General features: G+C 39.0%; 2 protein-coding genes across 2 annotated transcripts; both read right to left on the reverse strand.

Moving 5' to 3' along the window:
• Window positions 1–6180: 6180 nt before the first annotated feature.
• On the reverse strand, window positions 6181–31185 carry LOC135463406 (nucleolar transcription factor 1-A-like). Its single transcript, XM_064740666.1, has 19 exons — window positions 30383–31185; window positions 23537–23662; window positions 21916–22071; window positions 21445–21626; window positions 20515–20601; window positions 19790–19945; window positions 19392–19456; window positions 18679–18835; window positions 16764–16874; window positions 14850–14974; window positions 14545–14686; window positions 13702–13833; window positions 12637–12831; window positions 11715–11779; window positions 10714–10797; window positions 9792–9975; window positions 8023–8166; window positions 7257–7487; window positions 6181–6762 (listed from the first exon to the last, which is right to left on the reverse strand). The coding sequence occupies exons 1-19, from the start codon at window positions 30534–30536 to the stop codon at window positions 6664–6666; spliced, it is 2595 nt and encodes an 864-aa protein (XP_064596736.1). The 5' UTR covers window positions 30537–31185; the 3' UTR covers window positions 6181–6663.
• Window positions 31186–37978: 6793 nt separating this feature from the next.
• Window positions 37979–93301, reverse strand: LOC135463408 (uncharacterized). Its single transcript, XM_064740667.1, has 30 exons — window positions 93182–93301; window positions 92097–92134; window positions 88932–89150; window positions 86143–86285; window positions 84434–84562; window positions 83051–83443; window positions 81613–81774; window positions 79781–79795; window positions 77526–77698; window positions 76936–77043; window positions 76570–76583; window positions 75079–75143; window positions 70055–71606; window positions 63869–63930; window positions 55798–55821; window positions 54237–54361; window positions 51888–52013; window positions 51200–51309; window positions 50857–50967; window positions 49317–49593; window positions 47712–47814; window positions 46898–47001; window positions 45878–46039; window positions 45261–45357; window positions 42519–42643; window positions 42171–42263; window positions 41359–41444; window positions 40401–40470; window positions 39710–39823; window positions 37979–38657 (listed from the first exon to the last, which is right to left on the reverse strand). Exons 1-30 carry the CDS (start codon window positions 93299–93301, stop codon window positions 38526–38528), a joined length of 5052 nt encoding a protein of 1683 aa, XP_064596737.1. The 3' UTR covers window positions 37979–38525.
• Between the last annotated feature and the right edge of the window lie 50878 nt (window positions 93302–144179).

Here is a 144179-nt window from a genome sequence, read left to right on the forward strand (position 1 = left end):
TGAGTTCAAGTCCAGCTCATGCTAGCTTCCTCTCCAGCCATATTTGGGATGGTTTGTCAGGAACCTGCAGATCATGGTGGGTTTCCTCCATCGTGGCAGCCATCGTATAAGTGAAATATTCTTGAGTACGGCGTAAAACACCAATCAAATAAATAAATACATTTTAAGATCATTAGAACTGTCAAATAGAGGGAAATGAGTGACTTCGTTATGGCTGGATCTTGTGTCCATGAGTATATTGAACACACCCTGTGAGTTAATGTTAGCCTAAGACTGACGGTTTCCTCCACCCAATAAGCTATAGACAGTTTCCTCCACCCAGATAGCTACTGTATTTCACTTAATGTTTATGTGAAAAAACACTGTCAGAAGCACATGAAGGCCTTAAAATGGTTCTTTGTTGAAAACCACTTTGCCTGCCACCAATATGGCTGTGTGCGTAGAACTGAGTATATGTCACGTGGGAAGTGGGAAGGTCTGTCAGCAACCTGCGGATGGTCCTGGGTTTCCCTGGTCCCTGCCTGGTTTCCTCCCACCATAATGCTGGCTGCCAACGTATAAGTGAAATATTCTCGAGTATGGCATAAAACACCAATCAAATAAATAAATAAAATAAATGTCACTGGGAAAGTCTGTCAGTGATTTGCTGAAGGTCAGTACTTTACGTCCAACCTAACACTGAGTGCGCGTTGATAGTAGTATGTCAGTGAAAATATACATGTATTTCATTTAAAAATGGGAGATCAGATGGGAAGGGCTGAAAGCCTGTTAGGGGTAGGGGTAATCCACAGGCCCTTGTATTAATCCTAAAAGCTGGGTGCACTACACATAAAGAAGAACGATGTCAGAAAAGTTTTACCGATTTCAGAAATAAAGCTTTTAGTTGTACACTAGAAGCCACACGCCGCCAGTAGTTTGAGTGAAATATCTAGAAATTCAGAATGTGGACAGAATTCACCAAAACATCTGCACGTTTATCGTTGATTTGGACACACCTCCATTATGTTCCGTCCATTCTATCCCATAATGTGACGTAGATTACAACTTGCTGTTGTCATAAATGATTTTCTGTTTGAGTGAGTGCTTGGGGGTTCAACATCAAACTTGATAAGTTTTCAGTCATATGACGAAGGAGTCCTTAGAGTGCATGTACGTGTAATGTTCCCCCTTGTTGCAGGATGGATTTCCACCACTGTTTTGTCTAGTGCTGCTTCACTGAGGTGATTTCCCAAAGGCAAGTAAGCCGCCCGCCTGAGACATTACACTGATATGAGTCAACCGGTTGTTGCACTATTCCCTGAGTGCTAAACGCCAGGCGAGGAAGCTACAACTTCCTCTTGTAAAGTCTTCCGTGTGACGTGAGCCAGAATTGACCCTGGATCTACTGCTCCCGAAACTTTCTATTTGAAGTGTTGAAACAAACTGGTTGTTGTTTAATGCTTTTTCACTTATCCCATATGAGTCATTTATACCGTTGGAGGAAAGTACCTTTGGCAAGTTATTATGAAACTGTCCCATGTGTGACATGCACACCATTTGGGAGGAATACCAGTGGTCCTCAATGAATGTTATATTGTACAAGTTGGTAAGAAACTGTCCCATGTGTGACATGCACACCATTTGGGAGGAATACCAGTGGTCCTCAATGAATGTTATATTGTACAAGTTAGTAAGAAACTGTCCCATGTGTGACATGCACACCATTTGGGAGGAATACCAGTGGTCCTCAATGAATGTTATATTGTACAAGTTAGTAAGAAACTGTCCCATGTGTGACATGCACACCATTTGGGAGGAATACCAGTGGTCCTCAATGAATGTTATATTGTACAAGTTAGTAAGAAACTGTCCCATGTGTGACATGCACACCATTTGGGAGGAATACCAGTGGTCCTCAATGAATGTTATATTGTACAAGTTACTAAGAAACTGTCCCATGTGTGACATGCACACCATTTGGGAGGAATACCAGTGGTCCTCAATGAATGCTATATTGTACACGCAGTCACACGAGGGTCGTCAACTGCTTGCCGACACCAAGACCCCCCACAAACAGTGACAGCAAGAATATCTATAAATACAACGTCCATGACTGGGATTGAACCCACATCTAATGTGCCTCTTAGTTCAAAGAATTATATGGAACAGGTTAGACTGCGCAACCAGTCACATGAGCACTGTCGGCCGCTTATTGTTACCCAGGTCCCCTTGCGAACATTTAGAGTGGGGGGGCTACATTTATCTAAAAATTCCCTTTCCAAAGACCGGGATTGAACTCACACCTTGTCAAGTTTGCTCCATGGTGTGGAATCTCGTGAAACAGACTAAAACACATTGCCAAATGGGTAAGATTTAAATCAACAGTTTTAATAGCAAGTCTGAACAATGATATACAAGCCAGTTTGGACCCTGCATATATACATGTATGTATATATAAGTATATGTATATATATACGAACATGAAGAAGAGTTGTGTAATAAAAAAAAAATATACACAGTTTATGCCCATAACCATAGAATCCCTAAAAATTCCGTCTCGTCTCAAACTACATTTAGACACATCATTCTTCCTTTTCCAACATACATGGGTGTTTTTTTTCTTTTATTTTTTTTTAGTAATAACACTGGAGCAGAGTACCTAGCAAGCTTTCTCAATTATGCTTTAATTAAAATACAAATAGGCAATACATGTAAAACAGCTCCACTTTTACTCTGTTGTTGTCAAGGCGACGTTGTACCTTTATGACACAACATAACCATGCAGTGTTGTAATCATGCACATTGCGTTGGCATCTACTAGCACACACACCACCTTATAATTCATCAACACCTACATGTAACCTTTCACCTCAAGTAGAACGGTTGCTAAAAATTCAATGAAAAAAAAAACACACCATCTTTCTGGCTCTTCCTCTATTTTGCATTGCTTTTTTTTTTCATCTAAAGCCTGTTACATGTACGTCAGATGACACTCTAGTTCATGACAGAGAGGAGCACTCTTACGCAGAACTTTCTAAACCTGATTTCTTGTGAACTTTTTTGTATAAAATGATGTCTGCAGGTTTAATACGAAACATGTATTTATGAAGTTTTTGTGAAAGTGGGCCCCATTCCACAGGATATTTTCAATGTATCTACCACAAATATGATATAGATACATTGCCATGCTTACAGTTAAATCTACTTTTGACCGCAGGACGAGTGAAACTTGAACTAAATCAAGATGAAAAATCTGCACACAAATGTATCAGGGAAAATCGCCAAAATATTTAACCTGAATTAAATTTTGTCAATCATGTAAATTTTATGATGAAGGTTGGATTTCATTGTAGCTCTTGCTACATATAATATCACAATACAATACACACGCCTGAGTTGCGGTTTTGTTGATAGGCTTCTTAACATTGCTTAGAATTCATTTATATATTCATCTTATTTGACTACTCTTTCATGCCATGCTCAAGAATATTTCACTTATATGATGGCGGCCAGCATTACGGTCAAAGGACCTTGGAATTTAAGATGTTGCTTCCACATCATTGCTCCAGTGTTGCTTTGCTCTTAACATATTCTAACATAACAAAACCAATGTGAAAAGTCTTGAGTAACCAAATTTTTATCAGACTTCTTTTTATTATGCAAATTATTTAAACAGCGATTGGATAATCCTTCCCCCACAAAAAAAGCGGGGAAAAAAAGCTTAGAAGCACTGGCGCATATATCGGCTTCCAAGAATCCAACAGTGAAAAGCAGCAGCCCCCCTAAGAAACTAATTTCAACAAGGCACATATGACAAGGTTAAATATTGTATATTGTAAACATTTATCAACTAAAGCAGGAAAAAACATCTTAAAATGCATCTTCCTATTAACAACTGCCCCGTATCACTACAATGTACATTTTGGAAAGGGCCTGACCATGTGCCACTGCGATTTTTACATTTGATCCACATGTATAAATGTCACTGTGAATTTGCTGACAATCTGCCTGAAATTCAAAAAGCTCTCCTTTTCCATTGCTGACCTCTTCACCCTAAACAGAACATTGATACTCAGAATGATCTGACTGACCGACCGACGGATTGACTGACAGACTGACCAGCTGAAAGACATACAAGCCTTGACAAAATAAGTGGAGAGGAGGGCTTGTATTTTAATACTCACCCGGGAAACCAATATAGTAAGCGATAAGCAATGCAGAAACTTGAATAAATACAAAATTAACTTACATGTATATAGGACAGTATAGCTATGTACAAGCGTCTATCTTTAGAATAAAATTGACCAGGATAAATAGGTTCATTTTGTACATGTAGTTATTTGTTTGATTGGTGTATTCTTGATTTTTAACCTGCATGTATGTGATGACTGTTAAGTACGCGCCCAGAGGGAACGACCGCCCAGGTAGCTTTAACGAACATCATAACCATAGTTAAACCAGGTGACATGAACGTAGACAAAGAGAAAAATATCATCCTTTTTTTCCGCAAAAAGTTGTATGCCTTAATAAATTTGAATGGACCTTAAGTTTAAAATTCTTTTCTCAAGTGCAGAAATCACCTTTCGTTTTGAAACTGACATTCACGTTGCTACTGTGGACAGTATTGTCTCAAAGATCACTCTGCGTCAGAATGTCTGCTCTTCTATCATAAAAATCTACAAATACCTCTACATGAAAAAAATACATGTACAAGCTCCCGATACAATCACAAAATTCACACAACTCAATTGCCTCTAAGTTTCAACAAAAATTTAAAGACATGCATTACAAGTGATAAAAATTGGTTAAATTATTTTGGTTGGACTATTTCGTGACATGCATACTGTCACGGTCAAATTTAGTACAAACCAATTGGTTTTATATAAACTCATCACTTTTATGTTAATTTCCCTATAATACATGTACCACACAAAATCCCTGTTATTTGTACCAACAATACATGCTGATCTTATTATACACTGGTTTGTCTTATCAAAAAACATTGCTTAGAAAATATATGGTTTAAAATGGCTTAAAATATGCATAGCACTACAAATACACTTTTTCCTCCCTATTGTGAAGGTGAATGAATAAAAAAAATGAGTTACCATGATTACAGAACAAGGTGAATTTAAAACAAAAAGCAAACCGCATGTATGTATAATAAGAGCCCCAAAAAAAAAAAAAAAAAAACAACAACAAACAAACAAAAAAAAGAAACTACATGTACCGTTATAAAAAGAAAGAAAATTTAAGAAATTTAATTTCATTAACAAAGATCAGGCATTTAAAACAGAAGGAAAAAAATCCGGAACACACTGATAATCCAAAAAAAAAAGAAAAAAAAGAATGAAAATAAAACTTTACATACTGGTCCCTAATTGACCTAAGGCCAAAGAAACCCAAACAAAAATGTCTGCCTAGCAACATAATAAACAACCAATCAAAAGATGACTACTAAAACTCTAAAAACAATGGGCCAATGCTATTCAATGAGAGAAGACTGACATCTACGTGGCTTGTGGGCATTGGGAATATACATGTAAAAAGAATAACATGTTGACCCTGTGCCTTCAGCTATTTTTACCACCTGTCGCCCACCTGTGACATGCATGAAACCTCACAGGTCACATGTTGAAAAGAACAATGCTGCATATTATTATGCATGATCAATGTTCTTATTTTTTGTTCTGTAGCTAATTTTGGACATTGGACTGTGCACTTGCCTTTTCGTTGTACTTGGCACACAGCATATATGCAAAATATCTGTACACCATTTCATTTTCCACTTAGATATGCAGGAATACAGTCTGCAGTCCTGTGTACGTGTACTTCAACATCAACACACACACTCAGAGAGTCTTAGCAACCATTCATTTCATTTTCCAGTATTTCTGAAAACAATGATGTCATGCATTTACATTACTTGAAGGCTTTCAGTCTTAAGGCTTTTCTGTCACATCAAGTCTGAAAATTCATGTGGGTGAGTGCCATTTTTGAAAACACCCCTTCGGAGAAAGTGGTATGACCCATATTTTTTATGTTACACAAAACAGGATGAAGATTCCTGTATTTCGCCCAAAGTTTTTTTTTTTTCAGGAGAGACAGACATATTGCTTAATTCTGTCTGATTCAACTGCTGATTCTTACAGGGTCACTTGAAGAGTTTTTTTTTTTTTTTTTTTTTTTTCAGTGGGGGGGAATAAAGTTTGATTAATTTCTTATTAATGAAAAATTGAGAGGTCACACTGAAAGTATCATTTTAAGGGCATTTTTACAGGCCAAACTTTATATGAAATACGGTACTTGGATCAAGTGTTATATGACACAGGCAATATGGGTCTTACCACTTTCTCTGTAGATTGAAAATGCCAGGTGCTTATTTTCAGGATTGATTGCATTCACACCAATCAGGCTGTTACATGGATATAATTTATATCCTAATTCAAAATTACATAACAAATGTTACCACCCCACCTACAGTCTTTTCAAGCCCTTAAAACACCAGGATGGCTCAGTTGAAAAAAAAAAAAAAAAAAAAAAATAGAGAGTGAAATAATGACCACATTGTCATGTGTGAAATGGGCCTTGGGCTTAACTATAATGGTACAGGTGAAGAAATGAAGGAGATGGATGCAACAAGAACAACAACAAAGATGATGATGTAGCCGTCAGCATCAGTTTTTAATCTGATTCTGCCTCGCTAGATGATTCCCCCGATGACGACGACTCAGAACTTTCTGATTCGCTCTCAGATCCACTGCTGGAATCTTTACCTGCTGCCTGTAACAAACAAAACATTGTAAACTTATTAACTGGTAATGGTGCCTTATTTTGTTTCAGTAAACAAATTTCTTTCATGACTAAAGATACTTGATTTGGCCAATTCTAAGAGCTCTTTTAATCTCAAAAAGGTGTTTTTATTTATTTATTAATTTATTTTATTGGTGCCTTATGCTGTATTCAAGAATATTTCACTTATACAACCATGGTCAGCCTTATTATGGGGGGAAATTAACCTATACTTGCTTCTGAAAATCATTTTTTGGCAAATTTCATAGTTTCTGCAGCTTAGCCATTAACTTTGCAATATTGATAAAAATCAACTTTTCTCCCTACAGGCTGGCGCTATGACCTTGACAACATCTTTTACGAAAGGAAACATGGGCATAAAACTTGTTCAAAGTTTTACAACAAATATGACGTACAAACATAGTTTTCCAAAGGTAGCTTCTGGCAAGACAGTGCCCAAACTACACCTCTGCATGTGTACTCACCCCTCCCTTGGCTGTAGAGCTGACTGACTTTGTGGGAATGGGGAAGGCGTTGTTGATGGCTGGCGTCTCTCCCTCCTTCCCTTCCTCTTCCTCGCCTTCCTCCTCCGAGGATTCCTCATCCTCGTCGTCACTCCCTTCCTCCTCCTCACTCTCCTCCCCCGACTCCTCACTACTGCTTCCCTCCTCCCCGTCCTCACTGCTCCCCTCCTCGCCTGACTCCGACTCCGACTCCTGCCAAGCAAGAAGGATGCAATATGCAATACACAAACACTTAGTAAACACACAATATCTTAATACACCAGCAATATCTTAATGCACTTAATACAGGCAATCTCTTAAAGTGGAGGGCGTATGAAATCAAACATGACACTTAGAAAGTTTCTTTGCTCTCTGCCAAATCAGTCCTCAAGAATAATTTGACCTAATTCAGCTTCTGATTGTTCTGTTTTTACCACTAGCGTAGCGCGGGCGACTACATGTAGTGCACGCAGTCTGACTGGTTTCCTCAGCGAAATTAAACCCTTCAATTTTATTCAATTCTAGTACCTCAAACCTTGCGCCAAACAAAAAAAAAAACTCAATTTCAGTTGAAAGAAAAACTCAATTTCGCCCAGAAAGTGGTGTTCGGTATGTGGAAAATGACTTGCATGAGAGCCTGAGCGCCTTAATCGCTTTTGTGATTACATGCTTCCTTAGTGCAAACATCACCAGTAAAACATGAATGCAAAATCTTCTGGGAAACTAGCAGAGAAAAAGAAACACTGACCTCCTCTTCTTCTTCATTTTCCTTATTGTTGGCTTTAGTATCTTTTGCATTAGATCCCGCTGCTATGTTGTTTTTCTTCACCCCTTTCCTACTCCGCTGTTTCACGATTTCCTCGTACTTGGTGCGTTCCTCTGGGGACATCATCTACAACAGGGATGAAACAGAACGGGCATGTAACGGTGAATAGGGATATAACGGAGAATGAGGATACAATGAGAATGAGGAGATAAAGTAGAATGGGGCGATAAAGGAGAATGGGGATAATGGATAATGGAGAAGAGGGATAATGGAGGACATGGATACAATGGAGATGGGGAGATAATGAAGAATGGGTATAACAGAGAATGGAGATAATGGAGCAAGAGGGAAAAAGGAGAAAAGGGATAACAAGAGGATGGAGAATGGAGGTAATGGAGAAGAGGGATAATGGAGAAAAGGGATAACAGAGGATGGAGAATGGACATAATAGAAAATGGAGAACGGAAAATGGAGAACAGAGAGAATGGAGATAATTAGGATGGGTATTATGAAGGAGGAGAATGGGGATAATGGAGGGCAGGGATAATGGAGGGCAGGGATAATGGAGCGCAGGGATAATGGAGGGCAGGGATAATGGAGGGCAGGGGTAATGGAGAAAGGGGATAACAATCTGACACGCACCTGTAGAATAGAGGCCATCCATTAAAACAAGTTTCAAAGCATTTTGGAGCTACAACTCAGAATAATGAGACAGACCCACGGACAGAATGACACAAGTAAAGACAGACAAAAAGTAAACACAGACACAAGACAGACACAAGGAAAGACAGACACAAGGAAAGACAGACACAAGGAAAGACAGAAACATGGACAGACTGACTCATGGACAGACTGACTCATGGACAGACAGACACAAGGAAAGACAGACACAAGGAAAGACAGACACATGAACAGACAGACACAAGGAAAGACAGACACATGGACAGACAGACACAAGGAAAGACAGACACAAGGAAAGACAGATACATGGACAGACAGACACAAGGAAAGACATGGACAGACAGAAACATGGACAGACAGACACAAGGAAAGACAGGCACATGGACAGACAAACACAAGGAAAGACAGACACATGGACAAACAAACACATGGACAGACAGACACAAGGAAAGACAGACACAAGGAAGGACAGACACAAGGAAAGACAGACACATGGACAAACAGACACATGAACAGACAGACACAAGGAAAGACAGACACAAGGAAAGACAGACACATGAACAGACAGACACAAGGAAAGACAGACACATGGACAGACAGACACAAGGAAAGACAGACACAAGGAAAGACAGATACATGGACAGACAGACACAAGGAAAGACATGGACAGACAGAAACATGGACAGACAGACACAAGGAAAGACAGGCACATGGACAGACAAACACAAGGAAAGACAGATACATGGACAAACAAACACATGGACAGACAGACACAAGGAAAGACAGACACAAGGAAGGACAGACACAAGGAAAGACAGACACATGGACAAACAGACACATGAACAGACAGACACATGAACAGACGGACACAAAGAAAGACACACACAATGACAGACAGACACAAGGAAAGACAGACACATGGACAGACAGACACAAGGAAAGACAGACACAAGGAAAGACAGACACGTGGAAGGACAGACACAAGGAAAGACAGACACGTGGACAAGAAGAATTTCTTCAGAAGAAGAAGAAAAGTTTTAAAGGAACCAAGTATAAAATAATATAATCACCGATTTAAATTTATCAATGGCCTTCCTGTAGTCCTCGACCATCTGGACGCGTCGCTGGTTGTAGCTGACGCGCTCCATCTCGCTCAGCCCGTGCCACTGTATGCTGACCTGCTGCAGCCGCAGCTTGCTGGGAATGTTGGTCAATTTACCCATCATTTCCGCGGAAAACAGCTGATAGCCGCTTCTATGAATCACAGAGGAAAAAACAAATATACTGGATTGCGAAATCATCAATTTTCCATATTACTTTGGTCTGATTTGCACAATGTCAACGTATTTAATTATTTATTTTATTTTGATTGGTATATATGCATAACACTGTACTTAAGAAATATTTCACTTGCAATATAAAGGCATTAAAGTTTACAGAAAGAGAAAATTTGTCATACAACAGACACTGGTGTGACAAACCTCCTGACTAGAGACTGCATCTGAAACAACTCCATGGCCAAGTTCTTCAAAGAGTGATGACCTTGAACATGGTCAAGGTCATCCAATATGATTTAAAGGCATGAAACGTATAAAATTCCACTCAAAAAATTGTAAAATGACGTGGGAATGGATAAAATACAAGTGACAACCTAAAATACAAGTAACAACCTAAAATACACATACAATAGTTATCTTTCTGACAAGCTGGGCTCAATTTGAGCCCATTATTTATAGTTTGGGCTCTTAAAAATTTGTGAATGACCAAACATTTTGACCCATGCAACGGGAGCTGGATTTCAGCGTGTGATCCAGGCCTTTTGACCAGGCATGGGTGATAGTTTAGCAAGAGCCCTTATCATATTTGTAAGACTACTCTACAAAAAAATTGCTTTACAAAAATCTGCAAATAGTCAATGTCATCTTCCAGCCTCAGATTCCTTGTTAGGTAAGAGAATAGAAGAAAACTCCAAAACAAAATGTCATAACTTACCCTGGGGGTCTCTTGGGCTCCCCGGGGTATATCAGTTTTAACCGACTGTTTTCCTTCCCCATATGAGCTTCTGGGTGCTGTTTTCTGGAAGGAGAAGCGAACCTACCCCTTATCATCTGTGCTTGACAATGTATTTAGAACAAAACACTTATTTATTTATTTAATTGGTGTTTTACGCCATACTCAAGAATATTTCACTTATACGATGGCGGCCAGCATTATGGTGGGCAGAAACCGGGCAGATCCCGGGGGGAAACCACCATTCGCAGGTTGCTGCCTGACCCTCCCACATACAGCCACAACAGAACACATTGATCTTTTATTTACTTGGTGTTTAATGCCCTGGATTTCTTCACAAATGCATGTACATATCTGGAAGGAAGAAGACTACAAGAGTGACCAGAGTAAATCACAGCCCTTCACCAGGAAATTGACAAGCCAGGGAATACTGATTGTGCATAGCTTCCAACATTTTTCTTACATATTTGATTGATGCTTTCATTTATTTATTTATTTATTTATCTGATTGGTGTTTTACACCGCACTCAAGAATATTACACTTATGCCATGGCGGCCAGCATTATGGTGGGAGGAAACCGGGCAGAGCCCAGGGGAAACCCACAACCATCCACAGGTTGCTGGTAGACCTTTCCACGTACGGCCGGAGAGGAAGCCACCAAGAGCTGGACTTGAACTCACAGCGACTGCATTGGTCTTTCATTTAACTAAAGATTCATGTATTAACACAAAGCAAAGACACCAAAGCCCTTGCTGTCAATTTTTTTTTCTTTGCTTTTAGCTGCCATTTTGCCTTTCATTTGTATCGTTTGCTGTGTACATACTGTATAATAAAGCACATTTTTACATCCAAATAAATACATCCAAACATCCAAAACAAATATCAACATAAACAGTTAACATTAGTTGCATTTTTTGGTATAAGTAGGGATTCCCTTATTGCCTAATTTGATATAACAAAATTCACAGCCTAAAATGCTTACAAATATGATTGAAGATCTCTCTCATAACTTTCTTTACATTCAAGCTCTTTTTTCTTGTACTTCTCCTGAAAAATAGGAACATAAAATGCAAACAAAGTTTCATCCAGTATGGCTATTTTCATAAACAGCCATAATGGCAAAACATCTATTTCCATGTGGAAAACTGCCTTCTAGAATTCTTCATTCAGTATTAAACCAAAAATACAATACCAGTAATTGTTCTGAGGCTTGTCAAAACGTTTTTGAAAAGTTAAAATTGCAGGCATTGTGAAAGTAACAGTTAAAGGGTGTGTGGGAATTGGAAATAAGTAATCAACTACATTACAAAGTTTGTAACAGTGACCAGTAATACAGTTTTGGTAGAGTTACAAAGTTTGTAACAGTGACCAGCAATAGAGTTTTGGTTGAGTTACAAAGTTTGTAACAGTGACCAGAAATAAAGTTTTGGTAGAGTTACAAAGTTTTCTGAAATTGTAAAATACATGTACAAAGACAGGTGTGATTTAAAACGGTTTGGAATGATACTGAATAAAAAAAAACATGACATTAAAACTGCCAATTTTTGAGAAATTACAAAGAATTGAAAGGGTTAAAATTCAGAAGATGTCAGATGGAACTGAGTTTACAGAAAGCTGAAAAGACCTATACAGTATTTGACCTTAAAACTAACTTAAAAAACAGCATTTTCAGAGGCAAATAAAAGTAAAAAAAAAATATTGTATGTGGTGCAGAAACTTATTCCACCTTCCAGAAAAGAAACTTAACTTCAAAAAACTCTTCCATGTTTAACAGAAGAGTCGTGATCAGACAAAATCCCCAATTTGGACATGGAGGACATTTTTGGTCAGAAACAGCGCACATCTTTGTAAATGCCTAAATTGTACAGTTTGTACAAGGGAAGAAATCACAAGCTTTCACCTACCCTTTTACTGTCTGGTAATTCACTGTAGGCCTTGGACAAGAGCCTTACAATGTCCTGATTGGATATATTTGGGTATCGTTGTTTGAATTTGTCCTTTTTCTCCGTTATAAACATGAATAGCGCAGTCATTGGTCGCTTCGGTTTCTGTTCGTTAGGCAACTCCTGAAAAGGAGAATCGATGAAAATATATATATGCAAATGTCGTTATGTTAAAGTTGAGAAGGGTCTTGAGTTTTTAACCTCTTGTAACACTGAATAAAGAATAAGTGAAAAGGAAAATTTGAACAAACATTTATTCTTCCAATAAAAAACATAAGATGAACAACAATGGATGGTAATCTGAAAATCCCCAAAATGATCTTCTTCATTCTACAGAAGGCAAATACCCAATTTTCAGAACATGAGCCCTCATTGATGCTTACTTTTCACATCCCTCCACATTTCACATAATTAGAACACAAAAACGTGAAACGTAAACGAGCTACCCGAATTCTTCAACCTTTTCAGCCACCTCTACAACCTATGTTTTGAAACATTCTGAGAGAACTATGGGGTGTCGAGAAATGATTTTCACAACACTATGAAGCTTGCATCTTTAATGACACAAACAAATCATTTTTAGCACCATTTTGATAATTGTATGCATTAATTCCAGTGAAATTTGCAGTGGTTGATAAGGTTGGAGATTTACAGTAAATTATACACATGTTTTTTTGTTTTTTTTTAACTTTACATGACTGACAAACTGTGAGAATAAAGCTTCACTCACGACAAATAACATATATGTATTTAAAATAACCAAATTCTATTACCTTAATATTTTTACAACAGAAAATCACAGTGCAAGTTGCAGGAGTCTATGTGCCTTAATTTTCTTTGATATTTAATCACATTAAAATTCATTTCTTCTTCTTTTTCTTCAGTTTATTCTCACTATCTGAACAGTGAGTTCTGGTCCTTTAAAGAACAAAAAAGGACAAAAGAAAAGAAAAGAAATGAAATCTTCTATAAGACAAAATTGAGAAAACTGAGAAACAAGCGAGTCTTTGTTCAGAAGTTACTTACAGACGGCAATGTGCCGTTAGTTTTGGCCTTTTTATTAGCCTTCAGAGCTTCTTCTTTCTCCAGTCGCTCCAACTCTTCCACTGGCAAACAGGCACGGTATTTCTCATACTGTGTTTTATATAATGCTGTTTTCTGGGGAAGTAATTGAACAAAATGTGGATTCAGTGATTAACTGATTGATGAAGAGTGTCATAAACAATTACAGGCAAACGTGATGTCACACTTATTGTGCGGAACATATTGCCTAAATTACTCTCTCTTTAAATACTTGCAGTCAATCAGTTTATTGACTCATCTGATTGGTCGGCTACTGATATATTTATTTATTTATTTCACTGGTGTTTTACGCTGTACTCAAGAACAATTTCACTTATACAACAGCAGCCAGCATTATGGTTGGAGGAAATCACGATCGGGAAACCACGACTATCTGCAGACCTTCACACCTATAACCAGAGAGGAAGCCAGCATGAGGTAGACTTCAACTCCCACTGATTTGCACAGGTGACAGGCTTCTGGGTCATCATTCAGTGCTAGCAAACTAACCACCCACCCCCGCCCACAGTCAACCAATCCGATAAACCAGTAGCATTACAAATGTTATTTTAAGGTATTTCTGGGTTACAATTTGGTTCTGCAAAGTGGCAAACATAGTTTGCAAGAGATTCAGGGCCGGGTTGTTCAAAAACATTTTAAGACAATGCCAAATAATCTCAATTTTGTAATCAGCGCAAAAATAATTGCGTAACGGTATATTAGATATGAACTAAATCTGCTACTTTTATACTCTGATTTTGAACAACTGTGTTAAAATTCACATACATTTTATTTTTTTATTTCTACCTGTTCTGCAGTTTTATTGTATCTCTCTCGCTCTTTGTCACTAAGTGCCTTCCACCGGCGCGATATCTCCCCCATTCTTTCCGTGGACGGAATGTTGGTCAATTGTGACAAAAGCGTAGAAGAGAAATAGGCATATCCACTTCTGCAAAACAACAACAACAGGCAAACATTTTAATAGCAAAAATACCTTTTTCACAAATCTCAGTAAGATTTGTGAATCAATTATGGAGAAAAATATTAAAAAGACATAAAAAAAGCACACAGAACAAGATTTTGATGATAAAAATAAGAAGTTTTTGACTTACGATGGCGGTTTCTCAGGTTTTCCGTAATGGTGATCTAGGACTTTCTCCTCGGCTTTTGTCAGGACAGCTCGATACGGCTTAGGTTTATAGTCTGGGTGATCTTTACAGTACTCCAACAATGTTTTCTGAAAACCCACAACATTACAGACTCTCACATACCTACACGTCAAGGTTTGTATGCTTGTTTAAAATAATTTATTTTATTCATTTCATTATAGTGTTTTAATGCCGTGCTCAAGAATATTTTAGTTGTAAGACAGCAGCCAGCACTATGGTGGGAGAAAACAGAGCTCGGAAAAAACTCATCACCATACGCAGGTTGCTGGCAGAAATTCCCACAGACAGCTGGGTGGGAACCAGCGTGTGCTGGATTAGAACTCACAGTGGCCGCATTCGTGAGGCTCCTAGGCCACAATGCCAAATTGGCATGTTAAGCTCCTGTTTAAACTAATGATGATATTTTTTTTTTTTCAGATTTTTTATTGTGCATTAAAGTGCCACGCTGATCAGAATACAAATTGTGGAGAAATATTACAATGATATGAAAGAAATCCTACGGAGTAAGCCTAACACTATGTTTCTGTAGGATTTTGATGAATAACACTATTTAACCCAAATAACTGAAGATTCCTTGAAAACGAAAAACTTCAGCTGTGTTCGAAAAATTTTCCTGAAGTGAGGTGATAATATTCCCTGTATGACGTCGAATCAGGCAGATTTGACGTTGAGTAAGGCATTTATGCTGGGATGACGTCAAGAGCGTTTGAATGGGCAGCGTCATTTGTGGATATAGGTCAGCGATTGATGACGCCATGTGTTCATGGGTGATGTCACACCAGGCAAAGTGGAAGGGACAGAAATATTTTGTTTCCATACGCTCTGACGAAGTGTGCAATATCGGTTTCAATTCACTGCAATATTTTCACAATTTAGGAAAGCAATTCAGACTATACCAGTCTTTATCAATTTACCTTGCTTTTAAGACACATATATTTTGACACCAAAGTAGCTCTTTAAGTAAGCATTAAATTCTCTTTTAATGCACATCCCAAACAACAAGGCATAAATCTTCCTGTTTAAACTGCATCAATAAGTAGCACATTACAGAGAAATGAATTATATGTATATTTACTTTATTTCAGCGTGACTTGAAGCCAATTCCTCTCCAGCCGTACGTGGGAAGGTCTGTCAGCAACCTGCGGATAGTCGTAGGTTTCCCCCGGGCTCTGCCCGGTTTCCTACCACCATAATGTGGTCGCCGTCATATAAGTGAAATATTCTTCAGTACGGCGTTAAACAACAATCAAATAAATAAACAAATGAAGCCAATTAAAAATAGCTACATTCCTGTACTGACTGCGTTTTGTGTCCAGGCGTCAGAAAACAATGGTTTCAGTCATACATTAACCCCTCGCTCAACCGGCAACACAAGGAAAAACCAATCCAAACTGATGCCTTATTTATCTGAGATGTTGCCTCGTTGATGCGTCTTCACAACTTCATCAAGTTATCGTGTGACAAGCCGCTGATGTAATGTCTTTCAAAATTGTAAAGCGATCAAAAAAAGGAATTACTGTTCTTTGTTGAACAGGGAAGAAGGTTAAATGATATACAAGACAAAAAAGCTTTCATCTGCTCAAAAAAAAAAAATACCATTACAAAATGAACATGTAGAATATTTGGTTATTCTTATAGGGATAAAGAACTGATTCTGATTGGCTGGAGTGAGAGATAGGCAAGTTCAGGCTTTGCCTTTCTTAAGCTGCATTTTCGGTACGGTACATTTATTCAAGCATGACTACAGCTGCAAGATTTAACCCAGGAAACCCTATCTCATCTGTCAGCCAACCAGGGTCAATTCTGTATCCATTTGAGACACCAGTCAAAATAAATTCCACAAGTACTATTATATACCTGATACTCTTTCTGCCCCTCCAAAGCCATAGTAATAAACTTCATCTTCTTGCTGGGCTTCAGTACGCTCCACCTCTTCCTTAACTCCTGGGACGCATCCGCTTTTGTTAACTGTTCAACATTTCAAATCAAACTAATTAAAGAGAAGAATAAGAGCACTGCGCTTTGTGAAGCTTTCTATAATTTATTTGGTTTTTTATTTGACTGGTGTTTTACGCTGTACTCAAGAATATCTCACTTATACAATGGCGGCCAGCATTATGGTGGGTGGATAACGGGCAGATCCCAGGGGAAACCTACGGCGATCTGCAGGTTGCTAGCAGACCTTCCCACTTATGGCCGGAGAAGAAGCCAGCATGAACTGGACTTGAACTCACACTGACCTCATTGGTGAGAGACTCCTGGGTCATTACGCTGTGCTAGCGCGCTAACCAACTGAGCCACGGAGGCCCCTAAGTAGTTTTAAAAAGTGACTAGAGTGAGTAGGCTTAAAGGGTCACCCAGAGTGAGTAGTTTTGAAAAGTGACAAGAGTGAGCAGACTTAAAGTGTGACCAGAGTGAGAAGTCTAAATAATAAATAATTCAAACAATATTTCGCAATATTCATGACAACTGATCTAAACAGCCATAAGCATGGTGACACTAAAAAATTGACGCTCTTGATTTTCTGATTTTCTCACTCTTAAAAAAATGACCAGACTGGGTGGTCCTAAATGTAACCACGTGAAAAATCTTTAAAAGTCGACATTTACATGTGGAATCTTTAAAAAATGACCAGACTGGGTGGTCCTAAATGTAACCACGTGAATAATCTTTAAACGTCAACATTTACATGTGGAATCTTTAAAAAATGACCAGGCTGGGTGGTCCTAAATGTAACCACGTGAATAATCTTTAAACGTCAACATTTACATGTGGAATCTTAAAAAAATGACCAGGCTGGGTGGTCCTAAATGTAACCACATGAATAATCTTTAAACGTCAACATTTACATGTGGAATCTTAAAAAAATGACCAGGCTGGGTGGTCCTAAATGTAACCACGTGAATAATCTTTAAAAGTCGACATTTACATGTGGAATCTTAAAAAAATGACCAGGCTGGGTGGTCCTAAATGTAACCACGTGAAAAATCTTTAAACGTCAACATTTACATGTGGAATCTTAAAAAAATGACCAGACTGGGTGGTACTAAATGTAACCACATGAATAATCTTTAAACGTCAACATTTACATGTGGAATCTTAAAAAAATGACCAGGCTGGGTGGTCCTAAATGTAACCACGTGAATAATCTTTAAACGTCAACATTTACATGTGGAATCTTAAAAAAATGACCAGGCTGGGTGGTCCTAAATGTAACCACGTGAATAATCTTTAAAAGTCGACATTTACATGTGGAATCTTAAAAAAATGACCAGGCTGGGTGGTACTAAATGTAACCACGTGAATAATCTTTAAACGTCAACATTTACATGTGGAATCTTAAAAAAATGACCAGACTGGGTGGTCCTAAATGTAACCATAAAGATTGAGACTGTCAGGAGAGTGAGTAATTCACAATGAAGTTACAGACTACTTCTGTGATGGTGGCACAAGTACTTCCCAGAAGGCACATTGTTGCAAGGATCTATTTATCATGTACACTTACATGTACAACTTTATTCAACAAACAAGAACAAAATGACAAACCAAGTTCTTAATACTATTACATAATATTTCTTTTTGACTGAATAAAATGCAGTCAAATATACATGTATGAATACTCTGGTGTTTTCTTTTGCTTTGAAAGTAACAAATTTTAAATTGAAAAAAAAAAATTCAAATTTAACTTTTTTAAAAAATTTTTTATTAAAATTTAAAGTAAGGTAAACAATTTTTGAATTTTAAAAGTAAATAAAGTTAAACTGCCTCATACCTCTGGTTTGCTGATCATCATCTCCTCCAGTTTGGCATTGATGAAGAGTTGTTGAGCAGAGACTGGCTTGGCTGGTTTCTTTTCCACCTCAATCTTCTCTGCCTTCTTCTTCCCCAGGTTGGAGCTTTTGCTGGGCAGGAGATCAGGGTGTTCCTCTCTGTACACAGTAGAAAACAAAGACATTGCTAAGTTTTGTAGCATTGTTTTCAGAATGGTAAATAGCAACGGATACCTGATCATGAAAAGATTACGTTTTTATGGAGAACAAAGAAATTCACGCCCCTCCCCCCCCCCTTCCCATCCATAAAAAAACTCATTTTTGAGGCATATCTTATATCGTCAATTATCCTCTATTTAATACATATTTTTCGTTAGTTGTCAAAACTTTTGGAAATGACACCGTCAATGGACTTGTCAGCACGGGGAACTTAGCACCCCCAATTCGGGCTCTCCCAACTCCCACAGGGTTGCTATAACCCCTTACTTCACAACTGCAGGCTGCCTAATTTCTGTATTGATCACCGAGGCCTTAGGAACACTGTAGTTCCAAGCTGTTTTTACGCTACAAGAAGACAGCTGAGACGCCTTTTTGTACTAAAGTATTTCATGTATCTTTTAAGGCATACTTGAGTTATGGCCCCTTATAACCACACTGCCCTAATATGACAATGGGGTATTACATAGTAAAGTAGTGTATCAAATAGTAGATTTACCTGAACTTTTCCAGTTTGCTTTTGTAGTCTTCATTCTCAATATTGTAAGCCTCTGTATATTTTTGCTGAAATATAATATAATTTCGTTATATTATAGATATAATATAATTTCGTTATATTATAGATATAATATAATTTCGTTATATTATGTATAATAAATAAACGACTTTAAAAGACTTTAAAAATTGGGTAGTTAAAAATTTTAAAATGCAGATATGACAATAGAAACTCCCAAGTGATAAAATTTTTTTTTTTTTTTTTTTTCATGCAAATTAAATAAACCTGTACAAGGCACTAACCTATCCCGTCAATTACGGAGAGTTTATTAGCCAGGATTTATTCATTTCATTTATAATATTTCATTATTTCATATCAAGTTTATTAACAGTCAAACATACCTTCTTTTTAGCCGACAGAGCCTTGAACTTCTCAGCGATCATTTTGGCGATGGATGTGATTGGAAGGTTGGAATAGTCCTTCCTGAACTTGGGTACCTTCTCCATGAAGAACCTCAGGTAGGGAGAGAGGGGCCGCCGAGGCATGTCTGGGTGCACCTGCTCAAACAAAATCATGTAGTGATAGACGGTCTATTTTTAAGTGCATGTACACCCATTATTTCAAGCTGTTTACTTAATTTGTTGTCATATTTTGAGTTAATCTATTCACAATAGGATTTTTTTTGTGTCACTTTGTCGCACTGTGACCCCTGACAAACATCGATCCTTACACACTTGGAAGCCACGTCCAATCCAGTACTGTCATCCTTCAACCCTTTTGCATGTTTGCAAGGTGTTTATTCAGACATATTCTGAAGGTATTATTCTGTGTAGACCAGGTAGACTATAAACTTACACTTTTCGCAAAGCCCTGAAACTGGCCAATCCAACCAAAGTAGTTTTGTCTCCAAACTCCAATTATAAATGAGCACAAATCAAACTAAAAGTTGCTCTTTCATATGCAAATAGGTTGAGGAATTTGGATACATGTAAGAGACTCTTCACTTTATTATCTCTATGCCATTCTGTTACTCAAAAGAATCATCATTTATCTTTGTTAACAGACTAAAAATTAATGTTGGAAGTTTTATTATTAAACTGGTATATCCCAGTGAAATGAGAGTTACCTTTTTCTTGCCAAACCATGACCAGGGAACTTTGGCCCACTCTTCTGCATCCTGCACCAGGTCTGTCATTGTGCGGAATCGACGCAACTACAGGTCAACAACAACGGGATATCAATGCACAAGTATAGAGATATACCTTTATTCATACTCCAGAATACTTCACTTATACGACAGCGACAAGCATTATGGCAAAGCCCAGGAGGAAACCCACAACCATCCGCTGGTTGCTGATAGACCTTCCCATATACGACCGGAGAGGAAGCCAGCATGAGCTGGTCTATTACAGTCAAGAAATTTTACCTCATAAGAACACACCCAGTTTTATGAAGGAAACAGGTCTGTAGGGAAGTTTTGAGATCCAACTCTTTTGTTGCCAAAGGTAAAAAAAAAAAAAAAAACTACTGTATCATGTGACTTGTCAAAAATGCTACTCAAACATTTGTTCAAATCAATTTACAGACATCCTTTCTTGTTGTTTAGGCCTCGATCTGTGGTTGAGGTGGTTAATGACGCAGAAAACCTCTCACCAATACAGTCCTTGTGAGTTCAAGTCCAGCTCATGCTGGCTTCCTGTCCTGCCGTACTAGATCTCACACTAGAAGCTCATTTAAGAGGTACACCTATATACATATACATTAAACCAGGAAATATTAAACCCTGTTTTTTTCTCACGTAAAGCTGACGTATATTTATCCATTTATTTATTTATTTATTTACTTCACTGGAGTTTCTATACTGTACTCAAGAAATATTTCACTTGTATGACGGCAGCCAGCATTATGGTGGGAGGCAACTGGCCATAGACTTCACAGCTCATGTATAGATACAAAATGTTTGTTTAGTACCTTTCCAGTAAAAGAAGCTTTAAAATAAAATGGCTGAAAGTCCAGGATCACAATCAGATTTGCAACAATACAACAAAGAACTTACTCGTAGGACGATAGCGTTCCACTTGTGTTTACAATCCTCAGCTGTGAAATGATCAAACTTGATGTTTTCCCAGCTCATTTTTTCAGCCTGTGTACTGTATTTAGCTTTGTCATCTTTGGGCAACTCTGTCTTTATGCGCTCTAACAAAATCTTCACGCTATCCGTTGTCCAAATATCATCATCTGAAAAAGTACAAAAATTCCCTGTTTTGAAATGGTTTTTATTTGAAGTAGTAGGAGAAAACAAACATGTTTCACAATGTTACACTTTGGTAGAAATGTTTCACAGGCTCCCTCTATATTCTGACTAATAAAAAAAGATCGGGATTTAACAAAAAATTAGTCATGATGGGAAAAAAAAGAAATTCCATTAAAAGTTTCATAGTAGGGCCCTTTTTCAGAGGGTCAGTCAGGTTATCCCCAACAAACACATTTATAATGATGACACTGGCGAGTTTAACAGTAGACTGACCTGGATCGATCAATGCATGAACCTCGCTGGGAACACTTTCTTTTTTCTCCCCATCCTCCACTTCTTCCTTCACATCCTCCTCCTCAGGTTCCTCTTTAACAGTTTCGACTTTCTTTTTGGAGGCTGCCGCTTTCTTCCTGGGTGCGCCTTTGACAGCTGCAACAATAGACAACATGAACGGATGTGCTAACATTTACTGTCACTGTCGGTGAAAGTCATTGTGTTATGATATCAAGATATCACTATGTTGTCCCTTTGTTTCTTTATTTATTCATTTGCTTGTTGTTTAATGCAAGTTAGACAACACTATAGCTGACAGTTTAATGGGTACGGGAAAACGGAATAGGTACAGGCAACCGGAATCGGAACGGGTACAGGAAACTGGAATGGATACAGGAAACCAGAATGCCAGGAAATAAACCAGACACCTTTGGCAAGTTACTGGCAAACTGTCTGCCACCTGACTTGTCATATCAGTGAAAGGCAACAGGTCTCCAGTTAACTTCATGCCAGACCACACAATACAGACAACTTAATACATACTTTGACCCTAAGGACCCCGAGAACATTTAAAGTAAGGTTTTGTTGAAAATTCCCAATGTGAGAGTGAACACAACGGCGGCAATATTTCAGCCATATTGTGTCAACTAATTATTCGAAAGAACATCCTATTAATACCCTTAATTTTCTTATCCAGGGCCCGGTTGTTCAAAACTGTTGTAAGACTTAATACCAGATTCAATTTTAAGCCAAATCTTAAGTTTTACAGTTGACCTAAAAATAATAGTGCAGCAGTAGATTAAATATGAACTAAATCCACTCATTGGTTGCAGGGCTTGTTAAAATCGTAAATATACAAAATGACTTAATACCGGTATTAGGTAATACAACCAGGCACAGATGTAATATTAAATAGGCACAGATGTAATATTAAATAAACACAGAGGTTCTATTACAAGTAAGTCTTTGCAGCCAAATTGCCCACACCTTACATTAAAAGGCAGGTCAACCATGTGTTTGGAAACTGTGTATTTCTCAGTTTCATATTCTTTATCTGGTATACCCTATATGAATACCCTTTACCCTATACATGAAAATAGGATAGATAGAATGATAAATGGAACACATTTACAATATTTCTAGCAAAGCCCTTCAATCAAAATACATGTAACATTTTTTCACTTCCTAAATCAAGTTATGAGTATTCAAAAATTACATTCAAAAAATTTTATCTACCTGAAAACTTGTACAATCTGAAGTAAAACAGGAAATTTGTGCTGTAATTTGGAATTCATGAAGCGCTGTAAGTGGAACAAAATTTTGTGAATACGATCCACGTATAGCTTCCTTGATATCAAACTCTTTTCTAATTAGTGGATTCATTTCTTTATTTATTAGATTTTTATGCTGTATTCAAGCATATTTAACTCACACCACAATATTTCACTCATACAACAACGGCCAGCATAATAGTGGAAGGAAACCGAGCAGAGCAAGTGGGAAACACACGGACCCTGGTTACTAGCAAATCCCTCTTCACTCCTGATCAATAACAATGGCATGTAATAATTCTTCCAGCATGTTCACGTAACACACAGTAACTTTATCAGCAGAACTGTACCATCTCCTCCTTGTTTCACTTGAGGGCTGCTTCGCTTGATCACAGAGTCGATCGCGTCGCTGATCGTGTCTACTTGATCCTGATCCACTTCCTGTTTCGGTTTCTTTCTTGGTGATCCTTTGCCCTCTGAAACATTGAAGTAGAAATAAGATACATGTGTGGAAAATACATGTATAAGCAGCTGATTTATAAAATCATAAATTCTTGCAAAGCTAAATAAAAGCAGAACGTCTATAAATAAGACATTTTTTATCCCATGTTTTGTTGCTTTCACAACTTACCTTGCCTTTTTTTTTTTTTTTGTTACCTTACTCATTTGAATTTTAGTTTTAATAACATACCTATTTAACAATTTAATCATTTATTTGTTATAACATTATTTATGATGATTTATTTATGCATTTATTTGTATGACCAGCAGTTTTCCCATGACCAGCAGTTTTCATCTGACAGCAGTTTCATATGGCTGGCAGTTTCCATATGACCAGCAGTTTCCATGTGACCAGCAGTTTTCATATGGACCGGCAGTTTTCATATGGCCAGCAGTTTCCATGTGACCAGCAGTTTTTCATATGACTGGCAGTTTTCATAATGCCTAGCAGTTTCCATATGGCTAGCAGTTTTCCACATGACTTACAGTTTTCATATGACTTACAGTTTTCATATGACTTACAGTTTTCATATGACTGGCAGTTTTCCATATGACCCAGCAGTTTCCATATGACCAGCAGTTTCCATATAACTAGCAGTTTCCATGTGACTAGCAGTTTTCATATGACTGGCAGTTTTCATATGCCTAGCAGTTTTCATATGACCAGCAGTTTTCATATGCCTAGCAGTTTTCATATGACCAGCAGTTTTCATATGACCAGCAGTTTCCATATGACAAGCAGTTCCATATAACCTAGCAGTTTTCATATGACTGGCAGTTTTCATATGACTAGCAGTTTCCATATGACCAGCAATTTTCCATATGACCAGCAGTTTCCATATGACCAGCAGTTTTCATGTGCCTAGCAGTTTCCATGTGACTAGCAGTTTCCATGTGACTAGAAGTTTCTGTGTGACTAGCTGTTTCCGTATGGCTAGCAGTTTTCACATGACTAGCAGTTTTCATACGACCAGCAGTTTCCATATGGCTGGCAGTTTCCATATAACTAGCAGTTTCCATATGACCAGCAGTTTCCATGTAACCAGCAGTTTCCATGTGACTAGCAGTTTTCATATGACTAGCAGTTTTCATATGACTAGCAGTTTTCATATTCCTAGCAGTTTCCATATGACTAGCAGTTTTCATATGACTGGCAGTTTTCATATTCCTAGCAGTTTCCATATGACTGACAGTTTTCATATGACCAGCAGTTTCCATATGACTGGCAGTTTTCATATGACCAGCAGTTTCCATATGACTAGCAGTTTTCATATGACTGGCAGTTTCCATGTGACCAGTAGTTTCCATAAGACCAGCAGTTTTCATATGACCAGCAGTTTCCATATGACCAGCAGTTTTCATATGACTAGCAGTTTCCATATGACTGGCAGTTTTCATCTGGCAGGCAGTTTTCATATGACTGGTAGTATTCATATCTGGTCCCAAACTTTAATGGTGACATTATGACTGTGCATAAAGAAATTTTAAAAATGCAACTCAAAAAGATGCTTTTCAAGAGCGTTCAAGTCTGTGAATGAGACAAATATATTTGAAACTTAACTTTTTACTGGTAAACCATCATACTTTTGTTTAATTTACTTGTTAGATTTAAAACAACTTGTTTAGTTGAGAGGCCAACTTGGCAGTATTCATATGACAGACACTACTCGCATGACTTGTGACAGTATTCATATGATTTGTGGTAGTATTCACATGGCTTGTGACAGTATTCATATGATTTGTGGTAGTATTCATATGACTTGTGACAGTATTCATATGACTTGTGACAGTATTCATATGACTTGTGACAGTACTCATATGATTTGTGGGAGTATTCACATGGCTTGTGACAGTATTCATATGATTTGTGGTAGTATTCATATGACTTGTGACAGTATTCATATGACTTGTGACAGTATTCATATGACTTGTGACAGTACTCATATGATTTGTGGTAGTATTCATATGACTTGTGACAGTATTCATATGATTTGTCACAGTATTCATATGACTTGTGACAGTATTCATATGACTTGTGACAGTATTCATATGACTTGTGACAGTATTCATATGATTTGTGGTAGTATTCATATGATTTGTCACAGTATTCATATGACTTGTGACAGTATTCATATGACCTGTGACAGTACTCATATGATTTGTGACAGTATTCATATGATTTGTGACAGTATTCATATGATTTGTGACAGTATTCATATGATTTGTGGCAGTACTCACACGACTGGCAGTATTCATATGACTTGTGACAGTATTCATATGATTTGTTATTTATTAATTTATTTGATTGGTGTTTTATGCCATAATCAAGAATAATTCACTTATACGAAGGCGGCCAGCATTATGGTGGGAGGAAACCGGGCTGAGCCCCGTGAAACTCACAACCATCCGCAGGTTGCTGGAAGACCTTCCCATTTACGGCCAGAGATGAAGCCAGCATGAGCATATCATATCACTATCAGTACTTGTATTCATACTTGACAGTGTTCATAAAACTAGCAGTATTCGTATGACTTGTGGTAGCATTCATATGACTTGTGGCAGTATACGTATGACTTGTGGCAGTATTCGTATGACTTGTGGCAGTATTGATTTGACTTGTGGCAGTATACATATAACTTGTGGCAGTATTGATTTGACTTGTGGCAGTGTTGATATGACTTGTGGCAGTTTTCGTATGACTTGTGGTAGCATTCATATGACTTGTGGCAGTATTCGTATGACTTGTAGCAGTATTGATTTGACTTGTGGCAGTATACATATGACTTGTGGCAGTATTGATTTGACTTGTGGCAGTATACATATAACTTGTGGCAGTATTGATTTGACTTGTGGCAGTATTAATATGACTTGTGGCAGTATACGTATGACTTGTGGCAGTATTGATTTGACTTGTGGCAGTATACATATGACTTGTGGCAGTGTTGATATGACTTGTGGCAGTATATGCCTAGCAGTATTCACATGACTTGTGACTGTATCCATGAATTTTTAAGGACTGTTTTACATAATATGTACAATAAGTGTTTTTTTTTTAAATCTCAATATGTACAAACAACAAAACATCTCAGAAGCATTGGAGCAGCACTAGAACCAAGATGTAGATTCTCCTGTATGAGATTTTCCTAGTTAGGTCTGCATAATGACAAACTGTTTAATAACAGAATTTCTTTTTTTTTTTTACTTCTTTTCTACATCAAAACAATGAAACCAGGAACCTGTGCAAAATGCACAGTTGCAACACAAGGATTTTCCATGCAAATGACAACATTTTCCGCATGAATGCAGACTGTACAGCTGGGTACTATTGCACATGGCAATACACATACATTGAACACGTGACAACAGATACGGCCAAGACAGAAATAGACAACTGCATGTAGGTCACCGAGTAATCGACAAGGCTCTTTCATCAGGTGATATTTATACAATTAATGTTTTTCAGAAAAAGGGCAAGTGCCACAAAATGCTAACTTAGCTATTCCTTTGTCTTGCTGGCCTTTAAAGTACATTGTACATGTACTTTGCATGTTTCTGTTGATGAATTCAATGACCCAACAGTATTGCGTCATAAGTTTATTCAGTTTAACTGCCTGCTTTCCATTTATTTATTTGATTGAATCAAAAATATTTATACATAAAAAGTTATATACGTATAGATTTCTAGACATACTATTTTTAAAATATGCTGGTTTTCAAGTTTTAACTGTTTTGGTTTTTCCTTATCTGATTTTAAATGCCAGAACTTTTGGTTTTGTTTTTGATGTCCTCACTACCATATGGAAACGATATAGCTGAAATATTGCCGATGTGGCGTTAAGCCATAATCATTCATTCACTCATTATTTGATTTGAGTTTCACACCGGTCTGCTTTACAGATTTGACCTTTTCGTGTTCCTTACAGAAAAACCACAAAGTTTTATATATTTAACCAGTCGGCCATATTCCCCAGATTCATTTTACCAGTCGGCCATATTCCCCAGATTCATTTTACCAGTTGGCCATATTCCCCAGATTCGTTTGAGGACTAAAATGTATCCACTATGAATGCTTGCATCATTTTCACAAAACATTTCTTACGAACTTTTTATCTGGCGCTGTCTAACACCATACTAAAGAATTTTTCACTTACACAATGGTGGTCAGTTGTTTCATTGATTGATTTCAATGTTGTTCTAGTTAAGTTGTTGCCACAGTAGTTTTGTTAAGATGTTGCCACAGTAGTTTTGTTAAGATGTTGCCACAGTAGTGTTGTTAAGATGTTGCCACAGTAGTATTGTTAAGATGTTGCCACAATGTTGTAGTTAACATGTTGCCATAGTGTTGTAGTTAACATGTTGCCACAGCGTTGTAGTTAACATGTTGCCACAGTAGTTTTGTTAAGATGTTGCCACAGCAGTTTTGTTACAATTTATTTTTTTATCTGATTGGTGTTTAACGCTGTACTCAAGAATATTTCACTTATACCACGGCGGCCAGCATTATGGTGGGTGGAAACTGGGCAAAGCCCGGGGGGAACCCACAACCATCCGCAGGTTGTGACAGACTTTCCCACGTACAGCTGGAGAGGAAGCCAGCATGAGCTGGACTTAAACAGTTTTGTTACAATGTCGCCAAAGTGTTGTATTTAACATGCTGCCACAAAAGTTTCGTTAAGATGTAGCCAAAGTAGTATTAAGATGTTGCTTCAGTAGTATTGTTAAGATGTTGCCACAGTGTTGTAGTCAACATGTTGCCACAGTGTTGTAGTCAACATGTTGCCACAGTGTTGTAGTTAACATGTTGCTACAGTAGTTTTAAGATGTTGCCACGGTAGCTTTGTTAACATGTTGCCACAGTAGTTTTGTTATGATGTTGCCACGGTAGCTTTGTTAACATGTTGCCACAGTAGTCTTGTTAATCTATTGTCAGAACATTGTTAAGATGTCAACCGAGTAATCTTGTTAAGTAAAGATGTCGCCAGAGTAATTTTGTCAAGATATTACCACAGTAATCTTGCTGAGACGTCATCAGAGTAATCTTGTTAAGATGTCGCCACAGTAATCTTTAGATGTTGCCACAGCAGTCTCATTTAGATGAACATTACCATTGTAGTGTCTTAGGTCTCACCACTGTAGACAGTTAACGTTTTATTTTTAGGCCAATTATATTGCCTCAGTTTTCAGTCAAAATCAGCTATTTCGATCGTTTGAGATCTCGCATTAGAGATTTCTGTCCCATCAGGGATCACCTAATGACAAAATGGCTGCTCCCACAACTTTCCAAGATGTGGACATTGACAGTGTTTATTGTCCTTGTGAAAGTCGCTTGTTTGGGATTGTAAACATCATCCTTATTTTATGCACAAATATTTCTGATTCTGTTATTCTTGCTACTTTTGGTTGTTGTTTTTTTTCTTTAAGAACCCGAGAGGTCTGCATGGTACATACACCAGTAAAGGCTCCATTCTCAAATTAAGGCTTGTTTAGAAAAAATGTCTTGTAAATGATATGACTAAACTTCTGAGTTTTTTTAATGTCTGAAAAAAAAAATCAATAAATTTATATTCTACAAAATGGTGTAAAAGTCTGACGTTTAATGTATCATGAAAGGAAAGAAAAAAAATGTACCATGTTCATCACAGGAGCCAATAAAAATTTGAACTTGATATCAATATGAGACATTTTCTAACTACTTATTTACTTTTTTGGCAAATTGTAACATATACCTATATTATGTCTGAAAGAAAACATAGATCTGTTAAAATTATATACAAATAAGATGAAATCGAATGTAAATATGAATTACGTAATGCATGAAACAAGTTTGTAAATTATTACAAGTTGGTTTATTTTTGCTCAAGTGTAACACATTTTTCCAGAATGGAAGATAAATAATTTGTTAAACAGCCCGCAGTTGTCTGGATAATCCGACAAATGAACTGCCAGAATGACAATTACTGCGATGAATAGTATAATACATCACCACAGGCTGTTCCATAACTAGTACATGTACAAGAGCATGACTCATGGGAGTGGGGTTTTTTTCTGAAAATTCTATGAATTCTTATGTTTATTCATGAGATAACGTATAGCTGTCGAAATCGGGAGAATCTGTCGGGAACTATCGAAAAACGATCAATTACATAAAGAACATCTTTTAATCTGAACCCAGTATGTTTATAATGAGCCTTCTTGGAGAACACGTGGCCGCAACCACGTCCATCCGACGAAATCTGGTCTGGGAGAGAGGGAGCCGTTTACCAGGCGACGGGGTGAAGACAACGGCGAGTTTTAACCGTCGAATCACCGAGTGACGCGGGGTCCCCGGAACCGCTTAGCGGAGTTCGCCGGGGAAAATCGGTGAGCTTGTGCTCTGCTCGTCCGCGCTGCAAGAGCTGTTAAGAGCCCGGCTGTTTCTCCCGGTCAGCAACGCCCGGCTTTGTCCTACTGCCTGCTCGCTCTGCAGCGTTGAAGTCGATGAAGGCAGCCAGCCAGCCAACGTAGTCGCATGACCGTGACCGGGCGAGCCACGACCGCCACCGACGCGCTATAGGCCTATAGCTCTATCAGCGTGTCATGCGCTTCCTGCTTCGCTATGTTACAACCCAACAAAAGAAGGCGAAAAACTAAACGAATTTCGAACGATTCTCCCCATAAATGAGTCCAGTCGACCCAGTAGTGAACTGTATACTCACTTGAGGCCGTAAGGTTGGTGGACTCGGTGGATGTGATGGCACTGGACGCCCTGGAACTCGACTCTTCCAAACCGGCTTGCTCCGAAGTCCGTTTACGGGCACGCTTCTTCACGGCGCTCAGGAACAGGCCGTCCCCCTTTCCCGAAGACGCCATCTTACAACGCCGTAACTCCCTTTCGGCCGCTTAGCTCGTCAAAACAACCCGATCTGACAATGCGCCGTATGCCTCAAAGCACCCACAAACCGTTTGAGGTCCCTGCTATGACCAACGGACGTCCAGATTTCGAGAAATTAACCAGAAATCGCTGCCGACATGGAAAGTGTGGTACAGACAGTAATGGCGGCAAAGCGGGACAGCCAATGGCCAAGGCGACCAGCCCTCATTTGCATGTGTTTGACGTCACGCAGTCCCAGCCAGGTGCTGTCTGGGGCTAGCGATGGGGGTTGCCGTCGATGGGTGCGTGCATAAGCCATTCAAGGTTAATATGGCTACACCCAACCCAAAGAGACTGACGATTTTAGAATATTCCCAGAAACCTGTATAAAAAGAAAGATTTTGTTCACTGTATGCTGATCAGTCACACATGTGCATGCTTGTTATAAATTTGTGCACATGTGCGCGCATTGATTTATAGATGGCTGTCAACATTAGCAATGTTGAACGACTGACATCTTGGCCTACATGTGAATGATAGCCCAGATATTATATATAATATACATCAATGTAATGTTGCACATAGGCGGATGTAGGTCTAGACGATTTAGGCTAAATGTTTTGCGTGTACTGCTACTATAATGCATTAGACACACGGCATTGTCAGAAAAACAACGCATATATCATTTTTTACAGGCTTAATTCTCATGTGTATGTATGTTCATAATACAAGAGCATTGTGACCTATATATTTGTTCCATTGCGCGCTGCCTGTATGACGCATTGATTTCAGATCAACTCACGAATCTACAATTAAGCTGCTATAAGTACCTTACGTGGGATCGATGTATGTATATGCACTTCTGCTGGGTGCAAAAAATATATACACAAGCTGCTTCCAAGATAGGAAAGATGCACGTGCAACGATATTATATGAATGAGCGGTAACAGTGAGCTGGTGTGGGTGTATCCACTACAACCTTTTTTTATTCGCCTCTAGCTGGATAATGGAATGCATGGCCTAACGTACAGTATAGTTGTTCATTTATATCGCAATGAATTAACGTAAACAGAAAAGAAAAAAATCTCAATTGTATGCTTCATCCATACCTGTGTAACATTCAAATTAAATTAAAATTTCCTTACTTATTTTGGGTTTTCCGACTGCTATAGTATTATACATTAAACAATTAAAGCGATTTGAAGTTGTGCAGTCTTTCCATCCTTCCAGTAGTACATGTGCAGTTGCATCACACTAGTGCGTGTAGTTCAACTTGTGCTCAAAAGCAATTATAGGTAGTAAACCAGCTATTATGCAACTTCTTATAGGCCACTGAAGCGATGTTACTAAAAATAGACTAACGTTGTTTGCATCCATATGGACTTCCTCCCGCCTTACTGGCAGCGGGAGCGATGTTACTAAAAATAGACAATATGGTGGTTTGCGTCCATATGAGCTCACTCCCATCCACCGGCCTCTGGAGCGATGTTACTAAAATAAGACTATCTAAGATAAACTATGTGGTGGTTTGCGTCCGTAAAGACTCCCTCGCCTTACAGTTCACTGAGGAGATGTTACTAAAAATAGACTATATGGTGATCGGTGTCCCAATAGACTCCCTCCCATCTTAGAGGTCATGTTACTAAAAATAGACTGTGGCGGTTTGCTGCCCGTATAGATTTCCTGTAATCTTACAGGCCACTGAAAGGATGTTACTAAAAATAGATCACGCCATATAGCGAAGAATTACGGGAGAAAATATCTCACGTTTGTTTCTTTTGCTGAATTCGATGCTTAAACCTCAACTGAATGGAATCTTTTGTCTGTGGGGCAAAGTTAGTTGCTGTGTCAATCACATTCGAGCGTTTTGAACTTGTATAGGTACAAGTTACTGTGCGTTGTATATATATACAGAGAGAGATTTCTCCCTGGTTGAAAGAAAAGACCTCTAAAAATGGAAGTAGGCATCACTAAATAGACCACTTAAAATTATGCATAAATATACTTTCATTTATTTTTTTAGATTTTTGTGAAAAGAGTAAAGGGCGCTCAAACATTTGAATTCTATGGTGGGCTTTATGAACCATATATACAATCAGAGATTAGGAACTCGCAGGAAGTTCATCCAACTCTAATAGCGACACTGAACGGTATATATATATATATATATATATATATATATATATATATATATATATATATATATATATAAAAGATTACTGAAATAATGTTCTCACAATTTTTTGTGAACATCAGGGGAAAAAAGGTGGTGATGTGATGTCAGGATTCCTAGATACTGTCAGTATGGCTCATGCGGGTCTCATATCGGCTGAATAAGGACCTTGCATGGGCTGTACATGGGGTTATTCAAGGTTGCTTGTTAGCATGAGTAAGGTTTTAGCTTTCTTTTACTTTAAAGTGTTTTCTCAGTAAAATTTCCTATATGCCAGAATGCACCTCGGTGCGTTCGATTAGAAACAGAAACGTCAGATCGACTATTCTGTGATAGTGTGTACCAACCAATACGCATTGACGTCACGTTTACGTCCATGAATATGCTGTTGAATCATGCATGAATCATGAATATGAGAGCGTGATGTAAACTGCTATAAGCTAAATCTATGTACTTCTGATATCAATAAAACTTTTATATACACATACATCTAGCTATAATATATATTCGCTTGAAAACAAATGTTACCGGCATCATGCAACCATACAAGCCAGTGAAATCCTCAGTTATGCATTCTTGTCATTGATAAACCAATGGAGCAATCATGAATTCTGTTATATGGCATGACTGTCGCATATTATGATTTGCAAGAAACGGCAGCATTATATTAAGCAATAGTCTATTCGTTCCATAATTCAGTTTTTGTATCGTAAACGCTATCAATCAATGCATACTATATATATATATATATACATATATATATATATATATATATATATATATATATATATATATATATATATATATATATATATATGTATGTATGTACATGTATACAGGCTGGTTTCTGATTGATTGATTTACCAGTTAATTCGCCATATTTGCCGTGACACACATGTAATGGCACGCCCTTCTCTAATGCAGGTTTTACCGGGCCGTTTTTATTTGCGTTTTCGCCGGGTTATTTTCTCAGTGAAAATATAAGAAAACAAATGAAGGAATGTCACAAATAAGCAACTACATCTCTCTTTTTATGCACTTCTGTTGATGTATATTTATTTCTTTGATTGTCGTTTATATGTTCATGGGCGGAGGAAACCAGAATGCCCGCCGTAAACCATCCTCCTTTTTAAGATACGGACAAACTCCAGCCACCCTACTGCTTTCGTGACCTCCTGCATCGTAATCGGGACACCAGGGCTCGTATTTATCAAGCAACTTAGACTTAAGTCATAAATTGCGAGCGTTTTAATAGCCAAACCAAGAATTGAAAAGAACACAAATCGTGATTTAATCTTTCAATCTTCTGATAGAGCAAAAGAAATTTTCTTCTTGGAAAATTCATGACTGATTAAAATCGGATTTCTAAAACGATTTAGATCTTGCAAAAATCCCCATTTCGGACAATTATAATAGGTAAAAAATCACAATGAGAAGCGAAGTCCTTACTCACTGAAGTGTATTATTAAGCTAACGGTCACCTATAATACTTTTATAAAAAAAATAGGTACATTGTCACTATAAGTATTTGTCCGATCCAGAGCACATGCAACCAAAATCTATACACAGTATAGTGTATATACCGTATTGCCCAATCCTAGCGGTATATCCTTCACGCACGTGTCATCCGGGTATCCGACTCGCATCTTTATCGAATGCGGTGCGGACCCTATAGAGCCACGTCGGTCGGCACATGCGAGGAAGTTGGTTGGGACCTTCGCTCATCATACGCTGATCGTACCATTGCCATATGATCAGTGTATAATGTGAACGTCTACCTCAAATATTATAGCTTACCTATACACCGATTTTCCGGCCCATATCCGTTAAATTTGAAGATTCAGCATTTGGATCTTGCTACTCTGTGATTGATTGCTGTTCGTCACCATACAGAATTTTTCGCTTTAATACGATGGTGGTCAGTCTAATGGATGGAGAAAAGTGGAATAAATGGAATAAACTAACGACCTTTGGCAAGTTACTCGCGAGCTTTCCAAAGTGTGATGTACAGACATACATTGACAACGTATTGGTGGAAGGCAAGTAGCCTTTCACGAAGATTAGACACCACAAAAGGTCACGTGAACATGATCGACTGCTAATTGTCAACAAAGGTCCTCAATATGGCGATTACAGGACAAACATCCAAACCACTCGACTATCACCCGTGTCCTCTCGTCCCACTGCACAAGAGTATAGACACCTGATGAAAAGAATTTGTGATGAAGCCACGAATATAGGCATTCTAACCACTTCTAAACACTGAGTCAGATGCCACGAATTACAAGTCATCCTCATTCAAAGAAACAGCTTCCTTTGATCAGATTGTTTTGTCTAATACATTGCTGTTTCCATTTTATTTTTAATTTTCCCCATTCTTCTGCAACATGTACTATACCACACATTTTCTTCCATTCTTCTGCAAATACGTACTGTACCACACATTTTCCCCATGTTCTGCAATACGTACTGTACCAATTATGTTCCCCGTTCTTCTGCAACATGTACTGACCCCACATTTTCCCATTCTCCTGCAATTGGTACTGTACCACACATTTCCAACATTCTTCTGCAACACATACTATACCAAACATTTTCTTCCATTCTTCTGCAATACGTACTGTACCACACATTTTACCCACTCTTTTGCAAATACATACCACACATTTTTTGCCATAACAATATTATCAGTATTAATGGTCACAGATTACAAGAGTGTCGACATCAACAACTGACTTTCCTCATAAAGTTATCCAGTTCTTGAATCAGAATTATTGAATACAAAAAAACCTACTGCACATTAAAGGAAAGTACTTCCAAGGAACAATAAGAACGCCATTTTGTTTCACAATAATCTTATTACAGGTTCATAAAGATCATCACAAACAAATGGTCCTATGTAAAGATCATAATCACAAACAAATGGTCCTTCGTAAAGATCATAATCACAAACAAATGGTCCTTTGTAAAGATCATAATCACAAACAAATGGTCCTTCGCAAGATAATAATCACAAACAAGTGGTCCTTCTTTAAGATCATAATCACAAACAAATGGTCCTTCTTTAAGATCATAATCACAAACAAATGGTCCTTTGTAAAGATCATAATCACAAAGGCTGGTTGCAACAAAGGAACTGATATGTTCAATAATACAGAGAGTTCTTGCCAAAAGACACACACATGGACATGTGGTTTTCTTCATGATCATCAGGCGTGATATTCTGCTTTATCACACTTTTGTGTAATTATCACGAAACTGTTGAATGCTGTGATGAGATCAACATTAATCCTGATTCCAGGCTGACACAGTACAAAGATTAAACAAATGGTGATCAGAATTATCACAAAAATGTCACAAAAAGTGCTAATGGTGAGAACTTGTGAGACAAGTTTTTGCCAGAAGATGTAACAGCCTTCATGGACATGAATAATGCATGTACCGTCATGTATGCACTGTCATGTATGTACCGTCATATATGTGCCATCATGTATGTACTGTCATGTATGTACTGTCATGTACATGTATGTGCCATCATGTATGTACTCTCGTGTATGTATCGTCATATATGTGCCATCATGTATGCACTGTCATGTATGTACTGTCATGTACATGTATGTGCCATCATGTATGTACCATCATGTATGTACCATCATATATGTACCGTCATATATGTGCCATCATGTATGTACCGTCATGTATGTACCGTCATATATGTACCGTCATATATGTGCCATCATGTATGTACTGTCATGTATGTACTGTCATGTACATGTATGTGCCATCATGTATGTACTCTCGTGTATGTATCGTCATATATGTGCCATCATGTATGTTCTGTCATGTACATGTATGTGCCATCATGTATGTACCGTCATATATGTGCCATCATGTATGTACTGTCATGTATGTACCGTCATACATGTGCCATCATGTATGTACTGTCATGTATGTACTGTCATGTACATGTATGTGCCATCATGTATGTACCGTCGTGTATGTACCGTCATATATGTACCGTCATATATGTGTCATCATGTATGTACTGTCATGTACATGTATGTGCCATCATGTATGTACTGTCATGTATGTACCGTTATCTACCATCGCGCATGTACCGTTGTGTATGTACCGTCATACATGTACCGTCATGTATGTATTCTGGTTCACCATACTTTCACATGTATGTAATTACTGAAACAAACATTGAAGATTCCATAGTAATACAAAATAAACATTAATAAACAATTATTGACATTTAAACACGAAATATATCACAAAAAATGCTTTTGGGCAGAAACTTATGAGAAAAGCACAACTTAAAGCATGTTCTTGCCAAAAGAGATTAAAATATTAAAATACTACATACATATGTCTGGTTCACCAATCTTTTACGTATTCTAACTGTTAATTGCTGTGATGAAGTAGACAATTATGGATACAATGCCAGGATCACATAAAATTATTAACATCAATAAATGGTTCAAAATGATGAGAAAAATTTTAAAAAGTCACAAAAACTGCTTTTTGGATGGAGAATTAATGATACAAACGAAAATACAGCAAATTATTGCCAGACAATATCTTTCATAAACATGAAGAGTACTCTTTTGGTTCACTACAGTCATCTGCATTCCAACAGATAATAACTGCAATAAGAGAATAAATATAATATAGATTCCTTGATTATAAAGCAAATGCATTATTTTATTAGAAATAGAATAATTGCCCCGAAAAACTTCTTCTGGACGGACATGTGACATTAAAAAAATATTGCAGTTATTGCAAGAAACATATATACAAGCAGATGTATGAGTAAATGTTGAATTACTTATTATGATTTAGTTTATGCCATTTCAGCAGTATTTAATTCATATAAAGAGGAAAGTAAGCAACTAATGACAACATCATTCAACACATCAAAAGGTGAATCACACTAGATTCCTTGCTTCCCAGCATTCCTTGCTTCCCATCATTCCTTGCTTCCCATCATTTCATTTCATGCCACAATTGTCACAGAGGTGAAATTATAGTAAAAATCAAGTCGAAATAATGATAATGAAAAATGAGACTGTTCCACTACCCGCACTTATTTTCCAAAATATTGTGACAGAAAAAAAAAAAAGGATTCAAATGTCATTGGCCAGATGTCCTTGTACAAAGATAACTCCTACAATGCTTCAATATGTAAAGACAACCATTATTTAGAAGATGCTTCATAAAAATGGGGGAAAAAAGACCAACAAAAAAACAACACGTAATAGGGCTACATAAACCAAAGTTTACAAAATGATTATTACCTTGACTTTTGAGGTTTAACTTTGATTTCAACATCATTTCAGCTTAATTCTCTGAGACAAATAAGTCATGTCTCAAACAACAGTTAACATCATTATGGCGCCGCCTCACTAGAACACCATGCCAATGGTGCTAGACATGACACCCACAGCTGCAGTATATATCCCGGTAGTGGGCTGACCGGTACATTGCTTGGGATATCAAACAACACAGGCCATGAGCTATCTGACCAACAGCAGTCCTCTTTTGCCACACAGATACAAAGATTCTATGACTTAACATGCAGGAGAAAAATTAATCACCTTGGACATTTCAGATTGCAAATCACAGCTCACAGTCAACTTTAAAAGTGAGACTAAAAGTTATATCTTTAGATGCCAAGGCCATTCATCAAAAGTCAACTCTTAACATTTAAAATCAAAGCAATACCATCAAAGACCAAGGCTAGTCATCACAGCTCAAGGTCAAGCATAAAGGTAAAGGTCAAGGCCATATCTTCAGAAGCCAAAGTCATTCATCAAAGGTCAAGGTCAAGACGTAAAGGGTCATCCACAATTCTCTGGTGAATTTCGATGAAGAGCGGTACATAGGTGACAAAATCCATGAAGTCTATGACACCAGAACCATCACGATCGAACTTGCTCAAAACCTGGGGAGGTAAAAGAAAACAATCAAGGAATGTAACAAATTTAAATGCTCATATTAATGAAAATAAAAAGGCCCAAAGTTTCATTTATTATACATGCTGAAGCAATATTAGCAATTTCAAAGCGACACATGTTCAGTTTGTAAAAGTTGTTATTTCACCTTTCAATTCTGACATCCCTTTTTTCTCAAGAAACAGACAAATTTTATCAACCACAGATTCCAACTGATTGAGAGAAATTACATGTAAGAATTGAACTTTCAGTCAAAGTTCACACTCCTTGACTCACAAGAAGGAAGAGCAACACAGTCCTCTATGTCTGCTTTTGACGAGGATCATGAAAAATTTTAATACTTCTATTTATTTATGTATTTATTTGATTCTGTACTAAAGAATATTTCACTTATACGACAGCGACCAGTATTATGGTGGGGGGAAACCGGGCAGAGCCCCCGGGGGAAACCCACGACCATCCGCAGCTTTTAATACTTCTAAGTAACCAAGAACCTTTCATGTACTGCTGGACAATTTTTTTTTTTTTTTTATATAAATTATGGACTCTCAATCTAACTAAATTGTAACTACAATCCGCTTACTTACATATTCAAGAATTTTTCAATTATAAGATGGCGTTCAGTTTTATGGGTGGGGGAAACCAGAGTGCCCGGTGTAAACCATTGACCTTTGGCAATTTAATGAAAACTTCCCCATGTGTGATGTACAGATTTGTGCACCACATCAGTGGTGGAAGACAAATGGTCTTGAACAAATGTGAAGACAACGCATATGGCCATGTGAATAGCACTGAGTGATAAGTGTCACCAAATCACTACAAGCAGTTAGAGCAGGAGAATCTATGTGAACAGGTCGTGGGTTTCCCCGGTGCGCTGTCCGGTTTCCCCAGTGCGCTGTCCGGATTCCCCGGTGCGATGTCCGGTTTCCTCCCACCATAATGCTGGCCGCTGTCATATAAGTGGAATATTCTTGAGTACGGCGTAAAACACCAATCAAATAAATAAATAAATAAATCTATGTCAACAGAATCATAAACTCACGTAAGCCGTATGTTCTGGGGTCAGCCCCCCTGCTGTGAGCTCCACCGCCAGGGTGCTGGCCGACGCCCTACCCCCGGGGAGGTATTCTCCATCATGTAGCAGGGCAAACAACTCCTGTAAAGTATGGTATCATAATCATAATTAGATCCTCTAAGATCATAATTCAATTTCTAACTGCTTCTCCATCATTTGTCTAGTCTAAATTACTTTTTCGTGAAACTTTTTTCAGATGCCCATGTTATGGTAAGCAAAGATCAATAACAGTTGCATAACATTTACAACAGTTCACATGATACAGTAGGTCACTTTTACCTTTGGTGATCGATAAAAGAGTTCAATCTTAAAACTTCCCTATTGCATTCCAGCGACCTCATGGGTCAGAGGCTGTGACAACAACAAACAGTCAGCCAGGACCTCTCTACCCATGCCAATGTTAAAAATGTGTTCGATATTTGTAACCCACCCAACCCTTAGACAAAGGGCTTGACAGTACTCTAGAGGTTCTACTTGGTATTTTGATAGAATTCTTTTTCTTTTAATTTTCTCTCCATGTTAATTTTTTTAAGCCCCTATCTTTTTTATTAGACAGAATAATATTTCTTCTCATAGCATTGGGTTATGCACGACAAAGACTTTTTTAAGGGTGGCCCCAGTATTAAATCTTATGACGATCAAATTTACATGGACTCACCTTGCACTTTTCCATTTTAATATCAAGGGCCTCATAGTTTAGTTTGTTGATAAGTTTCTTAACGAGAGGACTGGAACAAAAACAAAACTATGATGAGACGGCTTAATTAATGGGTAGAATAAATTAAGCAAAACATTTTCCATATAATGGTATATTTAATATGCACATTAAACTTGTGAATTCCACTTAAATGATGGCAATATGGATAGATATATTTTTTGTTGAACATGATGTATAAATACACCTTTTCATATTTTAATTAAAATTCTATAAAGAAAACTTTACAATGAAAACAAAATAACTCTAATCAACATAGACAAATATCTACAAGCACTAGGGTGGAAATGTTACCATGCTCTAATCAACATAGACAAATATCTACAAGCACTGGGGTGGAAAAGTTACCATGCTCTAATCAACATAGACAAATATCTACAAGCACTAGGGTGGAAATGTTACCATGCTCTAATCAACATAGACAAATATCTACAAGCACTGGGGTGGAAAAGTTACCATGATCTTTATGGGGGCAAAATTTTAGGCCATTTACAGTGAATAAATAATGTATTTCACCTGAAGTTTAAAAATGCAAAATTTCAGAAACATATAAAATCGTTAAAATGATCCTTAAAAAGCCAACACTTCAGTTTTTGTGCTAAGAAATTCACCAAACTTCACAAAAAAAAACCTCAAGTAACTCTATGTAAAAAATGTAGATTGATCAATCAAAATCAAGCAAAATGAAAGAAAATAAATTTGGTAACCATGGTAACTACAAAAGGATCAATAAATCAGACAAAACCCCCTTTCAAGTGGCCCTATAAACTGGATGAATCGATCAGACCCATGCAGAATGTTTCACTTTGAAAAAGCTAAACTCTATGTGAAATACAGTAAGCAAATTAACTTCATAACCATGGCAACTACAACAGGGATAAAACACAAAATGGTGACATACTCTAGCTGGGCTACTCTTTCTGACAGAGCTGCAAGTACGGAGAACAGGTGGAAGTTTATCCGTGTGCGTCCAGGTAAGTTCAAGATCTGCAAATAATCAAGAAAAAAACCTACAAATTTCAAACACTTTATCTATGTACTGTTAAAATAAATAGGGGTTATTTCTTATAAACAAGTGAGTGAGTGAGTGCTTGGGGTTGAACATCGTACCTTATAAACGAGCCCCAGCTATTAATATTTGATATATTTTTAATTGGATAAACAGCTTATCAATAAACAGATGAAGGAAACGATATCTGGAGAAGTTTAAGCTCTGATTTAATCAGTCAAACCTATGGAAACTGACTGTTTTAATATAAATTTCAAAATGCACCCCCAAAACTTAACAATTTTCTGCATGTTACATTGGGAATATCCTAACAGCATTCGCATTTACACAAGTGTACACTCGAAAAATATCAACACAATCTGGAAACCAGACTGGCCATGGAAAACCACCAGCCTTTGGCAAGATATTGATGAACCTTCCACCGTGTGACATACTGTTATGCACACCATATATTGGTGGGAAACGATGAAAACCTGGTTTCCTCCCACCATAATGCTGGCTTCCTCTCCGGCCGTATGTGGGAAGGTCTGGCAGCAACCTGCAGATGATCATGGGTTTCCCAGAGCCCGGTTTCCTCCCACCATAATTCTGGCTGCCGTCTTATAAGTGAAACATTCTTGAGTACAGCGTAAAACACCCCTCAAATAAATAAATTTAAAAAAAAAATAAGATAAAAATATAACTGATTCAAAATTGTGATTTACGTGGAAGAGGTACTCCATTTCCTTGTTGGTCAGCAGGTTATTGTTGATCATCTGTAATGCAGGTCCCACCTCGCTCATGTTAATCTCAGTGTCCTACAGAAAAGCAAAGCGTATCCCAAATTTATTCATCCACAGAATTTCATTTAATTTAACCATGACCCATTCCCATTTGAAAGGCCCATATTGATCAAATGTTGTCAGATTTAATAAAGTCAAAAATTCAAACAGAGTTATAATTAAAATGTTTTGCCTAGGGAAAATTTGTACACTGATTCTTTACTGTAGAACAATACACCAATCACAATTTCTGCTGTGTAGCATCTACGCCTTGATTGCTTGTGTACTCACAGGTGTGGGGTGGAGGGAATTGTAAAGACCACTCTGCTGTCTCAAGAAGTCCTTAGGTTTCGTCATCTGCATCTCCGACTGGAAGAAATACTCCATACAGTACAGCTTTACTATACTCGTCTCAGCTTTGGGAAAAAAGAAAGAAAGAAAAATGTATAGCAAGGGAGATAACTCTGGGATTTTTTCTACATTTATTTTATTTATTTGATTGGTGTTTACACCGTACTTAAGAATATTTGACTTATATGACGACAGCCAGTATTACAGTGGGAGGAAACCCACGACCATCTGTAGGCTGCTGAGAGACCTTCCCACGTACAGCCGGAGAGGAAGCCAGCATGAGCTGGACTTGAACTCACTGGGATTTTTTTCTACATGTCCATTCATATTGTACCTTTACAGTGTTAGCAGAACCAGCGAGAGCTGAATTCCTGCGGGTGACCTCGTTACTTAAACTTTTGATTTACATGATTAATTTTATTCCTGTACTTGATCTTCAGTTTAGCACTTTTCAAATAGAACATTTCACTCGATTCATCCACTTCATAGATATCGCAGCTTTGCTGGGGTTTTTTGTTGTAAAACATGGATTAATTTTTTACCAGAAAAAAACGTTTTGGCATCAAAAGTGTCATTTTAAAAAATCAGTTTACGTGATTCTGAGAGTGCATTGCTCAAGTGAGACGTGGAGATGATAATCCACCTTTTCACGAGAGCAATGGTTATGCTATTCAACCTTCACTGTGCAAAATTGTATTTATATTTTGATAATACGACGATTTTCTCGGGATTTGAAAGTTTTCATATTTAATGTTTTAGCCACAGCCAGTACGTTGTGCAGGACGTCTGTTGTACCATCTCTTAATGTGTCATGTAGGAATCTTAAAGCTGAATAAACTTGTAGTATGACATCATCCTGCCCAGCCCGGATTGGAACATCACAAAGCAAAATCTTTTTTCTTTTTTTTTTATGTCATAGTGTCTAGTTGCTAACTATCAAAATGTAATGACAAAAGTGATATCTAACTGAGAGATCATTTTTTTCAGTGATCAAAAACCCAACATTTAACCTTTATATAAATAATAATTTGATGCTCAATAATTTTTCGCTTATATATAGCGTGGTTTTTATGGGCAAAGGAAAACAAAGAGGCTTTGATAAACCTAAGAGCTTGGTTAAGTTACTTGGCGACCTGTCATATTGACGACCAGTCATATTGGCGTCCTGTTATATTGGCAACCTGTCATATTGGCGACCTGTTATATTGGCGACCTGTTGTATTGGCGACCTGTCATATTGGTGACCTGTTATATTGGCGTCCTATCATATTGGCATCCTATTACATTGGCGACCTGTTATATTGATGACCTGTCATTTTGGCGTTCTGTTATATTGGAGTCATGTTTTATTGGCGACCTGTCATATTGGCATCCTGTTATATTGGCATCCTGTTATATTGGCGTCCTGTTATATTGGAGACCTGTTATATTGGCGACCTGTCATATTGGCGTCCTGTCATATTGGTGACCTGTCATGTTAGCGTTCTATTATATTGGCGTTTTATTATATTGGCAACCTGTCATATTGGCCATGCAGGTTAGTGATCTCCCACAAGAGATATCAGTGGCTAAAAATCAAGGCAAAATGATAAAGACCTGAGTTGCTTTCCCAAAAAAATTTATAGTTGTCACATGATGTTATTCATTGTCAATCGTTTTGAACCATGGTGTTAGCTCTCATCATATCGTTTTAATATTTCTGCCCAGTTTTAATTGGGACTGGAGTAGCAATTTAAAGGCCCTGAGTATAACAGAAGATTTGTAAACTTCCCTGACCTAAGATGGGATTGAACCTACATCTTGTGTCACCGAGAGATTGAAAGGCACTTCTGTAATTCTTCAACCTTTTTGTACGATTGCAAAACGTTCATTCAAGCATATTATGAAGGCATTATTCTGTGTAGATTGATAAAATTATACTTTTTGTGAAGCTTTGAAACTGAACAATCTACCCAATGTGGTTTTGTATCAAAAATCAAATTATAAATGTGCATACATTGCACAGAAAGTTTCTCTTCCATAAGCGAAAAAGTTGAGGAATTAGAGTAGGCACCTTAAAAACTCAACATCCAACTGGACCTAAACGATCAACTGGGTAGAAATACTAAGACGATACGATGAAAATTCTCTGGAAGAGAGCTAACACCACAGTTCAAAAGGATTCACTATGAGTAACACTATTAAACACCAATAACTGGAGTAAACACCTATAACTGATGACTTCTCAAAAACAAAACCCTCAGTACCTTCAGTACAATCTTCCTGATGGGACATGATTAATATTCCTTGTCTTCCTAGCTCGACATCATATCTGTCTGATTTGATGTCATATTCAATCGGGCAGATATGATGTTGAACAAAGCAATTATGATAGATATGACATCAGGAGTGCTTAAAATTATAGTCTCATTTGTGGCTTCACATCATTGATGAGTGACGCCACCTTTTCACGCACGGTCTTGCATCAAGCAAAAGTCGTTTGGACAGAATGTTTTTTGTTTCTGTATTTATCCTCCGAAATGTTTTATCGGTTTTACTACAACTTAAACATTTAAGGAAAGGAATTCAGGTTATCTGACATTTTATCATTTCATCTCGAGTTTAAGACGCAGACGTTTTGACATATAAGCGGCGCTTTAACAATTCAAAGTTCGATGTTCCATACCCTTAAAAGGCACGTACCTTGTAGTTCTTCTAGCCTAACCATCACATTCTGTAGCTTTTCCTCCCCGCGTTCAATCTCTACCTCCACTCTCACCACTTCTGATGTCGCACACACCTGCACCAACAAATCGCAACAGTCATTCAAAATGAGGTTTACTTTTGTTCATTTTTTTTGTTATAAAAATGATCCGACATGAACAGCTACTTTCAGTACAGTCCATAGTGGTCTTTCTACAGAAAATTTCTTCATTTTAATGTCTTGATCTCTTTCTCTTTAAAGTCATGTATACTTGCTCATAACCATACTTTATTTACTCATAGGGGTCTTCATGGCCGAGTGATCAGCATTTTAGCGCAGCATATTGACCTAGGAGCCTCTCACCAATGTGATCACTGTGAGCTCACGCTGGTTTCCTTTCTGGTTGTATGTGAGAAGGTCTTCCTGCAACCTGCTGATGGTCATGGGTTTCTCCCGGTGGGCTTTGTCCGGTTTCCTCCCACCATAATGGTAGCCGCTATCATATAAGTGAAATATTCACAAGCACGGCACAAAATATCAATCAAATAAATAAATACGTATATATATTTTTTTATCCACAATGAGAAAAGATTTGTTAAAAACTGATGTCACTTACCGCATCAAAAGCCTTGTTACTGAGCCTCTGTAGAATGCCTACGTCACTGTTGGGGTCTACCATGGGAGGGGTTGGGGTTTCGGGTGCATTTTCTTCCACAGGGGAGCTCGCCTGACTGAATAGCACCTCCTTGGACTGCCTAGACTGAGAGCTCTTCTTTCCCTGAAGGTAAAAAAATGTCATGGTCTCAATAGTTTTGCAGTGATGTCATAGCTGCTCTGAGCCAATCATCAGCAGTCTTTGGTCATGTGACTCAACCACTGAAGGTGAAAACAACGCTAATGTAACCCAGGTGAGATAGGCAATGGAGAAGATTTTAGCATCAAAAATGAAAAACACAACTTTTAGGTAAGAATTTTTTTTTGAAACAGTAATCCGAATGTGCGTAGCCTTCAGATATGATAGTTCCAGTGTCAAGCAGCACTTTGAAATTTTTGGAATCGGCAAAAGACAACATTGCGCACATTTACCTCCATGTTATTTATCACCTCCTGCTCCTTGCCAGGAACTTGGGTGCTCGAAACAATGAATAGATTTTTAGTTACAGATACATGTGGTGATGGTTGTGCTACAGTGTAAACAAATTTTCTAATATATATTTATATATGGCCCCATGTTTACTTCTGTGTCTGTATCAGAACTGCACGAGTGTAGTCTTATCCATAAAAGAGTCTAGAATATGTATATCATCATTTTCTGTTTCATATTTTCAAAACCCGGAACTTATCTTTTGTATTCTGTAAAGCAAAAGTCCCTAAGATAAGTCACAAATTTAATGCAGTAAACTGTTTTAAAGTTAAGACTTAAGTCTGACTAAAGCCTAAGACAGTTTACCTTTTGTTGAAAGGTTCATTTTCAACCCCAGGAGCATCTGATGTGATAAAAAGATGGTACATGTATGTAACCTTATGCTTTTCTTCTCGCTCTTTTTCTTTGTTTTTTTTACACTTTGTTGAAAGGTACATTTTCAACCTCTGGTACATACATTGTGCAAAGAACGAAGATGACAAGTAATCTTACACTTTTCTTGGCGCTCTTTTTCTTCGTCTTTTTCTCACCGTTTGACGACAACATATCGGGAAACATTTCCTTTGCTTTGGTTGCGATGATATTCAGTCTTCTGGCTGTGGTGACATAGAACAATACCTTATTTTTTTTTTTTTTTTTTTTTTTTTTTTTTGATTGGTGTTTTACGCCGTACTCAAGAATATTTCACTTATACGACGGCGGCCAGCATTATGGTGGGTGGAAACCGGGCAGAGCCCGGAGGAAACCCACGACCATCCGCAGGTTGCTGACAGACCTTCTCACGTACGGCCGGAGAGGAAGCCAGCATGAGCTGGACTTGAACTCACAGCGACCGCATTGGTGAGAGACTCCTGGGTCATTACGCTGCGCTAGCGCTTTAACCGACTGAGCCACGGAGGCCCCAACAATACCTTATAGAATGCCAGATCATTTAATCTGAGCTTACATTTATTTGATTAGTGTTTAAAACAATTTACAAAAAATTTGTTTATTTTCCTAATTCTTGTTTAATGCCATACTCAAGAATGCTTCTCTTATACAGAGAGGTCGGTATAAACCAAGCGCCTTTGGCATGTTACTAACAAACTTTTTCACTTGTGATCTGCAGATATGCACGCCATCCTTTTTGGTGGAAGAAAAGTGATCTTTAACAAATGCTGAACTCCACACAGGAGTATCGTCAAGCACACATTTTCACCAATTAGGCCCTCACAAGCAATGAGTGGGGAAAAGGGTATTTATCAAAATATAAGAAAAAAAAACAGATGATATTCTTCCTGCAAGAAATTAATTGACCCCACTTTACCATCTAGCTCCTTCAGCTGGTTCTTCAACTTAATCTGTTTATCGTGAAGAAGCTCAAATGAAAACTTTAATTTGTCCAAATATTCCTCAGCTGGACTCACACCCTGCAACAACAACAACAAACAATTATAGTAGTCATTTCATAAAATAGCTGAGTGTTAGCATGGTAAGTGCACAAAAAAAGTTTTATTTATTTATTTGGATTGGCACTGTCACGTTTCATACAGCTGTGGGAAAACGGTGTGCTCAAGAAAACCACTGCTCTTCGCCAAGGTATCTGACAACTCTCGTAACTTAAATTAAAGTCCCCGCACAGCCCCCGAGCGGTAAAGTCCCCGAGCGGTAGACCAAGGGTCAATCCTGGGTTGAGTCACACCAAAAACCTTAAAAGAGAAAGTTGTAACTTCCTCCCTTGGCATTCAGCATGAAGGGGATAGTGCAGCGACTGGTTGACCTGTATCAGTATAATGGCTCGGGCGGGGCGCCTTACTTGCCTTCGGTAAGGCGTCTCAGTGAAGCAGCTCTAGATAAAAGAGCGGTGGAAATCCGTCCTGCCACAAGAGGGCACATTACATGCACTCTAAGGATTCCTTCGTCGTCATATGACTGAAAAATTGTTAAGTATGACGTTAAACCCCAAGCACTCACTCACTCACTCACTTTGAAAGATAACACAATGAACACTACACCCCTAGTTGTCTCAAAAGAAAGATAGAAACAGCCATTTTTTTTCTCATGTGCTAAGTAACTTTACAGGTCACGTTTAACCTAGAATTCTCACAATGGCCATGCCGCATCACTTGGATCCTATGTACATGTACATATGGATAAAAGGCAAAACAGAATTTGAGTGACGATACCAAAAAGAGTTATGTTCTCGAATTATATAAGTAACTTGTGCCTCGTTGAGCAAAACTGATTAACTGGCAGCACCTTCGATTGGCTCAATGTGCTAACTTAGAACTGCGATATCCTGGTTATACAAAATCATAAAAATAAAAAGTCTCGTATTTTAAACGAGATACTTTATCAATGCATATATTTATTTATTTGATTGGTGTTTTACACAGTACTCAAGAATATTTCACTTATACCACAGCGGCCAGCATTATGGTGGAAGGAAACCAGGCAGAGCCCTGGGGGAAACCCACAACCATCCGCAGGTTGCTGACAGACCACGGCCTCAATGCATATATAAAACTGCTCTATACAGTGTTGTGTTTTGTTTTAACCATCCTCAACCTGGGAGGCCCCAATGAGCTATTATAGTTTTGCAACATATGATTGGTGTTTTATGCCATACTCAATTGGCATAATTCATTTATACAACGGCAGCCAGCATTATGGTGGGAAAAAACTGGGTATAGCCCGGGGGAAATGCGTGACCCCATCTGCAAATTGTCAGCAGTCTGGGCCACTTGCTATGTTTAGTCAACATCAGTTTCACCAGAGCAGCCAGTGACTGATCGAAAAAAATGGTCAACAGAAGTCTCTCGAGGTTGTATGAAGATTACCCTATGACAATTCAATGTTTTAATTAACTGATCATAATTAATTATTCGAGAAATCAACAAAATCTAAGCTAACGTCAATGTTCACAACATACCGTCGTCATGACACTGGGGGCTCGGTTAATCACTGTCAAATCATGAAGCATTTTCATTTCATGGGGAGACAACTGCGGCACATACTGCGGCTGTTCTCCGCCATTACCCACAATGCCATTTGGCAGTCCTCCATCATTCATTGCTGTGGAAACAGCTGAATTATCCCTGGGCGTGTCTCGACTTGATACTGGCGGAGTTATTTCCCTTTGGTACTTTGGCGACTGCTGAGACACTGCTTTCTGGAAAACTCGCTGGTATAGCGGCAACCGATCTTTACTGAAGACAAACAAAGCAAACTTTGTTCATAATGTTGATGACGAACCAATAATTGAACAAGTAAAAGTTCAGCAAGTTTGCACATGATGTTAACCAAGCATTTAAAGTTAAGACTTGCCGGGTTCTGGGATTAAAAGATAGTTTAAATTACATTTATGTATTTATTTGATTGGAGTTTTACGCTATCACTGCATTCAAGAATGTTTCAGTTGTATGACAGCAGCCAGCAATATGGTGAAGATATTAACCAGGTAGAGGCCGGGGGTTAAGTTATAAGTATATCGCTGGGCCTGTGGGGCTGAGGGAGTTAGCACACCAGTGCGGCGCAATGACCGAGGAGCCCCTCACCCATGCGGTCGCTGTGAGTTCAAGTTCAGCTCATCCTGGCTCTGAGCGTACTCCTCTCTGACGGTACTAGGGAAAGTCTACCAACAACATACGGACAGCTGCGGCTTTCCCCCAGGATCTGCTTGGTTTCCTCTCACCATAATGCTGGCCGCCATTGTATAAGTGAAATATTCTTGAGTATGGCAAACAGCAATCAAATGAATAAATAAATAAATCTAGATCACTTTCCTAATGTCGCAAGTCTAATACATGTATGTGTGATGCAAATTTCGATGTCATACAAGGAAATTGCCCTGAAAATTAAGGCCAGATATTGTCTTTGAGAACATACTTCAGCTATATCCATTAAATACTGTTAAACCATGGAGTCAAAAGCAGATGTTACCTGCCTAAAAAGGTTTTGGATTGACACCTTTCAAATTCATCATTTTACAAAACACCACACGAACACTTACTGCATTACACTTACTACATTACACTTATGCACCCATATGGCATCACACTTATGAACACCTGCTTTACAATACTTATGAATGCTTACTGTATAACACATCTACTTAGTAACACTTACTGTATAATACTTACGAACACATCAATATAACAACACTTACAAACATCTGATCTACATTACTTAAGCACTTACTGCATAATACACTTTATTATGAACACTTACTGCACAATACTTATGAACACTTGCTGTAAACTACTAAACAACACTTACTATATAATATTTATGAACATATTAATATGGTATAACACTTCCATTACTATTACTGCATAATACTCACTACATAATATTTATGAACACTTTAATTTATATTGTATAATGCTTAATGTACAAACTTACAAACACTCACTGTAAAACACTTAGGAACAGTTACTGTATAATACTACCCAATATTCATGAACACTTACTGTATAATACAGTATTTAGCGAGGAAGTCCAGGGGATCAGTTGCCTGCTGTAACTCCTCCCTAGTAACCGGGGCCTCGGCAACTGAACGCTTCGCATGCTTAATCTTCACTCTAAAAAATATTACAGAATGTGCAACATTTACATGTTTTGAAAATTATTTAATGGATGTACTCAGCTATTATTAACCACAAATATTTTTTCTCACGTAAAATATCTTTTACCTGGGATAAATATTGTTGGTATTACAGACTGTCACTGATCAAACATATACACATAGAAGCACTAAAGGGGGATAATCTGGTCTGCATTATACATCAGGGGGAATAACCCTGTAACACTCACTGTTTCCTGACTTTTGGTGGGGGTTTCCTGGTTTTCTTCACTTCCTTAGTCACAACAGGAGATGGAGTAGCAATCATAGTTTTTATTCTTTGTGGTTTTGGTTTAGATTCCTGAAAAATGAGGGGGAAAAAATCTCATGTAATTTACATTAACTATGACAAACCAATCATACCTGATTTCCTTTACCACTACTTGTTGTTCATTTCAATCCATTTGTCTTTTCTTTTGGCAAAAGATGAAATTGACTCTCCATTTATGCATGAGGCTATATTTAGTACATTCTGGATCATAGTCCTATATACACAGCTGAACAAACCTGACACAGCTGAAATATTTCTGGTCATGGGTTAAAAGATCTATCAAATCAGCAACTGAACTCGAAATAACACAGTTTACTCCTGCTGACATTACAAGTGCTCTCTTATAAAGATAACAATTCACCAGTATTGGACAAACTCTAAAATACATGAAGAGACTCTGGAAATGGGACTCAATATTTTACCCTAACACTGAATTATTACCTATTATTATCTATTACTCAAAATATCAAATCTTGAATTTTGTAATTTACAGTAATTAACATGCACATATAACATGTTGACATTTGGGACATGACATTAGCTTTGCTTGTACATGTAGCCCAGACAAACTAAAAAAAGCTAATACTTTGACACTGTGGTTTACTCACTGGAAATATGAAGTCTGGTAGCTCCGGGGGCTCTATGGGGGGTAGAGGACTAAGGTCTGACTGTGATGAGGGTGGGGTCAGAGATTTGACAGAGTCATCGCTCAGTGGTTTCACACTTGGAGGGGGCTGAAATACAGAGATGTTGACCTGGGCTTAATACGACACTCAACAATTTTTCACTTCCACGATGGAGGACAGATTTGTGGGGAAAGGAAACTGGAGTGTCTGGGGATTTATAGGCTCTCAGAGAGAGTTTTCCAGAGTGTAAAAAAAAAATTCTTCACATATGCAATGCCACTTTTTTCAGTTTGAGATCAGAACAAGTAACTTTTCTTATCAGTGATGACACTAGCTGTAGGCACAGGTGAGTAGATGATAAAGTGAGCGGAACATCAGTACAGCGATGGCATCTTCTCCTATTACACAGCACTTGATCAGGGCCCAGTTGTTCAAACAGTGTATCAGTTAATCTGGCTTCCTCTCCGGCTGTATGTGGGAAGGTCAGTCAGCAACCTGCGGATGGTCATGGGTTTCCCCCAGGCTCTGCCCGATTTCCTCCCACCATAATGCTGGCCGCTGTCGTATAAGTGAAATATTCTTGCGTACAGCATAAATAACCAATCAAATAAATAAATAAATATTAGTTAATACCTGAATTAAGTTATATTACATATTTACAATTTAGCAGAACCCAGCAATCAACACTGATGTACAGAGACCATATGGCACAACAGGAGACTTAGTTTGTATTCAGCATACTGTAATGCACTTATTTTAGGGTTAAGAACAAAACTGAACATTTGGATTAACGTTAAATCTGGTATTAAGCATTAATACACCTTTGAACAACCAGGCCCAGAACATTATCCATTAACCCTCTTACCAACCAGAACATTATCTATTAACCTTCTTACCACCCAGAATATTACCTATTAACCCTCTTCCCACCCAGAACATTACCTATTAACCCTCTTCCCACCCAGAACATTATCTATTAACCCTCTTACCACTCATAACATTATCTACTGACCCTCTTACCACCCAGAACATTATCTATTAACCCTCTTACCACCAGAACATTATCTATTAACCCTCTTACCACCCAGAACATTATCTATTAACCTTCTTACCACCCAGAACATTATCTATTAACCCTCTTACCACTCATAACATTATCTACTGACCGTCTTACCACCCAGAACATTATCTATTAACCCTTTTACCAACCAAAACATTATCTATTAACCTTCTTACCACCCAGAACATTATCTACTGACCCTCTTATCACCCAGAACATTACCTATTAACCCACTTACCACCCAGAACATTGCCTATTGACCGTCTTACCACCCAACACATTATCTATTAACCCTCTTCCCATCCAGAACATTATTTACTGACCCTCTTATCACCCAGAACATTACCTATTAACCTTCTTCCCACCCAGAACATTATCTACTGACCCTCTTATCACCCAGAGCATTACCTTTGACCCTCTTACCACCCATAACAATATCTCCTGACCCTCTTACCACCCAGAACATTATCTATTAACCTTCTTCCCACCCAGAACATTATCTATTAACCCTCTTACCACCCATAACATTATCTATTGATCCTCTTACTACCCATAACATTATCTATTGATCCTCTTACCACCCATAACATTATCTATTGATCCTCTTACCACCCATAACATTATCTATTGATCCTCTTACCACCCATAACATTATCTATTGATCCTCTTACCACCCATAACATTATCTATTGATCCTCTTACTACCCATAACATTATCTACTGATCCTCTAACCACCCATAACATTATCTATTGATCCTCTTACCACCCATAACATTATCTATTGATCCTCTTACTACCCAGAACAATATTTATGAACCCTCTTACCACCCAAGAATGCTTTGGAGATCATATTTTTTCAGTCCATTTTACAGAACACATTTCACGATGATAATCACAGAACTGTATGACAATAAAAATTCAAGTACTTTCATGGACTGAGAAACCAGTTTAAAGGAGTGTCTGAGTGAGTGGGTGAGTGAGTGGGTGAGTGAGTGCTTCACTGAGACGGCTTACCGAAAGCAAGAAAACCGCCCCGCCCAAGCCATTATACTGATATGGGTCAACCAGTCATTGCACTATCCCCTTCATGCTGAACACCAAGCGAGGAAGTTACAACTTCCTGTTTTAAAGTCTTAGGTGTGACTCGACCCATGATTAATCCTGGATCTACCACTCCCGAAGCAGACCAGTTTAAAGGAGACATTGCAGGTTGGCCTAAAGTTTGGTCACTCAGGAGCTTTAACAACCATCTGAACCAAGTTTCACCTACCTTAATCTCTGGCAGTTTAGGAGATGGTGGCTTCACAACTTTACGAACCACCCCTTTCTTCTGCCTCTTAAGCACCGGTCTTTTGGGTTTGGCTGAGGCAGGGGGTTCAGGAGGGGGCGTATCATCTGTAACCAAAATACGCAAATATTTTTACATGTAATGTACCAGTATATAGCTGATTATTAGGCCACGACTAAAATTTATCTCAAAATCACTGATCCTAAGCGACAATTATTAATATCTTGTTTGTATGAACTTGGCCTGGAACACAATCTAGGTAAATACAAAGTGATATGTATGTATGTATGTATGTATGCTTGTTATTTTAGGTCATACATAATAATATTTCAGTCATATGACGAAGGTCAGCCAGCAACCTGTGGATGGTCGTGGGTTTCCCTTGGGCTCTGCCCGGTTTCCTCCCACCATAATGCTGGCCGCCATCATATAAGTGAAATATTCTTGAGTATGGCATAAAACACCAATCAAATAAATAAATAAATAACAATTAATCAGTCACATCATGTAAGTAAGTATGTATGCTTGGGGTTTTATGTCATACTTAACAATCATTCAGTCACATCATGCAAGTAAGTATGTATGCTTGGGGTTTTATGTCATACTTAACAATCATTCAGTCACATCATGCAAGTAAGTATGTATGCTTGGGGTTTTATGTCATTAACATTATGTCACTTAACAATTATTCAGTCATATCATTATATACATGGTTAAAGGTGGAGAAAAAATAAAAATAAAATAAAGTTCAGATGAAAAGAGTGCGAAAAGTTATTCCTAAATGTGGTCTTTAATATTTTTTCTGATTTTTCCTTAAGGAGAAAAAGACACTTGAAAATAATTTTTGTATGGTGGGTATTTGAGACCACCTTTTGGTAGTTATAGTCTTTGTTTAATAATGTCATAAATGAGGATGTAACACAAGTTTAATAAATATTTTTGCGCTAGAATTTGTTCTTTTCAGCTGACAAATGTCTTAAACCTCTATTTGGATCATATTTATATTTTTAATATATTCATAAATATTATCATAATTTAGGTTAAATGCATATGTTTCGATATAAACAACAAATTTACATTCAAATAAATTTTATAGACAAGCATCACATTCTTACTTAGAACATTATTATTATGCAACAACAATAAATACCAAAAGTTGGTCCCAAATACCCACCATAAAAAAATATTTTCAAATACCCTTTCTCTTGAAAAAAAAAAAAATCCAAAAAAAAAATATTAAAGATCATATTTGCAAATAAGTTTTGATGCTCTTTCATCGGACTTTGGCGTCATTTTTATGTTTTCTTCTGCTTTAAATGATTGAAAAGATGTGTACTGTGGAAAAGCTTGAAGTAGCTAGGAGTGTGAAATTTGAATAATGCAAAGAAGGACTAAGTAATCAGTCTCAATAAGCAATGATTTAACATTCAACAGTCATCAGAAATATAAGTCTACAATACAAAATTATAGTGATGTCAAAAATGCTGGCGAAGTCAACAAATATACATGTACTTTTATGGGAATAAACATCTTTCAGTTTTACCTGTTGAGGAATCTTTGATTGTCTCTGAAACAAGAATGAATGAAAGGAAAATAAATAAAGAAATAAAGAAATAAAGAGTCCACAGTAAATTTTTACCATTATGACCAATCTTACAGAAAAGAGACTGCCTTATGAAAAGAAAAATAAATAAACAAACATACCCCTTAATGTCTACAACAATCCACAGTAAATTTTTACCATTATGACCAATTTAACCGAAAAGAGACTGCCTTATGAAAAGAAAAATAAATAAATAAATAAATAAAGAAATAAAAAAACAAACATACCCCTTAATGTTTACAACAGACACGGTAAATTTTTACCATTATGACTAATCTTACGGAAACGAGACTGCCTTATGAAAATAAAAATAAATGAATAAACAAAGAAATAAATAAACAAACATATCCCTTAATGTCTACAACAGTCCACAGTAAATTTTTACCATTATGACCAATCTTTAAAAACAGAGCATATGTCTTAAGAAAAATACTGAAATAAATAAATAAATAAATATTCCTTAGGCACAAATCATAAACACCATTTTCTTCGTCAAAACACAGACAAATGACAATACTGGCACAGAGGCTGAAAACTGACATACATGTCCTGGTCAACAACTGCACAACTGTCCTGGTCAACAGTACAATGCACATGCTTACAACTACCACAAGTGTTGAAAGACCCTATGTGCCATGTACCTATACATTATTGTACATTTTTCAGTGAGAGCAGATTACTGTGTAACCTTAAGTAGGCATTATTTGTGACGTAACATTTCTGTGAGACTTTATAACAGTATATATATATAAGTAATTGTTGTGTTAAATGTAATAGCTCAGGGCTCGGCAGTGTAACTAATCCAATTCTGACGTGCATGGCCAATGGGATTATCAGTTCAGCCACGCTAACCTTATATATGTAGGAAATGGATATTGTGAATGACAGAGAATGCTTTTAAAGTTTTAATGGTAGTTATATACTATATATGGAGAGTGAGGGAGGCAGGGTCTCTTACAGCTAAAGGACTAGCTGAAAGCAATGTGCGGGGGTGAGAAAGTACTTATAAAGGTTTATAAAAGGAATAATACAAACAGTAAGGAGGGTGGGGTAAGGGGTGTGGGGTAAAGAGAGTGGGCTGAAGACAGTGTTAGGGAGAGTGCCTCTGGGTCGTACAGCTACAAGTAAAGCTGCTGTCAGTCAGCTAGCCCAACCTCGCTAGTTTGGCTGTGGCTTTAAATCAGTGGGACGATGGGTTCGTCAAGGCTGTCTGCTTTCCACCAGAAAGTTTGGGCCCAGTTTCACGGTGTAGTCTCATTTCGCCTACTTCTTTTGTTTGAAATTAGAAATTGGAGGTAGGCGAAATGATAATCCCCAAGGTGTGAAGATAACCATTTAATGGGATTAAACCTCAGGGACCGTGTGGAAGGATTAAAGTACCGTTATAAGTGTGTGAATAATTGCAAGTATAAGTAACAAAAGAATGACCCAAAGATGGACGCATAGATCATCTGCTGTAAACATTTATGTTACATATCGGTAAAAAACATATTGTTAGGAATGTAATACATAAGAGTGGTAAATAGATAAGTGATAAATGATGACAGTTAAAAATTACAAATGTAGCAAGAACGATGCTTTGTCGGCAAATTCCACCAATGTCAGTTGTTCTCCCTGCAACTGTTCTTTCAATCTTTGTAACTTCTCGTCCAGAGTCCGATATTTCCTCCTCTTTGGAGGGAAACGTCCACCAGCTTGTAGCTGAGAGATTTTCAAATCTGTTAACGTCTGTTCTCTCTGGATGATGCGGATGAATTCAAAAAGGTTTGGATGTGATTTACCAGCGACTGAATTCATCCTATGATGCCACCCTTCAACGTTGTTGTTCGTTCGGGCAGCCGTAGTATGATGGTGGTTCCACACGTCCCTGTCCCATACACCTTCGACCCAGTTTTCTGTCACATAATCCAAAAAATTCACACAGACCGTGCAGAGTAGTATGTCGGGAGCAGGAGAGCGTCTTCCGGTGATTCATTATGCAACTTTGCCAGTTCGTCGTCATAGATCATTGGCATTGGCGTAAGTTCTACTCTGGCTCTTTTAAGGATAGTTTTCTTCACGTCTTGAACTTTTCTGCTGAAAGAACTCGCCGTGTGTTCGTGGGGTTTCTCTCCAACGTGAGAGAGTATACGATTTTTTGTCGAAACCGTAGCTTTGCAATTCGCAACTTTACATTTCCATGATTCCCAATCAGATTTTTTTCTGTTCAGTCGGTATTCGTAATTATTCCACACAAGAGTTACCCCACCTCTCGTAGTTGGTATGAATTCAAGTTGTGCTTGCACTGCTGCCATGATGTTACTTAATGATCTCGACGTCTGCCATCGTATTTATTGTGATAAGTGAGTAAAGTTCTGCCAGTGTCACTCTGATGCAAACGGTATTCACCATCAAGACTTCAGTGAGCATTGCGCTTCTACTAAGTTCACTCAGCCGATGAGTGAGAGACGCTCAGTAGGAACCCACTAGGGGGCGTGCCCCCAACCATCTACAGGATACCTGTCCGAAAAATCTGAAGTAGGCGAAATGAGACTCATAAAGGTGTGAAAGTAGGCGAAATGAGACTAAACCAGTTTCACAAAGATCAAATAAATAAATCATAATACATTATGTCCAGCTGTGAATTTTATGGGTGGTCCCTGCATAAACCACTGACTTTTGGTAATACACTGGCAAACTTTTACATGTGTCACATGTGTTATATATGTGAGAAAGCAGGTGTTCTGTAGTGACCTTCACGGGCAACATAACAGAGTAGACAAGGAGAACCATCAACCACTTATTGCCACGACACTACCTAGAACAATGTAAGAAGAATACTACATTTTGTTTGATTAATATTGATTCGTCCACCTTACAGAGCTAGTTAGTGTGTGGGGGTGGGGGTGGGGGGGGAGGGGGTGTAGGGGGGTGGTGTAGGGGAGGGGTGCAATTTGATTTTAAATTTCTTATCAGGGAAACCTGAGTGTTGGCATCAAATGTATCTTTATAAGGCCTTTATGTGCTTCTGAAATTGCGATTTACATACCAACTGTTATATACAGGAATCTTGTAATAAATGCAAATTATTAAATATAAAAAAAATTCTATGCAAAAAAGAGCAAGTGAATTAATATTAAATACTAGTACTTGAACAGACCATTTGAGAAACCAAACTACAATCATACATGGTCACTTGACGTTTCCAATTATAAAAGGGATAAATCTTGAGTTGACTACGTTTTATTCTACAGTAACATTTGATCAAATGATTGATGTAGTAAAGTCATAAAATGTTCTTCAACATGAGGACATTACCATAGCTAACCCTTGGCAGATACACGTTGACAATTGTTGTCACCTTCACAGACATGGTGGTGTTACCATGGCAACTCACTTCATCCAAATGTCAGAAGAGTCAACAGAACATATCCAAAATATAATGGTTCCACATTAAGAATACGTATCAGTAACCAATACCACCAATTCATCAGGAGGTTAACACCAACATCTCAATATCGGTATTTTAGTGTCCAATAGCATGGTACCGGTGTACAAGTAATAATGAACTTATCACCAATGTCACAGCAGATTTTTGTGAGTTTCAGCAACTGCCGAGCTGTTAACGGGCTAGCGTAGCACACAGTGACTCAGGAGCACTTCATAAATGCAGCTGCTGTGAGTTCAAGTCCAGCTCATGCTGGCTTCCTCTCTGGTCATACGTGGGAAGGTCTGTCATCAACCATGGAATGGGCATGGGTTTCACCTGGGCTCCGCCATCACAAAAGCACAAAATTCTTGAGTATATATATGGCGTAAAACGCCAATAAAATAAATAAATCAATTCATGTCCTGATGAACTGACCGCGACTAACACAGATGGATCCGGGAGCGGATTGTCCAAAAGTTGCATATATGCATCCTGACCGATCAGCTGGTTGCAAAAAAGACAACCTCCTATGTCCTTGCCAAATTGTGAATTTTTGAAATTAGTTGAACAGCTAAGCTGATTCTGAGGTATGTTTCTCAGATAGTCAGACTTTACATTGCAGGGGTAAGAGAACTAAATATTCAGGTATGTCCAGGGAATGTAACGAAGGTCAGATCTTCAGGCATCGTTCTTGGAATACATCCCTGCCACACAGAAGTCAATATCCACTAATAGTGAAAGTACAATGTTCTATACAAATAGTAGGAATTGTAGAAGATGAAATAATGGATCCATGAAAGTAGCTGTTTAAACAATAATCTGTCTTCATCCTACTGGTAAACAAGAGTTGTTACCTGTGCTGTGATAATTCAATAGTAAATGGACAGGTGAATCTAATTACAGACTACAGGTGATAATCAGATATCACCCATTACACATGTGCCCTTCAAGTAATGACCACTGTACAGGAGAGAATAGGGTGTTGAGACAGTTGGGTCAATATATAGTGCTGGCAGCAGTCATCATGACAGGCTACATGTAATTCATCTTTATGTTTATACTGATCTGACAGGTATTGCCATGGAAACGCAGGTTCCATGCTGTTTCCTCCAATCAAATAAGTCTGCAGGTAGCTTGGTTACCATGGTGACTGAGGAGAGTGTAGGGTCGTGTCAAAGACACCATCAGCTACTACTTTAGCTATATGAAAATAGATTCTACTTGTACTTGAGCTTAAAAACAGATGACAGTCCTTAATTACCTTAAAAGGAAAGGTTGGGAAAGCTGATGACATGGCTTTGGAGAGATGCCAAAGTTTCAGGAATTCATGCCATTGTTTTTGGCACCAGAGTATAAATATATTTGAACTGAAACCCTGGACATTAGGGAGTATAAATAGCTAGCTTGATTTGGGCCTCCATTTTGACAGGTCACGCATGTATGTGAACAAACAGATCATTCTGTCCGTACATCATAATAATCAAAGGTCTAATCAAAAAAGAGTTGAGAATTTAAAACGCTCACAAATGTGTCTCCCAAAATTTTTTCATGAAGTTGTTAATATTAAAAAGTTGCAGACACATACATGCACTTTCAACAGTTTCAGTGAAGAAACAACCTTCAGATTTTGTTAATTCCTTGTATTTGAACAGAACAGGTGTACAGGTGAACCAGAACAGATGTTCAGGTGAACCAGAACAGGTGTACAGGTGAACCAGAACAGGTGTACAGGTGAACCAGAACAGGGTGCATACAATGTACGCCCCCTATCATCAACAAATCTTGGAATACTGACAAACTGTGAACCTGTGAACAATACCAAGTACACCTGAGCATGATTTATAGTTGGTCTTGAGACATGATTGTGATCAAGTATTCCTCATTAAGGTGAGTAGTCAGGTGTACTTTGAATAGCTTATCCAAAAGTACAGGGTTTTAAGTTGTTTCTCTTACTGACTTGTAGCACATAGAACCACACTTACGTGCACTCATACCCATCCCTATTTATGTATATGCAGACTGTTCTTACCCAACCCAATCTAAACCCCAAAAAAATTTTAGCCACGCAGTAAGGCCAGCTGAGGCATTCTCATAACATTACAGGACTCAAATGTCTGTTACTGTATAATAAAAATTGCATTAGTCAGAATTACATGTAAGACTGGGTAATTTACCACTGCGGAGACTGGTCTCTGAGATTTCCCTGGATCTGGACCTTGGGCAAGACAAGGAACTGAGACTACTGACATGGCTTACATCGCTGGAAAAACTCATCGTACTTCAAAACTCAGATTCAGTGTCGAACCAATCAATTCATCTTTACTTTCCAGCTTGGAGCTTGCATTTTCCAGCTTGGAACTTGTCTCCACAGGAAAGTATCACATCAGGAATTCTCTTTCATCGATTAATTTCAAGATCAAAACCACAAAATGTTCTGCTTTGTCAAGTTAACATGATGGTAGCATTATTTCATATATTATCAGTAGTCAGTTTCGAACCACTGGCCTGATTCCAGTCCATTCCACAAGACTACAGTTACCATGGTTATATGAAAAAGTTTCTTGCTCCTGATCAGTTTGAATCTGTAACAAAATGGGTCATTTCTCACCCAGCAGACTATATATTCTACAATACCTTTATCGCTGAATATTAAAATTTATCTGTCCAGGAATGTAAAAATTTTTATTGCCATTTTAAGGTTGGCATACTCCCACCCACGTCACCCATATCATTATTATGACTTGATTTCATCCCTTCTGACTTTCATTTGCTTCATAACAGAATCAATCAGGCTGTTTTTCCTTGGAAAAGAACTCCACTTTGCCCAGAACAATGTATCACACTGAACAGCAACTCGTTAGTAAAATTGCCAAGTGTACCAATCCAGAAATAACCAAAGTCTGCAAACACTTGTAAGTTTCCAATGTTTGTAGTCAAATGGCGACTGGTCTTGGGAATATTTCATTATACCACTCCAGAAAGAAGTCATTACATGTAGATTTCAAAAGTCTGTAAATGGCAAACGGTTCTGATAACGTTCCCCGCAATGCCCCTCCAGAAAGAACAGAAAAGTCTACTTTTTGCCCATGGTTAAATGGTAACTGCTTTTGAAAATCTTCAACTGTTCCCCTCCAGACAAAACAGAAGTCTGTACATGTGAGTTTCCAGGTCTGCTGTCAAATAGCAATTGGTTTTCAAAATCTTCAAGTGTTGAAATTTCCAGAACACCTTCCTATTCTCCATTGTTTCTCACTCCGCCACTTTTTGACAGCTCTAAACTGAATGCAAGAAATAAATTCTTCATATCAGTTTCTGATTCGCCACTCTTGGTCACCACATCGCTAATACTTGACAGGTAGTCTTGTTCTCCTGCATTTGCCACTTTATACATTGATCACTGACAATTATACTAATATGTACTGTAAGAAAGCTGTGTCAGTGTAAAATCCCAGTACACATAGACTTCCACGTCCATAAGAAGACAACTAACTTTCTCAACCAGTACGTATAAACAGAGCAACCCTTAAACTTGTCCAAGTGCACCTATGTATATCAAATACAACCACAGTCTAACTGGAAGTTTATGATTTTCTTTCAGGGTCTAATTCAGTTCACTAGCTCCAATCACAAACAGCAGAATTACACATTTTTGTCTGGCTACGCGATACATGGGTATACAAGCATGAAACTAATATTTAACTGACTGCACCTTACAATTAAGGCATGTGAAAACGTGGTTTGTCGAGCTTGAGGGAGATTACTGGCAGACCTAATGATCCGTTCCACCAGTTAATATAACAAAGGGGAGAGTACTGGGCAACTGCTCACAGAATTAAGGCCACACAGTAATACTGAGGTATTGGGTTTCATAATAAATACACACTGGGAGACTCTAGGAGAGGTTTTAATATCGTACCAGAGGATCTGAAGAAAGGTGCGCAAGTTAATTGGTCTTGAATATCCACAGCTATTAAAATATGCTTGTCCTCAGCTTAGTACAAATGTGACATGGTTAGAAAAAAACTTTAAGTGGAAAGAAACACATCACACACAACTCTCACACGGCCAGTTATGTTTTTTTGTTGTTGTTTGTTTTAATAAATCGTTCTTACGAGACAATTGGCCAATACAAATGCACAACTTAATAAAGATCTCATGCGCACTACATAATTGCTATGTTGGATTAAACTTTGAAGTTATCTCAAAAATAAAGAAAACGCAAAGATTGGGTATATATCAGATCAAAGACCATTAAACATTACCCATTAAATAATTTGACTGATGTTTTTTTAAGAATTTTTCAAAACAGTGTTTTGATGTCATTTATCATTTGAATCTAGACCAACAAAGTCTAATTAACAACAATTAACATCACTGCATTTTTTGTTACTTAATTCTGCTTCAGCCATGGTGCTGGGAGATGTGTAAGTTACTACTTTTGAAAAACTTACATAAACAGCTGAAATAAAAAAACAAAGATTAATTGACAAGAGGCCATTTTCACTGGTTAGGTGTGACTATATTTGCCAACTATCACATTGCCGACACTGCCCTGGTTTGACTCTCTATGTTGTAAGTCTTTTACAGTGTATTGTGACTTACCTATCTCTGTCCCACAGGTATCCTTTGAGGTGTCCTCTTTCAATGGGACTTTGGAGAGCTTTCTGAAAAGGAATAAATGGCAGACATTATCGATCTGAAATAATTTTATTAATTTCTTAATCCTGTTTCAGATGTCATGTACACCCAAGAATGTTTCACCTTAATACATTTTTATTCAAACGTCATTTAAATTTATTTATTTATTTATTTGATTGGTGTTTCACGCCGTACTCATGAATATTTCACTTATACAACGGCAGCCAACACTATGGTGGGAGGAAAGGGGGCAGAGCCCGGGGAAACCCACACCCATCCGCAGGTTGCTGACAGGCCAACGTCATTTTATGTGACATGATATTAGTACATGTCAAAATCACATGTAGCTAGAAATGAGCAAATGTTTTCAAACTAAATTCCGCAGACTGTCAAGGTGAAAAGAAAATGGCATGAAAAAAAAATTAAAAAAAAAAATCAAGCTAATAATGAAGTATATGTACAAAACAGAAAGGAGGAATGAGTTGAGAAGACTATTTGTGGGGAAAAAAACCACCACTCAAACTGACACCCATCCACACATACATATACATGTACATGTTGTACCTAAGGTTTACATACCTGACCACTGATTACAGGTGTGTTTTACATGTACACCAGTTACTACAATTTAAACTGCTGTTTTCTCCTACCAAAACACAACAATATAAGCCCTACAGTACAATATCAAATTATTCCCTAAATAACTGTAAAATAATCTGATTGTTTCACATTGCTGATCATTCGTAAATAAATGTTCAACAATATTTTAGAGCAGCTAGTAAAAAAAAATTTATTTGAATGTATAATTAATTATCCTTGAAAATTACAGTTATTTTACATTTTTATTTCCAAAATGCACTTTTTTCTGGTTACTTTCGTCCACTGATTTTAACTTATATGTACATGTATTATCCAAAATAAAAGCCAACAATTTATTAGGAGATTTACACAGGCTTATATTTTCATTTCACATCTAATTCAACTGGATTAGGTAAATCTTAAACTAATCCTCAAAGCAAGGCCAAGCCTTAAACCCTGATTTTTTTTTTACTAAGTAACAATAGAACATTATGCTGGGAAAAAATTACTATTGTCACTGGCAATGAGGCTCCATAGGATGCATCCCAACAGCCGATAAGCCTATTGGGTAAGTGTAATTATTTATTTATTTGATTCCTGCACTTATGGTTGCCAGTGTAGTGGAGTCAGTGTATAGTTCATAGTTAAGTATACATAACCATATTACAGGGATAATTACACCGTATGATTGTGTGGAAAGTAGGCTGACAACCTGCTGGAAAAATGTATTAAACTTCAGTGCCAAATGTGACCACGTTTTAGTGAGTGAGTGAACGAGTGATTGGGGTTTAACACTTAACTTAACAATTTTTCCGTCATATAATAGCAAAGGAATCCTTAGAGTGCATGTAATGTGCCTCATTGTTGCAGGACAGATTTCCACCGCTCTTTATCTAGTGCTGCTTCACTGAGACGCCTTACCGAAGGCAAGTAAGCCGCCCTGCCCGAGCCATTATACTCATATGGGTCAACCAGTCATTGCACTATCCCCTTCATGCTGAATGCCAAGCGAGGAAGTTACAACTTCCTCTTTTAAGGTTTTAGGTGTGGACTCGACCCAGGTGAAAAATAATGTAGACTTAAAACCACATGTAAGCATGTTTTGATCTATCATATAAAGACATAATTGTGACTAATATTTTAAAATCGCTGGACATCCATAATGGCTGACTTCATATTACTGCAATTTATCTTTTTCAGTGCAGTCTAGTTTCCTCTACCCATTTACAAAAGCATTCAGAGGATTTTGGTCTCCCACCAACATGCCATCGTTTGAAAACGATGAAAATAATATACAGATACATGTATAAATTGCTGGAAAGAAAGAAAATATATGTATACAAAAAATACAAGAAGATACATGTATACAAAAAATACAAGAAAATACATGTATACAAAAAATACATAAATTATCAGAGGAGGATGGATATATGGACAGAGGGCCCATCATTCCAATCTGCTTTTCCTTTTTGTACATGAAAAAAAAAAACAGATCATTTAAGTGTTTTAAGTTCCTGTTAAAATTATACAAGATATTATATTAGAAAGGTTAAACGCAATTTGGTAAATGTTAATCCTACCTATCGGAGGAAGCTTAGGTTTAGTATTCTCCACATTATCTCCCTTCCCATGGAGCTCTTTCATTTCAGAGGTTATTTCTGAGCTTTGCTCTGAAAGAAGATATTATGGTGTGAGTAAGTGTTATTAGCTAACAAATGAGAATGCAGTTAAGGCCGCAACACAATAACAAATGCTGAATGGCTACTATTTGAAATAAGGTAGATAAATCTGCAAGGTGGAAAATAAAAAAAAATAAGTGGACAGATCACTGAAAGATATATTACAAACTAAAACTCTGTACAGCCAGATACCAAAATTTTCTAAATATTTTTTTGAGTGGGGGGGGTGTGGGTGGGGGCAGGGTGAAGAGTGGGATGACTTCAATACTGTAGTTCTTAGAATTCTATAGCTTTTAATAATGGTCCATTTTATGCTTATGTGTGTTTGCGTGTTTATGTTTTACTTGTGAAACTGAGGATGTTCAAACTTTTGTGAAACTTTGAGCCCACCTCAGAATTCAAACATTTGACCACAAGAAGCAAATTATAATTTGGATTTAGTCACTTAAGATTTTTTTTTCTTCTTTTTATTGTTTCCCCTTCCTTCAAAACTCATCTGAATCATCAGCTTCTACCACTATTTCACTATTATTTGAAAGATTTCCAGTCTGCTAAAAGTAGCCATGCAGGCCAGAGTGGCTGATTTATTTATTTATTGATTTGATTGGTGTTTTACGCCGTACTCAAGAATATTTCACTTATGTGACGGCGGCCAGCCATTATGGTGGGAGGAAACCGTGCAGAGCCCGGGGGAAACCCGACAACCATCCACAGGCTGCTGCAAGACCTTAACACGTATGGCCGGAGAGGAAGCCAGCATGAGCTGGGACTTGAACTCACAACAACCGCATTGGTGAGAGGCTCCTGGTCATTACGCTGCGCTAGCACGCTAACCACCCGAGTCACGGAGGCCCCGCCAGAGTATCTGACTGCATGAGCTGGCTGTTCTGTTCAACGTCATTCACTCTCTGATATGGCAGGGGTACAAAACTACAAGTGCCACAGGCCTGATAGGGAACATATGTACTACTTCTGGTACTTACATTTTTCCAGTAGAATAATATCTTACCTTCCCAAACAAACCTAACACAGTAACTAACTCTCTCAGATCACATAATCAGTTAAAGGAGAAGAAAACACAAAAATGATGCCAAAATCAGATGAAGTGTCAAAAACTTATTTGCAAATATGATTTTTAATGTTTTCTTGGATTTTTTTTTTCAAGAGAAAGGGGTATTTGAAACTATTTTTGTATGGTGGGTATTTGGCCACAAACTTTTGGTATTATCGTTTGTTGCATAATAATATTCTAAATAAGGATGCGATGCTTGTCTAAAAAAATTATTTGAATGTTATATCATCCCCGCAGAGGATGCTCTACCGGAGCTATCAGGGTTGGTCACCATAACTAAGTATCCATATACAAACACGTCTGGTACATTGACAGTATATGTTTACATGTAGATATTATCAGTACATTTGTTAAATTTGTATGAGAGTCATATCTCAGGAAAATTGGGGTAAATCCAACAAGTGTGATGAGAGTTATCTCCCCTTTAGTGTGCCTCGCAAACTCCTAACTACCTGTATACCCAGTCTTCATACAGGGACAGACACAGTACAACAACTACACAAAAAACACTGTATTTATCATTACAAGCATGCACAAAAAGGCATTAAAATACACACACACACACACTAACAGCCACATCTATATATAAAAAAAAAAACCCCTAATAAATAGTGGATTGTTCCCATATACTTTAAACGTTTAAAGGTAAAGGAAAGTAGAGTAAGCCCAAGAAGAAACACCAATGAAAACTGCACATGAAAATAATTTTGCCTTTGGTTGTTTTTTTTTCCCACAGAATGAATTAAATGCTGTCATATTTGCTGACATTGACGTCGGCTTCATAAAAACCTGCATGTATATGTTACCAATGATGTACAGAATTTATCTGGCATTACAGTAGGTATTTAATGTCAGTTTTACTTTCTCGTGTCTAGGCAAACATTACATGAGTAAAATTCATAAGAGTTTTATCCAAACCTGCACAACCACAAAGGTGTAAAAACATCCCATCTTACAGTCCAACACATCTGACAGCATTTAATTCAGGGAAAAAAAATGTACAAAAAATAAAAGTATTTTCAGATATAGTTTTTTAAAGTTCTTTCTTTAGCTTTTCACTTCATTTTTACATAGTCTTTCTGTTTAAACTTCTTCTGGTACATGTACCAGCGACCAATATTTACTCCAAATCATATATTTGAAAAGAAGTGACACCTGTTTGAGTACTGCTTACGGTAGGTGCGAATCTAATCTTTTCACATAGTGACAATCCATTCCCCATTGTTTTAATCTCTGATCCAGATCACGAGGATAAGCGACACCGCAGGAAACAAAGGAGAATTAAAGCCACCCATGATTGTACCTGTTTGACGCACTTCAAAAATTTCAGCCATATTTTATCTTGGAAAATATTAAGATTTTAAGATCTGTTTTTCAGTATTAATACCCGAAAATTAATTCCTGCCAACATATTATGCAGAAAATCCGTGAAAATAAATTCCAGCCATAAATAAGTACTGTACAGTACACCATTCAAACAATACCCACCATGCATATATAGTTAAAGTTTTCAAACAGTTTTCAATCTAACAATACATGAGAAAGACAGTCAACAATCTGGGGGTGGTTGTGAGTTCCCCAGGGCTTTGCAAGGTTTCCTCCCACCATAATTCTGACCCCCATCGTATAGGTGAAACATTCTTTTTTAAGTATGACATAAAACACCAATGAAATAAATAAATGTAATGTACCAAAATCTACATAACATTCTTCATAACCACATGCACAAGTACAAAGCTTTACAGTGATCACAAGAAACAATCTGCAAAAGTGCAAATGGTGGCATATTCTTACCAAAAAAATAAACTCATGCAATCTTACACATTTTCCCATGAAAAAAGTGTCCATAACTTCATGCTGGTGTTGGGGGGGGGGGAAACACAAAAGAGATGCCAGAGATTTTTTAACCAAGACTTTTCCATTAGGTTTAAAATGAAACAAAGTGATAAAAATAATCTCAAGAATTCAATACCAATTTGAATGGGAAATACAGTTTTTATGCACAAGTCTTATTTGGTTTGACATAACTTCAAAACCATGAAATTTTTACAATGTTTCAGTTTAGGAAGAATCAAACTGAATTTTTTGATGCTTTGAGGATAATTTCGTGTACTTACATGCAAATTTCACCAATTTTACAAACTGAAACAGGTTTCTGAAGATTTTACAAACATTTTTACAAAAAAGGTGAATGAAATGATACACAGACTGCGCTGTATGAAAATTACTTTCTTTAAACTTGGTTAAGAAATCCCTGGTAGTGTCTATAGTACATAGCCCTTCTCTACCTTGAAGTTTCGGGGGGATTCTCCTCTGGGAGTTTTTCGGATGACTGACTCTTCTGGGAACTTTATGTTAGACCACACAAAAACATATTAAAATAGAAAGATCTAACATTGGACAAATAACACTTCATGAGGGAATAATGAAGAAAAAAAAAACACTGTACATCACTTTACCTACTTATTAAGGAATAAGAAAACATAGGTTTGGCAAACAGTAACCTCAAAAATCAGTGTGCCAGAATTTATATTCTAATCTGTAAAATGTTTTTATGGATTAAACTACCTGTAAAGTGAAGAAGAAATACATGCCTTCTTGAGTTTAAGTGTGGGAATCTGACATGATTAGAGAAAGACATATGCGTGGTATTCTTTGCTTATTATATACAAACTATCAATTAATTTCGAAAGAAAAAATAAAAGGGAATGACCGATGGACAAAATCTTACATGGAGGTTTTGTCTTCTTGAGCTTGTGGCGACTCGACATTGGAGGAAGGCAAATATGCAATGCTATATTCTCCAATGAAGCGCCACACGAGGCGCAGTGTTCTCCCGAAATCGCTTCCTGCTGTATCGATGGCAGATTATTGGCCGACTTCGTTCCTGCATCCTGCTCTTCCATCTTCCGCGCTGACAAACGTGGGCTTCTTGCTCTGTTTGAAGAGGATGATGAGGGCCTTGAATGAACAGGACATTTTGACACAACGGACAAAAAATCTGTCCCCTTCTCGGAGTTATCCAGCAACGCCGTCTCAACGTCTGAGTTTTTAGACCTGCGACCCTCCTTCCATGCGTCAAGGTCGACACCTAATTTCTCTAGCTGTACTTTGATACTGGGAAGCTTTCGTAGAAGTTCATCATCTAGGCCTGTGAAGATTTTCTCAGGGGATCTTATGACTGGTTTGCGCTTTTCCTGACAAGAACTAACTGACGTGCGATTTCCAGAGCTGACAGTGGACATGTTTCCTGTAGATTTTAGTCTTGATATTCGCCCCCGTCCACCCGACACAGTGGAGTTTGTTCTAGAGAAAGCATCATACACGGATGTAGAATTGGTCCTCGTTTCAGATTCGTGGCTGTTTTGCCTTGAGATAGTGTGTGGTGTTTCCAGAGAGTCTGCAGAAGCAAGTGGCGAGTCAGTTGGAATAACAACAACGTTTGTTTGATCTCCATCATTTTCAGCGCTCTGCACCATCAACATACTGGTGTCTTCCTCAGGACTTTCGTGCTCGGACAACGGCTCACCCACTTTCAACATGTATCTTTTGGAAGCTTCGAAGTCCATGTTCAACTCAGTTTGTTCAGCTTTTTGTTCATCACCTTCAGCATTTTCAACTTTAACTTCAATATCATCCACGTCCACCTGTTCCATCTGCTCATCAGAAGCTAACCGTTTTGAACGCTTCCTCCGCTTCTTCCTCAACTTTCTCATCTTTGAACTGTCAATGACCTGAATGGGGTCCACATAGGTCAGAGGTAATACTTCCTCTCCAATATCAGCCAATGAGAGGTCAAAGTCAGGAGAGGTCAGAGGTAATCCTGGGGAATCATGATCTGGGGGTGTCCCAATAGAATTCAGGGAGTCCAAGCTTCTTTGAGAATTTTCAGATGTTTTTGATGACCCAAGAGGTGTTTCAAAGACATCTGACTCCATGTCAGTTGCAATCGAAGATAATGATCCTTCATCGTTGAAATAAGAGTTCAAAGAATGTCTACTTTCTTTCATGGCCTTGGGTAGACATTCATCTGGAATGCTGTCCCCATGCTGATCCCAGGAATGTAACAATCGCTGTTGAATCTGAACTGGTGACAATCCTTCGTCAATGTTGCTAAAATAGGAATTCCAAAAACGGCCTGTTTCTTTCATATAATCCTTCGATAGCAAATCACCAGAAATGCTGTAGACATGTTGATCCAAAGAATCCAACAATCGCTGTGGTATCTGAATCGGTGAACCTTCGTCGCTGTTGCTGAAATAGGAATTCCAAAAACGGCCTGTTTCTTTCGTGTCCTTCTTCGGTAACCGATCGTCTGGAATGCTGTACCCATGGTGACTCAGGGAATCCAACAATCGCTGTGGAATCTCAACTGACAGAAGTTCAAATATTAATTAAATTTAATTAATTAAATCGTGCAAAATTTGCAGAACACATGTTAACATAACTTTTTCTTTCACACCTGGCTCATAATGGCTCATAATTTCCCTGCATATATTATATCACAAGCAGTAGTCATATCCATGTATTAACAATGGCTTGCACAGAGATGCGAATTAAAGTTCGCCTCAAAACACTGATTTATGACTACGTGTAAGTATAAATCTCCAAATTCTACAATATTTCTTTTCCCTTCTGGCAAACACTGACAGTCTATATATGTGATTTCAAATTGTATCTCTGTAAAAATGCAGAGATAACAAAATAACTGTTGCCATGGAAACCATGAAAACATTTCAGTATTAAATGAATATGATCCATGACACCCACGTAATTAATTCATTTATTTATTTATCTATTTGATTGGTGTTTTACATCGTACTCAAAAATATTTAAACTATACGACAGCGGCCAGCATTATGGTGGGTGGAAACCAGGCAGCGCCCAGGGGAAACCCACGGCCATCCGCAGGTTGCTGCCAAACCTTCCCACAACGGAATTAATTCATTTATAGCTAATTCTATTCGTTTTATGTATTTATTTATTTTATTTTTTTGCATGGTGGATTTACGCCGTAAGAGTATTTCCCCTTATGCAATGGCAGTATAACCTGGGAGGAAACCTGGTAGGGCTTGCGGAAACCCACCACCACTGGCATTTTCCTGGCACACCTCATTCTATTCAGTTAAAAAAAAAAATTTGAAAGTCAGTAAAGATAAATGGAGTTTAAGGTATAGTTTTACCATGTCTTTCTGCTGACATTTTTTTTTTAAATTAACACTATTCCATCCACATCTTTTTCAGCTGAGGTAATTCTTTTCCAGCCTCAAATCTGGTTCCATGTATTTTTTTACTTAATTTCCTAATGCTACACTCCGTCTGTCCTTCATTACATGCATTCATTCCAATGACCAAAAACAACAAAACAACATGTCAAACATGCACATTACTGTAAGCACAACACACTTCCTTACATATTATGTTAAATGTCATTCAATGAAATGAATCAAACATTACATTAGTGCAATAACAGGAAGACGCATATTAAAGGCATACAGAATCAATTCTGGTTCGCTGGAGACAGGCAAGTCCACACTATGCTTTGCCTAAAGCTGAATTTTAGGTAATATGGTATACAATTATTCAAGCGTGAGCAAGGCTGCAAAATTTAACCCAGGAAATCCTATCTCCAGTGTCAGCCAATCCACGTCGATTCTGCATCCCTTTAAACACAAAATGCACAGCATACCATTGACAGTCTTGTAATGAAGCCTCCATTTTCAACATAAATACACAAGTGAAAATCATAAAAAGCAAACACCTTGCCTTTATATTAACAGCTAATTTACAACAGCCAATTTAATTTACAAACATCTTGATTCAGTTAAGCAAGCAAAGAGAATCAATGGTGAGGGAAACGTGTAAAGTTTTCCCATCTACCTCCTAATTACATTAGCAACCACCTGTTTGGATGGTACAAATCGGTTTGCTTTTTGTTTTTCAAATTTTAAATTAAAAAGTCTGAAATCAGCCAACTGGGAAAAAAAATTCTCATACCTGATTAAAGGCATTAGATATACACATGAAAGTGAAAGTGATCAGAACACATTCCCACCATTAAACACAAAATGATTACAACAGATACACAAGTTTAAGTGAACTAACACAGCAAATGAGTAAAGTTATCACATTCAAATGCACAAATAAAACGAGAACACTCGCACCAAAGTTATAAACATGAACACACAAACAGTGTGGCATATACACCAGTACATCTGTGAAAGTGAAAGTGAAACGAATAGGTAATCTGCTGCCAACACTTACAGTATTGCCCCCATTGTTCTTCTATAGCACACTCATGTTCTGCAGATGCTATGATCTGCTTAACCCAGGCTATAAGAAACGAGTTTTATTTTAACATACAGACAGTCCACAAAATACTGTTAAGGTTTTCTCAAAAAGTACATTTTTAGAGCTAAATATTAAGGTAATAAAATAATTATGATTACCTTGGAGCTGAAACTCACACTTTTCCTGTAGGATATTATCTAACCTTTCAAGAAACTGAACGTTAAAACATAGGTCTAAAATCAAACTAAGCTCAAGCAAAATGAGCAACTCAATTACAGATGAAATTTTATATCAAAAACATAATGGAAAACATATGTTAATATTAAACACAGTAAACAACAATACAACAAGGGAAGGTCTACATCATAAATGTCCTCAAATAATATTCTACATAAAATTGTCATGGCATTCATGTATATATAACCTCACAAAAGTAATTTAACAAGGAATATTTTGTGACTCTTGTGAGTGTTCTGTCAGATATTTCCCTGTCTGGAAGGCAAGTGACATTTATATTATTATTTATCTATTTGGTTTATATATTTTATAACCATTATGAAGAATTCTTGAGTAAGCTGTTAAAGAAATAAGTAAATACATACATACACACACACATACATACATACATACATACATACAGTAAACATCTTTATGTATGACTTCTTTCACTGGCATTTAGAAGTTGAGTTGGATAACATAACAAATATATGGATCACAACTTCTATTTATTTAGTGGGCAATATTTCAGCATAGCTTCTAATACTTATTATGCTCAATAACGGTTGCTCACTGAATAAACTGGGGTTGTTATCCATATATCTGTATGTTATGTTAGAAACTGTTTAGGTGTATTTAGTACCAGGCGTATAAACCTTCTAGAACCCTGCAGTTTGTGTACTTTCAAGGTGTTAATGAATGTTATTAGATCACTCAAAATTGATTAATTTGATTACAGTGTAAAGTTTAAGTATGAAATAGGTACAATATACTATATACTACTAAACTTTCAAGAGTTTAGCATAGTCTATTACAGAAGTTTTCAATAGTCAACAAATGCTTAGAAATTTTTTTTTCCACAAACCATTATCAAATACATTGTATTTGTGTCTGGAAAATGATAAAAAACACCTTTCTAAAGAATCAGGCACATTCTAGGTCATTTACCGCAGACAGACAGACATATGGACAGAGAGACAGACACATGGATAGAAAGACAAACACATGGACAGACAGACAGACACATGGACAAACACACAGGCACATAGACAGACAGAAAGACACATGGATAGACAGACACATCGACAGATGGACAGACACATGGACAGAGAGACAGACACATGGACAGACACATGGACAGGTAGAAGGACACATGGACGGACAGACAGACGGACACGTGGACAGACAGACAGACATATGGACAGGCAGAAAGACACATGGACGGACAGACAGACGGACACGTGGACAGACAGACAGACACACAGACAGGCAGAAAGACACACGGACAGACAGACAGACAGACACATGGGCAGACAGACATTTAATACCAACATTACCTTGAAACTTTTCACTTTCAAGCCCAGAGTCGGGGGATACAACAGAATTGTCTGGAACAACGGGACTGGAATCCAAAAGTATTCATGATATCAGTTTTATAATAAGTTGAAATATGATAAAATATCATAATTTATTTATTTTTGGAAAATTTATTTATATTTTCATTAGACTGGAGTTTTATGCCATACTCAAGAATATTTCGCTCGATTACAACGGCAGCCAACATTACGGTGGGAGGGAACCGGCCAGCACCTGGGGGAAAACCCACAACCATCCACAGCTTGCTGCAGGCCTTCCCATGAGCGGACAGAGAGGAAAGCTACTAGGTCACTGTGCCCTGCTGGCACGTTAACCATGGAGAACACAGAGTTCCTCTTGAAACTTAAATGACTATTCTTTCAATTGTTTCACATTTACAACTGTGTACACCGTTCTTGTTTGTGGGTGGATGAACTTGGCAAAACATGACATCATGCACCTTGAACAAAACTTAGAAGTTAAGTCTCTCAAATATTTAGTTTTTGGGAATGCTTACATGTACATGTAAATCTGTTATACACTGTGACTCTTTCAAACCAAATACTGTTTGTTCTGTTCTACATAAGTGCTATCTTCGTAGAATTTTGCTCATTCATTCTGTATCTCATCAAAATGGAGCGGCTCTGTTTGATGAGACATTACAGTGAGACATTATGAGACTTTTTGAGAAAAGGCTCTTGATAATATTTATTTATTTATTTATTTATTTATTGATTGGTGTTTTATGCCTTTCTCAAGCATATCTCACTTATATGACGGCGGCCAGCATTATGGTGGGAGGAAACCGGGCAGAGCCCGGTGGAAACCCACGACTATCCGCAGGTTGCTGACAGACCTTCATGGCAGAGAATATGATATGTATGACTCATGACAATAGGTTAAGACAGTGTGAGTCACTTTGATAATAAGCTGAGACAGTATGATTGAGTCACTATGCCCGTAGGGCTCAGACAATATGTGTCACACTGACAATAGGCTAAGACAATATGAGTCACGCTGAAAATAGGCTGAGACAGAAGGATTCGCCTTGACAACAGATTGAGACAGGACAAGTAAGAGTCATTCTGACAATAGACTGAGGCAGTGTGACTCACCTTTGAAAAGATTTATTACTTTATTTTTTTATTTCATTGGTGTTTTTTACGCCGTACTCAAGAATATTTCACTTATACGATGGCGGCCAGTATTATGGTGGGTGGAAAACGGGCAGAGCCCGGGGGAAACCCACGACCATCCGCAGGTTGCTGGCAGACCTTCCCACGTACGGCGGGAGAGGAAGCCAGCATGAGCTGGACTTGAACTCACAGCAACCACATTGGTGAGAGACTGCTGGGACATCACACTGCGCTAGTGTACTAACCAACTGAACCACGGAGGCCCCCCCCCCCCCCCACCTCTTAGAAAAGAAGTTGATACATCACATGAATGAAGACTAAAAAAACAAAGCTTACCTTGCTGGCTTAGGCTGTTAAAATAAGATCAGTTTATTGATTAGTCAGTGCCTTCACCGATACTAATAACTGATGACTAATAATCTGTTTTATGGGTTAAGAATATTTTGTCAGTTTTACTGACAAGTGTGGCATGCATTTCAGTAAAACAAAACATCTCTTTCAATTAAATACTGAAATAAAATGTGGCACCAACTTTCATTAACAAGCAAATACAAATTCGAATGTTTGATTGATCTTCATAAAAGACGACTTGTAGCAAGGAAAACCACTTCCAAGGACAACAATAAATACCACACTTTGTGATTTCTTATTCTTTCAATACAATGTAAACTAATCAAATTTGACAATGGAAATCAACCATACCTTATTTGGCAATCTCCTACGAGTTTTGCGTTTCTCTCCCTTTGAAGGTGGAGACCAAAATTCTGTTGTTTTTCTCACGTTTTCTTGTAACTCAAACTTCTTTGGCTCCTGAGATTTTCGGATCAAGAATTGTTATTGTAGTTTAGTTATTTTGCATTAGACAAAATTAATATTTTTATGTGAGGGACATCGACCCTAAATGACCTAAAGTTTCTTCCACAAAAATGCATTTTTAGAGGCAAATAAATGTCACAAAATATTGTTTTTGATCCTGAAAGTTACAACTTTCCAGTAGAATATTTGTCCCATGTTCCCAGCAAACCTCAAAACACCTTTCTAAAATCAATAAAATTTTCAGAATTCGGAAAAATGGGTTGGTTAGTGATGGACGACTTAGGGTGTATTCCTAGGACCCCACACACAGTGAGAAAGTGTTTTTTGTGAAGCTCTGAAATTGGTCAATCCAACCAATGTAGGTCTGTCTCCAAAATCAAACTGAAAGTTCACAGAAACTGTTCAGAAAATTTTTCTTTCAAAAGCAAAAAGTTTGGGGAATTAGGTCCGAATGAATGGGTACACAAATACTGTACCTTCCAGTTCTGTCCTGATCGGTTAAACTCAGTGAACTCCGTCAGTTTTTTGTTGCTCTTTTTGACCATAAATCCTTCTCCGGTTGGTACATCAAGCTGTCTGTCCGTGCTGAATGGACTGCGAGACACAATCTCCTTCTTCTCCCGGGATTTTAGTTTGAATGCAGGAGGTGCTGGATCAACAAACAATAAATTGTGAATTCAGAACATTGTGAAAAGGTTGTGCCCGATTTTTCTACAAACATCCCTATGCATGATTTGGGAAAAGTGGTGTTTTTTAAAGTATCAGGGCCTTAATATTCTGGCTTGAAACTGTGGGAAGGTCTGGCTTCAACGTGTGGGAAGGTCTGGCAGCAAACTACAGATGGTCGTGGGTTTGCCCTGGGCTCTGCTGGTTTCCTCCCACCACAATGCTGGAAGCCATCGTATAAATCTGATCATGAGTACGGCGTAAAAGACCCATCGAATAAATAAATTGAACCTGTGGTATGGTCTGGCTTGAACCTGTTGGGGCTTCCTCTCCGGTCGTACGTGGGAAGGTCTGCCAGCAAACTGTGGATGGTTGTGGGTTTGCTCCGGGCTCTGCCTGGTTTCCTCCCACCACAATTCTGGCAGCCATTGTATAAGTATTATCTTGAGTACTATGTAAAACATCAATCAAATAAATAAATTGAACCTGTGGGATGGTCTGGCTTGAACCTGTGGTATGATCTGGCTTGAACCTGTTGGATGGTCTGGCTTGAACCTGTGGGATGGTCTGCCTACTTTTCTCACACCATGCATTGTGATGAAGAAATGAAGTACGACGTAAAACATGAGTCAACTAAATAAATATGTTGGGTACAGGCTTGCACTACAGACATGGAACATGTGTCACACTATACATGTACATGTACATGCCAGAAAATTTTAGGTCGAAGAACAGAAATTCTTACTTCTGGATTGCAGAGGAAAAAAACATACCATATCACATAATCAGATATATTAATATCCATGTACAAAGTAAACTTTCAAAACTCAAACTCTAAATTAGATTACCTTCTTCTGCAGATTTAGAAATTATATTCAGTGGCAACAATGTATTTTCCTGATGTAAGATAGCTTGCATGCAATTAAAACTCTTTAGATGGGAATTACATAGTACAACCGCATAGGTATAATCCATCACCTTGCTTAAACACAGTCGATGCGTAGAATATCGATAGCATGCACATTTAAAACACAGATACCATGCAGGGATGTTTAGGACATCATGCCATGCACATCAGACGAGACACCCCCATCACGTCACATCATACAGACACCAGACAAGACACCCCCATCACATCACATCATACAGACACCAGACAAGACGCCCCACCACATTACGGATCTCATAATTATTTACTTATTTATTTGACTGTTGCTTAAGGCCATTCTTAACAAATTTTTACTTTATGCGATGGCAGCCATGCAGTTTTATGAGGTCCAGGAATGTCTGGCATAAACCACTGACCTTTGGCAGGTTACTGACAGCCTTTCCTACATGTCAGGTCTACCGCTTACTGTCACCAGGGACCCACAAGCAGCGAGATCGGGGAAATCTACAAGGCTGAGTTCAAACCCACACCTCATGCATCCAAGTGACTCAAAACACAACCATCAGACCACAGCATAGCCCATCATAGAGAAATTATAATAATTTGCGATTCCTCAAATTGCGGGTGCACAACCGATCATACAGCAAATTTAAGATAATGAATTAGATTTTCTTATCGATTACGAACTACCCACTTTTACCTTGGTGCTTTGGCTGAAAGAGATCCTAGGGTAAGTTTATTGTGACCACCATGTCAACATATGTTATAATGTGTCTTGCCATAGCAGTAATACAACTGCTTTAGCTTACAATCATTTTGTGCAAGTGGCCCCTGATTATAACGTGATGCTTTGCTGATAAAAAAATGCAAAATACGCCCAGCATGCATTGCAAATCCATCCAATCAATACTGTGGCACGCTGATATAAAGTACACACATACACAAAGCATGTAATTATGATAAATTTGATGACATAATGATTATAATATTCAAGGATAAATGCTGTCGGGTGTGATACCAAGTAAATCATCGCATGATCCGAGGATGGGCGATAATCAAAATATTACAGGACTTCAAGCATGATAGACGGGTTACAACAATCAAATTATGGAAGCCATGATGGGTGATGAAACAACAGCACAACAACAACAAATCTGAATAAGCAAAAAAATATACCATTTTCTCCAGGTCCTGAAAAACAGATAACAGTAATGGTTATTCACCTTAGGGTGATAATGTACACCTGCATGCATTACATGACCATATTTATTTATTTATTAATTTGATTGGTGTTTTACGCTGTACTAAAGAATATTTCACTTATACGACAGCGGCCAGCATTATGGTGGGATGATGACAGGCTTCAGGGGGAAAACCCATGACCATCCACAGGTTGCTGACAGACCTTCCCACATACAACTGGAGAGGAAGACAGTTAAATGACCATAAATTTCATCCCTGACTAAAGAGTCCTGAGTCTGAGCGTTCTTATTTGATCTTACTGACAGGTGTTTTGAGGTTTGTGTGGAAGGTAGGCTGACAACCTACTGGGAAAATGTATTAAACTTCAGCACCAAAATGTAACCATGTTTTTTGCAATTTCCTTGCCTCTAAACATACACTTTTCCAGTGAAATTTTTAGAGGCAATCATAAATCATGCACAGTAAAACGAAGAACAGCACAAGACTCATTATGCAATCAGCTCATCTTTGTCCATGCAAGTACAGTCCCTGGGTCATAAGTGTTTTCTTGGATGCTTTTCATGCCAAGTTCCTATGCCTAGTTTTGACTCAGATTAAGACATCATTGGTGCGCTTAGTAATATGCTGTTTACCCAGCTATGTTAGCGAGGCTTTTCACAAATTATAGAAAATTTAAGACGATAATAGTAAACTACACAACGTCAATTTCATTAGATAGGCTGTCAGATACAACACACCAAATGCAGTATCATGCGATTCAAATTTGAAATTACCCATGAAAAGTGGAAATATTAAAGAATGTGACAAAATAAGTGCCATTCAAAGCACCAGCCAAAACTGTTCACAAACCTATTTTTTGTTTATATTTTTTTTTTTTTAGAATTTTTGGGCATAAAAGCATTTAAAGTATGATGAAAAAATGTGGTCTTTCTTACCATTCCTGTGACATCGCATCACTTTGAATTGTTAACTAAGAATTTCCCTTATTAGACTATTGGCCATTTTGAAGATATTTATTTTCTGTGATGTCTGATCTCTGAAGAACTACCTGGGGATCATTTTAATACATTTGAATGAACTTTTAAGCTCACAAAATAATGTGAAAAAACTTCGGAAAATATGGTCATAAATACCCACCTTAGAAACCAATTGTTTTTTATGAATTTCTCCTTACAAAAAAAAATGTAAAGAAAATAGTGCAAAATGACTAAAAAGAAACGCATTTTTAGAAGCAAACATGTTAATGTCATAAAATATTACTTGTATTTTTGGTGCTGATACTTTGATTTTCCTGGTAGGATAATCATCCTACCTTCCAAGAAAACCTCAAAATATTTTTCTAAAATCAAGAGGCCTTTCAGAATAGGAAAATATGTCACGTGGGGCATTTTTGGACGCAGTTCTGTATTCCCTTTGTTTGAGGCACAAATCATTTATGACTTTTCTATATGAGCTTTAAGCTGGGCTTCCTCTCCGGTGGTACACATGAAGGTCTGCCACCATCCTATGGATGGTCATGGGTTTCCCCGGTTTTCTCCCAACACCAATCGAATAAATAAATAAATAAGTCTAATAAATTGCATCTGATATCCATGTATTTTTTTGTACTTAATTCAGTTTAACCCATAATGCTAAGGGCCCTGTATGTTAGTACTCTTTAAGCATATACCTTCACTTGAACAGTCAGAGGTAAATTAGCAAGAGGCCGGATTTTAGGTGTGACCATTTGCCAGTTATCACACTGTCATCACTGCTCTGGTTTTACCCTCTATTCCGTAGTGTTTAATATTATTTTACATCTTTACCTTTGTAGAGCCGTTGTCTGTCTCGAGTCCGGAGTCCTCTATCTTTTCCGTCACTGCACTGTTCTGAGTCACTACGCTCAACTTCATTTCTGGCTTGTTCGTCGAAATTGTGGATGTCGAAATTGTGGATGTCGAAATTGTGGACGTCGAAAGGCTGGCTTACTAAATAGGAGAAGAAAAAAGCAGCCACTGAGTAAAGAATGTTAAAAACACCTTGCATTAAAACAAGGAGGAATGTCACCTGGATGCTGTATGTAGGTGTTTAATTCACCTGAAACACTGATCAATCGAGTGATTAAACATATATGTATTTACTGATTTATTTGATTGGCGTTTTACGCCGCACTCAAGAATATTTTTCACTTATGCGGTGGTGGGAGGAAACTGGGCAGATGCTGGGGGAAACCCACGACCATCTGCAGGTTGTTGGCAGACCATCCCACCTACAGCCAGAGAAGAAGCTTCACTCTTTTGTCAGATATTTACATGCATTTAGTTGACCCCTGTTGATCAAGATGTTTTTTCCTTTGTGCGAAGGTGATCAGTTACATGTTAAATGGAGGACCCCACTGGGAGGCTGCTAACAACCTTTCCCAACCTTTTGTGATGTTAGTACATGGTAGATAAGCAAACCATTGACAAAGGGCCCACAAACACCATAGATTGTTCATTATGAATCCCCTCTAAAAAGGGCATTTTGAGAGGCAAACAGATGACATCAGATAATGCAATTTATTTATTTGATAAATAATTTTTTATACTCAAGAATATCTCAATTATTTGGTATTATGGCGGGAGGAAACCGGGCAGAGCCCTAGGGAAATGTTTAGTTTTGGTACTGGAAGTTGAAATTTTGACACATTTGTGATTTGTGTTAAAATAACGCTGAAGAGAGGAGTGGGGTGTGGGGCAAAATTTTAATATATATATGTTTGCATGCTTACAGTTTAACGTCATGCTTGACAATTTTTCATAGGACGATGATGATTAGGCGTGTATACATATAATGTGTCTCTTTGTGGCAGCGCGAGTCCATGCTGCCAAAGTGCTGACTCCACTGAAGTATCATGCTGGGACACCAGACATGACACCCCACCTAGTCACATTATACTCATATCGGGCAAAACAATCCTGTTTCCTTGCTCTAACCTCTCAGTGTTGAGCACCAAGCAAGTACCAATTTTGAAGTCTTTGGTATGATCTAACCCAGATTTGATCTCGAGGTTTCCCGACTTAGATGTCAAAATTTTAGTCTTTTAGGCCAATAATTAATGCTCTAAGCTCATGTATAAAATTTTAAAAAGTCACTATAAAACACAGAATACAGACTTAAGAAAAATGAAGACTGATGTGCCAAAGAGAGTGAGAATTTTTTTTTTTTCATTTTTGAGGCATATTTCATATTTCTTAATAAAAATTGAGGTAAAATTATACTAACCCGTCAGTGAAGTGCCATCCAACCCCGCTAACTCTTCACCACCAGGGGAATTTGTGTGGAGCCTCCGTTGCAGATACAACGGCAGTTTTCCCACATTTTTCTCATCATTCTGGTAATCTCCCTTTGGGAACTCTTCACCCTCAGTGACCCAGCCTTGGAAGCTGAACACCTCTGGCCCAAACCCTTGAGGAATCACATCCTGTAGGTCAGCGACCTCTGAAAGCTTAGCGCATACGGAACTGTCGTCCATGCCGCTGTCTCGGGTAGTAGAGGGAGCTTCGGTATACTTGAGAACTCCGTGTGGTTTTATCAGATCTGCCATGCTCACTTCCCCCACATTCGCTTCCTTGTCTTCGTCCCCTGACTGCAAGCCAGCCGTGTCCGCGTCTTCATCTTAAACAGAACAAAGGAGATATTACATTCATATGCAGTTCCAAAAGATAAATATCCATAATGTAAACTGACCTTTCCAAAAAAATGAAACAAAAAAAATTCTTACTATCTGACCAATTTCATAAGAAATTAGACATACATTAAATGACCTAAAATTCTGTCGATCACTAAATGACCCAAAATTCTGTCGATCACTAAGTTACTTATATTGTCTAATTCTGCATGTTCTGTTGATTTTAGGTGTCTTGAGGTTTCCTTGTGTGGATGGGTTACATCCTACTGGACAAAAATAATAAGGTTTCTTGAGGTTTCCTTGCGTGGTCAGGTTACATCCTACTGGACAAAAATAATAAGGTGTCTTGAGGTTTCCTTGCGTGGTCAGGTTACATCCTACTGGACAAAAATAATAAGGTGTCTTGAGGTTTCCTTGTGTGGATGGGATACATCCTACTGGACAAAAATAATAAGGTGTCTTGAGATTTCCTTGCGTGGTTGGGTTACATCCTACTGGACAAAAATAATAAGGTGTCTTGAGGTTTCCTTGCATGGTTTGGTTACATCTTACTGTACAAAAATAATAAGGTGTCTTGAGGTTTCCTTGCGTGTTTGGGTTACATCCTACTGGACAAAAATAATAAGGTGTCTTGAGATTTCCTTGCGTGGTTGGGTTACATCCTACTGGACAAAAATAATAAGGTGTCTTGAGGTTTCCTTGCGTGGTCAGGTTACATCCTACTGGACAAAAATAATAAGATGTCTTGAGGTTTCCTTGCGTGGATGGGTTACATCCTACTGGACAAATATAATAATTTATCATCTTTACTTCCCTCCAAAAATAGAATTTTTGGAGGCAAACTTTAAAGTCTGCCTATAGTTTACATAGCACTCTTTCAAGTGATATTAGATGAAAATCCAGTAACTTGACGTACTTTTTTTTAATAAAACAATCAGTAACAATACTATCTCTCATTCATCACTATGGTAACTGACCTGTGCCCAATCCAAGATCAGAAATGTCTGGGAGGGCAGGCTGACGACTGAAGTCTGGGATGAGTGACAGCGGCCTCTTGTCATTCGTGCCATTCTCATCAACTTCTGCAGGGGAGCCCAGTGAAGCCACTGTGACATAAAAAATAACAGACAATTGTAGATCTCATGTATATTCTTCATTGTTTTCTTGGACAGATATGAGTAGTGCTAAAGGAATTACATTTGCCTCAAAAATAAGGACATGCACATGTGGGTTGTTCAAATCGTTAGATGATTAACCATGTAAGAAATGAGAAACTATGTACCCTTGCCATGCTAACTCTTCAACTTTATCATCGCCTCAGCAAACCAAAATGTTAAAACATTCCAAGAAAGCCAAGGGGGGCGTAGAGAAATAAATGATGCCGCTTTATGAAGCTTGCATCTTTAGTGACACAAACAAATCATTTTACTATCATTTTCACAATAATTGTACGCTTGAATTTGACTGAAATATTTAGTTTTAGAGATCAAAAATGTTGAAGATTTATTGACCGTGTACCTGTTACTGTAATTTTTCAACCATTCGCATGTTTGGAAGGTGTTTATTAAAGAGCTATTCTGAAAGCATTATTCTGTGTTGACACTGGTCAATAAAACCATTGTAGTTTTGTCTCCAAAAATCAAATTAAAAATTAGCATCAATTATGCTGAAAGTTGCTCTTTCAGATGTGAAATGGTTAAGGAATTAGTGTATACATATATTGGTTATAAGAACTGACCAGGTGTCCTCTAAGTTCAGGGCGAAATAAAGCTTTTTTAATTTAGGCACCTTTTAATAGTCTAATTTCAGAAAAAAACTTGGGCCTATTTACAAAAATGAACTCAATGCCTTAAATTGCAACTTTCATTGTCAAAATTGCTTAACTGTTATATGAACCACAAGCAGCTCTTTTACATGTAGTCATTGTGGGTGCCTCTTTGTCTATACTGTAATTCTTCAACCATTTTGCATGCTGGTAAGGTGTTTACTCAAGCATATTTGGAAGACCTTATTCGGTGTTGACTGACAAAATTACAATTCTTGTATATGTGAAGTCCTGAATCTGGCCAATCTTATGTAATTTTGTCTCCAAAATCAAATACGAAATGTGCATATTTTGCACTTAAAGCTGCTCTTTCATAGGAAAAAAGGTTGAGGCATTTTTGTCCGCCTATGTTGATCGTTCAAATTTTTGACATATCCCACTGATCACCAACACTCGTCCTTCTCTTATAGAGAACCCTTAGTGTAAGATGACATCAAACTTTTACAAGATGCCCTGGTTACTGCAAATTTGCACTTGTTTACTGTAAATCTTCAACATTTTCAACCACTAAAGCACTATTTTCAGTGGTATTTATGCATTGTGAATTATTGTGAAAAAGTAACCTTGAAAATGATTTGTTTGAATCATTAAAGATGCAAGCTTTAAACAACTGTGTAAATCATTTCTCTATAACCCATATAGTTCTCCCAGAATGTTTTAAAAGATTGGTTGAAGAGGCACTTGAAAACGTTGAAGAATTAAGGTAAAATTACATGAAACATGACATTTGTACATAAAGATATTCTGCACAGAACCACTTTGTTTTTAACCAACAAACAATTTAGATGCCCCTGTTAGAATTTGTCCCACAGTGCAATAATCCAGCTTTTAAAGCGCTAATTGTGAAGTTTCACGAATTACTTTGTTTGGCGAGTTCTTGGAATTCCCTTCGAAACCTGGAACTCCAATTTCGGGGATCCTTTCCCTCCATCAAGTTGCCAGGCCGATCACGCTTATAGTAGGTGAACCCTCCTCCAGTCTTCGCAACCTTGTCCATGTGATAACTGAAACCGCCAGATAACCAACTGATTGATTGATTGATTGATTGATTTTTTAACTCCATACTCAGAAATTTTTCACTTAATGCGCGATAGTAGCCAGTGAGAAAACTGCTGACCTTTGGCAAGTGACTAACTTTCTGACATGTGACATACTGATACAGGTATGTAAGTGGAAAAACCACTGAACTTTGGCAAGAAGCTGACGAACTTTATCACATGTGATGTACAAATATGCACATCGCATTGGATGAGGACAGAAAAATTGTTAAGTATGACGTTAGACCCCAAGCACTCACTCACTCACTCACTTACTCGGAAGAAGACAATTACAGGTGGTCTTCAATAAACCGTAGACAGCTCAAATGACCATGTGAACATCGTCCATGTGCTGACCGTAACAACCAAAAATTTTCACTTGGACTAAATAGCCAGATTGCACATTTTTTTTTAATCGATTGCTTTTCATACTCAAGGATCTTTCAGTCCGTTATAAGATGGGTGTGAGTTTTATGGGTGGAGGAAATTTGAGACAACCCATGACTTTGGCGGGTTAATGACAAATTCTCCCATATGTGAGGCACACATCTGCACACTGTATCGGTTTAAAACTTGTGGTCTTCAACAAACCAGACGAGCATTGTCACTGAACCAGTCAGATGTCAACACCTGCACAATAATTAAATTGGTCTTCAGGTCAAAGCTAATGGTCTAACATTTGAATTTCGTCACAATATTGAATGAATTCACTTTGAGGCAGTCCTTGGTATGTGTGCTTCATGTAACGTCACACTCCTATCACAGTCTAGATCAGATTTAGTCTGTTCAAAAGACTAATAGGTAACTCATTTTACATACATACATATATATATATATATATATATATATATATATATATATATAACAGACAGCTCTTGTACACTTACTGTCGAATGGCAGCCTTGTTACATCCTCGGCACTGGCCAGACCATGCACATATAGCTGATGTATAGCTACAGTGGGATAACAGATGGCACTTGTATACTTACTTTGACATGGCAGTCTTGTTACATCCTCAACACTGGTGAGGCCAGCTTGTGTATAGCTACTTTGTGATAACAGATGGCACTTGTATACTTACTGTGGCATGGCAGTCTTGTTACATCCTCGGCACTGGTGAGGCCAGCTTGTGTATAGCTACTTTGTGATAACAGATGGCACTTGTATACTTACTGTGGCATGGCAGTCTTGTTACATCCTCGGCACTGGTGAGGCCAGCTTGTGTATAGCTACTTTGTGATAACAGATGGCACTTGTATACTTACTGTAGCATGGCAGTCTTGTTACATCCTCAACACTGGTGAGGCCAGCTTGTGTATAGCTACTTTGTGATAACAGATGGCACTTGTATACTTACTGTGGCATGGCAGTCTTGTTACATCCTCGGCACTGGTGAGGCCATGCACGTACAGCCTGTGTATAGCTACAGTGGGATAACAGATGGCACTTGTATACTTACTGTAGCATGGCAGTCTTGTTACATCCTCAACACTGGTGAGGCCAGCTTGTGTATAGCTACTTTGTGATAACAGATGGCACTTGTATACTTACTGTGGCATGGCAGTCTTGTTACATCCTCGGCACTGGTGAGGCCAGCTTGTGTATAGCTACTTTGTGATAACAGATGGCACTTGTATACTTACTGTGGCATGGCAGTCTTGTTACATCCTCGGCACTGGTGAGGCCAGCTTGTGTATAGCTACTTTGTGATAACAGATGGCACTTGTATACTTACTGTAGCATGGCAGTCTTGTTACATCCTCAGCACTGGTGAGGCCAGCTTGTGTATAGCTACTTTGTGATAACAGATGGCACTTGTATACTTACTGTGGCATGGCAGTCTTGTTACATCCTCAACACTGGCGAGGCCAGCTTGTGTATAGCTACTTTGTGATAACAGATGGCACTTGTATACTTACTGTGGCATGGCAGTCTTGTTACATCCTCGGCACTGGTGAGGCCATGCACGTACAGCCTGTGTATAGCTACAGTGGGATAACAGATGGCACTTGTATACTTACTGTGGCATGGCAGTCTTGTTACATCCTCGACAGTGGCCAGACCATGCACATACAGCTTGTGTATAGCTACAGTAGGATAACAGATGGCACTTGTGTACTTACTGTGGCATGGCAGTCTTGTTACATCCTCAACACTGGCGAGGCCAGCTTGTGTATAGCTACTTTGTGATAACAGATGGCACTTGTATACTTACTGTGGCATGGCAGTCTTGTTACATCCTCGGCACTGGTGAGGCCATGCACGTACAGCCTGTGTATAGCTACAGTGGGATAACAGATGGCACTTGTATACTTACTGTGGCATGGCAGTCTTGTTACATCCTCGACAGTGGCCAGACCATGCACATACAGCTTGTGTATAGCTACAGTAGGATAACAGATGGCACTTGTGTACTTACTGTGGCATGGCAGTCTTGTTACATCCTCAACACTGGCGAGGCCAGCTTGTGTATAGCTACTTTGTGATAACAGATGGCACTTGTATACTTACTGTGGCATGGCAGTCTTGTTACATCCTCGGCACTGGTGAGGCCATGCACGTACAGCCTGTGTATAGCTACAGTGGGATAACAGATGGCACTTGTATACTTACTGTGGCATGGCAGCCTTGTCACATCCATAGCACAGGCCAGATCGGATACAGCCCGTGCACAGATTGGGGGTATGGTACTGTTGCTCACGGCGATCCAGCGCAGATAGCAGACGCTCATGAAGCATGCACGCCTTAAGGATTGGCAGGAAGAGCTTATTACCAGCGAGAAACTCATGTCGGAGAAAGGAGAGAGAGGCCACGTCAGGCAGACATCGTAAGCTGTGGAAAAATGATTTATTTATTTATTTATTTGAGAGTTGATCAAAGCCATACTCAAGAACTTCTCACTTATGTTGGTCAGTTTTATGGCAGAGGAAACCCGACTGTCTGGTAGCCCTATACACTATGTGTTATACAGTCGATTTCCTGCATCTTTTGTAGCTTAACGTGAACACTATCTACCCCTCATCAACAGCAGCATTGGCCCAAGATACCGTCTATACAACCATCAAAAATCTGGAGCTGGAGCAGACCTACACAGGTAAGACGTCGATCACTGCCCATTTTTCACATCAGATTGAAGCTTCAAGCTGATGTTTTGAAACAGTGAAATCTCCAACTTGTACCAACCTTGTAAAACTTTAACCTACCTACAACTATTTTTTTTTTATTGATTCAACAGGTTCTTATGACTGCATAGTGGAACTTGATGGCAGTCAGAATATGACTTCCCACCCAACCACATGCTGACATCAAACACTGACACCTCATCAAGTCACAGTATACTGAGACTGCATTTGACTTTCCACCCAACCACATGCTGACATCAAACATGGATACCCCATCCAGTCAAGGTAAACTGATACTGCATTTGACTTTCCACCCAACCACATGCTGATATCAACCACGGAAACCCCATTCAGTCGCGGTATACTGATACTGCATTTGACTTTCCACCCAACCACATGCTGACATCAACCATGGAAACCCCATTCAGTCACAGTATACTGATACTGCATTTGACTTTCCACCCAACCACATGCTGACATCAACCATGGAAACCCCATTCAGTCGTGGTATACTGATACTGCATTTGACTTTCCACCCAACCACATGCTGACATCAACCATGGAAACCCCATTCAGTCACAGTATACTGATACTGCATTTGACTTTCCACCCAACCACATGCTGACATCAACCATGGAAACCCCATTCAGTTGCGGTATACTGACACTGCATTTGACTTTCCACCCAACCACATGCTGACATCAACCATGGAAACCCCATTCAGTCACAGTATACTGATACTGCATTTGACTTTCCACCCAACCACATGCTGACATCAACCATGGAAACCCCATTCAGTCACGGTATACTGATACTGCATTTGACTTCCCATCCAAGTACATGCTGACTCCAAACACTGACATTCCATCCATCCAGTCATGGTATACTGATACTGGGTATAACTTCACACCCAACCACATGCTGACACGAAACACTGACACCTCATCCAGTCAAAAAACATGATCCCCTGGCTGCCAGTCACAGTACGCTTACACCAACCACTCACACCTCATCCAGTCACACTTTACACATACCAAACGCGATCCCCTGGCTGCCAGTCACAGTATGCTTACACCAACCACTGACACCTCATCCAGTCACATTATACACATACCAAACATGATCCCTTGGCTGCCAGTTACAGTATGCTTACACCAACCACTCACACCTCATCCAGTCACACTTTACACATACCAAACTTGATCCCCTGGCTGCCAGTCACAGTATGCTTACACCAACCACTCACACCTCATCCAGTCACACTATACACATACCAAACGTGATCCCCTGGCTGCCAGTCACAGTACGCTTACACCAACCACTGACAGCTCATCCAGTCACACTTTACACATACCAAACATGATCCCTTGGCTGCCAGTCACAGTACGCTTACACCAACCACTAACACCTCATCCAGTCACACTATACACATACCAAACATGATCCCTTGGCTGCCAGTCACAGTATGCTTACACCAACCACTAACACCTCATCCAGTCACACTATACACATACCAAACGTGATCCCCTGGCTGCCAGTCACAGTACGCTTACACCAACTACTCACACCTCATTCAGTCACACTATACACATACCAAACGTGATCTCCTGGCTGCCAGTCACAGTAAGCTTACACCAACCACTGACACCTCATCCAGTCACACTATACACATACCAAACGTGATCTCCTGGTTGCCAGTCACAGTATGCTTACACCAACCACTAACACCACATCCAGTCACACTTTACACATACCAAGCATGATCCCCTGGTTGCCAGTCACAGTATGCTTACACAAACCACTGACACATTATCCAGTCACACTTTACACATACCAAACATGATCCCCTGGCTACCAGTCACAGTATGCTTACACCAACCACTCACACCTCATCCAGTCACACTATACACACACCAAACGTGATTTCCTGGCTGCCAGTCACAGTATGCTTACACCAACCACTCACACCTCATCCAGTCACATTATACACATACCAAACGTGATCTCCTGGCTGCCAGTCACAGTATGCTTACACCAACCACTCACACCTCATCCAGTCACATTATACACATACCAAACGTGATCTCCTGGCTTCCAGTCACAGTATGCTTACACCAACCACTCACACCTCATCCAGTCACACTATACACATACCAAACATGATCTCCTGGCTGCCAGTCACAGTATGCTTACACCAACCACTCACACCTCATCCAGTCATACTATACACACACCAAACATGATTCCCTGGCTGCCAGTCACAGTATGCTTACACCAACCACTGACACATCATCCAGTCACACTTTATACATACCAAACTTGATCCCCTGGCTGCCAGTCACAGTATGCTTACACCAACCACTGACACATCATCCAGTCACACTTTACACACACCAAACATGATCCCCCTGACTGCCAGTCACAGTATGCTTACACCAACCACTGACACATCATCCAGTCACACTTTACACATACCAAACGTGATCCCCTGGCTGCCAGTCACAGTATGCTTACACCAACCACTGACACATCATCCAGTCACACTTTACACACACCAAACGTGATCCCCTGGCTGCCAGTCAGATTATGCTTACACCAAACATGAGATCAATACTAATTAGTAAAACTGATATTTCTTCATCAAAACATTACCTACCTTTCAGCAATGAAAGAGACATCTTCAACATCAGCTGTCTGTAAGAAGACAAAATAACATTAGAAACAACACGTTATATATAATTAAACCAGAAATTGTATCAGTTTTGTAACAGTTCAATTTTGAAATGGAAGTACTGGTAATTCATTATTTTCTTCCTCATGTAAATCACATCTAATATTATGATACTGGTACCTACTGTGTTTTCATGCCAGATACAATCTGCCACTGTTAAACATTTGAAATGCTGTGTACACTATGCCACACTGAACGACAAAAGGCTTGCAAGGCGATAGGCCTATGTAATTGCGTAAACCACATCAAAATTTAAACATTTTACAGTTCTGAGGATCCTAATTCAGCGAACCAAATGACCTCTTTCCTTATTTAACATTCCAACATTTACCGTGTCTACTGCCCGATTGAACCTCAGGAACATAAGATATGGAGGTAGTAAATTCAACGTTGTGGAATTATGCAGATCCTACCTGTTCCACAAAGAAATTGTAGCCCAGGCTAATTTGACAAACTTTGAAATGTAAGGACAAACACATGTAGTTACAATCAACAATAGCCTATGGTGGATTTGGGCAACAACAACTTGGAATGGCAGGACCAAAAGAACTTGAGTCTTTATAGATATATATATATAAATATATAAATTAAATATATATATATATATATATATATATATATATATATATATATATATATAGGCCTATATATAATTCTGATATTAGCTGTACATAGCACGAAGTTCATCGGTATATATAAAACAATATGAAGTCGGAGCTCTCCTTCTTGCTTCATTTTTACGCTACTATATCAGTTCAAAGTTGAATCTCAAATGGCATATGTTTTTTAACTAGTGGTACATATTATATGTACAGTATCATCCTGTTGGCGTTGTTGTTGTAGTTTGAGACTAACTACATGTATCGACACTTTCGGCTCTTTAACCTATTTCCTTGTATTTTTTTCTAACTACAATGATACATCTCCGTTTTTAACAAACAGTCACATTAGCAGTTTTGCCTACTCATTATTATCTACCGCTTCAAGTTTACTAGCCTAAATAAACACACCAAAACTGTAATTTTTCGAACTTTCATTTTCTCCCGCTCGTCACAACCCCTCTCGCACAGTCGCGGGATGGGGAGGTTAGTAAAACTTAAACTAATGTTAGAATCGGAAGCCATATGCATTGTCTCGTTTTTCACCTTAGCCTTAGGTAACTCTCATTCGAGCAACACAGTTGACAGAGTTACGGTGTGAAACAGCACCAGACTTCGTTGCGTACAATGTAGGTTTAAGTTAGGGAAGCTTTAATGCGCTACCTGTAGGCCAAAACATACATTTACAAGGACAGACAGAATAAACTGACAAGAGGCCGTATTTTACCAGTCCATCGATTTACCGCAAGGCTAGCAAGGACCGCTATAGGACGGCAAGGAAACCACAAGGTTAGTAGGCTATAAGGATATCTACGTGCCACAAGGGCGGCCGAAATAGCTAAAAACTTTCAGACAGAGGTTATTACTGCACTATATTAAAACCAAGCTAATGTTCATATTTCATCGGTTACGTGTGATTATTTGCCAGCTATCACACTGTCGTCGCTGCTCTGGTTTTACTCCCTATGCTGTAGCCTAAATATTATTTTACATACTGTTTTTTATTTGTTTTTGTTGTTTTTTAGATGTTTTTTTGTTGTTCTTCTTCTTCTTCTTCTTTTCCCCTGTTTTTGATTATATTGACTAATATACTTACGAAAGGCTGTTGCCGATAAAGGGAGCTCTCGATTCCAACTTCGTCTTTATTCGGCCTAGTTGTCGGAGCCGGAGGTCCCACTCGGGAGTAGTCGGGTTTTGCCGGAGGAGGTCCGTGAGGTAGTCGCCACTCTTCGGGTGTTTTCGCTTCGCCCGACAGTCTCACATTTCTGCGTGCTTCGTATATCTTCTCCTGGTAAGACGTGTAGATGTCGATCTTGCGGCCACAGTGGTCTCTCACCACCAGACGAGGTAACCGCAGGTGGTTGGGATTTACTTCCCCTTGAGCACGCTTCCAGTACTCGAACACTCTCTCCGTGGCCTCCGTGCGGTGTGTGTCCCCTCCGGTATTTGGGGTAAAGCGGAACAGCGGGATTGGGGCCGGGTGAAGCGGGATCTCGGGCGTGTTGAGCGCCATTTCGCGGAATTCCTGGCGAAAAGAAATTAAAATAATGAAAATAAGAAATTATTATGAACTTAAATTTGCAGATAGCACTATATCTGAAAATGATTCATCCAAACATATAACGTTTAACTGTCGCCGGTTTAAACTATAGGCCTATACTATTAGGTTCAGATATACATACACGTAGATATCAGAAAATTTACACAATTAGACCATATTTATGATTTACGTACGACACCAGGTGCTGGTTCAAACCCGCCCTTGGACAAAAAATTTGTAGAATGCCCACAACTGGTGACAACAAAAGGTTGGCCGATGCTGCAAATAAAACTTTGCCACTTCGCAAAGTCTTGACCGAAAAGCTTTGTACTATTACAAAGAGAAGAAACAATTTATTCAAAAAGAGAGCGGATTAATTATTGTTGAGTATAATCATTAGTTTAATGCACCGCAAATCTTCCACAATATACACTAATATTTTGCAGTGAGGTTTAAGTTGTCTGTATACTTTCCAGCCTGCAAAATTTGTGTCCATACATATTCTCCCAATAAAGCAAATGCATGTGTACCGTTTTGTAAAGGTGCGTTTGTGTAGCTGGCGATGCAAGCAAGATGTATACCACAGGTACACAATAAGGTACACATTATATAGTGTATGGTACATACAGATGATATATGCAATTAATGTTTCTGTGCAAATTTGTTACAATTAATGTGTGCATGTGGCATACATCTTGTGTATTTTTTTTATACACAATTGCTTTCAGAGAGTATATTTCTTGAACTAGATGCATGGTTACCAAGCGTGTGCCAGCATCATACTGCTTGCGAAATTATATTCTGTATATCTATAGGCCTGTGCCAAGGGCGTGTACGTAAATATAAGCGTTTTATCCCGGCTAGGTGTGTATGTTTGTATATGATCTATATGTATGCGCAATGTACATGTCACAGATGTAATATAATATAGATATATATTATAAATTAAATGCTGTGAGTAAAAGGCACGGGTTATTAGGTGCGCATCTGGATCTTCGTGTAATGCCAAGGGCAGGTAATAAATCAGTCATGGTAAGCCTTAATTATTATGAACCTCGATCCGGTAAAACTGCATGGAAAGCATGTTAGTTTTAACAGAAAATCTGCCAGTGATGCTATGGAATTAATGTATTCTGTCGCCAGGAAGTCGCCATGAATCCCTATTATACCAACAACTAACCAGTACTTAAACGTCAACAGTCATTTACGTTCAGTAATTGACCTGTGGTACAAGCAAATCGTTACTGTAATAAACTGTTATCCAATTGTTGTACTTCAACAATGACCGAAACCATGTGTTTAGTTTGACGGACTATGTGAGGCATACAAAATATACATATATGGTAGGTATATAGCTACAACGCTCTTCACTGTCAAAAATCGCTCATAAATTAGGCTTTATGGATTGTATGTGGACCCTCTAACGTAGTCATCTGTAGGCCTACGAAGGTATGTGAGGTATCCGGGCCTATACAGGTTTATGCTTCGATCTATGCGTATAAAGTAACAGGCTATAGGTGTGTCGTTCGCTGACAAAGGCCTACCCTCTCGCCGTTGTCTTGTGTGTTTAGTTATACGATACCTCAGATAGGTGAGACAGGGGAATTGTAATCAGTGGGAAAGTAAACCGAGTTTTGACCGTGTACATAAGATGAATTTAGCATTAGGCTGCTCCGCCAGGAAGCTTGTATACATGTACATGGCATCGTAACTCACGATAAAAACTGACGCAATACAAGCGTGGCCTACTCATACACTCAAAAAATCATTCTGTTAACTTTAACAGAAAGTCTATTGTCTGAGTGATGCTAGAATGTATTCTGTTGTTGCAGCAGATTATTCTACTAAATACAACACAGACTTTGTATTAATTCAGCAGGTTTAATTTCATTTGATTTAATGATTTAATTTGACCATTTTATTAGACTTAACAGGGCATTACGTTGACTGTGACACAATGTTGTGTTATAATAACAGAATACATTCTAGCATAACTCAGACAACAGACTTTCTGTTAAATTTAACAGAATAATTTTTTGGCATGCAAAAGAATCCAAGAAGAATGCAATGAATCCACATAGATCCAAGTGAAAATTACACTATCAGAAAAAAACTGAGTTCATTACAGCGAAGCACAAAGGAAGCCCGCGAGTGAAACTCCAGAACGAGCCAGAGGGGCCTCAGTGGCCGAGTTCTTAGCGTGCTGTACACAGAGACTCAGGAGCCTTTCACCAATGCGCTCGCTGTGAGTTCAAGTCTATAGTTCATGCTGGCTTCTTCTCCGTTCGTATGTGGGAAGGTCTGTCAGAAACCTGCGGATAATTGTGGGTTTCCCCCGGGGCGTGTCCGGTTTAATCCCACTGTATATTGCTGGCCGCCGTCGTTTATGTGAAATGTTTTCGAGTACGCAGTAAAACTCCAATCAAATAGGTTAAATAAATGTAGATGTATTTGGAAATACTTGCGAAAACAAAATGGCACGTCAAAGCTCACACCTCAGCCAATTGTACAGATTCCGTGGATCCCTACAGACCAAGGGACAGTACTTTTCATTTCTGTCCAATCAGTTCAAAGAAAAGGCTATCTGAGACTAACATAACTGTTATATTAGCCCTAGAGACTATGGGCCAAATGTTTATATTACACATCGATAAAACATCTCACAGAAAGTCCAAAAAACATAGCTTTATTTTTATGATGTTGCATAACCGAGATATCACCTTTTAAAGTAATCAAAATCGCGCACATTGAGCAAGTCGAAAACGCTGCCATGCATGTTATCAATAGGCATGGGTTAATTCTATAACCCGAGAACGCACCTGTTTTCGCTAACATCACGCACTGTCACACTGTTCTCCCTTTTTGCGATATTGGCGTTGGGAATAAATGACGCATACAGTTCAAGTTGCTCTAACATGGCGCAAATGTCTGAACGCCTGGGGAAAATGTTTTTGTTTTTCGTTTAAGTCCATTTCCATCCCCTTTTCAGATATAATTATAAGGTTATGTTATTCGCTGTCTTTTCCGTTCATAGTAAAGAGTTCTTTAAAAAGCCAGATCGAGATCACCCCTAAAATTTAATGGAATAATCCTTATCCCACGGCCAATCTGTGCGCAGAATCTCACCCAAATCAATGCATAACCTTCCCGTAAAGTTACTGGCAGACGTACATACAGACACACAGGCGCAGGTTATTATTAAAACTATAACTTACAGCTTTTTTTTTACCCAGGAAGTTATTATCATAAAAACACTAAAAAGTTCGATATAAGCTTTGTAATGTTTACCTTGTCTTAGCTTCACCAGTGGGTGGTCCTTGCGCGGACCTATAATCAGTTTTCATCAATGAAACTGCGTTAGCTGAACGTTATAATCATGCTGTGCATATACTTTAGATAGAGAGAATGCATGTTCATCAAATACTAACAGAAACAAAAATTGAAGTAAAGATTTTGTATTTTCTGACATCACTTCCTGCCTCACCCCAGTGACCTCGGTGTTGCTCAAGATTTCTGCACAGCATTTGCTAGTAGAGAGTGAATGATGCACTGTAAGGAGTACGGCATATATATATATATATATATATATATATATATATATATATATATATATATATATATATAAATATATATATATATATATATATATGTGTGTGTGTGTGTGTGTGTGTGTGTGTATACAGGCCTGCACTCGATGCTATATGTAAAAGAAACCAGGCGAAAGTGAAATAGATTAGAAACATAATACTTACTTAATATACATGCATGTGACCAGGGCCACATAGGTTTCATGCCACACATTACAGGAATTAAAAGTCAGTGCAAAGAATTATTTAATAAAAGCTGAAATGTGATATAGGTTTAAGGTTTGAGGGGTATGTTTAAACGAGACGCATGAAGTGAGACGTTATATGGATCCGATTAGTGTATTATTGGTAGGTGATATATGATCCGATTTTATGACATGATGCAAATATGTAGTGCAAATATTGAACGACTTGAACATGGTTTGTGTGTATAGGCTATATATTCCCGTGGTATAGTTCGAAGACGTGCAAGAGCAAAATTAGATGGCGATGTCTTCGTGATTGTGTATATGTTTGTGTATACCTGGATTAAATTACAGGTGTAACCCTCAGTTTAGCGACATTAACATGTTGACATGTGCTTGAGATTTAGGGTTTATGTACATGTAGGTATATATACATATACCTGTGTAAGGACACTAGACATCCTGGCTTTCTGGCATCAAATACCGGAAACATTCTAAATAAAACCGACTTGTTTTAACACACTCAAAAAAATAATGTGTTAAGTCTGATGTCTGAGTGATGCCAGAATGTATTCTTTTATTATAACACAATATTCTGTCAAATTCAACATAATATCCTGTTAGCCTAATAGAATCTTTATGTTGAATTAACGGAATAATCTGTTGCAATAGCAGAATACATTCTGGCATCTCTCAGACAGCAGACTTTCTGTTAAAATGAACAGATACATTTTTTCAGTGTATAAATTTATAGTTCATATTTTTGTTGATTATTGTTTAACACGGCCTGACTTAAATGCATACGACGCAGGTCATGGACGTTTATGGTTGGAAGAGACCCATGTGCCCGAAGTAAAAACACCCACCTGTGGTAAATGACACTGGCACATGCATTTTCTTACATGTGGCATGTAAAAATCACAGTTATGGAAGGCAACTGGACGATGCCTGGTCATCAAGGTACATGAAGGGCCTTCGTTCAGGACGTGATCAATGGGTAAGGGGGGTGACCTTTAATTTCAAGTCGCGCGGAGCTCTGGTTCAATCCCGGCCTTTGGCAGGGAATTTGTAGATTTGTAGATTCCTCCGCTCATTGTTTAACTCCGCATTGAGGAGTTTTTGACTTATATGACGGCGATCAGGTTTATGAGCGGATGGAACCAGTGTGCCTGAAGTAAACCGCCCCTAAAACTGACAAATCTCCTGACCTACAGTCATAAATCCTCTTTTCATAAAGGACTGGTCTACGCTTGCTTTACATCATTGCCATTATCAGACAAGCTTGCCATTTGGGGCCTGCACGACGCTGTTATAAGCTTGTTTAGACTTAGCCTCATCACTGGTGTCCTCGCGCGGAACTATTTAATCAGAATGCATCATTAAAATATATTTCAGGTGTTGGTTAGAATTAGAATCAGCCAGTCCAGCAAGGCTTGGATTCGAACCCGTGACCTAACTGGTCAATGACGGGACAGTCGCAGCGAGCCAGCGTTGAAACCATTTGTTTTTAATAGGACCGGTGTTTGCTGACAGTAAGCGGTCGACCACGTTTGTGTGGCCGTTACAGTTTGTGCAGTGTCACTATCGTTGATAGGCAATAAACCTTTCCGAACTGTCAATGAAGAACACGCAAATGGGGAACTCGTAAAACTCTTTCCCTTCTGTATCAACATAGTTCAAAACTGATTTGTTCTTTCCTTTTTTTAAGTCACAATTATGGGTGCATGTGTGCTCATAAAACACATATGAAGTACACGCGTACAGCAACGTCACAGAAGAAAACGATGCGTTCTACTGTCATTTCAGTAGCTCGTCCTCGACTCTCCCCTGTCCAGTCATAAGCAATTATGTTGCAGATAAATCAAGGAGATATCCCACAACACATCGGCTACAAACGTTCATTCTGTTTGTGACGTCATGACGTCACAATTGCTGTCACCGGAAATGGAATGAAAAGTAGTCATGTGAAGAATGGTCAGACACGGCCGGGGGAGGGGGGGGGGGGGTTACGATTATACGGAAACACCGATGTCGAAAGCCTATCCTAGCCAATCGTGTAAGTTTATTGTTATTGTTACGTGATTGCTCCAAATAAACTGGCGAGATGGGTGTTTCCACATAATCGTAAGCGCCTTGGATGTGTTGGATCCATCCATTGTCTTCCACCAATATAACGCCATATCAGTCGACATATATACTGTACATCACAGGTGGGAAAGTTGACCTGTTACTTGCCAACTGTGAGTGACTTATCCCGGGCACTCCGGGCATTTGTCACATATATAAGATTTAAATTTATTTTATTCATTTAATTGGTGTTTTACGCCGTACTCAAGAATATTTCCCTTAATCGACGGCGGCCAGCATTATAGTGGGAGAAAACCAGACAGAGCCCGGGGAATACCTACGACCATCTGCAGGTTGCTGAAGAACCCTTTTATAAGACAATGGCCAGGTTTAATTGGTACACGTATGATATACCAGAGTATAAGCCTATACCCGCCCGGAGAAAACCTCCGCCCTTCGGCCGGTTCTTGACACACCTCCTTACTTTGTGCTCCTATAAGAAACAAGTTATTCCCAAACATCTTAACGATATCATGGGCATAAGTCGTACTATTTATCACGTTATATAGAATCTTGGGGGGTCATGAAATTTAAACAAGAACATTTTATGAAAGAACAAAGCTCTGGATTTAACTTCGTCCAAAAATGACATCTTACCTGTGTCTTCTCTTGCTTTGACCTTTCTGCTGGTGCGAATACTTGTAATTTTTGGAGTCCAATATGTCTTTAACGTCTTTCAAAGCAATTTATTTCTGAATTCTATGTTATATCAATTCTGCTGTCTTCTAGGAATTCCACTGCCTTTACTAGGAATTCCACTGCCTTTACTAGGAATTCCACAATCGTCACTAGCAATTCCACAATCGTCACTAGCAATTCCACAATCGTCAAAAGCAATTATACTGATTTCACGAAGAATCTATTCCACTGCCTTTACTAGGAATTCCACTGCCTTTACTAGGAATTCCACAATCGTCCTTAGCAATTCCACAATCGTCACTAGCAATTCCACAATCGTCAAAAGCAATTATACTGATTTCACGAAGAATCTATTCCACTGCCTTTACTAGGAACCCCACAATCGTGACCCAGAAAGTGCACTGCTTTCACAGAAAATTCATTCTACTGTCTTCACAACGAACGAACTCCACTGGCAAGACGATCCACTCTCTCAGAATGCACTTCACAACTGTACCTGGACCCAATGAGCGCTCTGATTTCATAATACAATCTCTACCCCAGAGAGTATTTCCACCGTGTTGTGCACGTAACTGACTCGACTGAACCGTATCCGCTAATAGCCAAAGAGCTCGACTGATTAACTTTCTGCTTCAAAAACGCAGACGCTATAATGAAACAGACCCACGTTCATCCGGTTAAATTCCGTGATAGACAATTTGCAATTCGGGATGTAGGAGAATGCCGTTGCTAAGTAGATTTTGAAGTATATGGAGGTGACTAAAAATTATTACCTGTCACAGTCAACCCGAACAGTCATAAGCCGGACTAGCTGAGCTCTCCATACTCCGGGGGTATGACAAACACTCCCAGGGGACGACAACAGCCGTGATCCACAGGCTAATTTGTCCCAGGGCGTGTAAAGTTGCTTTCAACACTCGCGTCTGTGTTAGACAGAGTGAGTTGTCACGCATGGGACACCAGTAACAATGCGCAGATTGCCTGTCATACGACCAAGATGATTTCAGTGTTATGTATAGACTCCAGAGCCTTGTGTGCCACCCGATTATTGTTCACGCGAGATCATGGTTTATTAGTTTACCGTAGATACTCTATAAGTCAGCCTCCAGTGTCACGCACACGGGCACACCGGCAAATATAAAGTGAACTGCAATATACTTTCAATTTTCGCAAAAACTGCTACCAACAAGCGTCTCTTATTATTGTATAAAATTGTGGATATTTTCTTTGTGAAAATAATTTATTAATTATCTTTAAAACAAAAGACCTCTAAAAATCGAAGCAGGTGTCGCTAAATAGACCACTTGAAACAATGCATAAATACAGTCTCATTTATAGTTTATAGATTTTTGTGCAAAGAGCTAAAGGCCCTCAAACATTCGACTTCTAAGGTGGGCTTTATGGACCATTCTATCAGAGGTTAGGAACTCTGACGTCACAGGAAGTTTAACCCACTCTAATCACGAGTGGCGTCATCAATTCTCTTATTCCCCAAAATTCCTTCCATCTGGTAAACATGAGGAAAAAAGCTGATGTGATGTCAGAGTTTCTAGATACCGTCAGTATGGCTCATAAAGCACACCATAGTATTCAAATATTTGAATGCCTTTCAACACTCTTTAAAAATGTAGAAAAATAAATAAAAGTATTTTACGCATACTTTTCAGATGTCTGTTATGCTGACCCTTACTTCATATTTAGCTTTCTTTTACTTTAATACAAAAAATTAGCATTGTGCAATATCCTGCCTAAAGGTGAAGAAAACATAAACAAAAACATAAGATCTCTTATTGATCTTATTTCCAAATTGATCTTTAATATTTCTTTCGATTTTTTCTTTCAGAAGAAAAGGTTATTTGAAAAAATGTTTGTATGGTGGGTACTTGGGACCACAATTTGGTATATATATATTTGCATACGGATGTGATGCATGTTGGATAAATTCATTTGAACAGAAATTTGTTGCTCATATTCAAACACGATGCATTTAATATGAATTATGACTATATTTATGAATATATTAAAAATATAAATATGATCAAAATCCAAGTTGAACACATTTGCTAGCTGAAAAGACATAAAAAAAATTAAAATAAATACAGAATGAGTGAATGAGTGGTTGGGGTTTACGTCGAACTTGACAATTTTTCATCATACGACAACGAAACAGTCCTTAGAGGGCATGAAATGTGCCTCCTTGTTGCGCCACGGATTTCCACCGCTCTAATTTAGTGCTGCTTCACCGAGACGCCTTACCGAAAGCAACTAGGCCGCCACCGCCCGAGCCATCAGACTGATACGGGTCAACCAGTCGTTGCACTATCTCCTTCATGCTGAACGCCAAGCGAGGAAGCTTAAACTTCCTCTTTTAACGTCTTAGGTGTGACTAGACCCAGGATTGACCCTGGATCTACCGCTCCTGAAGCGGACGTTCTACACACTTGTATCTGAATCCAATGCAATTTTGTTTTCTCTGCCTTTAGCTGTTAGTTTGAGACAACTGACATTTGCAGCCAGTTCACCAGGCTTGGAAAACAGCCCGATATAGCATTTTTTTTTTAGAATTTGTCCAACGGAGTAAAATGGTTTAAAAACACTGCATTCTACAGTGGTCTGCACATAGTGGCCTAGAAGATATTAGTGACGTCACGTTCATATTTTTTACCTGAAATGGTTCGTTCCAAGACCAATTCTTCGAATGAATCCATACATCCATATGTAATATCCATGTATATATGTATATGTATATGTATATAAAATAATGAAATTCAGCAGTCTGCGTTTTGTGAAATGACAAAAATCTGATGTGACGTCACTGGTCCTAATATGATCAGAAAAGACCACCGTAGGATCCGAAATATCAAATGTATTTTACTGGGTTGAAAAACCCTTGAAAAATAAATCCAATTATTTTCGTAGATAATGGTCTTTCATCTGACGTATCCTTAACATTAGTGTTTTCTCTGCCAATAAAATGAAACGGCGCGCTATTATTTCTCAATATGCCAGGGATCTGTCTTCTGTCCTTCCACCATAATGCTGGCTGCCGTCGTATAAGAGACTTATCTCTGAGTTCTGCAGTACAACACAAATAAAATAAATAAGATAAATAAATACACAGTTTTAAATTAATAGAATGTGTAGGTTATATTTCACAGAATAATCTGTTAACAGATTAACTTTAAATACTTCTAGCATCACTCACACAAAAGTTTTTTGTTTTTAAATTTAACAGATTATAGTGAAGGTAAGGTGGGTACACTCTTTTAATTTTATTCTGCTCTACCGGCTCAATTTATTTATTTATTTATTTGGTGTTTACCCCGTGCTTGTAAATACAATATTTCAATTAAATCACGGCGGGCCACCATTATGATGGGAGGAAACCGGACACAGCCCGGGAAACCCACCACCATCCGCAGATTGCTGTCAGACCTTTCCACATGTACTACATTAGAGGAAGCCTATATGACCTTGGCGTGAACCGACTGCAGTGATAGAGAGGCTACTAGGTCATTGCCCCGCGCTGCAGTCACGCTGGCGCACTTCATGTATCTCACTTGGATAGAATAGGTTCATAAGAGGAATACTATTATTGAGCACGACGTAAAACACCAATCAGTTAAATAAATTTAAGAGGAATATGCTAGATACCACAGTGTCGGCCATGTTTAGATATAACGTTATTGGGTTGAGCGATGTGCCTGGTGTCTACGGCATGGCGTTCCAGTGAGGCAACACTATGTAAATATGGAGAAGAGTCTTGATGCATGTATTACACTTACATGTATGCGAATTAAACAGGCAAATCACTGCTTGTGCGTCGGTATTGGATTTTAGATCACCATATAAACTGACTAATTCATTTTTTATGTCTATGCCAAAAATTAGGTGTATTATGGTAGCTTTCTGTTCCGCCATAGGCTCTGTCAGAGAGTGGGAATGAAAACATGTTTAACGTATGATCCTGCCGCTGATCATACACTTTTATTCAACCGTCCACTTTTTGATTCCCCGAATCCAAATGCTTTCCCAACGAAGCGTTTAATTCGGATTTGCTCAAGTACAAAGAAAAAAAAAGAACCTGATTTTCACTCCTAGGGTTATTGCAGTATAATCGACACAAGACATGCAACAATCGGATCATCAGACAAGAAAAGATATGTGTATGTCCCCACATGTATGTATGTATGTATGTATGTATGTATGTATGCATGTTTAGGTTTTTATCTCGCACGTCGTTTTACGTTGTACTCAACATGTTTTTTTTTTCTGTCACAAGACGAGGATTCATTAGGTGTGTGTAGGCCTACGGTGACTCGGTCTATGATTAGTTATTCGGGAAAGCAAGTCTGAATTGATTAAAACTTACATATAACCTGGCGACGTCTGATAGTGGATTATACAATTTCTGTCACACTGACATAACATAAGGCCTCAAAATATCCAAAATGTTCGCTATCAGAATGCCACAAATTATAGCCACCACTTCACCTTCGTACAAATTCTATTTTGCTGTTCATATTTGTACCTCAGAGAATTGATGACGCCACTCTACCTTTTCTCACATTGTCTGAAACTCGTGTTCGTGGGTTCGAATCCTGCTACTGTACACCAATCGAAGGCGCAAGTCGTCACCCATCACCATTCAAACCACTAACTTGAAAGTGTCGAAAGATAATTAAATGCGCAGACAACAATGTGACATCACAGCAAACGTTTAAAGTGGGCAGAAAGACATGGGAAAGACCACGACCATCCACAGGTTGAGGTCTGACCCGTATTCAACATAATATCTTGTTAGGCAAATAGAATCTTTATGTTGAGTTAATTAGGGGGCCTCCGTGGCTCAGTTGGTTAGCGCGCTAACGCAGCTTTATGACCAAGGAGCCTCTCACCAATGCGGTCGCTGTGAGTTCAAGTCCAGCTCATGCTGGCTTCTTCTCCGGCCACACGCGGGAAGGTCTTCCAGCAACATTCACATGGTCGTGGGTTTCCCCCCGGGCTCTGTCCGGTTTACCATAATGTTGGTCGCGGTCGTATTAGTGAAATATTCTTAAGTACGACATAAAACACCAAATCAAATGTGCCCCTCCTCATTTGAATATTGGCTTCCAAACGTCGAGGTTTGTCACGAGGTTTGCAAGTCTTTCACGTAAAAATATTGGCCTATTCTTCCAACAATACGTCTTCCAGTTGATTTAGGTTTTGTGGCCGAGACTCTAATGATCGAACACCACGGTGTGATTCTATTATCTAAGTAGTATTCCATATTCCCTATACTACTATCTATGATATCCCAGTCTGGGGGTTTAGGTGCTTGGGGTTTGTGGTTAATGTTTTCATCTTTGAGGAAATCTGTAACTACATAGGCGCGATGAGCCGATGTATATGGTCACCCTGGAAAGCAAAGTTATCATCGAAAGTTGCTCTAGACCAGAGGATACAATTTTGGTGCACAATGTCCAGAAAGCCTTCACCAGTGACGTTTTGGTGCAACACAATAAAGTTGGATTTGCCCTCGGCATGCATAGCTCCCCAGGCATGCGGAGAACCCCTTCTCATTGCTGTTCTTTCCTGGATGCAGTCATCTCGAAACCTCTTCCCAGACAGGCGATAAACTCTAGCTCTTTCATCACCCTTGTGATGGAAGAATTTTGATTCGTCTGCAAAGATGACATGGCGCCAGTTATTCATAGTAAGCTTTAGCCACTGTTGGGCCCATGCTAACCGTTGTTGACGGTCACGTTGGTACAAGGATTGTTTCTGGAGTCATCTAGCCCTATAACTAATCTGTGTCAGTCTGCGTGTTGTCGTTCTAACGCTAACGTCGATTATTGCCATTTGAACCCTATCTAGAAACCAACTTGAAGACATTCGTCGGTTTTGCCGCGCCAAAATCTTAAGCCGGCGGTCTTCTATCTCTGTTGTGTTTCAAAGATGACCTGTGCTTTTTACCTGCAATGACCTCACCGGTCCTACGATACAATCTCAAATTTCTCGTGGCGGCATTACGCCCGACCCTGGTTCTCTTGGCGATGGTCACTGGCCCATAGCTTTCTATACCCATTGTTACAATTGCCCAGCGTTTCCAGATACTTTTTATACCCGGCATGTTCGAGACACTCGCTATGAAGCAGAGATAGGTTTTACGTGTGCAAGTTTCTGACATGTATAGCATGTCGTGCCATTTGATCATCAGTTTTATTCTCTTGTATTTATACTAACTGCATTGTCCACATAAAACTGTGGGGACGCTTTGAAATACGTTTATTTGCATGTGGAAAGTGCCTGGTCACATTCTAATGGCACACAAAATACTGTCAGTAAGCATTCGTTGGCGCATCTCTGTTATCATGTCCGGAATTTAAGCATGCAACATTTTAACATCAATCAAATAAATAAATAAATAAACTGTATTGTAGTATTTAATTAAGGTTAAAGATTAAAAAACTAATAAATAAATAAAAACCGCCAATGCGGTTGCTGTGAGTTAAAATAAATTTATTTATTCAATCAAATGAACACCCGACCATCCGCAGGTTTCTGCAAGACCTGCCCACGTACGGCGAGGAAGCCAACATGAGCTGGACTTGAACTCACAGTGTAGTCAGAAATAAGTGGCATACTGGGTAATGGGCGGAGTCCAGTATCTGACAGAATTACATCAGTTCCCTTTACTGTGTTCGGCTTGCTTCTAACACATGTTTGGAAATGTTTTCAAATTTTAGTCTAATATAAGATTAATAAATGAAATTTATTTTGTCTCTCTTGGAGCTGTATATGTCTATCTTAATCCCAGGTCCAACATACAGGTATTAATGTGCAGAGCTCGTGATGTCACGCGTTACTAATTAAAAGTAATTTTGATAATGAGTAATTATTTATTTTACTGCTGGAGAGCTAAAAACAGTCGACAAGTTACAAGAAACGGACTGTATATATATATATATATATATGTGTGTGTGTGTGTGTGTGTGTGTAACAAAAAAATTGTCAAATAGATGTTCTACGCCTCCTACTTCAACAATGTAATCAAGACGTACACCATAGAGAAGAAAAAAACAGAGTAGCGATGTTTGTCCATGTTTAAGGGAAAGGTAAACTTACAAAATTATTCCGTTAAATGAAACAGAAACTCGTGTACTCTGATTTTATTAGATAGTACTGTGATACATATTCAACAGAATATTTTGTTAGTCTGTTATTATATGATAATACTGTGTTATATTTAACAGAGTATTCTGTTAGTCTGTCATTATATGATAATACTGTGTTATATTTAACACAGTATTCTGTTAGTCTAATCTTTATATTTAACTAATTTTTATATTAAGCTGAAATAATTTGTGTGTTATATTTAATTTATTTGTTTATTTATTTGATTGGTGTTTTACGCCGAATAGTTCACTTATACGACGGCGGCCAGCATTATGGTGGGTGGAAACCGGGCTCAGCCCTGGAGGACTCCCAAGACCATTAGCAGGCTGCTGCCAGATCTCCCCAGGTAAGGCCGGAGAGGAAGCCAGCATGAACTGGACTTGAACTCACAGCGACCGCATTGGTGAGATGACTCCTCGGCCAATACGCTGCGCTAGCGCGCTAACCAACTAAGCCACGGAGTTTTTGTGTGTTGTTTTTAATAATCTGCTGAAATGGCACACTGCATGTTAGCATCACTCAGACAACAGACTTTCTGTTAAATTTAACAGATTGTTTTTAGGAGAGTAAAGTGCAGGGCAGTGTCTGACGCGTAAATGACCATTCCAATAATCTCACGTCCTCCTGTAGTATTTGCACAATACGACAATGCATTCTCCCGTTGTTATGGGTACATCGTGTCTCGCGGGTTATCATTTCCACCTTTCACTCGATATAAATATTTACGGTATTCAACCGTCATTGTGCAATATCCTATATAAAATTAAGCATTTGTATCGAAGGTGGTATCCATTTCAACATTATGTTTGTCGGATCAGGACAGTTCTCACTGTTTGCTATGATTTGTTGACCTCATAATCTGTTAATTTTAACTGAAATATTCTGTTATCTGAGTGATACTACAACGTATTCTGTTCTTATAACACAATATTGTGTAATATTCAACAATAATATCCGTTTAGTCTAATAGAATCGTTATGTTGAATAAATAGAAGATGTGAGTCATATATTACGGAACAATCTGCTCTAATAAGAGAATACATTCTAGCATCACTCACACAGCAGACTTTCTTTTAAATTTAACAGATTATTTTTTTGTGCGTATATTTGTTTATTTTATTCTATTAATGTTTACGCTGGACTCAGGATTATTTCACTTCAAATACGATGGTCTGAGCTGGTGTGAATAAGCGGTAGTTGTAAGTTCCTTGAAGGCCTACAGCCCGAAGCCATTAGGCGGCAATTATAAGTTCGTTCACTTCAACGACGACGGTCAGCATTATGAACTGAGCTGGTGTAAATAAGCGGTAGTTGTAAGTTCGTTGAAGGCCTACAGTCAGAATCCAGTAAGCGGTAGTTGTAAGTTCGTTTAAGGCCTACAGCCCGAAGCCAGTAAGCGGTAGTTGTAAGTTCGTTGCAGGCCCACAGCCCGAAACCAGTAAGCGGTAGTTGAAAATTCATTGAAGGCCTGCAGCCCGAAACCATAATTACGTCACTGATTTTTTACGCCTTTGCATTCTGGGAATAAAACTGGGTGGCATTTTTTGTTTTCATAACATACACGACTCCAGTTTTTTTTCCACCTGACCCATGTCTTATAAGTGAAACATTCTTGTTTATGGAGTTAACAGCTATTCAGTGAATCTATGAAAAGATCAACACACCAATTCAGTAAATCTATGAAAAGATCAACACACCAATTCAGTAAATCTGTGAAAAGATCAACACACCAATTCAGTAAATCTATGAAAAGATCAACACACCAATTCGGTAAATCTATAAAAAGATCAAACCATTTCACAAATTACAGTCACTAACTTAGGCAATCCACGGAAAAACTCATCCAATAAAAGGCCAATGTGCTAGCAACAAAGACTTTATAGAGAGCAGGGAATTCGTCAAAGCATGAGATACATAGTCAACTAGACAGGTCTTGAATTAGGCAGGTATATCTGTGCTAAGAAAGAGGAAAGACTTGAGGCAGAACGGAATACTTTATAAGAAAATGATTAATCTGAGATACTGAGAAAATCCTCATCGAGATCCGCTGCTGTCTTCATCACTGCTGTCTTCATCACTGCTGCTGTCTTCATCACTGCTGCTGTCTTCATCACTGCTGTCTTCATCACTGCTACCACAGCCAGTACCACCAGGAACTTAAAAAAAGAAGAAAATGGAATATTAATATAATAACTGTTTACAAGTTACTTTGCAAGAGTGAATAATAAAAACTGGCCAAGTGGTCCGCAGCTTTACTCTCATGACAGACGACGGGACAATAACCAATGAGTTATCTTTTTCGGTATATATCTGGTTATTAAATAAGCTGTTTTCTCCACTGGTAAACATGATGTTCCTCGTAGAAGTGAAATATTCTTGAGTATGGCGTAAAAAAACGAAATAAAATAAATAAATAAGCAAGACAAATTTGTATCGCTTGTCCACCTTGTTTACTAAATTTAAAGATTGGTAGATTACCTTGGTTTTTTTTTGATTGGCAACTGTACTAACAAAAGTTTTGGGAAATTTAACAGAAAGTCTGAGTGATGCTAGAGTTTATTCTGCTATTGTACCACGTTATTTTGTTAAATATATTAATCTATTAATTTATTTTTTTATCTTATTGGTGTTTTACACAGTACTCAAGAATATTTTACTAATATGACGGGGACCGGCCCGGATAGCACAGTTGGTAAAGCGTCCGCTTCGGGACCGGTAGATCCAGGATCAATCCTTGATCGAGTCACACCTAAGACTTTAAAAGAGGAAGTTACAACTTCCTCGCTTGGCGTTCAGCATGAAGGGGATAGTGCAACGACTGGTTGACCCGTATCGGTATAATGGCTCGGGCGGGGGCGGCTTACTTGCCTTCGGTAAGTCGTCTCAGTGAAGCAGCACTAAATAAAAGAGCGGTGGAAATCCGTCCTGCAACAAGGAGGCACATTACACGTACATGCACCCTAATGATTCCTTCGTCGTCATATGACTGAAAAATTGTTGAGTACGACGTTAAACCCCAAGCACTCACTCACTAATATGACGGCGGCCAGCATTATGGTCGAATGAAACCGAACAAAACCTGGGGGAAATCCACCTACAACCTTCCCACATACGGCCTGAGAGGAAGCCAGCATGCGCTGGGCTTGAACTCACAGCGACCGCATTAATTGGTGAGAGGCTTCTGGGTCATTGCCCCGCGCTGACGCGCTAACCACCTCGGCCACGGAGGCCGCGCTGTTAAATATAACGCACATTGTATTAGACTAACGGAATATTGTGTTGGATATGACACAGTTGGGGCCTATTTTGTTACAATGGCAGAGCAATGTACATTCTAGCATCATATGGACTTCCTATTAAAATTAACAGATTAATTTTTGAGTATATAATTTCAGGACCTGTCGATATTCATAAATATGGCGGATGAAACTAACTAACAGTTAGAACAAATGGTAATAGCGATCGGATCCGACCACCCGCGAACACTCGACTACATCTACCAACCCTCACAAGTACGCCGTTTTCCTTTATCACAAAAGTGAGCGCCACTTTATCAGAAACACTCTAAATTGAGGCATGTCAACAAATCTAAGAAAGACCAACAGAAGTCCAGTCATACCTCTTGGAGTTTTCTGTCATACGTGCAAAGTGCTATGAAAATGCCATCAAAACTGTTGGAGGAGGTGCGTTGACAAGAATTCTGTCATGAAAATCCAGTCAAAACTGTAGGAGAAGATACGTTGACAAGAATTCTGTCATGAAAATCCAGTCAAAACTGTAGGAAGAGATGCGTTGACAAGAATTCTGTCATGAAAATCCAATCATATCTGGCGGAGGTGCGTTTAGTAAGTATAATGGTTATACGGACAGATGGACAAATAGAGACAGATGGACAGACGGACAGACAGACAACCTGCATGATCGCTATATCCCCTTTGTATATAATTATAGTAAAGGCAAGGTATGAAAAAACGTGCTTACCGTCCGCACAAAAGGTCACTGAGATGAAACATGTGGTGGAAGAACCTATCGCCACAACTTCGGTATCGCTCTCAACGTTCACAGCGCAAGTTGCCCCTTCAGGGACAATGAATAGAACATCCGCCGTGAGGACATCCGCAAAAGAACCTCCGTCTACAGTTGTGCAAGTTCCATCCATCCAAGGAGGAAACGTGCAGATGCCAAGCATACTATCTGGCGCCTGACCCGGCGGGCATGAAGCTGTAGACAAAAACGATTTCGACGGATTCATTCACCGATTTGACCAGTTAACGGTTAACTAACTGTATAAAAGCATTATACATATCTTTATGTATCTTTTTTATGCTGAAACTGTGGAGCTGAAAAACAGATCACTTTTGCATAACACTTGGTTGAAGTTTTTTTTTTATTTATTTCATTAGGGTTTTTTTTTAACTTATACAACGGCAACCAACATTATGGCGGAAGGAAACTGGACAGAGCCGCGAGGGGAAAATCCGCCACCATCCACAGGTTGCTTGCAGACCTTCCCACATACGGCCGGAGAGGAACCCAGCGTGAGCGACCTCAATAGTGAAAGGCCTCTGAGTTATAGTGCTGCGGTAGCACGCTAACCACTTGGTCTCTGTGAGTGGAGAAAGCAGTGGTCAGTGTAAACCACTGGATCAACATGTAATTCAAATGATGTGCTAGAGACCCTTAGAAGCGACCAAACTAACCTTGAGAATGTCCAAGACTTGGATTGAACCAAAGTTTCGTGTGTTCTTACGGCTGAAAGATATACCCCACAACCCCCCACCCCCCACCCCACCCCCAGCGTTTCACAAATTTGGTATGGTTAATGCAGTTTCTCCCACCCCCAATAATCACACCTGGTAGGGTCATACCCAAAATTAAAAAAAAATGGTGCTTGTAGCTGCGTCGCTTGGGGCTCAGCACTGAGAGGTTACGCTCGGTGTCGGTATAATGTGACTGTGTGCGGTGCGGTAATAAGACTGAAAAATTGATAAGTACGACCTTAAACCCAAAGCATTCCTTCATTCATTCCAATAATCACACACAAAACCCAAGGTCACTTTATACCCACATTAGTGATGCTACACGTACAAAATTACTAAAAGCATCAATAAGGCGAAGGAAATGCTTACTTAACTGGCCTTGACCGCCGGGGAGTGCAACCATCAGGCAGAGAGCTGCCGCAAGTAAGGGTAAGGTTCGGGTGACCATTTTCAACCTGGAAATTAAGAACAGAATTTATTTTGGTAAATTTTCACAATAAAGATGTTAATGAAATTAGTTTTAATTATTTTAATCTTCCAGTAGCAGAAGGGATTTTGCTTTCTTTAACCGTTATGCGAAAAGTTAGAGAAAATCTTTTTGCTGATAGAGGCAACCCTGATTAAAGTAGAATCCCAGCGCTGGGCCTGTCAGACTGCAGACAGTTTAATGTTCCCGGTACCGATTCCGATCATTTAAACGTCGAAAACGCAAATAAAAAAAATTAAAAAATTAAAAATTTAAAAAAAAGGGAAAATTTGATGATCAAACGTCAAAAAATCTACTCCACTGCGATTCAACCACCGCTGACACTGTGACGTCACGATTGTCTACTGCGTTAAGCACCGCTGACATTGTGACGCCCCGGTAGTGCATAACCTACAGGTTTGTGGGGGTTCGCTATATGTGTACAACATGGAGTTTAGATAATCTATCTAAATCCTGGATACAACACACACCATTGGAGACAATCTCAATTCCAAGGTTACCCTATGCCTATGTGTGGATTTCTATCGCAAGGACAAAGGGCAGGATACTGTAAAGTTACACATATGACTTTAAAAGGCACAGATTAAGGAAATTACGAGATCTTATCGAAAACACTCTCCGATTACGGATGACTATCGTTTCCGTCTGAGACTTTCCTAATTCAATCAAGCCTAGCCACTTGAAACAGCAGGCTGCGAGCACTGACTGCAGGGAACCGCTAGCCTACAACAGCCACGACAAGCACATCGACAAAAGGTCACCCGCCAAGTCAGTTCACACCCCGCCTACAGGCCACTGTACCTTGAACCAGGTTACGGGAACCCAGTCAAAATTCAAATTGGTATCTGTATGAGTTACCAATAGTTGTTTCCATGCAGTCAAGGCTGATTTATTTTAACCGTTGATACTCTTTTTAAAACCTAGAACAGTCTGATCTTTCCAGGACGATTTCTACTTTCACGGGTGTTGAGCGACCGACTGTTCTCGTCACTGCAACTCACAATCCACCGACCAGACCGCAACGGTGTCAAAAAAAAAAACAAAAAAAAAAAACACAAAACAAAACAAAACACGGGTACTACATATACCATCATTTTATAGATGCTGAATTTGTGTCACACAAGCCAGACGGTAGCGCCTTTGTGTCATCTACAGTGACCGGTATGTCAGCGAAAATCGTTCACCGTATTACCCAGTCGCTATGCTGTACGCGCTATTCAAGGATCTAATGCAACTTCATTATATGTCAAAATATTTATGGTAAAACTTTTTTACTTCAGGGTTCTAATTAAGAGGTGTACACGTAGGAATAATTATACCTTAAGTGACACCATGGCTTCTGGAAAAGCATAAAGTTGATGGCGTTTTTTGTCAACGCTTCGCAGAGCTTTTTAATACATAATCGTGGCAGGCCTAGATGGCGTAACGGTACCAGGCCAGGGTTCTGCAGCGAACAAGGTATGCAGAACGCCCAAGTTTAGAGGGCTTTTTAAATGGAACTAGCTAACATAATATTTTTTAATGCAATGGACAGACTAATATAGCATAAATATTGCGTCTCGGGAGCATTTAGTGTGGAAATCAAGGCGCTTGGGATCTCTGAGATGTTTCTTTTAAAACCGAGCTAATTTGGAAGGTACAGCTGCTACAGTTTGCTGGACTGGATTAGCATTTTCCAGAATTTTGTCCGAGTTGAAGTCAATCCTGGTAGCATTATCAAACTTCTGTTTATTAAATCACTGAAACGGTCTATACAGTGTAAGGTAATATTAATATATATTTATATTATAGGTATGTGGGAACCTGCGGATGGTCGTGGGTTTCTCACGTGCTCTGTCCCGTTTCCACCTACCATAGTGCTGGCCGCCGTCGTATCAGTGAAATATTCTTGAGTATGGCGTAAAACACAAATCAAATAAATAAATAAATTATATTACATAATATTAAAGTAATAGAATTCGCCGCGTGATGTAATAAGCCAGTGACGGGTATTGTATAAAAATATCCGCCTAATGTAATGAGGTGGAATATTACAAATACATATATATGAATTACTCGTCCTTGTTTCAAGGGGGGGGGGGGGTCCTCCGTGGCTCAGTTGGTTAGCGCGGTAGCACAGCGTAATGACCCAGGAGCCTCGCTATGAGTTCAAGTCCAGCTCATGCTGGCTTCCTCTCCAGTCGTAAGTGGGAAGGTCTGCCAGCAACGATGGTCGTGGGTTTCCCCGGGCTGTGCCCCGTTTCCTCCCACCATGATGCTGGCCGCCGTCGTATAAGTGAAATATTCTTGAGTACGGCGTAAAACACCAATCAAATAAATAAATAAATCTTTGTTCAAGAGCTTGACAAAATCTGTCACTCTTAAACGAAAAGACAACAAATATAGTCACCATACTGACGTGTTTTCTGTTTTCTGACGTGCTTGGAGATTCTATGAATCAACTTTTGATAAGGAATTCTTACCAGACCAGGAGATGCGCCATGTTAGAGCAACCAGAAACACGATGTCGCGTGACTCGTGCCCCACGTGTATATGGATGAAAAGCAAAAGAATTATCGGTTGACATATGTTGAAATCAGCTGTGTCGTTGAGTCGTTAAAAGCTATGGCGGCGCTTTCCATTGTCTCAATGTGCACGACTTTGAACTGTAATATCTCGGTTGCGAAACATCACAAAAATACAAAGATATGTTTTTTAAACCTCGCGTGGGATATTCTATCTATACACATATCCATTTGGCCGACTGATTAATTGTGAAGTCTCTTCTTTTGAAAGTTACTCCGGCAATGCCTGAGGGAAACCCTAGACCTTCGGTAAGTTGCTTTCAAACATTGACACGTATGACTGTGCGCAGTCGCCTGTCAACATGACTTTAGTCTTATTACGGTTACCCCGTCGTTTATTTGCCCCTTTGTACAAATGTACGATATTACACGCACATTACAAAGAAATTTTCATCCAATGTTATACCATATGTATAACACTACTTGCCCCGTTTGTGTCCGCTCCCTCTAAACGACGATTGCAAAAAAAAAAAAAAAAAAAAAACTAGCCTGGGTCTTAAATTTGATCACCAGTCAAAAATATCTCTGCGAAATCTGCGTCTGGTTTAAACCCTGAAATACTTAAGCCAAGATTCTGATATACTTACCTAAAATGAAGTGATCTTCTCCTCCACGTGAACTGGGCGTCTTTTCGAAAACGTGTGAATTTGCTAACCAGTGGATGGGAATTTATACAGCGATAAAGACATTTTTTTCTTGTCCCCATTTCTTGGATTGGTGGAAAATTCTGTTTGGGGAGGAGTCAAATTGGTAATTGGTAATTTTTTTACCAACCACGTTATTAGTTTTTAAACATTTAAGTGCGTACGTAGGCAGCAATATCTTTTTAGTGAACACGGCAGAATTAGTTAAAGCAATATGCATGAAGACAGTGTAAAAAGAAAAAAACCCATCCATGCTAAAGTTCTAAAATAATTAAATCCCAAATCTTCTGTTATGCTGTGATGCACACTCAAGTTTATCTATAGGCTGCTATTCAGCGGATGAATTTTAACTTTCCTCTGTGAGAGACAACGTGACTTATTTTTGCAACTGGATGAAGAAAAAATGGAATGTCTCTAATAGTTAAAGCTCTTAGGTTGAATAAACTTACAATTACACACACACACACACATACACACACACACACACACACACACACACACACACACACACACACACACACACACACATATACATGTATCTCAAACTGAAAATGTCCTGCAGTTCAGCCTTGTTTAATTTTAATGCGGAGGCAGCATATTTTTTAATCACATGAGGTGACGAAAATGTGAAGCAGGGCCTTGAGCCTTTGTTAAGCCCGCCGCACACTAGAGTTTCTGCTCTTCCAAATTTCATTCGTGGCACTTGCCTTAAGCAGATAGCTTCTGTCTGCGGTCAATGTTATGAAAGATTTTTGTCATTCATGACGCTGCGGAAAATATCTATCGTGTTTGATAAATTCTGCCGCGTGTGGAAGACTTCTCACTGTGTGCGCTGAACGAAAGCTATCGCCTCTCGGTTTCGCGTCAAAGCGCATGCGTTACGGCTGTCACATGATAGTCAAAATGGTGGATGAGGAAGACATTGTTTTGCTACTTCTTTGACTTCGTCGTTCGCAACCACTTCGTCCAAGCTTCGCCGCAATATCCTCCGTTTGTAGCGGTCTTTAAAATCGGCAGACCTGACCTCGTACAAGCATGGGTAGTCCGGCCATATGTGAAAAAGTTTATCCTCGATGATAGCGTCATCTACCAGGTCGCTTGTGGCCTCTATTTTGACTGTCATGTAAAAAAAATCCACGCGTGGCAGAATTTATTAAACACGATAGATATTTTCCTCAGCCACATGCATGACAAAAATCTTTCATAAAATTGACCGCAGACAGAAGCTGTCTGCTTAAGGCAAGTGCCACGAATGAAATTTGGACGAGCAGATAGCTCTAGTGTGCGGCCTGCTTTACGTCAAAAGTCGCGCAGCATCCACAATGTTACAATGTATCAGTTTCTGCTGTAACGTCGTACTGTCTTTTATGTGGCGTCATCGTGATGAGCAGGGAAAGGAACATCTGACGTCATTAAAACGTTCGGCAGGTCCCGGTATAGAGTTTAACCTCTATTATTTGGTTTTTAGTCTTCAAAAGGCTGTAGGCTGATGACGTTGTGTAGGTCAAGTTGTGGACAGGGCCTTCGTGGCTGAGTGATTAGTGTGCGAGCGCAGCACAAGGGCTCGGGGGCTTCTCACTAATGCTCAAGCTCATGTTGGATATCTCTCCGGTGGTACATAGGAAGGCCTTGCGCAAACAAATCCTGCCCTCGTTTTTCCTTATATATTACTTCACTGCGACAAAACACAGAACAACAATGTTATTCAAGGGATCTATATAGTGTCAGTGAAATAGACATATCATTCATGCTTCCGCCAAAATATACAGAAGGAAACTCTGAACAGCCCTATAATGCATACATATAAATATGCGAATAGCATAAACAAAATATTTTTGATGTACAATGCTTGTTGGACTTGAATTGGACTTGAATTCACAGCGACAGCGTTGGTGAGAGGGTCACTGCAACGCTAACCGCCTCAGCCACGGAGACACTCAACTACGTGTTGATGTACTTTCAGGTTTACCCAGCTTTGAACCTAACCCAGTTACCCTGACACATCTGCATCTACACACATAAACCAACAACTGCCAATTAACTTGCCGTGAGAAAAAAAAAGATAATTCGTTTTAAGGCGGAATAACGATAAAGCGAGTCGACACCTAATGAAGTTGTGTGAAGCTGTGTCATTTGAGATTCGCAACAATTATTCTCTACAAGTCATTTAAATGAAAAGATGTAAAGAAGTTCTGATGACATGTTAGATTAATTCCGTGGGAAAATTGTGGTCTTGTACATATCATCGTGCACAGCCCACATAACTTAAAAAGTATATATTTATATATTTAATACGAGAAAAAAATAATGATAATAAAAGAAACAAACATTTGAACTGAATAGGTCCCTTATGTCCAAAACAAACTGTAAATATACCCCTGTGTTAAGGCAAGAGACTCGCCATATGTTAATTTACACTAGTTAGATTATTCTCTCTGATGTCGTGGTTCTTCGTGCTTCTTCCGAAAATCGCGTGGTTCTTTGTTCTAATAATTGGTTCTCTATGCAATATAATCTAAAACAATTGATTGCTACTGTGACATCTGACCTTTAATGTTTGCTATATCCTACAGGTGGTACCCTGGCGTTAAGTGGCGCTGATCCAGTCTTAGTGGATATCTGATCGTGTGATGAGTAAAAAATCCACAGTGTCGAAAGTACAGTGGACGCCAATGAAGATTCACCACAAGGGTCCATAGACCGTGTTTGCCCTTGGCTGCAGGTCAAAGAACACGGCGCAGCGAAAGAAAGATTTACATTTGGATTGCTGTCAGACCTTCCTACGTACGGCCGGAGAGGAACCCAGCATGGACTTGAACTCACAGCGACCGCATTGGTGAGAGACTCTTGGGTCATTATGCTGCGCTAGCGCGCTAACCAACTGAGCCACGAAGGACCCACCTTAATTAAAAGCTTTAATAACCCGGCGAAATCCATGCACCGTGCTTCCTGGTGGACTGTAGCCACTCACACTGCACATTGGGACACAGGCTGGTCATCTTACGGTGAAGCCCGTCAGACGGCTTGGCCAGCGAGGATCCGTCTGCGTGTATAGCAACACAGCATTTTTTGTAATTCTTTTCCGATGAAGCCTAATAAAGTACTGTTAAAATCGCTATTTTTTCTACATTATTCTACTCAAACTATGGTTCCGGGAGTAGCGGTGGAGTAATTTGCTATTAAGCAATCACATGGACAGTTACAATAAAACCCAGCGGTAAATTGGCAAAAAAGGAAAAGACGGTGACAATTTGCCGACTATGACACTGTCGATGCTGCTCTAGTTTAAATCTCTATGACGTAGTCTTGTATATTATTTCTCCAAACAAGGCCTCAGTACAGGATAAGCAGACTGTTCATTTGAGGTTTTCAGGTATCCGAGATTATTTCATTTATCGTGAGTAACTGGTCAGTCAGCAACCTGCGGAGGGTCGTGGGGTTTCCCCGGTTTGCTATCGCCATACTGCTGGCCGTCGTCGTATGAGAATAATACTCTTGAGTACGGCGCAAAATAAATAAATCAATCAATCAAATATTCTATAATCACTGCATTTTTCACAGGTATATATATATATATATATATATATATATATATATATATATATATATATATATATATATATATATATATATATATATATATATATATATATATATATATATATATATATATAATTAAACTTGACCCCAAACGGTGCATTGTCTCTACATAATAAAACTCCTATTTTTCAATTTCATTTAAATCCAGTATGTCTGCAAAACTAGTGGCCCACATGATATATATCAGTTGGTTTCTTAACTCATTTGGTTAAAATACTATATGACACTATGTAGTTTTATTTATATATTTATTTATTTATTGATTTATTTATTTATTATATTGTTGTTTTATAACGTCTTCAAGAATATTTCACTTATAAGACGACAGCTTCCTTTTGAGACTGTTAGTCTGCCTAGCCTAGGTACTGTTGCCATTATGACATATGTTGGAGGGGGAGGGGGGGAGGGGGGAGGAATCTACTAGTTCTCATAGACCCAAGACATCAATATAACTGGGGGATCTGCTAGTTCTCATACACCTAAGACATTAGTGTATCTTATAGGGCTACAATGTATGTATTGCAACGTATCTTGTAATTCACCAAGCTCTGTCTGAAACAATTGTATTTTGTTCAAAAATCTTAATTTTTATATTTTGACCTGTGTTAAAATTGCCGGAATTTGCATATTTGCGGAATTCATTTTCATCATCACCTTGTTTTTGTTATATCGTAAATTCAACAGATTTGGATCTTTATATTTCCTGATTCCACATTTCATACACATGTAGGCTCCAGATTGTTAATCAACCGAGTAATTCTGAGACAATGTACGAGTGAACAAGTTTATCACCACTATGTATCTGTGAGTGAGCTACATGTAATCCTCTGGATTATTGTGGCACCAAAAACAATTAATTCTTTAACCTTTCGTCCAGAATAAAACTCTGTATTCTGTAATTCTCTGTAATTGCTTCTTTTCACATTATTATTATATGTAGAAAGAAAATGACAACTAATCTGATTCTGTTTATGGCTGCATTCACTTCATACAGGACAGAGTCCGAGTTCAAATCCTTCTCAAGTCATTCACAATCCATGGCAATAGCATTTAAGGCTATACACGTTTCTCACTCTGCTTCACTTTGTTATGTCAGTTGTGGATGGTGGAAAGCATCTTGATACTCATGACACGCACACATGCTCACGCACATGTTGATCGTCTCGGTTATCTAATGGTTAGAGCGTCCGCCTCAAAGTCGAGAGGCCCCGGATCAGGCTCGGGTGGGGTCATACCAAAGAGATTTCAAAATGGTACTTGTTGCCGCCGCCCTTGGCACTCTGCACTGAGAGGTTAGAGCAAGGAAACAGGGCTGGTTGGCCCCCGTGTCACTATTATGTGACTGGGCGTGGTGTCAGGTCTGGTGTCTTCTGCATGCTGTTTCAGTGGCGACAGCACATTGGCGGCATGGACTCGCCCTGTCACAAGAAGACACAGTATTCTACATATCGTTAAATGTACCTACATGTACCGTTACCTCGTGACGATGTGATACCAGTCCGTGGAACTCTTCTGTGTGTGAGTTTTGATAAGTTTATGAAACAGGAATTCAGTGAGATGCGTTCGTGGGACGTTGGCAGCAAGTGATTGATTTCGTGGATAAGCGTTTTCAGCTTCAGTTGACCACAGTGAGAGTACATCCTTACTCTTTAACAGTCAGACAACTGTCGTTTCATTGCATAATGTATCGATGTTGACCTCCTGGAGATATGACTCTAAATAAACTAGATCGGAGTTCATCCCACGTGCTGCTGTAAACTGACCTCTATAAGTAGACTTAACTCATCAATCACCCGGAACTTTGTAAACATTTAATGTTAACATTGTTTTCAACTCAAGTCTGTGTTGAATGCTGCTGTACCTTTAAATACTATATGTTTATTATACTTTGGGCTAAAAGTGTCTAATTCACAACTCTTAAATTTATAAATTAGACAGTGCGTGACTTTCATCTGGTCATTACATAACACATGAAATGTGGTTATTTGACAGTGCGGTGTCCTTAGTCTGGTCATACATGGCACATGAAATGCTGTCATTTGACAGTGCGGTGACTTTCATCTGGTCATACATCCACATGAAATGCGGTTATTTGACAGTGCGGTGACTTTCCTCTGGGCATACATAGCATATAAAATGCTGTCATTTGACAATGCGGTGACTTTCATCTGGTCATACATAACACATGAAATGCGGTTATTTGACAGTGGGGTGACTTTCGTCTGGGCATACACAGCAAATGAAATGCGGTTATTTGACAGTGCGGTGACTTTCATCTGGTCATGCATAACACATGAAATGCGGTTATTTGACAGTGCGGTGACTTTCATCTGGGCATACATAGCAAATGAAATGCGATTATTTGACAGTGTGGTGACTTTCACCTGGTCATACATAACACATAAAATGCGGTTATTTGACAGTGCGGTGACTTTCATCTGGGCATACATAGCACATAAAATGCGATATTTGACAGTGTGGTGACTTTCATCTGGTCATACATAACACATGAAAGGCGGCTATTTGACAGTGCGCTCACTTTCATCTGGGCATACATAGCACATAAAATGCGATTATTTGACAGTGCGGGTGAATTTCATCTGGTCATACACAGCACATAAAATGCTGTTATTTGACAGTGTGGTGACTTTCATCTGGTCATACATAACACATGAAATGCGGTTATTTGACAGTGCGGTGACTTTCATCTGGTCATACATGCACATGAAAGGCGGTTATTTGACAGTGCGGTGACTTTCATCTGGTCATACACAGCACATGAATTGCGGTTATTTGACAGTGCGGTGACTTTCATCTGGTCATACCATAACACATAAATTGCGGTTATTTTACAGTGCGGTGACTTTCATCTGGTCATACATGCACATGAAAGGCGGTTATTTGACAGTGCGGTGACTTTCATCTGGTCATACACAGCACATGAATTGCGGTTATTTGACAGTGCGGTGACTTTCATCTGGTCATACCATAACACATAAATTGCGGTTATTTGACAGTGCGGTGACTTTCATCTGGTCATACATGCACATGAAAGGCGGTTATTTGACAGTGCGGTCACTTTCATCTGGTCATACACAGCACATGAATTGCGGTTATTTGACAGTGCGGTGACTTTCATCTGGTCATACCATAACACATAAATTGCGGTTATTTGACAGTGCGGGGACTTTTATCTGGTAATACATAACACATGAAAGGCGGCCATTTTACAGTGCAGTGACTTTTGTCTGGTTATACGTAGCAAATGAAATGCGCTTATTTGACGGTGTGGTGACTTTCATGTGGTTATACATAGCACATGAAATGCGGTTATTTGACAGTGCGGTGACTTTCATCCGATCATACATAACACATAAAATGCGGTTATTTGACAGTGCGGTAACTTTCATCTGGTCATACATAAAACATGAAATGCGGTTATTTGACAGTGCGGTGACTTTCATCTGGTCATACACAGCACACGAAATGCGGTTATTTGACAGTGCGGTGACTTTCATCTGGTCATACACAGCACATGAATTGCGGTTATTTGACAGTGCGGTGACTTTCATCTGGTCATACCATAACACATAAATTGCGGTTATTTTACAGTGCGGTGACTTTCATCTGGTCATACATGCACATGAAAGGCGGTTATTTGACAGTGCGGTGACTTTCATCTGGTCATACACAGCACATGAATTGCGGTTATTTGACAGTGCGGTGACTTTCATCTGGTCATACATAACACATGAAATGCGGTTATTTGACAGTGGGGTGACTTTCGTCTGGGCATACACAGCAAATGAAATGCGGTTATTTGACAGTGCGGTGACTTTCATCTGGTCATGCATAACACATGAAATGCGGTTATTTGACAGTGCGGTGACTTTCATCTGGGCATACATAGCAAATGAAATGCGATTATTTGACAGTGTGGTGACTTTCACCTGGTCATACATAACACATAAAATGCGGTTATTTGACAGTGCGGTGACTTTCATCTGGGCATACATAGCACATAAAATGCGATTATTTGACAGTGTGGTGACTTTCATCTGGTCATACATAACACATGAAAGGCGGCTATTTGACAGTGCGCTGACTTTCATCTGGGCATACATAGCACATAAAATGCGATTATTTGACAGTGCGGTGAATTTCATCTGGTCATACACAGCACATAAAATGCTGTTATTTGACAGTGTGGTGACTTTCATCTGGTCATACATAACACATGAAATGCGGTTATTTGACAGTGCGGTGACTTTCATCTGGTCATACATGCACATGAAAGGCGGTTATTTGACAGTGCGGTGACTTTCATCTGGTCATACACAGCACATGAATTGCGGTTATTTGACAGTGCGGTGACTTTCATCTGGTCATACCATAACACATAAATTGCGGTTATTTTACAGTGCGGTGACTTTCATCTGGTCATACATGCACATGAAAGGCGGTTATTTGACAGTGCGGTGACTTTCATCTGGTCATACACAGCACATGAATTGCGGTTATTTGACAGTGCGGTGACTTTCATCTGGTCATACCATAACACATAAATTGCGGTTATTTGACAGTGCGGTGACTTTCAATCTGGTCATACATGCACATGAAAGGCGGTTATTTGACAGTGCGGTGACTTTCATCTGGTCATACACAGCACATGAATTGCGGTTATTTGACAGTGCGGTGACTTTCATCTGGTCATACCATAACACATAAATTGCGGTTATTTGACAGTGCGGGGACTTTTATCTGGTAATACATAACACATGAAAGGCGGCCATTTTACAGTGCAGTGACTTTTGTCTGGTTATACGTAGCAAATGAAATGCGCTTATTTGACGGTGTGGTGACTTTCATGTGGTTATACATAGCACATGAAATGCGGTTATTTGACAGTGCGGTGACTTTCATCCGATCATACATAACACATAAATGCGGTTATTTGACAGTGCGGTAACTTTTCATCTGGTCATACATAAAACATGAAATGCGGTTATTTGACAGTGCGGTGACTTTCATCTGGTCATACACAGCACACGAAATGCGGTTATTTGACAGTGCGGTGACTTTCATCTGGTCATACACAGCACATGAATTGCGGTTATTTGACAGTGCGGTGACTTTCATCTGGTCATACCATAACACATAAATTGCGGTTATTTGACAGTGCGGTGACTTTCATCTGGTCATACATGCACATGAAAGGCGGTTATTTGACAGTGCGGTGACTTTCATCTGGTCATACACAGCACATGAATTGCGGTTATTTGACAGTGCGGTGACTTTCATCTGGTCATACCATAACACATAAATTGCGGTTATTTGACAGTGCGGGGACTTTTATCTGGTAATACATAACACATGAAAGGCGGCCATTTTACAGTGCAGTGACTTTTGTCTGGTTATACGTAGCAAATGAAATGCGCTTATTTGACGGTGTGGTGACTTTCATGTGGTTATACATAGCACATGAAATGCGGTTATTTGACAGTGCGGTGACTTTCATCCGATCATACATAACACATAAAATGCGGTTATTTGACAGTGCGGTAACTTTCATCTGGTCATACATAAAACATGAAATGCGGTTATTTGACAGTGCGGTGACTTTCATCTGGTCATACACAGCACACGAAATGCGGTTATTTGACAGTGCGGTGACTTTCATCTGGTCATACACAGCACATGAAATGCGGTTATTTGACAGTGCAATGACTTTCATCTGGTCATACACAGCACATGAAATGCGGTTATTTGACAGTGCGGTGACTTTCATCTTGTCATACATAACACATAAATTGCGGTTATTTGACAGTGCGGTGACTTTCACCTGGTCATACGTAGCACATGAAATGCGGTTATTTGACAGTGTGGTGACTTTCATCTGGTCATACACAGCACATGAAATGCGGTTATTTGACAGTGCGGTGACTTTCATCTGGTCAGACATAACACGTGAAATGCGGTTATTTGACAGTGTGGTGACTTTCATGTGGTTATACATAGCACATGAAATGCGGTTATTTGACAGTGCGGTGACTTTCATCCGATCATACATAACACATGAAATGCGGTTATTTGACAGTGCGGTAACTTTCATCTGGTCATACATAAAACATGAAATGCGGTTATTTGACAGTGGGGTGACTTTCATCTGGTCATACACAGCACACGAAATGCGGTTATTTGACAGTGCGGTGACTTTCATCTGGTCATACACAGCACATGAAATGCGGTTATTTGACAGTGCAATGACTTTCATCTGGTCATACACAGCACATGAAATGCGGTTATTTGCCAGTGCGGTGACTTTCATCTTGTCATACATAACACATAAATTGCGGTTTTTTGACAGTGCGGTGACTTTCACCTGGTCATACATAGCACATGAAATGCGGTTATTTGACAGTGTGGTGACTTTCATCTGGTCATACACAGCACATGAAATGCGGTTATTTGACAGTGCGGTGACTTTCATCTGGTCAGACATAACACATGAAATGCGGTTATTTGACAGTGTGGTGACTTTCATGTGGTCATACATAGCACATGAAATGTGGTTATTTGACAGTGCGGTGACTTTCATCTGGTAATACATAACACAAGAAATGGGTTCCTTTGACAGTACGTGATTTTCATCTGGTGATACACAGCACATGAAATGTGGCCATTTGACAATGCGGTGACTTTCGTCTGGTTATACGTAGCATTTGAAATGCGCGTATTTGACAGTGCGGTGACTTTCATCTGGACATACACGGCACATGAGATGCGTTTATTTGACAGTGCGGTGACTTTCCATCTGGTCATACTCTGCACATGAAATGCGGTTATTTGACAGTGCCGTGACTTTCATCTGGTTATACATAACACAGAAATTGCTGTTATTTGACAGTGTGGTGACTTTCATCTGGTCATACATAACACATGAAATGCGGTTATTTGACAGTGGGGTGACTTTCGTCCGGGCATACACAGCAAATGAAATGCGGTTATTTGACAGTGCGGTGACTTTCATCTGGTAATACATAAGACATGAAATGGGGTCCTTTGACAGTAGGTGATTTTCATCTGGTGATACATAGCACATGAAAGGCGGCCATTTGACAATGCGGTGACTTTCGTCTGGTTATACGTAGCAAATGAAATGCGCTTATTTGACGGTGGGGGTGACTTTCATCTTGTTATACACAGCACATAAAATGCGGTTATTTGACAGTGCGGTGACTTTCATCTGGGCATACATAGCACATGAAATGCGATTATTTGACAATGTGGTGACTTTCATCTGGTAATACATAATACAAGAGATGGGGTTCCTTTGACAGTAGGTGATTTTCATCTGGTGATACATAGCACATGAAATGCGGCCATTTGACAGTGTGTGACTTTCGTCTTGTTATACGTAGCAATTGATATGCGATTATTTGACAGTGCGGTGACTTTCATCTGGTCATGCATAACACAAGAAATGCGGTTATTTGACAGTGTGGTGACTTTCATCTGGTCATACATAACACATGAGATGCGGTTATTTGACAGTGCGGTGACTTTCATGTGGTCATACATAGCACATAAAAGGCGGCCATTTGACAATGCGGTGACTTTCGTCTGGTTATACGTAGCAAATGAAATGCGCTTATTTGACGATGGGGTGACTTTCATGTGGTTATACACAGCACATGAAATGCGTTTTTTTGACAGTGCGGGGGCTGGCGGTAGGCCTCACATGTATACAGGTACACAGACGACTATCCACATATCTAGAAGTCTTTCGAAGTTAGAAGCCGATGAGCGAGGTGGAAATAAACGATTACGGATAAATACTCGGAGGGCGTTCAGATTCTCACGTGTGAGTGAGTGAGTGAGTGCTTGGGGTTTAACGTCGTACTCAACAATTTTTCAGTCATATGACGACGAAGGAATCATTAGGGTGCATGCATCTCACGTGTGAGACCCATGGTGTACATGTGACATGCGCACAGTTCTTCATGTACATGTATATATAAACATATGAGGATTGCGTGACCAATGTCATCAAGCGTGTTTGTGTTTACAGAGACGTCGGTAGGCTCAGTAATAGGTGCATAAACTCTGTATTAAATTAATTTACTTCTCCATTCGACTGTTGTGTGTTGGTTCATTGATAATCTAAACTGGCTTTTGCCCCTTTGTCTGTTATTTATTAACATAGATATTTCGTGTCGTCTTGCTTATGAAGTTATACGTGAAGTATATTTGCCTAGTTCTTTGCCACAGTGACTTGTAAGTCCATGTCATGGTAGAGGCCTCCGTGGCCGACGAGGTCAGCACGGCAGCACGGCGCAATGACCTAGGAGCCTCCCACCGATACAGTCTCGAAGTGAGTCCAGCTTATGTTGGCTTCGGTCAGTACGTGGGAAGGTTTTCCAGCAGCCTGTGGATAGTTTCTCTAGGGCGGATGGTTTCTCCGGGGCTCTGCCCGGTTTCCTTCCACTATAATGCTGGCCGCCGTCGAATAAGTGAGATGTTCTTGAGTACGGCGTAAAACACCAAACAAATGAAAAGATAAATAAATATGTCATACTACTCTAAAGAAAGCTATTGTACAGGTCATATTAACCCGTGTGAGATAAGAGTAAAAAAAATTTACGCAGAACTTAATGTTAATATTGGTTGAGTGCTTGACTGGTGTTAGCACCGTACGGTCGTGGCTGACCCTGGGGTCTGCCCGGTTTTCTCCCGCCACAATGCTGGCCGTTGTCGTATAAGTGAAATATTCACATATTCAATATTTTTTGAGTATGGCCTTAAACACCAGTCAAGTAAAGAAATAAATCTATCACCATGTGCACTAATTATTCACCTTTATGACATCTGTGAGATTTATGGGTGGGGGAAACCGGAGAGCCCGGAGAACGAACCGACCTCTAACAGAAAACCGAAAAAAAAAACCATTGACTTAAAGCTGCAGCGAACACAGCGAGACATGGCTTCGAACACCCGACGTCACTGATGTTCATCTCTCGAAGCCAACCGGCCCCAGTACTTAATACTACTTCGTTTGCATGACGCACGGTCACACGCTTGATCGAACCCTGAGTAAACCTCCGATATTGTCCAGGTAATTGACGTCAAGCTTGATGTCCCTGAACGCTTGTCTTGGTGCTGGGACACTCGCTCCCCTCCTTCCTAAATGTCCCTAGACGTCTTTGTACTGAGATACTCCACCCCCTTCTCCTTAGATGTCCCCAGATGTTGTTTTCTGGCTACATCCATCCATACATGGGTGCACAAATGCGAACATTATCTACATCTGCAGCTCGGTTTCTCCATTAGTATTTCGGTTTGTTAAGCTATCAAAACAGAAAATGCAGATATTTGATCGGAAGATGTAATGCGTGGATGCTTGCTTACACAAACAAGATTTGGTCTCTTTCGATCTAAGTAATAGGTGGTTATGAGTAGCTTTAACAAAGTACCCTAGTCAAGGGCACAGTGCTTATCACACGTACATTACACGTACTCAACCGTATAAAGCACTGATGTGCTAAATGATATAACCAATAAATCACACTGCCAGTAAACGCATCTGGCCACTATCGTATATTTCTTTCTTTATTTATTTCATTGTCGTTTAACTGCCGGAGGCAACCTGAGTGCACGGCGTAAACCGACACGGCGACATGACACACAGCTATGTTCATTATATTGGTGGAAGACAAATGGTCTTCAACGAACATTAAACTGGGTAAACGGGCATAATGCATCAGTATGCGTCGTCGATGGCTTAGTATCAAAATGGCTTCACGAAAATTACAAATTCTCTACCCAAGAACTGGATTGTATGCGTGCCATTGCATTTGAAAGAGAAACCCTTTTAGCCACTCGGCCACGATCCGCTCCGCACAATGAACAGGTAAAAGATCCCTTAACATAAAAATTCCGTAAATAAGGAAATAAATCCAGACGTTGTGTGCATATTATTTTACGGAAATTTGCAAACGTTTCAACCTGATACTATAAATCATTAAACTATAAACCACACTTGGCAACAAATCATTTTGATGGATGGCAATAAACTGTATTCAGCATTTTCTTCTACGGTATCGATTTTTTTTTGGTCTTTCCTTCTTTTTCCTTCTACTTTTCCAGTCCAAGTAACAACTGTAACTTTCTGTCTCGTTTCTATACGCTGCATAGTGCACTCTGCAATTTTTTGACAAACTTCCAAACTCTTAACACCGGGGACGTCATTCATACTACTTCATTACTTCATATTTACTTCATATTAATTTTTCAGGGTTCAGGGCACAAAAATCAAGTAAATTAAATTCAAATATAGAAGGCGGAAATTCATTATTAAGAAAAATAAAAATTACGTGAACTCAACATTTTCAGGCAGTTTCAGAGCAGGTCTTAACACGGACTGGGGCGTTTTTGGCTGGGCTGTCCGCAGCTGTACTTCAATTCCTCGCTTAGTATTTGGTTATGTCAAACTATTAATATTTTATATGAGTGTTTTTAGTCAGAGGGTGAAAGGCTTGGATGCTTAGCTACGTGGATATAATTCCTTGTCTTTCAGTCTTGGTGACAGGTGTTTTACGTTAGTTGATCCCAACTGTTAAATAAAGCCATCATGTTATACCCACATGTATACAATTTTCGGACAATTAGTAAACTCCTCTCTAGGCCACCGTCACTATGGGGCTTACCACACCAGCGCAGCCCAATGATCCAGGAGCCCCCCACCAATACGGTCGCTGTGAGTTCAAGTCCAGCTCATTGCTGGCTTCCTCTCCCGCCGACCCTGGGAAGGTCTGCCAGGAAATGTGTGTTTCCCCTCTGGCTCTGCCCGGTTTCCTCTCACCATAATGCTGGAATATTCTAGAGTACGGCGTAAAACACCAATCAAATCAATAAATATGTAAATAAATAAGCTCCTCTCTTGTGTCACTGCAGTCTAAAGACAAAAACTAAACTCAGCTAGATTCATGCTCTCAGTAATCTACAGAGAAAGAATGAACTCACGCATTTTCCTGGTCTATGTAATCTACACACAACGACAAAACTCATTTCCCCGTTCACTTACACAATGGTGGTCAGTTGTATGCAATGGAGGGACAACCAGAGTGCCCGGTTAAAACACCGTCTGACCTTTCCACGTGTGCCATACAGATGTGCATGTCGTTCTGGTTTAAGACAAGTCGACGTAAGCGAACCCAAGTTCCGCATACCGCTCCAGGAGAGGCATGGTCATTCGCTGCCATCGAATCTCGACGAACTGTTAGAACTTTGAAATGTACAAATTCCTGTCTAAGGCTGGGAATGAACCCACAGGTATAGAAAGTCACATTCAAAAATACATAAGGGGCCTCTGTGGCTCAGTTGGTTAGCGCACTAGCGTAACGTAATGACCCTGAAGTCTCTCACCAATGCAGTCGCTGTGAGTTCGTCCAGCTCATGCTGGCTTCCTCTCTGGCCGTACGTGAGAAGGCCTGTCTGCTTTACCCCCAGGCTGATTTCATGACTGACGCAGGATAGGCTAATTCATTTTGTCACTCTAAATAAATTAGGACTCTGTCTCAATGTCTTGTACTTTTATTCAAAGATTCCTGACATTTTTCTCTTATCAGGAAACAGGACATTGCTGTAAAAAGCCGATGATCAAGACAAGAATTTGTTGCATAGTGTGATGGAGGTTTTAGTTAATGCTGAGAATAGTTTTGCTAACACGGAGAAGTTTAAAGCAGCTTCCTGAAGAAATTGTTTATCAGCCGCAATCTCTGCTGGGACATATTTAAAAAATAAAGCTCTATTTGCAGCTTCAAATTGATAAGATACCAGCAAGCTTTAAATCTGCAAGCTTAGTTTTTAGGAATATTAGATGCCACTGACAAGCACGTATGTGTCCAACAGCAACGAGTGATTATGTTGTTTATATGGGCTGGAGATTATTTGTTGATGTGGAGTTTTACTGCTGTCAAGGGTGATAATTTTGTCTGTTATTTGCTGTTGTTGCGATTGATTGGTTATTTTATTTTATATAACTGAGCTTTTTACCGGTAATTAACTTATGTGGGCGAGAAATACATATTGAGAATCATACTGAATAAGAATATAACCGCACGAAGCAATTTTATATTGTTTTTATATTGTTAACACTTTGGGTAAGTTTTCATTATTTACTGTGGCTTCAGTTTCCACCAAATTTTCACATTTTTTGGCGTAATCCAGGCGCTGTGGCAGCCTGGTCGGTAATTACCGACCACTAATCACAGTTCACGGCACCAATTACCGAGTGTGTCCACTGTTAGCATCATGAAGAGCGTGAACTGTAATTACCGACCACTCTGTTTTTTTCACTGCCATAGGTCATGGACTATTGTCTTAAAATGTGAAAATCTGTTGGAAATTGAAGTCACAATTCATAATGAATACTTTAATACTTTAACACCTATGTATATAGCCCTAATTAAATGTCTTAGTGCCTGAAGCACAGAGTATGTAGTTGTACAATTGTAGTATTTATAATGATTTGACTGATCTGAATTAATTTTTTCCACCATTAATTTTATACATATGGCTGAATCTTTACAGAAATATAAGAAATGGCGGGAATATAGAGGTACAAAATTTATCTATTCCCAGTACACAAGCACGGAATGTGGCGTATAAATAATCAGGGAAACGATTTGGAGAATTCGCTGCTATGCTATACCACTTACGGCACTCCCCTCAGGCAGAGAGCCGTGGCCATAGGTCCTCTGAACACAACCGCCAGTGGATTAATACGCTCTGGAGGAAGAGCGTACGTAAGAATCCACGCGTTAAATTTCAATCACAGTTATAACTCCAACAATTCCTTATATTTGGTATACACTTATTCTCTTTCATCCGAGCTGTATACCCTAAATCCTCCATCGGTAGACAATCTTTTCACACTAATCCAACCGTTTAAACTTTCAAATCGTTGCAAGAACTTCCTAACAACGTCCGCCATGTTTTCAATTCGAACTTTCACTCCAGCTGGTTGCACGAAAGACAGGCTGTTGAAAATACACAAGAAACATTCTCAAAAAAGTAATATGTTAAATTTCACATAAAATCTGTTGTCTGAGTCACGCTAGAATCTACTCTGTTATTGCAGCAGATAATTCTGGTAAATATAACACACATGTTCTATTACTTCAACATAAAGATTCTATTAGATTAATAGGATACTATGTTGAATATGACCGAATATTTTGTTGTAATAACAGAATACATTCTGTACATCGCTCAGACATCACTCGACTTTGTTAAAATGAACAGATTAATCTTTGAGTTCAAACAAAACTACAAAACAAAAAAAAAACAACAACAATACAAAACACAATCAGAGACACAAAATACAAAGAACAATACTAAATAAATTTCCCACGAAAAGTCTCGTGGAAGCAAACTTTACGACCGCCTTCACGTGTACCTTCATGGAACTTGATGGAAAATTAGGTGATCAACACATTACGTGCTAGAATACCTGACCCTTTCTTCCCTAGATGCCCCCCGAATTTTGTCTTTGTGTTGAGATACATGGCCTCCCCCCCCCCTATATGTCCTCGGACTTTTGTATTTGTGCTGGAATACTCGACCGCCTTCTCCCTAGATATCACCGGACTTTTGTCTTTATGCTGAGATACATGGCCTCCTCCTCCCGAGATGTCCCTAGACTTTTGTTTTTATGCTGAGATACATGACCCCCTCCTCCCTAGACGTCCCCGGACTTTTGTCTTTGTGTTGAGATACATGCTCCCCCCTCCCTAGACACCCCCAGACTTTTGTCTTTGTGCGAAGATACATGGGCTCCTCCTACCTAGATGTCCCCGGACTTTTGTCTTTGTGCTGAGATACATGACCCCCTCCTCCCTAGACGTCCCCGGACTTTTGTCTGTGTTGAGATACATGCCCCCCCCCCTCCCTAGCACCCCCAGACTTTTGTCTTTGTGTTGAGATACACGGCCTCCTCCTCCCTAGATGTTGCTGAACTTTTGTCTTTGTGCTGAGATACATGACCCCCTCCTGCCTAGACGTCCCCGGACTTTTGTCTGTGTTGAGATACATGCTCCCCCCTCCCTAGACACCGCCAGACTTTTGTCTTTGTGTTGAGATACATGGCCTCCTCCTCCATAGATGTTACTGAACTTTTATCTTTGTGCTGAGATACACGGCCTCCTCCTCCCTAGATGCCCCTAGACTTTTGTCTTTGTGCTGAGATACACGGCCTCCGCCTCCCTAGACGTCCCTAGACTTTTGTTTTTATGCTGAGATACATGGGTTCCTCCTCCCTAGATATCCCCGGACTTTTGTCTCTATGCTGAGATACATAGGCCCCTCCTCCCTAGATGTTACTGAACTTTTGTTTTTATGCTGAGATACATGGTCTCCTCCTCCCTAGATGTCCCCGGGCTTTTGTCTTTGTGCTGAGATACACGGCCTCCTCCTCCCTAGATGTCCCTAGACTTTTGTTTTTATGCTGAGATACACGGCCTCCTCCTCCCTAGATGTTGCTGAACTTTTGTCTTTGTGCTGAGATACATGACCCCCCCCCCTCCCTTGGTGTCCCTGGACTTTTGTCTTTGTGCTGGGATACTTAAATGTATACTGTATGGGTATAATGTATGGGTTTTACGTCGTATTCTTAATAATTTTTCAGTGATATGCCAAAGACGACTCATTAGGTGTGTGTACGTAGACTGTGTCTTCTTGTGGTAGGGTGAGTCCATGCCGCCAAAGTGCAGCCGTCACTGAAGTATCATGCCAAAGACACCAAACATGACACTTATCATGCAAATACAATATATACCAAGAGATGTTCCTAAATACACACTATACAACAATTATGTTTTTTTGTCTTTCAAGAAGAATTGAAAAATATATTGGAGACCACATTTACAAATAATTTTTCGCATTCTTTCATCTGAACTTATGAATTTTTTTATGTTTTCTACACCTTTAGATAATCACTGCCTGACGAAAGTGTCACAATGTCCACACTTTTCATGTAAGACATGATTTTTTCTCTCGCCTCCTGTCCTGGGACCAATTCAACAAAGATATTGCAGAGTTAAAGGATAAGCCAGTGTCCATATTTAGCTACTGGCCTTATTTACTGTATAAAGATTATAACCTGTTTAAACAGTGTACTTCCGGGAGGGCTTCTGAGAAAAATAATAATGACTTTAAATCCACCAAAAACTATAGATTTATTGCCCTAGCCGATCTCCAGTCGGCTCAGCGGGTGACGTCATAGATGGCCAACCCAAGTCCTGCTGGCCTAAGATATAGTACCAAAATGATGTCATTCTTGAGATGGATTGTAGCTACTCAGAAGCAAATATACGGCCATGCCAATTTGAACTTACAGAAGACGATGTTGAAGTTCCGATTTTTTACACTGACATCTCTGTCCAGACTTCAGATTCCGAGTTTTCAGATTTTCGATATGCTTGTTGTCACGCTTGTAGCTTTCCTTTAACACTGAACTAAAGGGCGAAGCTCTGACAGCTCACAAAGGTTGGACTTCTATAGCGTAATTGTGCGGAGAATACCGAGTGTTGACGGAAAAAAATGCATAAAACCAGCCACATTATTTAGTCACTTTAAGTGCCGTATTATTGAGATTAATATACCCTTTTTCAATATTTTTTTACACTCAGTTAAACATTATGTACAGAGTTAGCTAATTATAAATAAATGATGAATCTGAACACTAATCCTGTAAGTCAAAATTTAAACTTTGTCACAGTGTTTAGTTTTCAGTAATGGAAGTTAAAGTTCTGACACGGTTTGTCTTCTGATAACATTGATGAGGTGTTGAAAATTTTAAGTTCCAGGGATCAAAAATAAGCTCTAAAATCATATTTTAAAGTTTGACTCAAATCCAAAACTAGCTTCGTCGAATCGACCCACGCGTTGGCTGCGCCTTAATTTAATAAGAAGTATAATTTTAAAATATTCATTCTCCTTTTTGGAATTTCATGGAAATTTCAAATCCACAGTGATTTTGATTGACTGAGTACAGTTTGCAGTTGTTAAAAAATTTAGTCTTCTATCTCTCAGATAGCATATATATTCTGTCGTTTTAACAGATAAGGTTTTTTTTAGTATACATGTATATCGTAGAGTTAATTGTGGGACCTCGATCGCCCGGTCATCTGATAAACGTGTTGTGAGATAAGATGTGATCCTTAAGCACGCCTGCTCGCCTGTCCACATCTACGTATACTTGACTAAAACCTACATCACGTCTACTTACAGGTGTGCTGATCACTTAGGTCTACCTGTGTCGTGACACACCAGTTAAAATTCATTGAAGGGCCAGTGTAACGTGATACATGGTATGTAGGGGCCTACATTATGACAGATTTAACATCAGTACACATACGCCATGTTAGTAGACTACATACAGATTAATTCAGGAGTCAAGTTTGGGACTGTTTAGACACAAAGGACTTTACCGGTTAAAAATCAGCGGGGACTTCAAAGGTCACCGCAATGGCCGGAGCTATGCCGGACAAGTTTTCCGTCCAGGAAAAAGCAAGGTAAATACACATTATGTGTAAACTGATTAAAACTCATTTTAAGAAAGTCATTTCATGGCTGAATGCGATCTCGTGGTTTATTTCTTTTATAACTAATATGACATGACCAAATAGAGCGTCCGCCTCGAAGTCCGGAGACCAGGGATCAAGCCTCAGTCATATCCTACCAAAGACTTTAAAAATGGTACTTGTTTCCATTTGTCAAGTGCTGAGAGGCTAGATAACTGGTTGGCACGGTGTCAGTATAATGTTATCTTTACCTCCCGTGTACAAGTTTGACACAATCATCTTCACTGACATTTAACAGGAAAGGTAAATGAAATAGGAAAGTTGAATGTTCACTAACGTTTATCACACCTAGCCTATGCTCGTTCAACATGTGTAAATAGCTGTCTCATATTTCACAAATTTTGCTAAAAAAAATCACACCGTTGCAAATAAATTTTTGACATATCCAATACCTGCACCACGCATAATAAATGTTATTAAATCTAGGTTTTCTTGTACTGTTGTAGTGTTGTAGGCTATAACACTCACTGTGCCTGAACGGTATACTAAATCGCCCCGCTCTGACGCTCGTGTGGTCGAGTGCGTAATGTAATGTCCACCTGCCTTCCACATATGAAGGTCACATAGGCCTACATGGGACAGTCCGTCTGCAACTTGCCAAAGGATTAGCCCGGCACCTCCTGTTTCAAACACGCGCAAAATATCAGTGATCAACTCTTGGGTGTGGTCAAATGGCGTTTAGTACAACAATCAAAAACGGTCCTACGTGGGAAGGTCTGCCAGCAACCTGCTGATGGTCGTGGGTTTCCCAGGGTTCTGTCCGATTTCCTCCCACCATATTGCTGGCCGCCGTCGTATATAGGTGAAATATTCTTGAGTACGGCGTAAAACATCAATCAAATAAATAAACAAGCAATCAAAATCATCATCTGGGGGATGGTAGAATGAATGACTGAAGCAGAATAATCTGTATTCAAAATTCAGAATACTTAGAATGTTCAATACTTAATTCAACATAAATACTGTATTATTTATTTATGTATTTATTTATTTGATTGGTGTTTTACGCCGTACTCAAGAATATTTCACTTATACGACGGCGGCCAGCATTATGGTGGGAGGAAACCGGGCAGCGCCCGGGGGAAACCCACGACCATCCGCAGGTTGCTGGAAAACCAACACTGTATTAGAATGTTATGTTATAATATATTCCAGCTTTACTCAGGCAACAGAACGTCCAGTAAAATTAACAGATTATTACCGGTATTATTTTTTTCGGGTAGGCCTGCGTGCTTTTAACTACATTTAGGCCTACTTAAGGGGTTTATGTGTCGGTTATGTCACCTACAAAAGTATGAAAGATCGAGATTTTAAAACAAGATTTCCTTGTCTAAATATATGTAACACGTCGCCTTGCTTGATATAGGCGATGTGACGTAAAGCCATGATCATTAACGAATATCTAAAACAGACATATGGGTACGCCTACACCTATGTAAATTCAGAAATTTTGCGCTGATTTTTCACTTCTTCGTCCACAGGAATTTAGAATGTACATTTGTGACTAAGTCTGTAAAATATCGCTTATCGATAACTATTTCTTCACCTGAATGGATAGAACTGTTACAATTTCCACCGATAGACGAAGGCGCTGTTATCTATATTTTTTTCCACATAGGCTAATACACATTGTATTTGTGAATTTCCCGAATAATTCGCTTGTATTACAGACTAAAAGTAACCAAACGGCAGACAAGATGGCGATTTTCACCACTGCGAGGAGTATGGTCGAGAAAATCCAAAAGGTAAGAGAGCGTTTTTATTAATATCTGACATGAAATTGCAAAAACTATGCGTATGTTTGGGAATTGTAGGGTGATATAAATTAAAGGGGGGTAAATATGATATTTTTGATGGCACAGATGTTTGTCGGGAATTATCTCCCCTTGAGGTGTTTCGACAGCAAACGGAAACAAGTGATGTGTTATTGACAGGAAAATGGCTACAACCGCGCACAGTGGAATCAAGTCTGCAAGACTAAAAGGCAGGACGACAAGTGTTTCCCCCGTAAAAAACACTCATTGGGGCACATTTTGAAAGAGAAAGCGCCACGGCTTGGAACTGCATCTGTATTGTTTTGATACAGTGCAGGGAATGGAATATAACCATATCAGTTGTGCGCCAGGCATGTGGAAATTTGACCCTCGTTTCGAAATCGAAGTGCTCCCAAATAATAACCGATTGTCAAGCACGGGCTGGTTCTCATAGTTTGCCAAATTCCTAGCCACATTGATCCCTTAAACACAATGCAAGAATGTCGGACATGGAAAGGAAGCCGTCTTTGAAAGAAAGGGCTCTTGAACGACTGGGAATAAACGCTTTGCGGTAAGTTTTCCCCCCAGTCTTTTGATGTTTATTCCGTTGATATGTTCGTGAAATCAACACTTCCTGTTTTCATTTACCAAATCGATGACGTCATAGGTTTGCGTATCTCATAACTCCCCCACCCCCTTAGTGCGCTTAGGATTCCCCCGTTTGGTGTACACGTGGAAATCATCTTGTTTGTACATCGTCTGCAGTTGAGGTTCTATATTGTGTGAGTATCGTGCTTGCACATCGTCTGCTTGCGATGACACAGTACTTCAGACTTGTTTTGATGCAGTGACCAAGCAAAGTTGTTCGTTGTTTTAGGTTTGCAGACACAGGTATGTAAACGTAAGTGTGCTACAAGTTGTAGTTGTATTTTATTCTCTGTCCTTTGTTAATTAGTTGCTGACCCCCTTCTCAGAAGTCCATTATGAGCTGCAGATGCTATCTTCAGTGAATTGACAGCACTCTACCACCTGACAGAACCCTTTTCCGAAAAACTCCCTCACATTATGGTAAGATAATGCATTGCAGGTCTCAAAATTATCTCTTGATTAAAAATTAATCATAATGGGGATTTTAAAATTGGGTTTGCTGTCACATGGTAAGGTGACATCGGTTCATTGAGGAACCAGTTTGTCAGAGTGAACGTCCGAGAATGGGCCTATTCACTAATCAGAAGCATCAACCTAGTCTTGACAATGTCTTAAGTTATTGTCATTTTTATTGAAGATCGTTTCTAATGTGTACACAGAACAGTGTACATATCCAGCAACACAATGCGTCAGACAGCAGTCAGAGTGACATTGGTATGGTATTGAATGCGATGCTGTGCTATTTTTGGCATTGTCCTATGGTATTGCATGATTTCTGAAAGTGTAATTTTAGCACTGCTATGAAACACATTCATGTGAACTAGCACTGCATGGAAAAAGATTTTTCACCTGTGCATCAGTCAAGTTTTGCATTTAAAACTTTTGTTATTATAATGGCTGCTTTATTTCCCCACCCCTGCAGCGGTAGAGAATGGTGATACTATGTAATAAACAGTAACCAGGGACTGGCCTGCTGCAACAACAAAACAATAATGATTAGTGACAAAGGCTATACCTATAGCGGATGGACACCAACCCTGGCCATATTACCAAACATACAACATTACCCAAGATCAGTAGCTCATGTGAGCTCAAGGGCAATAATGAAGAGATGTGTAACTATGCTGCAACATCGCATCTGATTAACCATACAGTTACAGTTGCTACCAAAATGTACTTGTCCATCCAGTCAACGATGTTTCTGTATTAGGCCCATTTAAGTACCTTATGAATCATGAACGTACGTTAGAGCCCCCGCATGGCAGAGTTTTTCGTGTGCTAGTGTGAAACATTAACTCATGGGCCTCCCACCAGTGCAGTTGTTTTGAGTTGAAGTTGAACTCATGCTGGCTTTGTCTCCTGTTGTACCTGGGAAGGTGTGGCAAGAACTTGGGAATAACAGGCATATCCGCAGGGCATTGCCCGGTTTTGTCCTATTATAGTGCTGGCCACCATCGTATAAATGAAGTACCTCGTGAGTATGGCGATTGTAAAAAATTATATTTGTGGATTGGGCCATTTCGGTCTTGTTTTATTTGAAGAAATACGTGTAAGTCCGAGACTAAATATATTATAGCCACATACTTGTAAGTCAAGCTGAGGTACATGTCATCTGGCGTATCAGTCAGGCTGTGTTACCCTTCTAGATTTGCTGATTTCACAGGTAACATCGCAAACATGTTTTTTTTTTTTTTTTTTTTTTTTTTTTTTTAAATAGCTGTCACATTGTATACTTGCTATTTCCTCCCACCCTAACCGTGCCAGCGGTGTCCGTCGCCGTACTGCTGAAATAGTCTTGTGTACGATGTAATACACCACTGAAATAAATAAGGAAACAAATATTACACTTGCATTATTTATAATGCATTCACTCTATGTAGGGGAATGCTGACCTCATACCAGGATTTCCTCATGCACAATTAAGTGTGGCTTGTAGCCTTATGCTTCTAGCTTCCCAGGTGTGGCCTTTTCTTATCAGGGGATAGGTGGCACAGTGATCTATTTATGGATGCCTATTTGAGGTCAGAAGGTTGAGCAGGCCATACAGGCTTGTGAATCTCTCTGTCTCACAGGTTAACTTGAGGAAAGCAAGGCCCCAGGTATAAAAACATGTAGAGAGGTTGAAATTTGTATGTGTATGTGTATTGCTATGGCCTGAGACATCTGCTTGTATATGTATACCAGCCCTGATAGTACAGCTGGTAGAGCATCCGCTTCGGGGGCGTTAGATCCAGGGTGAATCCTGGGTCGGGTCACACCTAAGACCTTAAAAAGAGGAAGTTCAACATGAAGGGGATAGTGCAAGGACTGGTTGACTCGTATCAGTATAATGGCTCGGGCGGGGCAGCTTACTTGCCTTCGGTAAGGCGTCTCATTGAAGCAGCACTAGAAGCCCCCCAGGAGAATATTTTCTGTATTTTTCACTGTATTTGGGAAGTTTCCACTTATATGTATTTCCTAGTAATACGAGACGAAAACATGATATAATAATACATACAGGTGTGATTTTCGTGAATAATAACTCAGTTGTCAGGGATGTTGCTATGTTACATGTATGTGTACACAGAATGAGACACCTACACACACGTACACACAGACCGTGTACGTGTACTATATTACATGTATGTGTACACAGAATGAGACACCTACACACACGTACACACAGACCGTGTACGTGTACTATATTACATGTATGTGTACACAGAATGAGACACCTACACACACGTACACACAGACCGTGTACGTGTGTTATATTACATGTATGTGTACACAGAAAGAGACACCTACACACATGTACACACAGACCGTGTACGTGTGCTATATTACATGTATGTGTACACAGAATGAGACACCTACACACACGTACACACAGACCGTGTACGTGTACTATATTACATGTATGTGTACACAGAATGAGACACCTACACACTTGTACACACAGACCGTGTACGTGTGCTATATTACATGTACGTGTACACAGAATGAGACACCTACACACACATACACACAGACCGTGTACGTGTGCTATATTACATGTATGTGTACACAGAATGAGACACCTACACACACATACACACAGACCGTGTAGGAGTCCTGTGTACATAAAATGAGACACCTACACACACAGACATATAAATATACAGTTTAAAACAACCTCTCTAAACTATTTATAGGTATCTATTCTTTTAAACAGGAAGTTAGAAGATATACCTTGACCTGATACATTCCTACCAGAATACTTGGTGCTCCCACTTGGTTATAACACAAGTTTTGACATGTGCAATAGACAGACAATACCCCATGAATCAGTTATCTGCCCTTTGACCTCTCGTCCAAACTCCATCCGTACATGTTTGACCTGTGGAGTCAATGATGCCCTACCTGCGCTCGTGCATGTATCAAGCCCTTGACATTAGTGTTACCTGTAAAGTTTACCTGTGTGACAATCATTGTGAAGTTTGCAGAGCTGTGACATCATGCCGCTGACGGTGAAAAGGTCTTTTTCCAGCAAGTACTAAAGTGAATTACCTATTTATTTTCTGGTTCTTACTGTGCAGATGAAATGGAAATTTTTTTGTCTTTCCTGTTTTTTTTTTTCTTCCTAATCTCACTTCTTGCTGACCTGTTTTGTCATGTATAATATATGTATACCTGGACTGCCAGTGCAGTGTTTAGCCCGGTATTAAGTGGTATAGGTCGCAGGTTCAAATCCGCACTCGTTTGCTTGTACAGGTAATTCTGCTGCACACAGTTTTCAGTCTGGATCAAGATGATTGTAGGTGCTTTATTTTGAGAACTCTGGTTTCTATCACTCATAAATGTAATCAGTGTTCTACAATTAAAAAAAACAAAAACGGTGTATGCGAGTCCAGTGCAAGCAGTGCATGTAGAATAGCCTATAAGCAGCATAATATAGCAGTTAAGGTATAGTCCATAGATCTGGTGTTCAGTATTTGTGTTATTTAAATTTCTCTGTAATACATGCACCATTGTTTTTTTCTTTTAACCTTGTGCAGTGTTTTTAAATTTACCAGTGTAACTTTTCTTTTCGGAATCAATCCAAAAATTGAAGGTAAAGAGTAAATTTCCCACCTCATGTATTAAAAATACTTATATTTGCCAACGATAAACTGTTTTGTGAATCGCCCAGTAAACTGATGGTTGCCAGAAAACCTCCAAATTTAGAAGCGTAAACTGTTCACGTACCGTACTCAATAATTCCATTTTGCATATATGCTATAAGATAAATCTATCTTTTGCCTGGTTCTGTTTTGAAACTTACGAAGCTGGCTATTTTTGTTGTTTTTTTTTTTTTTTTTCATATTTATGTACATGTAAAGCCACATGAGTGATTATTTTCAACTCATCGTCTCTGCACTTGAATTCAGTCCTGCCCACATTTTGACAGGCTTGCTCCATTTTTAATCTTCACAGATGTGTTCCTTCCTGCTAGGCACTTGTACTCCTCATATGAACAGTCGACACATGATTAATACTTGAAGAGACAACAGATAATTTATTTATTTATTTATTTGATTGGTGTTTTACGCCTTACTCAAGACTATTTCACGACGGCGGCCAGCATTATGGTGGGTGGAAACGGGACAGCCCATTGGAAACCCACGATCATCCGCAGGTTGCTGAGAGACCTTCCCACGTACAACAAATAATTTAACATTAATTGTTTCAGTAGAGAAGTGGAAAGAGACCTAAAGCGTCCATCGCAACCGTTAATAAGATCAGCTTTTAATCCAGAATTCTTATAAAGCTATGGGAAGCGCCAGGTTAGAGAAACAGGAAAGCATGATGTGGCATCTCATACTCAAGGGGTGTGACATCAGCAGGAACAGCCATATTCTTGGGTAACAGAAATATGTGAAACTCGCGTAGGAATGATGAAAATCGATAACTTGGCATCACTTTCAATTCTCTCAACACCTACGAGTTTGCTTACATTGAAGTGTGATGGTAAAAAGGTATACTTTTTAAAGTGTATGTAAGATACTACATTGCTGCACACAGGTAAACACTGGGTCTGGTGTTGCCTCTTCTGTTCATGTGTTACCATTC

This window comes from Liolophura sinensis, chromosome 3 (genome assembly GCF_032854445.1).
Source record: "Liolophura sinensis isolate JHLJ2023 chromosome 3, CUHK_Ljap_v2, whole genome shotgun sequence".
NCBI lineage: Eukaryota > Metazoa > Mollusca > Polyplacophora > Chitonida > Chitonidae > Liolophura > Liolophura sinensis.

Bases quoted from the DNA above. Each gene is read 5' to 3' on its own strand.
- LOC135463408 (XM_064740667.1), bottom strand. From the start codon at position 93,301: ATGCATATGGCTTCCGATTCTAACATTAGTTTAAGTTTTACTAACCTC. The intron at 52,014-54,236 runs GTAGGTGAAACT...TCTGTATTTCAG, and splicing joins CTAAACTGCCAGAGATTAAG to CCCCCTCCAAGTGTGAAACC. The intron at 42,264-42,518 runs GTGAGTACACAA...GCTTTTCTGTAG, and splicing joins ATTCCCTCCACCCCACACCT to GACACTGAGATTAACATGAG.
- LOC135463406 (XM_064740666.1), bottom strand. From the start codon at position 30,536: ATGGCGTCTTCGGGAAAGGGGGACGGCCTGTTCCTGAGCGCCGTGAAG. The intron at 23,663-30,382 runs GTGAGTATACAG...TCAATGTTTCAG, and splicing joins CACCAACCTTACGGCCTCAA to AGGGCAAAGGATCACCAAGA. The intron at 21,627-21,915 runs GTCAGTCTACTG...GTACTTTTTCAG, and splicing joins TCATGCATTGATCGATCCAG to ATGATGATATTTGGACAACG.